The sequence below is a fragment of the Oncorhynchus kisutch genome, unplaced genomic scaffold, assembly GCF_002021735.2.
Source record: "Oncorhynchus kisutch isolate 150728-3 unplaced genomic scaffold, Okis_V2 scaffold901, whole genome shotgun sequence".
Taxonomy (NCBI): Eukaryota; Metazoa; Chordata; class Actinopteri; order Salmoniformes; family Salmonidae; genus Oncorhynchus; species Oncorhynchus kisutch.
Window position 1 is genome coordinate 1 of NW_022262846.1, and position 124639 is coordinate 124639.

Consider the following 124639-nt stretch of genomic DNA (forward strand, 5'->3'; position numbering starts at 1 on the left):
AACACGTCCCTGTTCCCTAACACTTATATACAGCTACCTCCCTGTTCCCTCACTTTATCGACAGCTACCTCCCTGTTCCCTAACACTTTATATAACAGCTACCCTCCCTGGTTCCCTCCCTAACACTTTATATACAGCTACTCCCTGTTCCCTAACACTTTATCTACAGCTACCTCCCTGTTCCCTAACACTTTATATACAGCTACCTCCCTGTTCCCTAACACTTTATCTACAGCTACCTCCCTGTTCCCTAACACTTTATATACAGCTACCTCCCTGTTCCCTAACACTTTATCTACAGCTACCTCCCTGTTCCTAACACTTTAACACTTTATTTATACAGCTACCTCCCTGTTCCCTAACACTTTATCTACAGCTACCTCCCTGTTCCCTAACACTTTATATACAGCTACCTCCCTGTTCCTAACCCCTAACACTTTATATACAGCTACCTCCCTGTTCCCTAACACTTTATATACAGCTACCTCCCTGTTCCCTAACACTTTATATACAGCTACCTCCCTGTTCCCTAACACTTTATCTACAGCTACCTCCCTGTTCCCTAACACTTTATCTACAGCTACCTCCCTGTTCCCTAACACTTTATATACAGCTACCTCCCTGTTCCCTAACACTTTATATACAGCTACCTCCCTGTTCCCTAACACTTTATCTACAGCTACCTCCCTGTTCCCTAACACTTTATATACAGCTACCTCCCTGTTCCCTAACACTTTATATACAGCTACCTCCCTGTTCCCTAACACTTTATCTACAGCTACCTCCCTGTTCCCTAACACTTTATCTACCTCCCTGTTCCCTAACACTTTATCACCAACTACCTCCCTGTTCCCTAACACTTTATATACAGCTACCTCCCTGTTCCCTAACACTTTATATACAGCTACCTCCCTGTTCCCTAACACTTTATCTACAGCTACCTCCCTGTTCCCTAACACTTTATCTACAGCTACCTCCCTGTTCCCTAACACTTTATCACAGCTACCTCCCTGTTCCCTAACACTTTATATACAGCTACCTCCCTGTTCCCTAACTAACACTTTATCTACAGCTACCTCCCTGTTCCCTAACACTTTATATACAGCTACCTCCCTGTTCCCTAACACTTTATATACAGCTACCTCCCTGTTCCCTAACACTTTATATACAGCTACCTCCCTGTTCCCTAACACTTTATATACAGCTACCTCCCTGTTCCCTAACCCCTAACACTTTATCTACAGCTACCTCCCTGTTCCCTAACACTTTATCTACAGCTACCTCCCTGTTCCCTAACACTTTATATACAGCTACCTCCCTGTTCCCTAACACTTTATCTACAGCTACCTCCCTGTTCCCTAACACTTTATCACACTACTACCTCCCTGTTCCCTAACACTTTATATACAGCTACCTCCCTGTTCCCTAACACTTTATATACAGCTACCTCCCTGTTCCCTAACACTTTATATACAGCTACCTCCCTGTTCCCTAACCCCTACACTTTATCACCAACTACCTCCCTGTTCCCTAACACTTTATCTACAGCTACTCCCTGTTCCCTAACACTTTATATACAGCTACCTCCCTGTTCCCTAACACTTTATCTACAGCTACCTCCCTGTTCCCTAACCCTTTATATACAGCTACCTCCCTGTTCCCTAACACTTTATATAACAGCTACCTCCCTGTTCCCTAACAATTAATATACAGCTACCTCCTGTTTCCCTAACACTTTATATACAGCTACCTCCCTGTTCCCTAACACTTTATCTACAGCTACCTCCCTGTTCCCTAACACTTTATATACAGCTACCTCCCTGTTCCCTAACACTTTATATACAGCTACCTCCTGTCTCTAACACTTTATCGACAGCTACCTCCCTGTTCCCTAAACACTTTATATACAGCTACCTCCCTGTTCCCTAACCCCTAACACTTTATCACCAACTACCTCCCTGTTCCCTAACACTTTATCTACAACTACCTCCCTGTTCCCTAACACTTTATATACAGCTACCTCCCTGTTCCCTAACGCTTTATCTACAGCTACCTCCCTGTTCCCTAACACCTTATATACAGCTACCTCCCTGTTCCCTAACACCTTATCTACAGTTACCACCCTGTTCCCTAACACCTTATCTACAGTTACCTCCCTGTTCCCTAACACTTTATATACAGCTACCTCCCTGTTCTCTAACACTTTATCGACAGCTACCTCCCTGTTCCCTAACACTTTATATACAGCCACCTCCCTGTTCCCTAACACGTTATCTACAGCCACCTCCCTGTTCCCTAACACTTTATATACAGCTACCTCCCTGTTCCCTAACACTTTATATACAGCTACCTCCCTGTTCCCTAACACTTTATCTACAGCTACCTCCCTGTTCTCTAACACTTTATCTACAGCTACCTCCCTGTTCCCTAACACTTTATATACAGCTACCTCCCTGTTCCCTAACACTTTATATACAGCTACCTCCCTGTTCCCTAACACTTTATATACAGCTACCTCCCTGTTCTCTAACACTTTATCTACAGCTACCTCCCTGTTCTCTAACACTTTATATACAGCTTACCTCCCTGTTCCCTAACACCTTATATACAGCTACCTCCCTGTTCCCTAACACCTTATCTACAGCTACCTCCCTGTTCCCTAACCCCTAACACTTTATCACCAACTACCTCCCTGTTCCCTAACACTTTATCGACAGCTACCTCCCTGTTCCCTAACCCTTTATATTACAGCTACCTACCTGTTCCCTAACCCCTAACACTTTATATACAGCTACCTCCCTGTTCCCTAACACTTTATCTACAACTACCTCCCTGTTCCCTAACACTTTATATACCTCCCTGTTCCCTAACACTTTATATACAGCTACCTCCCTGTTCCCTAACACGTTATCTACAGCCACCTCCCTGTTCCCTAACACGTTATCTACAGCCACCTCCCTGTTCCCTAACACTTTATATACAGCCACCTCCCTGTTCCCTAACACTTTATATACAGCTACCTCCCTGTTCCCTAACACTTTATCTACAGCTACATCCCTGTTCCCTAACACCTTATATACAGCTACCTCCCTGTTCCCTAACACTTTATATACAGCTAACTCCCTGTTCCCTAACACATTATCGACAGCTACCTCCCTGTTCCCTAACACTTTATATACAGCTACCTCCCTGTTCCCTAACACTTTATATACAGCTACCTCCCTGTTCCCTAACACTTTATCTACAGCTACCTCCCTGTTCGCTAACACTTTATCGACAGCTACCTCCCTGTTCCCTAACACTTTATATACAGCTACCTCCCTGTTCCCTAACCCCTAACACTTTATATACAGCTACCTCCCTGTACCCTAACACTTTATATACAGCTACCTCCCTGTTCCTAAGACTTTATCTACAGCTACCTCCCTGTTCCCTAACACTTTATCTACAGCTACATCCCTGTTCCCTAACACCTTAAATACAGCTACCTCCCTGTTCCCTAACACTTTATATACAGCTAACTCCCTGTTCCCTAACACATTATCGACAGCTACCTCCCTGTTCCCTAACACTTTATATACAGCTACCTCCCTGTTCCCTAACACTTTATATACAGCTACCTCCCTGTTCCCTAACACTTTATCTACAGCTACCTCCCTGTTCCCTAACGCTTTATCTACAGCTACCTCCCTGTTCCCTAACACTCTATCACCAACTACCTCCCTGTTCCCTAACACTTTATATACAGCTACCTCCCTGTTCCCTAACCCCTAACACTTTATCTACAGCTACCACCCTGTTCCCTAACACTTTATATAAAGCTACCTCCCTGTTCGCTAACACTTTATCGACAGCTACCTCCCTGTTCCCTAACACTTTATATACAGCTACCTCCCTGTTCCCTAACCCCTAACACTTTATCTACAGCTACCTCCCTATTCCCTAACACTTTATCTACAGCTACCTCCCTGTTCCCTAACACTTTATATACATCTACCTCCCTGTTCCCTAACCCCTAACACTTTATCTACAGCTACCTCCCTATTCCCTAACCCCTAACACTTTATCTACAGCTACCTCCCTATTCCCTAACACTTTATCTACAGCCACCTCCCTATTCCCTAACACTTTATATACAGCTACCTCCCTGTTCCCTAACATTTATATACATCTACCTCCCTGTTCCCTAACAATTTATATACAGCTACCTCCCTGTTCCCTAACACTTTATCACCAACTACCTCCCTGTTCCCTAACACTTTATATACAGCTACCTCCCTGTTCCCTAACACTTTATATACAGCTACCTCCCTGTTCCCTAACCCTAACACTTTATCACCAACTACCTCCCTGTTCCCTAACACTTTATCTACAGCTACCTCCCTGTTCCCTAACACTTTATATACAGCTACCTCCCTGTTCCCTAACACTTATCTACAGCTACCTCCCTGTTCCCTAACACTTTATATACAGCTACCTCCCTGTTCCCTAACACTTTATCTACAGCTACCTCCCTGTTCCCTAACACTTTATCTACAACTACCTCCCTGTTCCCTAACACTTTATATACAGCTACCTCCCTGTTCCCTAACACTTTATATACAGCTACCACCCTGTTCCCTAACACCTTATCTACAGTTACCTCCCTGTTCCCTAACACTTTATATACAGCTACCTCCCTGTTCTCTAACACTTTATCGACAGCTACCTCCCTGTTCCCTAACACTTTATATACAGCTACCTCCCTGTTCCCTAACCCCTAACACTTTATCACCAACTACCTCCCTGTTCCCTAACCCCTTATATACAGCTACCTCCCTGTTCCCTAACACTTTATATACAGCTACCTCCCTGTTCCCTAACCAGTAACACTAAATCTACATCTTCCTCCCTGTTCGCTAACACTTTATATACAGGGTTTGAACTCATAACCTTGTCATCTAATTTCTGTATACTGCTGTATAAGTACAACATCAAATCAAATCAAATCAAATTTATTTATATAGCCCTTCGTACATCAACTGATATCTCAAAGTGCTGTACAGAAACCCAGCCTAAAACCCCAAACAGCAAGCAATGCAGGTGTAGAAGCACGGTGGCTAGGAAAAACTCCCTAGAAAGGCCAATACCTAGGAAGAAACCTAGAGAGGAACCAGGCTATGTGGGGTGGCCAGTCCTCTTCTGGCTGTGCCGGGTGGAGATTATAACAGAACATGGCCAAGATGTTCAAATGTTCAGAAATGACCAGCATGGTCGAATAATAATAAGGTAGAACAGTTGAAACTGGAGCAGCAGCACAGTCAGGTGGAAGTTGAAACTGGAGCAGCAGCATGGCCAGGTGGACTGGGGACAGCAAGGAGTCATCATGTCAGGTAGTCCTGGGGCATGGTCCTAGGGCTCAGGTCCTCCGAGAGAGAGAAAGAAAGAGAGAAGGAGAGAATTAGAGAACGCACACTTAGATTCACACAGGACACCGAATAGGACAGGAGAAGTACTCCAGATATAACAAACTGACCCCAGCCCCCCGACACAAACTACTGCAGCATAAATACTGGAGGCTGAGACAGGAGGGGTCAGGAGACACTGTGGCCCCATCCGAGGACACCCCCGGACAGGGCCAAACAGGAAGGATATAACCCCACCCACTTTGCCAAAGCACAGCCCCCACACCACTAGAGGGATATCTTCAACCACCAACTTACCATCCTGAGACAAGGCTGAGTTTAGCCCACAAAGATCTCCGCCACGGCACAACCCAAGGGGGGGGCGCCAACCCAGACAGGATGACCACAACAGTGAATCAACCCACTCAGGTGACGCACCCCCTCCAGGGACGGCATGAGAGAGCCCCAGCAAGCCAGTGACTCAGCACCTGTAATAGGGTTAGAGGCAGAGAATCCCAGTGGAAAGAGGGGAACAGGCCAGGCAGAGACAGCAAGGGCGGTTCGTTGCTCCAGAGCCTTTCCGTTCACCTTCCCACTCCTGGGCCAGACTACACTCAATCATATTACCCACTGAAGAGATGAGTCTTCAGTAAAGACTTAAAGGTTGAGACCGAGTTTGCGTCTCTGACATGGGTAGGCAGACCGTTCCATAAATATGGAGCTCTATAGGAGAAAGCCCAAAATAGGATACATGCTAACAGATTGCACCACAGGATCCATCAACAACACTTTCACGGATCTTCATATTTTGAAGAAATGGAGCTGAACGATATTCGGACCAAGTCAACACTACTGTTGAGGTACCTGGCAAGCTCAGTCGGTAGAGCATAAATAGACAGGCAAAGGGTTCAAGAAAAGTACATGCTCCTGGTGAGGCTCGAACTCACAACCTCGGCATTGCTTCGCTGGCATACTTCTGTATAAGTACCACACGCTAACCGATTGCGCCACAGGAGCCTGATCACCTGTTTACCATATCTTGCAAAAACATAGATGTACAATACTCGGTCCGAGTCAGTTCGACAATTGACCTACCTGGCTAATTCAGACGGTAGAGCATGAGACTCTTAATCTCGTATTTGTGGGTTCGAACCACAAATGGGGTGATTATTTTCTGAGGCGAAGCACCAACTCACTTCGCAAACAGCCATCCGCTTGGACTTTCGAGCAGGCTTGCCACCCTGCATTGCTGACGTGTCAGGCATAGCTGGTGATAGAGAAGACTATGATTTTGTATTCTATCTCTGCCTGCACTCTGACCTGTCATCTCAATGACATACCTATTATCTATGAAACGTCCTCCTAAATGGATTGAATAAATGCTAATTGTCTGGACAAGAAATAGGCAGGGATAGGCTTCTAGAAGAATACTTGCTCCTGGTGGGAGTTGAACTCATAACCTTGTCATCTAATTTCTGTATACTGCTGTTTAAGTACAACATGCTAACAGATTGCACCATAGGATCCATCAACAACACTTTCACTGATCTTCATATTTTGCAGAAATGGAGCTGAACGATATTCGGACCAAGTCAATACTACTGTTGAGGTACCTGGCTAGCTCAGTCGGTAGAGCATAAATAGACAGGCAAAGGGTTCAAGAAAAGCACATGTTCCTGGTGAGGCTCGAACTCACAACCTCGGCATTGCTTCGCTGGATACTGCTGAATAAGTACCACGCGCTAACCGATTGCACCACAGGAGACTGATCAACTGTTTACCATATCTTGCCAAAAACATAGATGTACAATACTCGGTACGAGTCAATTCGACAATTGACCTACCTGGCTAACTCAGACGGTAGAGCATGAGACTCTTAATCTCGTATTTGTGGGTTCGAACCAGAAATGGGGTGATTATTTTCTGAGGCGAAGCACCAACTCACTTCGCAAACAGCAATCCGCTTGGACTTTCGAGCAGGCTTGCCACCCTGCATTGCTGACGTGTCAGGCATAGCTGGTGATAGAGAAGACTATGATTTTGTATTCTATCTCTGCCTGCACTCTGACCTGTCATCTCAATGACATACCTATTATCTATGAAACGTCCTCCTAAATGGATTGAATAAATGCTAATTTTCTGGACAAGAAATAGACAGGGATAGGCTTCTAGAAGAATACTTGCTCCTGGTGGGGCTTGAACTCATAACCTTGTCATCTAATTTCTGTATACTGCTGTATAAGTACAACATGCTAACAGATTGCACCACAGGATCCATCAACAACACTTTCACTGATCTTCATATTTTGCAGAAATGGAGCTGAACGATATTCGGACCAAGTCAATACTACTGTTGAGGTACCTGGCTAGCTCAGTCGGTAGAGCATAAATAGACAGGCAAAGGGTTCAAGAAAAGCACATGCTCCTGGTGAGGCTCGAACTCACAACCTCGGCATTGCTTCGCTGCATACTGCTGTATAAGTACCACGCGCTAACCGATTGCGCCACAGGAGCCTGATCACCTGTTTACCATATCTTGCAAAAACATAGATGTACAATACTCGGTCCGAGTCAGTTCGACAATTGACCTTACCTGGCTAACTCAGACGGTAGAGCATGAGACTCTAATCTCGTATTTGTGGGTTCGAACCAGAAATGGGGTGATTATTTTCTGAGGCGAAGCACCAACTCACTTCGCAAACAGCCATCCGCTTGGACTTTCGAGCAGGCTTGCCACCCTGCATTGCTGACGTGTCAGGCATAGCTGGTGATAGAGAAGACTATGATTTTGTATTCTATCTCTGCCTGCACTCTGACCTGTCATCTCAATGACATACCTATTATCTATGAAACGTCCTCCTAAATGAATTGAATAAATGCTAATTTTCTGGACAAGAAATAGACAGGGATAGGCTTCTAGAAGAATACTTGCTCCTGGTGGGAGTTGAACTCATAACCTTGTCATCTAATTTCTGTATACTGCTGTATAAGTACAACATGCTAACAGATTGCACCATAGGATCCATCAACAACACTTTCACTGATCTTCATATTTTGCAGAAATGGAGCTGAACGATATTCGGACCAAGTCAATACTACTGTTGAGGTACCTGGCTAGCTCAGTCGGTAGAGCATAAATAGACAGCGAAAGGGTTCAAGAAAAGCACATGCTCCTGGTGAGGCTCGAACTCACAACCTCGGCATTGCTTCGCTGGATACTGCTGCATAAGTACCACGCGCTAACCGATTGCGCCACAGGAGCCTGATCACCTGTTTACCAATATTTTGCACAAACATAGATGTAGAATACTCGGTCCGAGTCAGTTCGACAATTGACCTACCTGGCTAACTCAGACGATAGAGCATGAGACTCTTAATCTCGCATTTGTGGGTTCGAACCACAAATGGGGTGATTATTTTCTGAGGCGATGCACCAACTCACTTCGCAAACAGCCATCCGCTTGGACTTTCGAGCAGGCTTGCCACCCTGCATTGCTGCCATGTCAGGCATAGCTGGTGATAGAGAAGACGATGATTTTGTATTCTATCTCTGCCTGCACTCTGACCTGTCATCTCAATGACATACCTATTATCTATGAAACGTCCTCCTAAATGGATTGAATAAATGCTAATTTTCTGGTCAAGAAATAGACAGGGATAGGCTTCTAGAAGAATACTTGCTCCTGGTGGGAGTTGAACTCATAACCTTGTCATCTAATTTCTGTATACTGCTGTATAAGTACAACATGCTAACAGATTGCACCATAGGATCCATCAACAACACTTTCACTGATCTTCATATTTTGCAGAAATGGAGCTGAACGATATTCGGACCAAGTCAATACTACTGTTGAGGTACCTGGCTAGCTCAGTCGGTAGAGCATAAATAGACAGGCAAAGGGTTCAAGAAAAGCACATGCTCCTGGTGAGGCTCGAACTCACAACCTCGGCATTGCTTCGCTGGATACTGCTGTATAATTACCACGCGCTAACCAATTGCACCACAGGAGCCTGATCACCTGTTTACCAATATTTTGCACAAACATAGATGTAGAATACTCGGTCCGAGTCAGTTCGACAATTGACCTACCTGGCTAATTCAGACGGTAGAGCATGAGACTCTTAATCTCGTATTTGTGGGTTCGAACCAGAAATGGGGTGATTATTTTCTGAGGCGAAGCACCAACTCACTTCGCAAACAGCCATCCGCTTGGACTTTCGAGCAGGCTTGCCACCCTGCATTGCTGACGTGTCAGGCATAGCTGGTGATAGAGAAGACTATGATTTTGTATTCTATCTCTGCCTGCACTCTGACCTGTCATCTCAATGACATACCTATTATCTATGAAACGTCCTCCTAAATGAATTGAATAAATGCTAATTTTCTGGACAAGAAATAGACAGGGATAGGCTTCTAGAAGAATACTTGCTCCTGGTGGGAGTTGAACTCATAACCTTGTCATCTAATTTCTGTATACTGCTGTATAAGTACAACATGCTAACAGATTGCACCATAGGATCCATCAACAACACTTTCACTGATCTTCATATTTTGCAGAAATGGAGCTGAACGATATTCGACACCAAGTCAATACTACTGTTGAGGTACCTGGCTAGCTCAGTCGGTAGAGCATAAATAGACAGGCAAAGGGTTCAAGAAAAGCACATGCTCCTGGTGAGGCTCGAACTCACAACCTCGGCATTGCTTCGCTGGATACTGCTGTATAAGTACCACGCGCTAACCGATTGCGCCACAGGAGCCTGATCACCTGTTTACCAATATTTTGCACAAACATAGATGTAGAATACTCGGTCCGAGTCAGTTCGACAATTGACCTACCTGGCTAACTCAGACGGTAGAGCATGAGACTCTTAATCTCGTATTTGTGGGTTCGAACCACAAATGGGGTGATTATTTTCTGAGGCGAAGCACCAACTCACTTCGCAAACAGCCATCCGCTTGGACTTTCGAGCAGGCTTGCCACCCTGCATTGCTGACGTGTCAGGCATAGCTGGTGATAGAGAAGACGATGATTTTGTATTCTATCTCTGCCTGCACTCTGACCTGTCATCTCAATGACATACCTATTATCTATGAAACGTCCTCCTAAATGGATTGAATAAATGCTAATTTTCTGGTCAAGAAATAGACAGGGATAGGCTTCTAGAAGAATACTTGCTCCTGGTGGGAGTTGAACTCATAACCTTGTCATCTAATTTCTGTATACTGCTGTATAAGTACAACATGCTAACAGATTGCACCACAGGATCCATCAACAACACTTTCACTGATCTTCATATTTTGCAGAAATGGAGCTGAACGATATTCGGACCAAGTCAATACTACTGTTGAGGTACCTGGCATAGCTCAGTCGGTAGAGCATAAATAGACAGGCAAAGGGTTCAAGAAAAGCACATGCTCCTGGTGAGGCTCGAACTCACAACCTCGGCATTGCTTCGCTGGATACTGCTGTATAAGTACCACGCGCTAACCGATTGCGCCACAGGAGCCTGATCACCTGTTTACCATATCTTGCCAAAACATAGATGTACAATACTCGGTCCGAGTCAGTTCGACAATTGACCTACCTGGCTAACTCAGACGGTAGAGCATGAGACTCTTAATCTCGTATTTGTGGGTTCGAACCAGAAATGGGGTGATTATTTTCTGAGGCGAAGCACCAACTCACTTCGCAAACAGCCATCCGCTTGGACTTTCGAGCAGGCTTGCCACCCTGCATTGCTGACGTGTCAGGCATAGCTGGTGATAGAGAAGACTATGATTTTGTATTCTATCTCTGCCTGCACTCTGACCTGTCATCTCAATGACATACCTATTATCTATGAAACGTCCTCCTAAATGAATTGAATAAATGCTAATTTTCTGGACAAGAAATAGACAGGGATAGGCTTCTAGAAGAATACTTGCTCCTGGTGGGAGTTGAACTCATAACCTTGTCATCTAATTTCTGTATACTGCTGTATAAGTACAACATGCTAACAGATTGCACCATAGGATCCATCAACAACACTTTCACTGATCTTCATATTTTGCAGAAATGGAGCTGAACGATATTCGACACCAAGTCAATACTACTGTTGAGGTACCTGGCTAGCTCAGTCGGTAGAGCATAAATAGACAGCGAAAGGGTTCAAGAAAAGCACGTGCTCCTGGTGAGGCTCGAACTCACAACCTCGGCATTGCTTCGCTGGATACTGCTGTATAAGTACCACGCGCTAACCGATTGCGCCACAGGAGCCTGATCACCTGTTTACCAATATTTGCACAAACATAGATGTAGAATACTCGGTCCGAGTCAGTTCGACAATTGACCTACCTGGCTAACTCAGACGATAGAGCATGAGACTCTTAATCTCGCATTTGTGGGTTCGAACCACAAATGGGGTGATTATTTTCTGAGGCGATGCACCAACTCACTTCGCAAACAGCCATCCGCTTGGACTTTCGAGCAGGCTTGCCACCCTGCATTGCTGCCATGTCAGGCATAGCTGGTGATAGAGAAGACGATGATTTTGTATTCTATCTCTGCCTGCACTCTGACCTGTCATCTCAATGACATACCTATTATCTATGAAACGTCCTCCTAAATGGATTGAATAAATGCTAATTTTCTGGACAAGAAATAGACAGGGATAGGCTTCTAGAAGAATACTTGCTCCTGGTGGGAGTTGAACTCATAACCTTGTCATCTAATTTCTGTATACTGCTGTATAAGTACAACATGCTAACAGATTGCACCATAGGATCCATCAACAACACTTTCACTGATCTTCATATTTTGCAGAAATGGAGCTGAACGATATTCGGACCAAGTCAATACTACTGTTGAGGTACCTGGCTAGCTCAGTCGGTAGAGCATAAATAGACAGGCAAAGGGTTCAAGAAAAGCACATGCTCCTGGTGAGGCTCGAACTCACAACCTCGGCATTGCTTCGCTGGATACTGCTGTATAAGTACCACGCGCTAACCGATTGCGCCACAGGAGCCTGATCACCTGTTTACCATATTTTGCACAAACATAGATGTACAATACTCGGTCCGAGTCAGTTCGACAATTGACCTACCTGGCTAACTCAGACGATAGAGCATGAGACTCTTAATCTCGTATTTGTGGGTTCGAACCACAAATGGGGTGATTATTTTCTGAGGCGAAGCACCAACTCACTTCGCAAACAGCCATCCGCTTGGACTTTCGAGCAGGCTTGCCACCCTGCATTGCTGCCGTGTCAGGCATAGCTGGTGATAGAGAAGACGATGATTTTGTATTCTATCTCTGCCTGCACTCTGACCTGTCATCTCAATGACATACCTATTATCTATGAAACGTCCTCCTAAATGGATTGAATAAATGCTAATTTTCTGGACAAGAAATAGACAGGGATAGGCTTCTAGAAGAATACTTGCTCCTGGTGGGAGTTGAACTCATAACCTTGTCATCTAATTTCTGTATACTGCTGTATAAGTACAACATGCTAACAGATTGCACCACAGGATCCATCAACAACACTTTCACTGATCTTCATATTTTGCAGAAATGGAGCTGAACGATATTCGGACCAAGTCAACACTACTGTTGAGGTACCTGGCTAGCTCAGTCGGTAGAGCATAAATAGACAGGCAAAGGGTTCAAGAAAAGTACATGCTCCTGGTGAGGCTCGAACTCACAACCTCGGCATTGCTTCGCTGGATACTGCTGTATAAGTACCACGCGCTAACCGATTGCGCCACAGGAGCCTGATCACCTGTTTACCATATTTTGCACAAACATAGATGTAGAATACTCGGTCCGAGTCAGTTCGACAATTGACCTACCTGGCTAACTCAGACGGTAGAGCATGAGACTCTTAATCTCGTATTTGTGGGTTCGAACCACAAATGGGGTGATTATTTTCTGAGGCGAAGCACCAACTCACTTCGCAAACAGCCATCCGCTTGGACTTTCGAGCAGGCTTGCCACCCTGCATTGCTGCCGTGTCAGGCATAGCTGGTGATAGAGAAGACGATGATTTTGTATTCTATCTCTGCCTGCACTCTGACCTGTCATCTCAATGACATACCTATTATCTATGAAACGTCCTCCTAAATGGATTGAATAAATGCTAATTTTCTGGACAAGAAATAGACAGGGATAGGCTTCTAGAAGAATACTTGCTCCTGGTGGGAGTTGAACTCATAACCTTGTCATCTAATTTCTGTATACTGCTGTATAAGTACAACATGCTAACAGATTGCACCACAGGATCCATCAACAACACTTTCACTGATCTTCATATTTTGCAGAAATGGAGCTGAACGATATTCGGACCAAGTCAATACTACTGTTGAGGTACCTGGCTAGCTCAGTCGGTAGAGCATAAATAGACAGGCAAAGGGTTCAAGAAAAGCACATGCTCCTGGTGAGGCTCGAACTCACAACCTCGGCATTGCTTCGCTGCATACTGCTGTATAAGTACCACGCGCTAACCGATTGCGCCACAGGAGCCTGATCACCTGTTTACCATATCTTGCAAAAACATAGATGTACAATACTCGGTCCGAGTCAGTTCGACAATTGACCTACCTGGCTAACTCAGACGGTAGAGCATGAGACTCTTAATCTCGTATTTGTGGGTTCGAACCACAAATGGGGTGATTATTTTCTGAGGCGAAGCACCAACTCACTTCGCAAACAGCCATCCGCTTGGACTTTCGAGCAGGCTTGCCACCCTGCATTGCTGACGTGTCAGGCATAGCTGGTGATAGAGAAGACGATGATTTTGTATTCTATCTCTGCCTGCACTCTGACCTGTCATCTCAATGACATACCTATTATCTATGAAACGTCCTCCTAAATGGATTGAATAAATGCTAATTTTCTGGACAAGAAATAGACAGGGATAGGCTTCTAGAAGAATACTTGCTCCTGGTGGGAGTTGAACTCATAACCTTGTCATCTAATTTCTGTATACTGCTGTATAAGTACAACATGCTAACAGATTGCACCACAGGATCCATCAACAACACTTTCACTGATCTTCATATTTTGCAGAAATGGAGCTGAACGATATTCGGACCAAGTCAATACTACTGTTGAGGTACCTGGCTAGCTCAGTCGGTAGAGCATAAATAGACAGGCAAAGGGTTCAAGAAAAGCACATGCTCCTGGTGAGGCTCGAACTCACAACCTCGGCATTGCTTCGCTGGATACTGCTGTATAAGTACCACGCGCTAACCGATTGCGCCACAGGAGCCTGATCACCTGTTTACCATATTTTGCACAAACATAGATGTAGAATACTCGGTCCGAGTCAGTTCGACAATTGACCTACCTGGCTAACTCAGACGATAGAGCATGAGACTCTTAATCTCGTATTTGTGGGTTCGAACCACAAATGGGGTGATTATTTTCTGAGGCGAAGCACCAACTCACTTCGCAAACAGCCATCCGCTTGGACTTTCGAGCAGGCTTGCCACCCTGCATTGCTGCCGTGTCAGGCATAGCTGGTGATAGAGAAGACGATGATTTTGTATTCTATCTCTGCCTGCACTCTGACCTGTCATCTCAATGACATACCTATTATCTATGAAACGTCCTCCTAAATGGATTGAATAAATGCTAATTTTCTGGACAAGAAATAGACAGGGATAGGCTTCTAGAAGAATACTTGCTCCTGGTGGGAGTTGAACTCATAACCTTGTCATCTAATTTCTGTATACTGCTGTATAAGTACAACATGCTAACAGATTGCACCACAGGATCCATCAACAACACTTTCACTGATCTTCATATTTTGCAGAAATGGAGCTGAACGATATTCGGACCAAGTCAATACTACTGTTGAGGTACCTGGCTAGCTCAGTCGGTAGAGCATAAATAGACAGGCAAAGGGTTCAAGAAAAGCACATGCTCCTGGTGAGGCTCGAACTCACAACCTCGGCATTGCTTCGCTGATACTGCTGTATAAGTACCACGCGCTAACCGATTGCGCCACAGGAGCCTGATCACCTGTTTACCATATCTTGCACAAACATAGATGTACAATACTCGGTCCGAGTCAGTTCGACAATTGACCTACCTGGCTAACTCAGACGGTAGAGCATGAGACTCTTAATCTCGTATTTGTGGGTTCGAACCACAAATGGGGTGATTATTTTCTGAGGCGAAGCACCAACTCACTTCGCAAACAGCCATCCGCTTGGACTTTCGAGCAGGCTTGCCACCCTGCATTGCTGACGTGTCAGGCATAGCTGGTGATAGAGAAGACGATGATTTTGTATTCTATCTCTGCCTGCACTCTGACCTGTCATCTCAATGACATACCTATTATCTATGAAACGTCCTCCTAAATGGATTGAATAAATGCTAATTTTCTGGACAAGAAATAGACAGGGATAGGCTTCTAGAAGAATACTTGCTCCTGGTGGGAGTTGAACTCATAACCTTGTCATCTAATTTCTGTATACTGCTGTATAAGTACAACATGCTAACAGATTGCACCACAGGATCCATCAACAACACTTTCACTGATCTTCATATTTTGCAGAAATGGAGCTGAACGATATTCGGACCAAGTCAACACTACTGTTGAGGTACCTGGCTAGCTCAGTCGGTAGAGCATAAATAGACAGGCAAAGGGTTCAAGAAAAGTACATGCTCCTGGTGAGGCTCGAACTCACAACCTCGGCATTGCTTCGCTGCATACTGCTGTATAAGTACCACGCGCTAACCGATTGCGCCACAGGAGCCTGATCACCTGTTTACCATATCTTGCACAAACATAGATGTACAATACTCGGTCCGAGTCAGTTCGACAATTGACCTACCTGGCTAACTCAGACGGTAGAGCATGAGACTCTTAATCTCGTATTTGTGGGTTCGAACCACAAATGGGGTGATTATTTTCTGAGGCGAAGCACCAACTCACTTCGCAAACAGCCATCCGCTTGGACTTTCGAGCAGGCTTGCCACCCTGCATTGCTGACGTGTCAGGCATAGCTGGTGATAGAGAAGACGATGATTTTGTATTCTATCTCTGCCTGCACTCTGACCTGTCATCTCAATGACATACCTATTATCTATGAAACGTCCTCCTAAATGGATTGAATAAATGCTAATTTTCTGGACAAGAAATAGACAGGGATAGGCTTCTAGAAGAATACTTGCTCCTGGTGGGAGTTGAACTCATAACCTTGTCATCTAATTTCTGTATACTGCTGTATAAGTACAACATGCTAACAGATTGCACCACAGGATCCATCAACAACACTTTCACTGATCTTCATATTTTGCAGAAATGGAGCTGAACGATATTCGGACCAAGTCAATACTACTGTTGAGGTACCTGGCTAGCTCAGTCGGTAGAGCATAAATAGACAGGCAAAGGGTTCAAGAAAAGTACATGCTCCTGGTGAGGCTCGAACTCACAACCTCGGCATTGCTTCGCTGCATACTGCTGTATAAGTACCACGCGCTAACCGATTGCGCCACAGGAGCCTGATCACCTGTTTACCATATCTTGCAAAAACATAGATGTACAATACTCGGTCCGAGTCAGTTCGACAATTGACCTACCTGGCTAACTCAGACGGTAGAGCATGAGACTCTTAATCTCGTATTTGTGGGTTCGAACCACAAATGGGGTGATTATTTTCTGAGGCGAAGCACCAACTCACTTCGCAAACAGCCATCCGCTTGGACTTTCGAGCAGGCTTGCCACCCTGCATTGCTGACGTGTCAGGCATAGCTGGTGATAGAGAAGACGATGATTTTGTATTCTATCTCTGCCTGCACTCTGACCTGTCATCTCAATGACATACCTATTATCTATGAAACGTCCTCCTAAATGGATTGAATAAATGCTAATTTTCTGGACAAGAAATAGACAGGGATAGGCTTCTAGAAGAATACTTGCTCCTGGTGGGAGTTGAACTCATAACCTTGTCATCTAATTTCTGTATACTGCTGTATAAGTACAACATGCTAACAGATTGCACCACAGGATCCATCAACAACACTTTCACTGATCTTCATATTTTGCAGAAATGGAGCTGAACGATATTCGGACCAAGTCAACACTACTGTTGAGGTACCTGGCTAGCTCAGTCGGTAGAGCATAAATAGACAGGCAAAGGGTTCAAGAAAAGTACATGCTCCTGGTGAGGCTCGAACTCACAACCTCGGCATTGCTTCGCTGCATACTGCTGTATAAGTACCACGCGCTAACCGATTGCGCCACAGGAGCCTGATCACCTGTTTACCATATCTTGCACAAACATAGATGTACAATACTCGGTCCGAGTCAGTTCGACAATTGACCTACCTGGCTAACTCAGACGGTAGAGCATGAGACTCTTAATCTCGTATTTGTGGGTTCGAACCACAAATGGGGTGATTATTTTCTGAGGCGAAGCACCAACTCACTTCGCAAACAGCCATCCGCTTGGACTTTCGAGCAGGCTTGCCACCCTGCATTGCTGACGTGTCAGGCATAGCTGGTGATAGAGAAGACGATGATTTTGTATTCTATCTCTGCCTGCACTCTGACCTGTCATCTCAATGACATACCTATTATCTATGAAACGTCCTCCTAAATGGATTGAATAAATGCTAATTTTCTGGACAAGAAATAGACAGGGATAGGCTTCTAGAAGAATACTTGCTCCTGGTGGGAGTTGAACTCATAACCTTGTCATCTAATTTCTGTATACTGCTGTATAAGTACAACATGCTAACAGATTGCACCACAGGATCCATCAACAACACTTTCACTGATCTTCATATTTTGCAGAAATGGAGCTGAACGATATTCGGACCAAGTCAATACTACTGTTGAGGTACCTGGCTAGCTCAGTCGGTAGAGCATAAATAGACAGGCAAAGGGTTCAAGAAAAGTACATGCTCCTGGTGAGGCTCGAACTCACAACCTCGGCATTGCTTCGCTGCATACTGCTGTATAAGTACCACGCGCTAACCGATTGCGCCACAGGAGCCTGATCACCTGTTTACCATATCTTGCAAAAACATAGATGTACAATACTCGGTCCGAGTCAGTTCGACAATTGACCTACCTGGCTAACTCAGACGGTAGAGCATGAGACTCTTAATCTCGTATTTGTGGGTTCGAACCACAAATGGGGTGATTATTTTCTGAGGCGAAGCACCAACTCACTTCGCAAACAGCCATCCGCTTGGACTTTCGAGCAGGCTTGCCACCCTGCATTGCTGACGTGTCAGGCATAGCTGGTGATAGAGAAGACGATGATTTTGTATTCTATCTCTGCCTGCACTCTGACCTGTCATCTCAATGACATACCTATTATCTATGAAACGTCCTCCTAAATGGATTGAATAAATGCTAATTTTCTGGACAAGAAATAGACAGGGATAGGCTTCTAGAAGAATACTTGCTCCTGGTGGGAGTTGAACTCATAACCTTGTCATCTAATTTCTGTATACTGCTGTATAAGTACAACATGCTAACAGATTGCACCACAGGATCCATCAACAACACTTTCACTGATCTTCATATTTTGCAGAAATGGAGCTGAACGATATTCGGACCAAGTCAACACTACTGTTGAGGTACCTGGCAAGCTCAGTCGGTAGAGCATAAATAGACAGGCAAAGGGTTCAAGAAAAGTACATGCTCCTGGTGAGGCTCGAACTCACAACCTCGGCATTGCTTCGCTGCATACTGCTGTATAAGTACCACGCGCTAACCGATTGCGCCACAGGAGCCTGATCACCTGTTTACCATATCTTGCACAAACATAGATGTACAATACTCGGTCCGAGTCAGTTCGACAATTGACCTACCTGGCTAACTCAGACGGTAGAGCATGAGACTCTTAATCTCGTATTTGTGGGTTCGAACCACAAATGGGGTGATTATTTTCTGAGGCGAAGCACCAACTCACTTCGCAAACAGCCATCCGCTTGGACTTTCGAGCAGGCTTGCCACCCTGCATTGCTGACGTGTCAGGCATAGCTGGTGATAGAGAAGACGATGATTTTGTATTCTATCTCTGCCTGCACTCTGACCTGTCATCTCAATGACATACCTATTATCTATGAAACGTCCTCCTAAATGGATTGAATAAATGCTAATTTTCTGGACAAGAAATAGACAGGGATAGGCTTCTAGAAGAATACTTGCTCCTGGTGGGAGTTGAACTCATAACCTTGTCATCTAATTTCTGTATACTGCTGTATAAGTACAACATGCTAACAGATTGCACCACAGGATCCATCAACAACACTTTCACTGATCTTCATATTTTGCAGAAATGGAGCTGAACGATATTCGGACCAAGTCAATACTACTGTTGAGGTACCTGGCAAGCTCAGTCGGTAGAGCATAAATAGACAGGCAAAGGGTTCAAGAAAAGTACATGCTCCTGGTGAGGCTCGAACTCACAACCTCGGCATTGCTTCGCTGCATACTGCTGTATAAGTACCACGCGCTAACCGATTGCGCCACAGGAGCCTGATCACCTGTTTACCATATCTTGCACAAACATAGATGTACAATACTCGGTCCGAGTCAGTTCGACAATTGACCTACCTGGCTAACTCAGACGGTAGAGCATGAGACTCTTAATCTCGTATTTGTGGGTTCGAACCACAAATGGGGTGATTATTTTCTGAGGCGAAGCACCAACTCACTTCGCAAACAGCCATCCGCTTGGACTTTCGAGCAGGCTTGCCACCCTGCATTGCTGACGTGTCAGGCATAGCTGGTGATAGAGAAGACGATGATTTTGTATTCTATCTCTGCCTGCACTCTGACCTGTCATCTCAATGACATACCTATTATCTATGAAACGTCCTCCTAAATGGATTGAATAAATGCTAATTTTCTGGACAAGAAATAGACAGGGATAGGCTTCTAGAAGAATACTTGCTCCTGGTGGGAGTTGAACTCATAACCTTGTCATCTAATTTCTGTATACTGCTGTATAAGTACAACATGCTAACAGATTGCACCACAGGATCCATCAACAACACTTTCACTGATCTTCATATTTTGCAGAAATGGAGCTGAACGATATTCGGACCAAGTCAACACTACTGTTGAGGTACCTGGCAAGCTCAGTCGGTAGAGCATAAATAGACAGGCAAAGGGTTCAAGAAAAGTACATGCTCCTGGTGAGGCTCGAACTCACAACCTCGGCATTGCTTCGCTGCATACTGCTGTATAAGTACCACGCGCTAACCGATTGCGCCACAGGAGCCTGATCACCTGTTTACCATATCTTGCAAAAACATAGATGTACAATACTCGGTCCGAGTCAGTTCGACAATTGACCTACCTGGCTAACTCAGACGGTAGAGCATGAGACTCTTAATCTCGTATTTGTGGGTTCGAACCACAAATGGGGTGATTATTTTCTGAGGCGAAGCACCAACTCACTTCGCAAACAGCCATCCGCTTGGACTTTCGAGCAGGCTTGCCACCCTGCATTGCTGACGTGTCAGGCATAGCTGGTGATAGAGAAGACGATGATTTTGTATTCTATCTCTGCCTGCACTCTGACCTGTCATCTCAATGACATACCTATTATCTATGAAACGTCCTCCTAAATGGATTGAATAAATGCTAATTTTCTGGACAAGAAATAGACAGGGATAGGCTTCTAGAAGAATACTTGCTCCTGGTGGGAGTTGAACTCATAACCTTGTCATCTAATTTCTGTATACTGCTGTATAAGTACAACATGCTAACAGATTGCACCACAGGATCCATCAACAACACTTTCACTGATCTTCATATTTTGCAGAAATGGAGCTGAACGATATTCGGACCAAGTCAATACTACTGTTGAGGTACCTGGCAAGCTCAGTCGGTAGAGCATAAATAGACAGGCAAAGGGTTCAAGAAAAGTACATGCTCCTGGTGAGGCTCGAACTCACAACCTCGGCATTGCTTCGCTGCATACTGCTGTATAAGTACCACGCGCTAACCGATTGCGCCACAGGAGCCTGATCACCTGTTTACCATATCTTGCAAAAACATAGATGTACAATACTCGGTCCGAGTCAGTTCGACAATTGACCTACCTGGCTAACTCAGACGGTAGAGCATGAGACTCTTAATCTCGTATTTGTGGGTTCGAACCACAAATGGGGTGATTATTTTCTGAGGCGAAGCACCAACTCACTTCGCAAACAGCCATCCGCTTGGACTTTCGAGCAGGCTTGCCACCCTGCATTGCTGACGTGTCAGGCATAGCTGGTGATAGAGAAGACGATGATTTTGTATTCTATCTCTGCCTGCACTCTGACCTGTCATCTCAATGACATACCTATTATCTATGAAACGTCCTCCTAAATGGATTGAATAAATGCTAATTTTCTGGACAAGAAATAGACAGGGATAGGCTTCTAGAAGAATACTTGCTCCTGGTGGGAGTTGAACTCATAACCTTGTCATCTAATTTCTGTATACTGCTGTATAAGTACAACATGCTAACAGATTGCACCACAGGATCCATCAACAACACTTTCACTGATCTTCATATTTTGCAGAAATGGAGCTGAACGATATTCGGACCAAGTCAATACTACTGTTGAGGTACCTGGCAAGCTCAGTCGGTAGAGCATAAATAGACAGGCAAAGGGTTCAAGAAAAGTACATGCTCCTGGTGAGGCTCGAACTCACAACCTCGGCATTGCTTCGCTGCATACTGCTGTATAAGTACCACGCGCTAACCGATTGCGCCACAGGAGCCTGATCACCTGTTTACCATATCTTGCAAAAACATAGATGTACAATACTCGGTCCGAGTCAGTTCGACAATTGACCTACCTGGCTAACTCAGACGGTAGAGCATGAGACTCTTAATCTCGTATTTGTGGGTTCGAACCACAAATGGGGTGATTATTTTCTGAGGCGAAGCACCAACTCACTTCGCAAACAGCCATCCGCTTGGACTTTCGAGCAGGCTTGCCACCCTGCATTGCTGACGTGTCAGGCATAGCTGGTGATAGAGAAGACGATGATTTTGTATTCTATCTCTGCCTGCACTCTGACCTGTCATCTCAATGACATACCTATTATCTATGAAACGTCCTCCTAAATGGATTGAATAAATGCTAATTTTCTGGACAAGAAATAGACAGGGATAGGCTTCTAGAAGAATACTTGCTCCTGGTGGGAGTTGAACTCATAACCTTGTCATCTAATTTCTGTATACTGCTGTATAAGTACAACATGCTAACAGATTGCACCACAGGATCCATCAACAACACTTTCACTGATCTTCATATTTTGCAGAAATGGAGCTGAACGATATTCGGACCAAGTCAATACTACTGTTGAGGTACCTGGCAAGCTCAGTCGGTAGAGCATAAATAGACAGGCAAAGGGTTCAAGAAAAGTACATGCTCCTGGTGAGGCTCGAACTCACAACCTCGGCATTGCTTCGCTGCATACTGCTGTATAAGTACCACGCGCTAACCGATTGCGCCACAGGAGCCTGATCACCTGTTTACCATATCTTGCAAAAACATAGATGTACAATACTCGGTCCGAGTCAGTTCGACAATTGACCTACCTGGCTAACTCAGACGGTAGAGCATGAGACTCTTAATCTCGTATTTGTGGGTTCGAACCACAAATGGGGTGATTATTTTCTGAGGCGAAGCACCAACTCACTTCGCAAACAGCCATCCGCTTGGACTTTCGAGCAGGCTTGCCACCCTGCATTGCTGACGTGTCAGGCATAGCTGGTGATAGAGAAGACGATGATTTTGTATTCTATCTCTGCCTGCACTCTGACCTGTCATCTCAATGACATACCTATTATCTATGAAACGTCCTCCTAAATGGATTGAATAAATGCTAATTTTCTGGACAAGAAATAGACAGGGATAGGCTTCTAGAAGAATACTTGCTCCTGGTGGGAGTTGAACTCATAACCTTGTCATCTAATTTCTGTATACTGCTGTATAAGTACAACATGCTAACAGATTGCACCACAGGATCCATCAACAACACTTTCACTGATCTTCATATTTTGCAGAAATGGAGCTGAACGATATTCGGACCAAGTCAACACTACTGTTGAGGTACCTGGCAAGCTCAGTCGGTAGAGCATAAATAGACAGGCAAAGGGTTCAAGAAAAGTACATGCTCCTGGTGAGGCTCGAACTCACAACCTCGGCATTGCTTCGCTGCATACTGCTGTATAAGTACCACGCGCTAACCGATTGCGCCACAGGAGCCTGATCACCTGTTTACCATATCTTGCAAAAACATAGATGTACAATACTCGGTCCGAGTCAGTTCGACAATTGACCTACCTGGCTAACTCAGACGGTAGAGCATGAGACTCTTAATCTCGTATTTGTGGGTTCGAACCACAAATGGGGTGATTATTTTCTGAGGCGAAGCACCAACTCACTTCGCAAACAGCCATCCGCTTGGACTTTCGAGCAGGCTTGCCACCCTGCATTGCTGACGTGTCAGGCATAGCTGGTGATAGAGAAGACGATGATTTTGTATTCTATCTCTGCCTGCACTCTGACCTGTCATCTCAATGACATACCTATTATCTATGAAACGTCCTCCTAAATGGATTGAATAAATGCTAATTTTCTGGACAAGAAATAGACAGGGATAGGCTTCTAGAAGAATACTTGCTCCTGGTGGGAGTTGAACTCATAACCTTGTCATCTAATTTCTGTATACTGCTGTATAAGTACAACATGCTAACAGATTGCACCACAGGATCCATCAACAACACTTTCACTGATCTTCATATTTTGCAGAAATGGAGCTGAACGATATTCGGACCAAGTCAATACTACTGTTGAGGTACCTGGCTAGCTCAGTCGGTAGAGCATAAATAGACAGGCAAAGGGTTCAAGAAAAGTACATGCTCCTGGTGAGGCTCGAACTCACAACCTCGGCATTGCTTCGCTGCATACTGCTGTATAAGTACCACGCGCTAACCGATTGCGCCACAGGAGCCTGATCACCTGTTTACCATATCTTGCAAAAACATAGATGTACAATACTCGGTCCGAGTCAGTTCGACAATTGACCTACCTGGCTAACTCAGACGGTAGAGCATGAGACTCTTAATCTCGTATTTGTGGGTTCGAACCACAAATGGGGTGATTATTTTCTGAGGCGAAGCACCAACTCACTTCGCAAACAGCCATCCGCTTGGACTTTCGAGCAGGCTTGCCACCCTGCATTGCTGACGTGTCAGGCATAGCTGGTGATAGAGAAGACGATGATTTTGTATTCTATCTCTGCCTGCACTCTGACCTGTCATCTCAATGACATACCTATTATCTATGAAACGTCCTCCTAAATGGATTGAATAAATGCTAATTTTCTGGACAAGAAATAGACAGGGATAGGCTTCTAGAAGAATACTTGCTCCTGGTGGGAGTTGAACTCATAACCTTGTCATCTAATTTCTGTATACTGCTGTATAAGTACAACATGCTAACAGATTGCACCACAGGATCCATCAACAACACTTTCACTGATCTTCATATTTTGCAGAAATGGAGCTGAACGATATTCGGACCAAGTCAATACTACTGTTGAGGTACCTGGCAAGCTCAGTCGGTAGAGCATAAATAGACAGGCAAAGGGTTCAAGAAAAGTACATGCTCCTGGTGAGGCTCGAACTCACAACCTCGGCATTGCTTCGCTGCATACTGCTGTATAAGTACCACGCGCTAACCGATTGCGCCACAGGAGCCTGATCACCTGTTTACCATATCTTGCAAAAACATAGATGTACAATACTCGGTCCGAGTCAGTTCGACAATTGACCTACCTGGCTAACTCAGACGGTAGAGCATGAGACTCTTAATCTCGTATTTGTGGGTTCGAACCACAAATGGGGTGATTATTTTCTGAGGCGAAGCACCAACTCACTTCGCAAACAGCCATCCGCTTGGACTTTCGAGCAGGCTTGCCACCCTGCATTGCTGACGTGTCAGGCATAGCTGGTGATAGAGAAGACGATGATTTTGTATTCTATCTCTGCCTGCACTCTGACCTGTCATCTCAATGACATACCTATTATCTATGAAACGTCCTCCTAAATGGATTGAATAAATGCTAATTTTCTGGACAAGAAATAGACAGGGATAGGCTTCTAGAAGAATACTTGCTCCTGGTGGGAGTTGAACTCATAACCTTGTCATCTAATTTCTGTATACTGCTGTATAAGTACAACATGCTAACAGATTGCACCACAGGATCCATCAACAACACTTTCACTGATCTTCATATTTTGCAGAAATGGAGCTGAACGATATTCGGACCAAGTCAACACTACTGTTGAGGTACCTGGCAAGCTCAGTCGGTAGAGCATAAATAGACAGGCAAAGGGTTCAAGAAAAGTACATGCTCCTGGTGAGGCTCGAACTCACAACCTCGGCATTGCTTCGCTGCATACTGCTGTATAAGTACCACGCGCTAACCGATTGCGCCACAGGAGCCTGATCACCTGTTTACCATATCTTGCACAAACATAGATGTACAATACTCGGTCCGAGTCAGTTCGACAATTGACCTACCTGGCTAACTCAGACGGTAGAGCATGAGACTCTTAATCTCGTATTTGTGGGTTCGAACCACAAATGGGGTGATTATTTTCTGAGGCGAAGCACCAACTCACTTCGCAAACAGCCATCCGCTTGGACTTTCGAGCAGGCTTGCCACCCTGCATTGCTGACGTGTCAGGCATAGCTGGTGATAGAGAAGACGATGATTTTGTATTCTATCTCTGCCTGCACTCTGACCTGTCATCTCAATGACATACCTATTATCTATGAAACGTCCTCCTAAATGGATTGAATAAATGCTAATTTTCTGGACAAGAAATAGACAGGGATAGGCTTCTAGAAGAATACTTGCTCCTGGTGGGAGTTGAACTCATAACCTTGTCATCTAATTTCTGTATACTGCTGTATAAGTACAACATGCTAACAGATTGCACCACAGGATCCATCAACAACACTTTCACTGATCTTCATATTTTGCAGAAATGGAGCTGAACGATATTCGGACCAAGTCAACACTACTGTTGAGGTACCTGGCAAGCTCAGTCGGTAGAGCATAAATAGACAGGCAAAGGGTTCAAGAAAAGTACATGCTCCTGGTGAGGCTCGAACTCACAACCTCGGCATTGCTTCGCTGCATACTGCTGTATAAGTACCACGCGCTAACCGATTGCGCCACAGGAGCCTGATCACCTGTTTACCATATCTTGCAAAAACATAGATGTACAATACTCGGTCCGAGTCAGTTCGACAATTGACCTACCTGGCTAACTCAGACGGTAGAGCATGAGACTCTTAATCTCGTATTTGTGGGTTCGAACCACAAATGGGGTGATTATTTTCTGAGGCGAAGCACCAACTCACTTCGCAAACAGCCATCCGCTTGGACTTTCGAGCAGGCTTGCCACCCTGCATTGCTGACGTGTCAGGCATAGCTGGTGATAGAGAAGACGATGATTTTGTATTCTATCTCTGCCTGCACTCTGACCTGTCATCTCAATGACATACCTATTATCTATGAAACGTCCTCCTAAATGGATTGAATAAATGCTAATTTTCTGGACAAGAAATAGACAGGGATAGGCTTCTAGAAGAATACTTGCTCCTGGTGGGAGTTGAACTCATAACCTTGTCATCTAATTTCTGTATACTGCTGTATAAGTACAACATGCTAACAGATTGCACCACAGGATCCATCAACAACACTTTCACTGATCTTCATATTTTGCAGAAATGGAGCTGAACGATATTCGGACCAAGTCAATACTACTGTTGAGGTACCTGGCAAGCTCAGTCGGTAGAGCATAAATAGACAGGCAAAGGGTTCAAGAAAAGTACATGCTCCTGGTGAGGCTCGAACTCACAACCTCGGCATTGCTTCGCTGCATACTGCTGTATAAGTACCACGCGCTAACCGATTGCGCCACAGGAGCCTGATCACCTGTTTACCATATCTTGCAAAAACATAGATGTACAATACTCGGTCCGAGTCAGTTCGACAATTGACCTACCTGGCTAACTCAGACGGTAGAGCATGAGACTCTTAATCTCGTATTTGTGGGTTCGAACCACAAATGGGGTGATTATTTTCTGAGGCGAAGCACCAACTCACTTCGCAAACAGCCATCCGCTTGGACTTTCGAGCAGGCTTGCCACCCTGCATTGCTGACGTGTCAGGCATAGCTGGTGATAGAGAAGACGATGATTTTGTATTCTATCTCTGCCTGCACTCTGACCTGTCATCTCAATGACATACCTATTATCTATGAAACGTCCTCCTAAATGGATTGAATAAATGCTAATTTTCTGGACAAGAAATAGACAGGGATAGGCTTCTAGAAGAATACTTGCTCCTGGTGGGAGTTGAACTCATAACCTTGTCATCTAATTTCTGTATACTGCTGTATAAGTACAACATGCTAACAGATTGCACCACAGGATCCATCAACAACACTTTCACTGATCTTCATATTTTGCAGAAATGGAGCTGAACGATATTCGGACCAAGTCAACACTACTGTTGAGGTACCTGGCAAGCTCAGTCGGTAGAGCATAAATAGACAGGCAAAGGGTTCAAGAAAAGTACATGCTCCTGGTGAGGCTCGAACTCACAACCTCGGCATTGCTTCGCTGCATACTGCTGTATAAGTACCACGCGCTAACCGATTGCGCCACAGGAGCCTGATCACCTGTTTACCATATCTTGCAAAAACATAGATGTACAATACTCGGTCCGAGTCAGTTCGACAATTGACCTACCTGGCTAACTCAGACGGTAGAGCATGAGACTCTTAATCTCGTATTTGTGGGTTCGAACCACAAATGGGGTGATTATTTTCTGAGGCGAAGCACCAACTCACTTCGCAAACAGCCATCCGCTTGGACTTTCGAGCAGGCTTGCCACCCTGCATTGCTGACGTGTCAGGCATAGCTGGTGATAGAGAAGACGATGATTTTGTATTCTATCTCTGCCTGCACTCTGACCTGTCATCTCAATGACATACCTATTATCTATGAAACGTCCTCCTAAATGGATTGAATAAATGCTAATTTTCTGGACAAGAAATAGACAGGGATAGGCTTCTAGAAGAATACTTGCTCCTGGTGGGAGTTGAACTCATAACCTTGTCATCTAATTTCTGTATACTGCTGTATAAGTACAACATGCTAACAGATTGCACCACAGGATCCATCAACAACACTTTCACTGATCTTCATATTTTGCAGAAATGGAGCTGAACGATATTCGGACCAAGTCAACACTACTGTTGAGGTACCTGGCAAGCTCAGTCGGTAGAGCATAAATAGACAGGCAAAGGGTTCAAGAAAAGTACATGCTCCTGGTGAGGCTCGAACTCACAACCTCGGCATTGCTTCGCTGCATACTGCTGTATAAGTACCACGCGCTAACCGATTGCGCCACAGGAGCCTGATCACCTGTTTACCATATCTTGCAAAAACATAGATGTACAATACTCGGTCCGAGTCAGTTCGACAATTGACCTACCTGGCTAACTCAGACGGTAGAGCATGAGACTCTTAATCTCGTATTTGTGGGTTCGAACCACAAATGGGGTGATTATTTTCTGAGGCGAAGCACCAACTCACTTCGCAAACAGCCATCCGCTTGGACTTTCGAGCAGGCTTGCCACCCTGCATTGCTGACGTGTCAGGCATAGCTGGTGATAGAGAAGACGATGATTTTGTATTCTATCTCTGCCTGCACTCTGACCTGTCATCTCAATGACATACCTATTATCTATGAAACGTCCTCCTAAATGGATTGAATAAATGCTAATTTTCTGGACAAGAAATAGACAGGGATAGGCTTCTAGAAGAATACTTGCTCCTGGTGGGAGTTGAACTCATAACCTTGTCATCTAATTTCTGTATACTGCTGTATAAGTACAACATGCTAACAGATTGCACCACAGGATCCATCAACAACACTTTCACTGATCTTCATATTTTGCAGAAATGGAGCTGAACGATATTCGGACCAAGTCAATACTACTGTTGAGGTACCTGGCAAGCTCAGTCGGTAGAGCATAAATAGACAGGCAAAGGGTTCAAGAAAAGTACATGCTCCTGGTGAGGCTCGAACTCACAACCTCGGCATTGCTTCGCTGCATACTGCTGTATAAGTACCACGCGCTAACCGATTGCGCCACAGGAGCCTGATCACCTGTTTACCATATCTTGCAAAAACATAGATGTACAATACTCGGTCCGAGTCAGTTCGACAATTGACCTACCTGGCTAACTCAGACGGTAGAGCATGAGACTCTTAATCTCGTATTTGTGGGTTCGAACCACAAATGGGGTGATTATTTTCTGAGGCGAAGCACCAACTCACTTCGCAAACAGCCATCCGCTTGGACTTTCGAGCAGGCTTGCCACCCTGCATTGCTGACGTGTCAGGCATAGCTGGTGATAGAGAAGACGATGATTTTGTATTCTATCTCTGCCTGCACTCTGACCTGTCATCTCAATGACATACCTATTATCTATGAAACGTCCTCCTAAATGGATTGAATAAATGCTAATTTTCTGGACAAGAAATAGACAGGGATAGGCTTCTAGAAGAATACTTGCTCCTGGTGGGAGTTGAACTCATAACCTTGTCATCTAATTTCTGTATACTGCTGTATAAGTACAACATGCTAACAGATTGCACCACAGGATCCATCAACAACACTTTCACTGATCTTCATATTTTGCAGAAATGGAGCTGAACGATATTCGGACCAAGTCAATACTACTGTTGAGGTACCTGGCAAGCTCAGTCGGTAGAGCATAAATAGACAGGCAAAGGGTTCAAGAAAAGTACATGCTCCTGGTGAGGCTCGAACTCACAACCTCGGCATTGCTTCGCTGCATACTGCTGTATAAGTACCACGCGCTAACCGATTGCGCCACAGGAGCCTGATCACCTGTTTACCATATCTTGCAAAAACATAGATGTACAATACTCGGTCCGAGTCAGTTCGACAATTGACCTACCTGGCTAACTCAGACGGTAGAGCATGAGACTCTTAATCTCGTATTTGTGGGTTCGAACCACAAATGGGGTGATTATTTTCTGAGGCGAAGCACCAACTCACTTCGCAAACAGCCATCCGCTTGGACTTTCGAGCAGGCTTGCCACCCTGCATTGCTGACGTGTCAGGCATAGCTGGTGATAGAGAAGACGATGATTTTGTATTCTATCTCTGCCTGCACTCTGACCTGTCATCTCAATGACATACCTATTATCTATGAAACGTCCTCCTAAATGGATTGAATAAATGCTAATTTTCTGGACAAGAAATAGACAGGGATAGGCTTCTAGAAGAATACTTGCTCCTGGTGGGAGTTGAACTCATAACCTTGTCATCTAATTTCTGTATACTGCTATATAAGTACAACATGCTAACAGATTGCACCACAGGATCCATCAACAACACTTTCACTGATCTTCATATTTTGCAGAAATGGAGCTGAACGATATTCGGACCAAGTCAATACTACTGTTGAGGTACCTGGCTAGCTCAGTCGGTAGAGCATAAATAGACAGGCAAAGGGTTCAAGAAAAGTACATGCTCCTGGTGAGGGTCGAACTCACAACCTCGGCATTGCTTCGCTGCATACTGCTGTATAAGTACCACGCGCTAACCGATTGCGCCACAGGAGCCTGATCACCTGTTTACCATATCTTGCAAAAACATAGATGTACAATACTCGGTCCGAGTCAGTTCGACAATTGACCTACCTGGCTAACTCAGACGGTAGAGCATGAGACTCTTAATCTCGTATTTGTGGGTTCGAACCACAAATGGGGTGATTATTTTCTGAGGCGAAGCACCAACTCACTTCGCAAACAGCCATCCGCTTGGACTTTCGAGCAGGCTTGCCACCCTGCATTGCTGACGTGTCAGGCATAGCTGGTGATAGAGAAGACGATGATTTTGTATTCTATCTCTGCCTGCACTCTGACCTGTCATATCAATGACATACCTATTATCTATGAAACGTCCTCCTAAATGGATGAATAAATGCTAATCTTCTGGACAAGAAATAGACAGGGATAGGCTTCTAGAAGAATACTTGCTCCTGGTGGGAGTTGAACTCATAACCTTGTCATCTAATTTCTGTATACTGCTATATAAGTACAACATGCTAACAGATTGCACCACAGGATCCATCAACAACACTTTCACTGATCTTCATATTTTGCAGAAATGGAGCTGAACGATATTCGGACCAAGTCAATACTACTGTTGAGGTACCTGGCAAGCTCAGTCGGGAGAGCATAAATAGACAGGCAAAGGGTTCAAGAAAAGTACATGCTCCTGGTGAGGGTCGAACTCACAACCTCGGCATTGCTTCGCTGCATACTGCTGTATAAGTACCACGCGCTAACCGATTGCGCCACAGGAGCCTGATCACCTGTTTACCATATCTTGCAAAAACATAGATGTACAATACTCGGTCCGAGTCAGTTCGACAATTGACCTACCTGGCTAACTCAGACGATATAGCATGAGACTCTTAATCTCGTATTTGTGGGTTCGAACCACAAATGGGGTGATTATTTTCTGAGGCGAAGCACCAACTCACTTCGCAAACAGCCATCCGCTTGGACTTTCGAGCAGGCTTGCCACCCTGCATTGCTGACGTGTCAGGCATAGCTGGTGATAGAGAAGACGATGATTTTGTATTCTATCTCTGCCTGCACTCTGACCTGTCATATCAATGACATACCTATTATCTATGAAACGTCCTCCTAAATGGATGAATAAATGCTAATCTTCTGGACAAGAAATAGACAGGGATAGGCTTCTAGAAGAATACTTGCTCCTGGTGGGGCTTGAACTCATAACCTTGTCATCTAATTTCTGTATACTGCTATATAAGTACAACATGCTAACAGATTGCACCACAGGATCCATCAACAACACTTTCACTGATCTTCATATTTTGCAGAAATGGAGCTGAACGATATTCGGACCAAGTCAATACTACTGTTGAGGTACCTGGCAAGCTCAGTCGGGAGAGCATAAATAGACAGGCAAAGGGTTCAAGAAAATTACATGCTCCTGGTGAGGCTCGAACTCACAACCTCGGCATTGCTTCGCTGCATACTGCTGTATAAGTACCACGCGCTAACCGATTGCGCCACAGGAGCCTGATGACCTGTTTACCATATCTTGCAAAAACATAGATGTACAATACTCGGTCCGAGTCAGTTCGACAATTGACCTACCTGGCTAACTCAGACGGTAGAGCATGAGACTCTTAATCTCGTATTTGTGGGTTCGAACCACAAACGGGGTGATTATTTTCTGAGCCGAAGCACCAACTCACTTCGCAAACAGCCATCCGCTTGTACTTCCGAGCAGTCTTGCCACCCTGCATTGCAGCAGTGTCAGGCATAGCTGGTGATAGAGAAGACGATGATTTTGTATTCTATCTCTGCCTGCACTCTGACCTGTCATCTCAATGACATACCTATTACCTATGAAACGTCCTCCTAAATGGATTGAATAAATGCAAATTTTCTGGACAAGAATTAGACAGGGATAGGCTTCTAGAAGAATACTTGCTCCTGGTGGGAGTTGAACTCATAACCTTGTCATCTAATTTCTGTATACTGCTATATAAGTACAACATGCTAACAGATTGCACCACAGCATCAATCAACAACACTTTCACTGATCTTCATATTTTGCAGAAATGGAGCTGAACGATATTCGGACCAAGTCAACACTACTGTTGAGGTACCTGGCAAGCTCAGTCGGTAGAGCATAAATAGACAGGAAAAGGGTTCAAGAAAATGACATGCTCCTGGTGAGGCTCGAACTCACAACCTCGGCATTGCTTCGCTGCATACTGCTTTATAAGTACCACGCGCTAACCGATTGCGCCACAGGAGCCTGATCACCTGTTTACCATATCTTGCAAAAACATAGATGTACAATACTCGGTCCGAGTCAGTTCGACAATTGACCTACCTGGCTAACTCAGACGGTAGAGCATGAGACTCTTAATCTCGTATTTGTGGGTTCGAACCACAAATGGGGTGATTATTTTCTGAGGCGAAGCACCAACTCACTTCGCAAACAGCCATCTGCTTGGACTTTCGAGCAGGCTTGCCACCCTGCATTGCTGGCGTGTCAGGCATAGCTGGTGATAGAGAAGACGATGATTTTGTATTCTATCTCTGCCTGCACTCTGACCTGTCATCTCAATGACATACCTATTATCTATGAAACGTCCTCCTAAATGAATTGAATAAATGCTAATTTTCTGGACAAGAAATAGACAGGGATAGGCTTCTAGAAGAATACTTGCTCCTGGTGGGAGTTGAACTCTTAACCTTTTCATATAATTTCTGTATACTGCTGTATAAGTACAACATGCTAACAGATTGCACCACAGGATCCATCAACAACACTTTCACTGATCTTCATATTTTGCAGAAATGGAGCTGAACGATATTCGGACCAAGTCAATACTACTGTTGAGGTACCTGGCTAGCTCAGTCGGTGGAGCATAAATAGACAGTCAAAGGGTTCAAGAAAATTACATGCTCCTGGTGAGGGTCGAACTCACAACCTCGGCATTGCTTCGCTGCATACTGCTGTATTAGTACCACGCGCTAACCGAATACGCCACAGGAGCCTGACCACCTGTTTACCATATTTTGCACAAACATAGATGTAGAATACTCGGTCCGAGTCAGTTCGACAATTGACCTACCTGGCTAACTCAGACGGTAGAGCATGAGACTCTTAATCTCGTATTTGTGGGTTCGAACCACAAATGGGGTGATTCTTTTCTGAGCCGAAGCACCAACTCACTTCGCAAACAGCCATCCGCTTGTACTTTCGAGCAGTCTTGCCACCCTGCATTGCTGGCGTGTCAGGCATAGCTGGTGATAGAGAAGACGATGATTTTGTATTCTATCTCTGCCTGCACTCTGACCTGTCATCTCAATGACATACCTATTATCTATGAAACGTCCTCCTAAATGGATTTAATAAATGCAAATTTTCTGGACAAGAATTAGACAGGGATAGGCTTCTAGAAGAATACTTGCTCCTGGTGGGAGTTGAACTCATAAGCTTGTCATCTAATTTCTGTATACTGCTATATAAGTACAACATGCTAACAGATTGCACCACAGCATCAATCAACAACACTTTCACTGATCTTCATATTTTGCAGAAATGGAGCTGAACGATATTAGGACCAAGTCAACACTACTGTTGAGGTACCTGGCAAGTAAGTCGGTAGAGCATAAATAGACAGGCAAAGGGTTAAAGAAAATTACATGCTCCTGGTGAGGCTCGAACTCAAAACCTCAGCATTGCTTCGCTGTATACTGCTGTATAAGTACCACGCGCTAACCGATTGCGCCACAGCAGCCTGATCACCTGTTTACCATATTTTGCACAAACATAGATGTAGAATACTCGGTCCGAGTCAGTTCGACAATTGACCTACCTGGCTAATTCAGACGGTAGAGCATGAGACTCTTAATCTCGTATTTGTGGGTTCGAACCACAAATGGGGTGATTATTTTCTGAGGCGAAGCACCAACTCACTTCGCAAACAGACGGAACGTAAGGGGTGGCTAACAGACCTCCATCCTATGCTAGCTTGCTACCGATGCCCTGGCTAGCTGTCTAAATCACCAACCAACCTCTCCACTCACCGGACCCTTTTGATCACTCGACTAAGCATGCCTATCCTTAATGTCAATATGTCTTGTCCATTTCTGTTCTGGTTAGTGTTTATTGGCTTATTTCACTGTAGAGCCTCTAGTCCTGCTCACTATACCTTATCCAACCTATTAGTTCCACCACCCACACATGCAATGACATCTCCTGGTTTCAACGATGTTTCTAGAGACAATATCTCTCTCTTCATCACTCAATACCTAGGTTTACCTCCACTGTATTCACATCCTGCCATACATTTGTCTGTACATTATACCTTGATGCTATTTTATCGCCCCCAGAAACCTCCTTTTACTCTATGTTCCAGACGTTCTAGACGACCAATTCTCATAGCTTTTAGCCGTACCCTTATTCTACTCCTCCTATGTTCCTCTGGCGATGTAGAGGTGAATCCAGGCCCTGCAGTGCCTAGCTCCACTCCTATTCCCCAGGCGCTCTCTTTTGACGACTTCTGTAACCGTAATAGCCTTGGTTTCATGCATGTTAACATTAGAAGCCTCCTCCCTAAGTTTGTTCTATTCACTGCTTTAGCACACTCTGCCAACCCGGATGTTCTAGCTGTGTCTGAATCCTGGCTTAGGAAGACCACCAAAAATTCTGAAGTTTTAATTCCAAACTACAACATTTTCAGACAAGATAGAACTGCCAAAGGGGGCGGTGTTGCAATCTACTGCAAAGATAGCCTGCAGAGTTCTGTCCTACTATCCAGGTCTGTACCCAAACAATTTGAACTTCTACTTTTAAAAATCCACCTCTCTAAAAACAAGTCTCTCACCGTTGCCGCCTGCTATAGACCACCCTCTGCCCCCAGCTGTGCTCTGGACACCATATGTGAACTGATTGCCCCCCATCTATCTTCAGAGTTCGTGCTGCTAGGCGACCTAAACTGGAACATGCTTAACACCCCAGCCATCCTACAATCTAAACTTGATGCCCTCAATCTCACACAAATAATCAATGAACCTACCAGGTACCTCCCCAAAACCTTAAACACGGGCACCCTCATAGATATCATCCTAACCAACTTCCCCTCTAAATACACCTCTGCTGTCTTCAACCAAGATCTCAGCGATCACTGCCTCATTGCCTGCATCCGTAATGGGTCAGCGGTCAAACGACCTCCACTCATCACTGTAAAACGCTCCCTGAAACACTTCTGCGAGCAGGCCTTTCTAATCGACCTGGCCGGGGTATCCTGGAAGGATATTGATCTCATCCCGTCAGTAGAGGATGCCTGGATATTTTTTTTAAATGCCTTCCTAACCATCTTAAATAAACATGCCCCATTCAAGAAATTTAGAACCAGGAACAGATATAGCCCTTGGTTCTCCCCAGACCTGACTGCCCTTAACCAACACAAAAACATCCTATGGCGTTCTGCATTAGCATCGAACAGCCCCCGTGATATGCAGCTGTTCAGGGAAGCTAGAAATCATTATACACAGGCAGTTAGAAAAGCCAAGGCTAGCTTTTTCAAGCAGAAATTTGCTTCCTGCAACACTAACTCAAAAAAGTTCTGGGACACTGTAAAGTCCATGGAGAATAAGAACACCTCCTCCCAGCTGCCCACTGCACTGAAGATAGGAAACACTGTCACCACTGATAAATCCACCATAATTGAGAATTTCAATAAGCATTTTTCTACGGCTGGCCATGCTTTCCACCTGGCTACTCCTACCCCGGACAACAGCACTGCACCCCCAACAGCAACTCGCCCAAGCCTTCCCCATTTCTCCTTCTCCCAAATCCATTCAGCTGATGTTCTGAAAGAGCTGCAAAATCTGGACCCCTACAAATCAGCCGGGCTAGACAATCTGGACCCTTTCTTTCTAAAATTATCTGCCGAAATTGTTGCCACCCCTATTACTAGCCTGTTCAACCTCTCTTTCGTGTCGTCTGAGATTCCCAAAGATTGGAAAGCAGCTGCGGTCATCCCCCTCTTCAAAGGGGGGGACACTCTTGACCCAAACTGCTACAGACCTATATCTATCCTACCGTGCCTTTCTAAGGTCTTCGAAAGCCAAGTCAACAAACAGATTACCGACCATTTCGAATCTCACCATACCTTCTCTGCTATGCAATCTGGTTTCAGAGCTGGTCATGGGTGCACCTCAGCCACGCTCAAGGTCCTAAACGATATCTTAACCGCCATCGATAAGAAACATTACTGTGCAGCCGTATTCATTGATCTGGCCAAGGCTTTCGACTCTGTCAATCACCATATCCTCATCGGCAGACTCGACAGCCTTGGTTTCTCAAATGATTGCCTCGCCTGGTTCACCAACTACTTCTCTGATAGAGTTCAGTGTGTCAAGTCGGAGGGTCTGCTGTCCGGACCTCTGGCAGTCTCTATGGGGGTGCCACAGGGTTCAATTCTTGGACCGACTCTCTTCTCTGTATACATCAATGAGGTCGCTCTTGCTGCTGGTGAGTCCCTGATCCACCTCTACGCAGACGACACCATTCTGTATACTTCCGGCCCTTCTTTGGACACTGTGTTAACAACCCTCCAGGCAAGCTTCAATGCCATACAACTCTCCTTCCGTGGCCTCCAATTGCTCTTAAATACAAGTAAAACTAAATGCATGCTCTTCAACCGATCGCTACCTGCACCTACCCGCCTGTCCAACATCACTACTCTGGACGGCTCTGACTTAGAATACGTGGACAACTACAAATACTTAGGTGTCTGGTTAGACTGTAAACTCTCCTTCCAGACCCATATCAAACATCTCCAATCCAAAGTTAAATCTAGAATTGGCTTCCTATTTCGCAACAAAGCATCCTTCACTCATGCTGCCAAACATACCCTTGTAAAACTGACCATCCTACCAATCCTCGACTTTGGCGATGTCATTTACAAAATAGCCTCCAATACCCTACTCAACAAATTGGATGCAGTCTATCACAGTGCAATCCGTTTTATCACCAAAGCCCCATATACTACCCACCATTGCGACCTGTACGCTCTCGTTGGCTGGCCCTCGCTTCATACTCGTCGCCAAACCCACTGGCTCCATGTCATCTACAAGACCCTGCTAGGTAAAGTCCCCCCTTATCTCAGCTCGCTGGTCACCATAGCATCTCCCACCTGTAGCACACGCTCCAGCAGGTATATCTCTCTAGTCACCCCCAAGACCAATTCTTTCTTTGGCCGCCTCTCCTTCCAGTTCTCTGCTGCCAATGACTGGAACGAACTACAAAAATCTCTGAAACTGGAAACACTTATCTCCCTCACTAGCTTTAAGCACCAACTGTCAGAGCAGCTCACAGATTACTGCACCTGTACATAGCCCACCTAAAATTTAGCCCAAACAACTACCTCTTTCCCAACTGTATTTAATTTTTATTTATTTATTTATTTTGCTCCTTTGCACCCCATTATTTTTTTATTTCTACTTTGCACATTCTTCCATTGCAAAACTACCATTCCAGTATTTTACTTGCTATATTGTATTTACTTTGCCATCATGGCCTTTTTTTGCCTTTACCTCCCTTCTCACCTCATTTGCTCACATTGTATATAGACTTGTTTATACTGCATTATTGACTGTATGTTTGTTTTTACTCCATGTGTAACTCTGTGTCGTTTTATCTGTCGAACTGCTTTGCTTTATCTTGGCCAGGTCGCAATTGTAAATGAGAACTTGTTCTCAACTTGCCTACCTGGTTAAATAAAGGTAAAATAAAAATAAATAAATAAATAAAAACAGCCATCCGCTTGGACTTTCGAGCAGGCTTGCCACCCTGCATTGCTGACATGTCAGGCATAGCTGGTGATAGAGAAGACGATGATTTTGTATTCTATCTCTGCCTGCACTCTGACCTGTCATCTCAATGACATACCTATTATCTATGAAACGTCCTCCTAAATGAATTGAATAAATGCTAATTTTCTGGACAAGAAATAGACAGGGATAGGCTTCTAGAAGAATACTTGCTCCTGGTGGGAGTTGAACTCTTAACCTTGTCATATAATTTCTGTATACTGCTGTATAAGTACAACATGCTAACAGATTGCACCACAGGATCCATCAACAACACTTTCACTGATCTTCATATTTTGCAGAAATGGAGCTGAACGATATTCGGACCAAGTCAATACTACTGTTGAGGTACCTGGCTAGCTCAGTCGGTGGAGCATAAATAGACAGGTAAAGGGTTCAAGAAAAGTACATGCTCCTGGTGAGGCTCGAACTCACAACCTCGGCATTGCTTCGCTGCATACTGCTGTATAAATACCACGCGCTAACCGATTGCGCCACAGGAGCCTGATCACCTGTTTACCATATCTTGCAAAAACATAGATGTACAATACTCGGTCCGAGTCAGTTTGACAATTGAACTACCTGGCTAACTCAGACGGTAGAGCATGAGACTCTTAATCTCGTATTTGTGGGTTCGAACCACAAATGGGGTGATTATTTTCTGAGGCGAAGCACCAACTCACTTGGACAAGAAATAGACAGGGATAGGCTTCTAGAAGAATACTTGCTCCTGGTGGGAGTTGAACTCATAACCTTGTCATCTAATTTCTGTATACTGCTGTATAAGTACAACATGCTAACAGATTGCACCACAGCATCAATCAACAACACTTTCACTGATATTCATATTTTGCAGAAATGGAGCTGAACGATATTCGGACCAAGTCAACACTACTGTTGAGGTACCTGGCAAGCTCAGTCGGTAGAGCATAAATAGACAGGCAAAGGGTTAAAGAAAATTACATGCTCAAGGTGAGGCTCGAACTTACAACCTCGGCATTGCTTCGCTGTATACTGCTGTATAAGTACCACGCGCTAACCGATTGCGCCACAGGAGCCTGATCACCTGTTTACCATATTTTGCACAAACATAGATGTAGAATACTCGGTCCGAGTCAGTTCGGCAATTGACCTACCTGGCTAACTCAGACAGTAGAGCATGAGACTCTTAATCTCGTATTTGTGGGTTCGAACCACAAATGGGGTGATTATTTTCTGAGCCGAAGCACCAACTCACTTCGCAAACAGCCATCTGCTTGGACTTTCGAGCAGGCTTGCCACCCTGCATTGCTGACTTGTCAGGCATAGCTGGTGATAGAGAAGACGATGATTTTGTATTCTATCTCTGCCTGCACTCTGACCTGTCATCTCAATGACATACCTATTATCTATGAAACGTCCTCCTAAATGGATTGAATAAATGCTAATTTTCTGGACAAGAAATAGACAGGGATAGGCTTCTAGAAGAAGACTTGCTCCTGGTGGGAGTTGAACTCATAACCTTGTCATCTAATTTCTGTATACTGCTATATAAGTACAACATGCTAACAGATTGCACCACAGCATCCATCAACAACACTTTCACTGATCTTCATATTTTGCAGAAATGGAGCTGAACGATATTCGGACCAAGTCAACACTACTGTTGAGGTACCTGGCAAGCTCAGTCGGTAGAGCATAAATAGACAGGCAAAGGGTTAAAGAAAATTACATGCTCCTGGTGAGGCTCGAACTTACAACCTCGGCATTGCTTCGCTGTATACTGCTGTATAAGTACCACGCGCTAACCGATTGCGACACAGGAGCCTGATCACCTGTTCACCATATTTTGCACAAACATAGATGTAGAATACTCGGTCCGAGTCAGTTCGACAATTGACCTACCTGGCTAACTCAGATGGTAGAGCATGAGACTCTTAATCTCGTATTTGTGGGTTCGAACCACAAATGGGGTGATTATTTTCTGAGCCGAAGCACCAACTCACTTCGCAAACAGCCATCTGCTTGGACTTTCGAGCAGGCTTGCCACCCTGCATTGCTGACGTGTCAGGCATAGCTGGTGATAGAGAAGACGATGATTTTGTATTCTATCTCTGCCTGCACTCTGACCTGTCATCTCAATGACATACCTATTATCTATGAAACGTCCTCCTAAATGGATTGAATAAATGCTAATTTTCTGGACAAGAAATAGACAGGGATAGGCTTCTAGAAGAAGACTTGCTCCTGGTGGGAGTTGAACTCATAACCTTGTCATCTAATTTCTGTATACTGCTATATAAGTACAACATGCTAACAGATTGCACCACAGGATCCATCAACAACACTTTCACTGATCTTCATATTTTGCAGAAATGGAGCTGAACGATATTCGGACCAAGTCAACACTACTGTTGAGGTACCTGGCAAGCTCAGTCGGTAGAGCATAAATAGAAGGGAAAGGGTTCAAGAAAATTACATGCTCCTGGTGAGGCTCGAACTCACAACCTCGGCATTGCTTCGCTGCATACTGCTGTATAAGTACCACGCGCTAACCGATTGCGCCACAGGAGCCTGATCACCTTTTTACCATATCTTGCAAAAACATAGATGTACAATACTCGGTCCGAGTCAGTTTGACAATTGACCTAACTGGCTAACTCAGACGGTAGAGCATGAGACTCTTAATCTCGTATTTGTGGGTTTGAACCACAAATGGGGTGATTATTTTCTGAGGCGAAGCACCAACTCACTTCGCAAACAGCCATCTGCTTGGACTTTCGAGCAGGCTTGCCACCCTGCATTGCTGACGTGTCAGGCATAGCTGGTGATAGAGAAGACGATGATTTTGTATTCTATCTCTGCCTGCACTCTGACCTGTCATCTCAATGACATACCTATTATCTATGAAACGTCCTCCTAAATGGATTGAATAAATGCAAATTTTCTGGACAAGAAATAGACAGGGATTGGCTTCTAGAAGAAGACTTGCTCCTGGTGGGAGTTGAACTCATAACTTTGTCATCTAATTTCTGTATACTGCTATATAAGTACAACATGCTAACAGATTGCACCACAGGATCCATCAACAACACTTTCACTGATCTTCATATTTTGCAGAAATGGAGCTGAACGATATTCGGACCAAGTCAACACTACTGTTGAGGTACCTGGCAAGCTCAGTCGGTAGAGCATAAATAGACAGGCAAAGGGTTAAAGAAAATTACATGCTCCTGGTGAGGCTCGAACTTACAACCTCGGCATTGCTTCGCTGTATACTGCTGTATAAGTACCACGCGCTAACCGATTGCGCCACAGGAGCCCGATCACCTGTTTACCATATTTTGCACAAACATAGATGTAGAATACTCGGTCCGAGTCAGTTCGACAATTAACCTACCTGGCTAACTCAGACGGTAGAGCATGAGACTCTTAATCTCGTATTTGTGGGTTCGAACCACAAATGGGGTGATTATTTTCTGAGGCGAAGCACCAACTCACTTCGCAAACAGCCATCTGCTTGGACTTTCGAGCAAGGTTGCCACCCTGCTTTGCTGACGTGTCAGGCATAGCTGGTGATAGAGAAGACGATGATTTTGTATTCTATCTCTGCCTGGACTCTGACCTGTCATCTCAATGACATAGCTATTATCTATGAAACGTCCTCCTAAATGGATTGAATAAATGCTAATTTTCTGGACAAGAAATAGACAGGGATAGGCTTCTAGAAGAAGACTTGCTCCTGGTGGGAGTTGAACTCATAACCTTGTCATCTAATTTCTGTATACTGCTATATAATTACAACATGCTAACAGATTGCACCACAGGATCCATCAACAACACTTTCACTGATCTTCATATTTTGCAGAAATGGAGCTGAACAATATTCGGAACAAGTCAATACTACTGTTGAGGTACCTGGCAAGCTCAGTCGGGAGAGCATAAATAGACAGGCAAAGGGTTCAAGAAAATGGCATGCTCCTGGTGAGGCTCGAACTCACAACCTCGGCTTTGCTTCGCTGCATACTGCTGTATAAGTACCACGCGCTAACCGATTGCGCCACAGGAGCCTGATCACCTGTTTACCATATCTTGCAAAAACATAGATGTACAATACTCGGTCCGAGTCAGTTCGACAATTGACCTACCTGGCTAACTTAGACGGTAGAGCATGAGACTCTTAATCTCGTATTTGTGGGTTCGAAACACAAATGGGGTGATTATTTTCTGAGGCGAAGCACCAACTCACTTAGCAAACAGCCATCCGCTTGGACTTTCGAGCAGGCTTGCCACCCTGCATTGCTGACGTGTCAGGCATAGCTGGTGATAGAGAAGACGATGATTTTGTATTCTATCTCTGCCTGCACTCTGACCTGTCATCTCAATGACATACCTATTATCTATGAAACGTCCTCCTAAATTAATTGAATAAATGCTAATTTTCTGGACAAGAAATAGACAGGGATAGGCTTCTAGAAGAATACTTGCTCCTGGTGGGAGTTGAACTCTTAACCTTGTCATATAATTTCTGTATACTGCTGTATAAGTACAACATGCTAACAGATTGCACCACAGGATCCATCAACAACACTTTCACTGATCTTCATATTTTGCAGAAATGGAGCTGAACGATATTCGGACCAAGTCAATACTACTGTTGAGGTACCTGGCTAGCTCAGTCGGTGGAGCATAAATAGACAGGCAAAGGGTTCAAGAAAAGTACATGCTCCTGGTGAGGGTCGAACTCACAACCTCGGAATTGCTTAGCTGCATACTGCCGTATAAGTACCACGCGCTAACCGATTGCGCCACAGGAGCCTGATCACCTGTTTACCATATCTTGCAAAAACATAGATGTACAATACTCGGTCCGAGTCAGTTCGACAATTGAACTACCTGGCTAACTTAGACGGTAGAGCATGAGACTCTTAATCTCGTATTTGTGGGTTCGAAACACAAATGGGGTGATTATTTTCTGAGGCGAAGCACCAACTCACTTAGCAAACAGCCATCCGCTTGGACTTTCGAGCAGGCTTGCCACCCTGCATTGCTGACGTGTCAGGCATAGCTGGTGATAGAGAAGACAATGATTTTGTATTCTATCTCTGCCTGCACTCTGACCTGTCATCTCAATGACATACCTATTATCTATGAAACGTCCTCCTAAATTAAATGAATAAATGCTAATTTTCTGGACGAGAAATAGACAGGGATAGGCTTCTAGAAGAATACTTGCTCCTGGTGGGAGTTGAACTCATAACCTTGTCATCTAATTTCTGTATACTGCTGTATAAGTACAACATGCTAACAGATTGCACCACAGGATCCATCAACAACACTTTCACTGATCTTCATATTTTGCAGAAATGGAGCTGAACGATATTCGGACCAAGTCAACACTACTGTTGAGGTACCTGGCAAGCTCAGTCGGTAGAGCATAAATAGACAGGCAAAGGGTTCAAGAAAAGTACATGCTCCTGGTGAGGGTCGAACTCACAACCTCGGGATTTCTTCGCTGCATACTGCTGTATAAGTACCACGCACTCACCAATTGCGCCACAGGAGCCTGATCACCTGTTTACCATATCTTGCAAAAACATAGATTTACAATACTCGGTCCGAGTTAGTTAGACAATTGACCTACCTGGCTAACTCAGACGATATAGCATGAGACTCTTAATCTCATATTTGTGGGTTCGAACCACAAATGGGGTGATTATTTTCTGAGCCGAAGCACCAACTCACTTCGCAAACAGCCATCCGCTTGGACTTTCGAGCAGTCTTGCCACCCTGCATTGCAGCCGTGTCAGGCATAGCTGGTGATAGAGAAGACGATGATTTTGTATTCTATCTCTGCCTGCACTCTGACCTGTCATCTCAATGACATACCTATTATCTATGAAACGTCCTCCTAAATGGATTGAATAAATGCTAATTTTCTGGACAAGAATTAGACAGGGATAGGCTTCTAGAAGAATACTTGCTCCTGGTGGGAGTTGAACTCATAACTTTGTCATCTAATTTCTGTATACTGCTATATAAGTACAACATGCTAACAGATTGCACCACAGGATCCATCAACAACACTTTCACTGATCTTCATATTTTGCAGAAATGGAGCTGAACGATATTCGGACCAAGTCAACACTACTGTTGAGGTACCTGGCAAGCTCAGTCGGTAGAGCATAAATAGACAGGCAAAGGGTTAAAGAAAATTACATGCTCCTGGTGAGGCTCGAACTTACAACCTCGGCATTGCTTCGCTGTATACTGCTGTATAAGTACCACGCGCTAACCGATTGCGCCACAGGAGCCTGATCACCTGTTTACCATATTTTGCACAAACATAGATGTAGAATACTCGGTCCGAGTCAGTTCGACAATTGACCTACCTGGCTAACTCAGACGGTAGAGCATGAGACTCTTAATCTCGTATTTGTGGGTTCGAACCACAAATGGGGTGATTATTTTCTGAGGCGAAGCACCAACTCACTTCGCAAACAGCCATCTGCTTGGACTTTCGAGCAGGCTTGCCACCCTGCATTGCTGACGTGTCAGGCATAGCTGGTGATAGAGAAGACGATGATTTTGTATTCTATCTCTGCCTGGACTCTGACCTGTCATCTCAATGACATAGCTATTATCTATGAAACGTCCTCCTAAATGGATTGAATAAATGCTAATTTTCTGGACAAGAAATAGACAGGGATAGGCTTCTAGAAGAAGACTTGCTCCTGGTGGGAGTTGAACTCATAACCTTGTCATCTAATTTCTGTATACTGCTATATAATTACAACATGCTAACAGATTGCACCACAGGATCCATCAACAACACTTTCACTGATCTTCATATTTTGCAGAAATGGAGCTGAACAATATTCGGAACAAGTCAATACTACTGTTGAGGTACCTGGCAAGCTCAGTCGGGAGAGCATAAATAGACAGGCAAAGGGTTCAAGAAAATGGCATGCTCCTGGTGAGGCTCGAACTCACAACCTCGGCATTGCTTCGCTGCATACTGCTGTATAAGTACCACGCGCTAACCGATTGCGCCACAGGAGCCTGATCACCTGTTTACCATATCTTGCAAAAACATAGATGTACAATACTCGGTCCGAGTCAGTTCGACAATTGACCTACCTGGCTAACTTAGACGGTAGAGCATGAGACTCTTAATCTCGTATTTGTGGGTTCGAAACACAAATGGGGTGATTATTTTCTGAGGCGAAGCACCAACTCACTTCGCAAACAGCCATCCGCTTGGACTTTCGAGCAGGCTTGCCACCCTGCATTGCTGACGTGTCAGGCATAGCTGGTGATAGAGAAGACGATGATTTTGTATTCTATCTCTGCCTGCACTCTGACCTGTCATCTCAATGACATACCTATTATCTATGAAACGTCCTCCTAAATGAATTGAATAAATGCTAATTTTTGGACAAGAAATAGACAGGGATAGGCTTCTAGAAGAATACTTGCTCCTGGTGGGAGTTGAACTCTTAACCTTGTCATATAATTTCTGTATACTGCTGTATAAGTACAACATGCTAACAGATTGCACCACAGGATCCATCAACAACACTTTCACTGATCTTCATATTTTGCAGAAATGGAGCTGAACGATATTCGGACCAAGTCAATACTACTGTTGAGGTACCTGGCTAGCTCAGTCGGTGAGAGCATAAATAGACAGGCAAAGGGTTCAAGAAAAGTACATGCTCCTGGTGAGGGTCGAACTCACAACCTCGGCATTGCTTAGCTGCATACTGCTGTATAAGTACCACGCGCTAACCGATTGCGCCACAGGAGCCTGATCACCTGTTTACCATATCTTGCAAAAACATAGATGTACAATACTCGGTCCGAGTCAGTTCGACAATTGAACTACCTGGCTAACTTAGACGGTAGAGCATGAGACTCTTAATCTCGTATTTGTGGGTTCGAAACACAAATGGGGTGATTATTTTCTGAGGCGAAGCACCAACTCACTTAGCAAACAGCCATCCGCTTGGACTTTCGAGCAGGCTTGCCACCCTGCATTGCTGACGTGTCAGGCATAGCTGGTGATAGAGAAGACGATGATTTTGTATTCTATCTCTGCCTGCACTCTGACCTGTCATCTCAATGACATACCTATTATCTATGAAACGTCCTCCTAAATGAATTGAATAAATGCTAATTTTCTGGACAAGAAATAGACAGGGATAGGCTTCTAGAAGAATACTTGCTCCTGGTGGGAGTTGAACTCATAACCTTGTCATCTAATTTCTGTATACTGCTGTATAAGTACAACATGCTAACAGATTGCACCACAGGATCCATCAACAACACTTTCACTGATCTTCATATTTTGCAGAAATGGAGCTGAACGATATTCGGACCAAGTCAATACTACTGTTGAGGTACCTGGCTAGCTCAGTCGGTAGAGCATAAATAGACAGGCAAAGGGTTCAAGAAAAGTACATGCTCCTGGTGAGGCTCGAACTCACAACCTCGGCATTGCTTCGCTGCATACTGCTGTATAAGTACCACGCGCTAACCGATTGCGCCACAGGAGCCTGATCACCTGTTTACCATATCTTGCAAAACATAGATGTACAATACTCGGTCCGAGTCAGTTCGACAATTGACCTACCTGGCTAACTCAGACGGTAGAGCATGAGACTCTTAATCTCGTATTTGTGGGTTCGAACCACAAATGGGGTGATTATTTTCTGAGGCGAAGCACCAACTCACTTCGCAAACAGCCATCCGCTTGGACTTTCGAGCAGGCTTGCCACCCTGCATTGCTGACGTGTCAGGCATAGCTGGTGATAGAGAAGACTATGATTTTGTATTCTATCTCTGCCTGCACTCTGACCTGTCATCTCAATGACATACCTATTATCTATGAAACGTCCTCCTAAATGGATTGAATAAATGCTAATTTTCTGGACAAGAAATAGACAGGGATAGGCTTCTAGAAGAATACTTGCTCCTGGTGGGAGTTGAACTCATAACCTTGTCATCTAATTTCTGTATACTGCTGTATAAGTACAACATGCTAACAGATTGCACCACAGGATCCATCAACAACACTTTCACTGATCTTCATATTTTGCAGAAATGGAGCTGAACGATATTCGGACCAAGTCAATACTACTGTTGAGGTACCTGGCTAGCTCAGTCGGTAGAGCATAAATAGACAGGCAAAGGGTTCAAGAAAAGTACATGCTCCTGGTGAGGGCTCGAACTCACAACCTCGGCATTGCTTCGCTGCATACTGCTGTATAAGTACCACGCGCTAACCGATTGCGCCACAGGAGCCTGATCACCTGTTTACCATATTTTGCACAAACATAGATGTAGAATACTCGGTCCGAGTCAGTTCGACAATTGACCTACCTGGCTAACTCAGACGGTAGAGCATGAGACTCTTAATCTCGTATTTGTGGGTTCGAACCACAAATGGGGTGATTATTTTCTGAGGCGAAGCACCAACTCACTTCGCAAACAGCCATCCGCTTGGACTTTCGAGCAGGCTTGCCACCCTGCATTGCTGACGTGTCAGGCATAGCTGGTGATAGAGAAGACGATGATTTTGTATTCTATCTCTGCCTGCACTCTGACCTGTCATCTCAATGACATACCTATTATCTATGAAACGTCCTCCTAAATGGATTGAATAAATGCTAATTTTCTGGACAAGAAATAGACAGGGATAGGCTTCTAGAAGAATACTTGCTCCTGGTGGGAGTTGAACTCATTAACCTTGTCATATAATTTCTGTATACTGCTGTATAAGTACAACATGCTAACAGATTGCACCACAGGATCCATCAACAACACTTTCACTGATCTTCATATTTTGCAGAAATGGAGCTGAACGATATTCGGACCAAGTCAATACTACTGTTGAGGTACCTGGCTAGCTCAGTCGGTAGAGCATAAATAGACAGGCAAAGGGTTCAAGAAAATTACATGCTCCTGGTGAGGCTCGAACTCACAACCTCGGCATTGCTTCGCTGCATACTGCTGTATAAGTACCACGCGCTAACCGATTGCGCCACAGGAGCCTGATCACCTGTTTACCATATCTTGCACAAACATAGATGTAGAATACTCGGTCCGAGTCAGTTCGACAATTGACCTACCTGGCTAACTCAGACGGTAGAGCATGAGACTCTTAATCTCGTATTTGTGGGTTCGAACCACAAATGGGGTGATTATTTTCTGAGGCGAAGCACCAACTCACTTCGCAAACAGCCATCCGCTTGGACTTTCGAGCAGGCTTGCCACCCTGCATTGCTGACATGTCAGGCATAGCTGGTGATAGAGAAGACGATGATTTTGTATTCTATCTCTGCCTGCACTCTGACCTGTCATCTCAATGACATACCTATTATCTATGAAACGTCCTCCTAAATGAATTGAATAAATGCTAATTTTCTGGACAAGAAATAGACAGGGATAGGCTTCTAGAAGAATACTTGCTCCTGGTGGGAGTTGAACTCTTAACCTTGTCATCTAATTTCTGTATACTGCTGTATAAGTACAACATGCTAACAGATTGCACCACAGGATCCATCAACAACACTTTCACTGATCTTCATATTTTGCAGAAATGGAGCTGAACGATATTCGGACCAAGTCAATACTACTGTTGAGGTACCTGGCTAGCTCAGTCGGTGGAGCATAATAGACAGGCAAAGGGTTCAAGAAAAGTACATGCTCCTGGTGAGGCTTGAACTCACAACCTCGGCATTGCTTCGCTGCATACTGCTGTATAAATACCACGCGCTAACCGATTGCGCCACAGGAGCCTGATCACCTGTTTACCATATCTTGCAAAAACATAGATGTACAATACTCGGTCCGAGTCAGTTTGACAATTGAACTACCTGGCTAACTCAGACGGTAGAGCATGAGACTCTTAATCTCGTATTTGTGGGTTCGACCACAAATGGGGTGATTATTTTCTGAGGCGAAGCACCAACTCACTTGGACAAGAAATAGACAGGGATAGGCTTCTAGAAGAAGACTTGCTCCTGGGGGAGTTGAACTCATAACCTTGTCATCTAATTTCTGTATACTGCTATATAAGTACAACATGCTAACAGATTGCACCACAGGATCCATCAACAACACTTTCACTGATCTTCATATTTTGCAGAAATGGAGCTGAACGATATTCGGACCAAGTCAACACTACTGTTGAGGTACCTGGCAAGCTCAGTCGGGAGAGCATAAATAGACAGGCAAAGGGTTCAAGAAAATGAGATGCTCCTGGTGAGGCTCGAACTCACAACCTCAGCATTGCTTCGCTGCATACTGCTGTATAAGTACCACGCGCTAACCGATTGCGCCACAGGAGCCTGATCACCTGTTTACCATATTTTGCACAAACATAGATGTAGAATACTCGGTCCGAGTCAGTTCGACAATTGACCTACCTGGCTAACTCAGACGGTAGAGCATGAGACTCTTAATCTCGTATTTGTGGGTTCGAACCACAAATGGGGTGATTATTTTCTGAGCCGAAGCACCAACTCACTTCGCAAACAGCCATCCGCTTGTACTTTCGAGCAGTCTTGCCACCCTGCATTGCTGCAGTGTCAGGCATAGCTGGTGATAGAGAAGACGATGATTTTGTATTCTATCTCTGCCTGCACTCTGACCTGTCATCTCAATGACATACCTATTATCTATGAAACGTCCTCCTAAATGGATTGAATAAATGCTAATTTTCTGGACAAGAATAGACAGGGATAGGCTTCTAGAAGAATACTTGCTCCTGGTGGGAGTTGAACTCATAACCTTGTCATCTAATTTCTGTATACTGCTATATAAGTACAACATGCTAACAGATTGCACCACAGCATCAATCAACAACACTTTCACTGATCTTCATATTTTGCAGAAATGGAGCTGAACGATATTCGGACCAAGTCAACACTACTGTTGAGGTACCTGGCAAGCTCAGTCGGTAGAGCATAAATAGACAGGCAAAGGGTTCAAGAAAATTACATGCTCCTGGTGAGGCTCGAACTCACAACCTCGGCATTGCTTCGCTGCATACTGCTGTATAAGTACCACGCGCTAACCGATTGCGCCACAGGAGCCTGATCACCTGTTTACCATATTTTGCACAAACATAGATGTAGAATACTCGGTCCGAGTCAGTTCGACAATTGACCTACCTGGCTAACTCAGACGGTAGAGCATGAGACTCTTAATCTCGTATTTGTGGGTTCGAACCACAAATGGGGTGATTATTTTCTGAGGCGAAGCACCAACTCACTTCGCAAACAGCCATCCGCTTGGACTTTCGAGCAGGCTTGCCACCCTGCATTGCTGACAGTGTCAGGCATAGCTGGTGATAGAGAAGACGATGATTTTGTATTCTATCTCTGCCTGCACTCTGACCTGTCATCTCAATGACATACCTATTATCTATGAAACGTCCTCCTAAATGAATTGAATAAATGCTAATTTTCTGGACAAGAAATAGACAGGGATAGGCTTCTAGAAGAATACTTGCTCCTGGTGGGAGTTGAACTCTTAACCTTGTCATCTAATTTCTGTATACTGCTGTATAAGTACAACATGCTAACAGATTGCACCACAGGATCCATCAACAACACTTTCACTGATCTTCATATTTTGCAGAAATGGAGCTGAACGATATTCGGACCAAGTCAATACTACTGTTGAGGTACCTGGCTAGCTCAGTCGGTGGAGCATAAATAGACAGGCAAAGGGTTCAAGAAAAGTACATGCTCCTGGTGAGGCTCGAACTCACAACCTCGGCATTGCTTCGCTGCATACTGCTGTATAAATACCACGCGCTAACCGATTGCGCCACAGGAGCCTGATCACCTGTTTACCATATCTTGCAAAAACATAGATGTACAATACTCGGTCCGAGTCAGTTTGACAATTGAACTACCTGGCTAACTCAGACGGTAGAGCATGAGACTCTTAATCTCGTATTTGTGGGTTCGAACCACAAATGGGGTGATTATTTTCTGAGGCGAAGCACCAACTCACTTGGACAAGAAATAGACAGGGATAGGCTTCTAGAAGAAGACTTGCTCCTGGTGGGAGTTGAACTCATAACCTTGTCATCTAATTTCTGTATACTGCTATATAAGTACAACATGCTAACAGATTGCACCACAGGATCCATCAACAACACTTTCACTGATCTTCATATTTTGCAGAAATGGAGCTGAACGATATTCGGACCAAGTCAACACTACTGTTGAGGTACCTGGCAAGCTCAGTCGGTGGAGCATAAATAGACAGGCAAAGGGTTCAAGAAAATTACATGCTCCTGGTGAGGCTCGAACTCACAACCTCGGCATTGCTTCGCTGCATACTGCTGTATAAGTACCACGCGCTAACCGATTGCGCCACAGGAGCCTGATCACCTGTTTACCATATCTTGCAAAAACATAGATGTACAATACTCGGTCCGAGTCAGTTCGACAATTGACCTACCTGGCTAACTCAGACGGTAGAGCATGAGACTCTTAATCTCGTATTTGTGGGTTCGAACCACAAATGGGGTGATTATTTTCTGAGGCGAAGCACCAACTCACTTCGCAAACAGCCATCCTGCTTGGACTTTCGAGCAGGCTTGCCACCCTGCATTGCTGACGTGTCAGGCATAGCTGGTGATAGAGAAGACGATGATTTTGTATTCTATCTCTGCCTGCACTCTGACCTGTCATCTCAATGACATACCTATTATCTATGAAACGTCCTCCTAAATGGATTGAATAAATGCTAATTTTCTGGACAAGAATAGACAGGGATAGGCTTCTAGAAGAATACTTGCTCCTGGTGGGAGTTGAACTCATAACCTTGTCATATAATTTCTGTATACTGCTATATAAGTACAACATGCTAACAGATTGCACCACAGGATCCATCAACAACACTTTCACTGATCTTCATATTTTGCAGAAATGGAGCTGAACGATATTCGGACCAAGTCAACACTACTGTTGAGGTACCTGGCAAGCTCAGTCGGTAGAGCATAAATAGACAGGCAAAGGGTTCAAGAAAATTACATGCTCCTGGTGAGGCTCGAACTCACAACCTCGGCATTGCTTCGCTGCATACTGCTGTATAAGTACCACGCGCTAACCGATTGCGCCACAGGAGCCTGATCACCTGTTTACCATATTTTGCACAAACATAGATGTAGAATACTCGGTCCGAGTCAGTTCGACAATTGACCTACCTGGCTAACTCAGACGGTAGAGCATGAGACTCTTAATCTCGTATTTGTGGGTTCGAACCACAAATGGGGTGATTATTTTCTGAGGCGAAGCACCAACTCACTTCGCAAACAGCCATCCGCTTGGACTTTCGAGCAGTCTTGCCACCCTGCATTGCTGACAGTGTCAGGCATAGCTGGTGATAGAGAAGACGATGATTTTGTATTCTATCTCTGCCTGCACTCTGACCTGTCATCTCAATGACATACCTATTATCTATGAAACGTCCTCCTAAATGGATTGAATAAATGCTAATTTTCTGGACAAGAATAGACAGGGATAGGCTTCTAGAAGAATACTTGCTCCTGGTGGGAGTTGAACTCATAACCTTGTCATATAATTTCTGTATACTGCTGTATAAGTACAACATGCTAACAGATTGCACCACAGGCATCCATCAACAACACTTTCACTGATCTTCATATTTTGCAGAAATGGAGCTGAACGATATTCGGACCAAGTCAACACTACTGTTGAGGTACCTGGCAAGCTCAGTCGGTAGAGCATAAATAGACAGGCAAAGGGTTCAAGAAAATTACATGCTCCTGGTGAGGCTCGAACTCACAACCTCGGCATTGCTTCGCTGCATACTGCTGTATAAGTACCACGCGCTAACCGATTGCGCCACAGGAGCCTGATCACCTGTTTACCATATTTTGCACAAACATAGATGTAGAATACTCGGTCCGAGTCAGTTCGACAATTGACCTACCTGGCTAACTCAGACGGTAGAGCATGAGACTCTTAATCTCGTATTTGTGGGTTCGAACCACAAATGGGGTGATTATTTTCTGAGGCGAAGCACCAACTCACTTCGCAAACAGCCATCCGCTTGGACTTTCGAGCAGGCTTGCCACCCTGCATTGCTGACGTGTCAGGCATAGCTGGTGATAGAGAAGACGATGATTTTGTATTCTATCTCTGCCTGCACTCTGACCTGTCATCTCAATGACATACCTATTATCTATGAAACGTCCTCCTAAATGAATTGAATAAATGCTAATTTTCTGGACAAGAATTAGACAGGGATAGGCTTCTAGAAGAATACTTGCTCCTGGTGGGAGTTGAACTCATTAACCTTGTCATCTAATTTCTGTATACTGCTGTATAAGTACAACATGCTAACAGATTGCACCACAGGATCCATCAACAACACTTTCACTGATCTTCATATTTTGCAGAAATGGAGCTGAACGATATTCGGACCAAGTCAATACTACTGTTGAGGTACCTGGCAAGCTCAGTCGGTAGAGCATAAATAGACAGGCAAAGGGTTCAAGAAAATTACATGCTCCTGGTGAGGCTCGAACTCACAACCTCAGCATTGCTTCGCTGCATACTGCTGTATAAGTACCACGCGCTAACCGATTGCGCCACAGGAGCCTGATCACCTGTTTACCATATTTTGCACAAACATAGATGTAGAATACTCGGTCCGAGTCAGTTCGACAATTGACCTACCTGGCTAACTCAGACGGTAGAGCATGAGACTCTTAATCTCGTATTTGTGGGTTCGAACCACAAATGGGGTGATTATTTTCTGAGGCCGAAGCACCAACTCACTTCGCAAACAGCCATCCGCTTGGACTTTCGAGCAGGCTTGCCACCCTGCATTGCTGACGTGTCAGGCATAGCTGGTGATAGAGAAGACGATGATTTTGTATTCTATCTCTGCCTGCACTCTGACCTGTCATCTCAATGACATACCTATTATCTATGAAACGTCCTCCTAAATGAATTGAATAAATGCTAATTTTCTGGACAAGAAATAGACAGGGATAGGCTTCTAGAAGAATACTTGCTCCTGGTGGGAGTTGAACTCTTAACCTTGTCATATAATTTCTGTATACTGCTGTATAAGTACAACATGCTAACAGATTGCACCACAGGATCCATCAACAACACTTTCACTGATCTTCATATTTTGCAGAAATGGAGCTGAACGATATTCGGACCAAGTCAATACTACTGTTGAGGTACCTGGCAAGCTCAGTCGGTAGAGCATAAATAGACAGGCAAAGGGTTCAAGAAAATTACATGCTCCTGGTGAGGCTCGAACTCACAACCTCGGCATTGCTTCGCTGCATACTGCTGTATAAGTACCACGCGCTAACCGATTGCGCCACAGGAGCCTGATCACCTGTTTACCATATCTTGCACAAACATAGATGTAGAATACTCGGTCCGAGTCAGTTCGACAATTGACCTACCTGGCTAACTCAGACGGTAGAGCATGAGACTCTTAATCTCGTATTTGTGGGTTCGAACCACAAATGGGGTGATTATTTTCTGAGGCGAAGCACCAACTCACTTCGCAAACAGCCATCCGCTTGGACTTTCGAGCAGGCTTGCCACCCTGCATTGCTGACGTGTCAGGCATAGCTGGTGATAGAGAAGACGATGATTTTGTATTCTATCTCTGCCTGCACTCTGACCTGTCATCTCAATGACATACCTATTATCTATGAAACGTCCTCCTAAATGGATTGAATAAATGCTAATTTTCTGGACAAGAAATAGACAGGGATAGGCTTCTAGAAGAATACTTGCTCCTGGTGGGAGTTGAACTCATAACCTTGTCATCTAATTTCTGTATACTGCTGTATAAGTACAACATGCTAACAGATTGCACCACAGCATCAATCAACAACACTTTCACTGATCTTCATATTTTGCAGAAATGGAGCTGAACGATATTCGGACCAAGTCAACACTACTGTTGAGGTACCTGGCAAGCTCAGTCGGTAGAGCATAAATAGACAGGCAAAGGGTTCAAGAAAATTACATGCTCCTGGTGAGGCTCGAACTCACAACCTCGGCATTGCTTCGCTGTATACTGCTGTATAAGTACCACGCGCTAACCGATTGCGCCACAGGAGCCTGATCACCTGTTTACCATATTTTGCACAAACATAGATGTAGAATACTCGGTCCGAGTCAGTTCGACAATTGACCTACCTGGCTAACTCAGACGGTAGAGCATGAGACTCTTAATCTCGTATTTGTGGGTTCGAACCACAAATGGGGTGATTATTTTCTGAGGCGAAGCACCAACTCACTTCGCAAACAGCCATCCGCTTGGACTTTCGAGCAGGCTTGCCACCCTGCATTGCTGACGTGTCAGGCATAGCTGGTGATAGAGAAGACGATGATTTTGTATTCTATCTCTGCCTGCACTCTGACCTGTCATCTCAATGACATACCTATTATCTATGAAACGTCCTCCTAAATGAATTGAATAAATGCTAATTTTCTGGACAAGAAATAGACAGGGATAGGCTTCTAGAAGAATACTTGCTCCTGGTGGGAGTTGAACTCTTAACCTTGTCATCTAATTTCTGTATACTGCTGTATAAGTACAACATGCTAACAGATTGCACCACAGGATCCATCAACAACACTTTCACTGATCTTCATATTTTGCAGAAATGGAGCTGAACGATATTCGGACCAAGTCAACACTACTGTTGAGGTACCTGGCAAGCTCAGTCGGTAGAGCATAAATAGACAGGCAAAGGGTTCAAGAAAATTACATGCTCCTGGTGAGGCTCGAACTCACAACCTCGGCATTGCTTCGCTGCATACTGCTGTATAAGTACCACGCGCTAACCGATTGCGCCACAGGAGCCTGATCACCTGTTTACCATATTTTGCACAAACATAGATGTAGAATACTCGGTCCGAGTCAGTTCGACAATTGACCTACCTGGCTAACTCAGACGGTAGAGCATGAGACTCTTAATCTCGTATTTGTGGGTTCGAACCACAAATGGGGTGATTATTTTCTGAGGCGAAGCACCAACTCACTTCGCAAACAGCCATCCGCTTGGACTTTCGAGCAGGCTTGCCACCCTGCATTGCTGACATGTCAGGCATAGCTGGTGATAGAGAAGACGATGATTTTGTATTCTATCTCTGCCTGCACTCTGACCTGTCATCTCAATGACATACCTATTATCTATGAAACGTCCTCCTAAATGAATTGAATAAATGCTAATTTTCTGGACAAGAAATAGACAGGGATAGGCTTCTAGAAGAATACTTGCTCCTGGTGGGAGTTGAACTCTTAACCTTGTCATATAATTTCTGTATACTGCTGTATAAGTACAACATGCTAACAGATTGCACCACAGGATCCATCAACAACACTTTCACTGATCTTCATATTTTGCAGAAATGGAGCTGAACGATATTCGGACCAAGTCAATACTACTGTTGAGGTACCTGGCTAGCTCAGTCGGTGGAGCATAAATAGACAGGCAAAGGGTTCAAGAAAAGTACATGCTCCTGGTGAGGCTCGAACTCACAACCTCGGCATTGCTTCGCTGCATACTGCTGTATAAATACCACTCGCTAACCGATTGCGCCACAGGAGCCTGATCACCTGTTTACCATATCTTGCAAAAACATAGATGTACAATACTCGGTCCGAGTCAGTTTGACAATTGAACTACCTGGCTAACTCAGACGGTAGAGCATGAGACTCTTAATCTCGTATTTGTGGGTTCGAACCACAAATGGGGTGATTATTTTCTGAGGCGAAGCACCAACTCACTTGGACAAGAAATAGACAGGGATAGGCTTCTAGAAGAAGACTTGCTCCTGGTGGGAGTTGAACTCATAACCTTGTCATCTAATTTCTGTATACTGCTATATAAGTACAACATGCTAACAGATTGCACCACAGGATCCATCAACAACACTTTCACTGATCTTCATATTTTGCAGAAATGGAGCTGAACGATATTCGGACCAAGTCAACACTACTGTTGAGGTACCTGGCAAGCTCAGTCGGTGGAGCATAAATAGACAGTCAAAGGGTTCAAGAAAATTACATGCTCCTGGTGAGGGTCGCACTCACAAGCTTGGCATTGCTTCGCTGCATACTGCTGTATAAGTACCACGCGCTAACCAATTGCGCCACAGGAGCCTGATCACCTGTTTACCATATCTTGCAAAAACATAGATGTACAATACTCGGTCCGAGTCAGTTCAACAATTGACCTACCTAGCTAACTCAGACGGTAGAGCATGAGACTCTTAATCTCGTATTTGTGGGTTCGAACCACAAATGGGGTGATTATTTTCTGAGGCGAGCACCAACTCACTTCGCAAACAGCCATCCGCTTGGACTTTCGAGCAGGCTTGCCACCATGCATTGCTGACGTGTCAGGCATAGCTGGTGATAGAGAAGACGATGATTTTGTATTCTATCTCTGCTTGCACTCTGACCTGTCATCTCAATGACATACCTATTATCTATGAAACGTCCTCCTAAATGAATTGAATAAATGCTAATTTTCTGGACAAGAAATAGACAGGGATAGGCTTCTAGAAGCATACTTGCTCCTGGTGGGAGTTGAACTCTTAACCTTGTCATATAATTTCTGTATACTGCTGTATAAGTACAACATGCTAACAGATTGCACCACAGCATCAATCAACAACACTTTCACTGATCTTCATATTTTGCAGAAATGGAGCTGAACGATATTCGGACCAAGTCAACACTACTGTTGAGGTACCTGGCAAGCTCAGTCGGTAGAGCATAAATAGACAGGCAAAGGGTTAAAGAAAATTATATGCTCCTGGTGAGGCTCGAACTCACAACCTCGGCATTGCTTCGCAGTATACTGCTGTATAAGTACCACGCGCTAACCGATTGCGCCACAGCAGCCTGATCACCTGTTTACCATATTTTGCACAAACATAGATGTAGAATACTCGGTCCGAGTCAGTTCGACAATTGACCTACCTGGCTAATTCAGACGGTAGAGCATGAGACTCTTAATCTCGTATTTGTGGGTTCGAACCACAAATGGGGTGATTATTTTCTGAGGCGAAGCACCAACTCACTTCGCAAACAGCCATCCGCTTGGACTTTCGAGCAGGCTTGCCACCCTGCATTGCTGACATGTCAGGCATAGCTGGTGATAGAGAAGACGATGATTTTGTATTCTATCTCTGCCTGCACTCTGACCTGTCATCTCAATGACATACCTATTATCTATGAAACGTCCTCCTAAATGAATTGAATAAATGCTAATTTTCTGGACAAGAAATAGACAGGGATAGGCTTCTAGAAGAATACTTGCTCCTGGTGGGAGTTGAACTCTTAACCTTGTCATATAATTTCTGTATACTGCTGTATAAGTACAACATGCTAACAGATTGCACCACAGGATCCATCAACAACACTTTCACTGATCTTCATATTTTGCAGAAATGGAGCTGAACGATATTCGGACCAAGTCAATACTACTGTTGAGGTACCTGGCTAGCTCAGTCGGTGGAGCATAAATAGACAGGCAAAGGGTTCAAGAAAAGTACATGCTCCTGGTGAGGCTCGAACTCACAACCTCGGCATTGCTTCGCTGCATACTGCTGTATAAATACCACTCGCTAACCGATTGCGCCACAGGAGCCTGATCACCTGTTTACCATATCTTGCAAAAACATAGATGTACAATACTCGGTCCGAGTCAGTTTGACAATTGAACTACCTGGCTAACTCAGACGGTAGAGCATGAGACTCTTAATCTCGTATTTGTGGGTTCGAACCACAAATGGGGTGATTATTTTCTGAGGCGAAGCACCAACTCACTTGGACAAGAAATAGACAGGGATAGGCTTCTAGAAGAAGACTTGCTCCTGGTGGGAGTTGAACTCATAACCTTGTCATCTAATTTCTGTATACTGCTATATAAGTACAACATGCTAACAGATTGCACCACAGGATCCATCAACAACACTTTCACTGATCTTCATATTTTGCAGAAATGGAGCTGAACGATATTCGGACCAAGTCAACACTACTGTTGAGGTACCTGGCAAGCTCAGTCGGTGGAGCATAAATAGACAGTCAAAGGGTTCAAGAAAATTACATGCTCCTGGTGAGGGTCGAACTCACAAGCTTGGCATTGCTTCGCTGCATACTGCCGTTTAAGTACCACGCGCTAACCAATTGCGCCACAGGAGCCTGATCACCTGTTTACCATATCTTGCAAAAACATAGATGTACAATACTCGGTCCGAGTCACTTCAACAATTGACCTACCTAGCTAACTCAGACGGTAGAGCATGAGACTCTTAATCTCGTATTTGTGGGTTCGAACCACAAATGGGGTGATTATTTTCTGAGGCGAGCACCAACTCACTTCGCAAACAGCCATCCGCTTGGACTTTCGAGCAGGCTTGCCACCATGCATTGCTGACGTGTCAGGCATAGCTGGTGATAGAGAAGACGATGATTTTGTATTCTATCTCTGCTTGCACTCTGACCTGTCATCTCAATGACATACCTATTATCTATGAAACGTCCTCCTAAATGAATTGAATAAATGCTAATTTTCTGGACAAGAAATAGACAGGGATAGGCTTCTAGAAGCATACTTGCTCCTGGTGGGAGTTGAACTCTTAACCTTGTCATATAATTTCTGTATACTGCTGTATAAGTACAACATGCTAACAGATTGCACCACAGCATCAATCAACAACACTTTCACTGATCTTCATATTTTGCAGAAATGGAGCTGAACGATATTCGGACCAAGTCAACACTACTGTTGAGGTACCTGGCAAGCTCAGTCGGTAGAGCATAAATAGACAGGCAAAGGGTTAAAGAAAATTATATGCTCCTGGTGAGGCTCGAACTCACAACCTCGGCATTGCTTCGCAGTATACTGCTGTATAAGTACCACGCGCTAACCGATTGCGCCACAGCAGCCTGATCACCTGTTTACCATATTTTGCACAAACATAGATGTAGAATACTCGGTCCGAGTCAGTTCGACAATTGACCTACCTGGCTAACTCAGACGGTAGAGCATGAGACTCTTAATCTCGTATTTGTGGGTTCGAACCACAAATGGGGTGATTATTTTCTGAGGCGAAGCACCAACTCACTTCGCAAACAGCCATCCGCTTGGACTTTCGAGCAGGCTTGCCACCCTGCATTGCTGACGTGTCAGGCATAGCTGGTGATAGAGAAGACGATGATTTTGTATTCTATCTCTGCCTGCACTCTGACCTGTCATCTCAATGACATACCTATTATCTATGAAACGTCCTCCTAAATGAATTGAATAAATGCTAATTTTCTGGACAAGAAATAGACAGGGATAGGCTTCTAGAAGAATACTTGCTCCTGGTGGGAGTTGAACTCTTAACCTTGTCATATAATTTCTGTATACTGCTGTATAAGTACAACATGCTAACAGATTGCACCACAGGATCCATCAACAACACTTTCACTGATCTTCATATTTTGCAGAAATGGAGCTGAACGATATTCGGACCAAGTCAAACTACTGTTGAGGTACCTGGCAAGCTCAGTCGGTAGAGCATAAATAGACAGGCAAAGGGTTCAAGAAAATTAATGCTCCTGGTGAGGCTCGAACTCACAACCTCGGCATTGCTTCGCTGCATACTGCTGTATAAGTACCACGCGCTAACCGATTGCGCCACAGGAGCCTGATCACCTGTTTACCATATTTTGCACAAACATAGATGTAGAATACTCGGTCCGAGTCAGTTCGACAATTGACCTACCTGGCTAACTCAGACGGTAGAGCATGAGACTCTTAATCTCGTATTTGTGGGTTCGAACCACAAATGGGGTGATTATTTTCTGAGGCGAAGCACCAACTCACTTCGCAAACAGCCATCCGCTTGGACTTTCGAGCAGGCTTGCCACCCTGCATTGCTGACATGTCAGGCATAGCTGGTGATAGAGAAGACGATGATTTTGTATTCTATCTCTGCCTGCACTCTGACCTGTCATCTCAATGACATACCTATTATCTATGAAACGTCCTCCTAAATGAATTGAATAAATGCTAATTTTCTGGACAAGAAATAGACAGGGATAGGCTTCTAGAAGAATACTTGCTCCTGGTGGGAGTTGAACTCTTAACCTTGTCATATAATTTCTGTATACTGCTGTATAAGTACAACATGCTAACAGATTGCACCACAGGATCCATCAACAACACTTTCACTGATCTTCATATTTTGCAGAAATGGAGCTGAACGATATTCGGACCAAGTCAATACTACTGTTGAGGTACCTGGCTAGCTCAGTCGGTGGAGCATAAATAGACAGGCAAAGGGTTCAAGAAAAGTACATGCTCCTGGTGAGGCTCGAACTCACAACCTCGGCATTGCTTCGCTGCATACTGCTGTATAAATACCACTCGCTAACCGATTGCGCCACAGGAGCCTGATCACCTGTTTACCATATCTTGCAAAAACATAGATGTACAATACTCGGTCCGAGTCAGTTTGACAATTGAACTACCTGGCTAACTCAGACGGTAGAGCATGAGACTCTTAATCTCGTATTTGTGGGTTCGAACCACAAATGGGGTGATTATTTTCTGAGGCGAAGCACCAACTCACTTGGACAAGAAATAGACAGGGATAGGCTTCTAGAAGAAGACTTGCTCCTGGTGGGAGTTGAACTCATAACCTTGTCATCTAATTTCTGTATACTGCTATATAAGTACAACATGCTAACAGATTGCACCACAGGATCCATCAACAACACTTTCACTGATCTTCATATTTTGCAGAAATGGAGCTGAACGATATTCGGACCAAGTCAACACTACTGTTGAGGTACCTGGCAAGCTCAGTCGGTGGAGCATAAATAGACAGTCAAAGGGTTCAAGAAAATTACATGCTCCTGGTGAGGGTCGCACTCACAAGCTTGGCATTGCTTCGCTGCATACTGCTGTATAAGTACCACGCGCTAACCAATTGCGCCACAGGAGCCTGATCACCTGTTTACCATATCTTGCAAAAACATAGATGTACAATACTCGGTCCGAGTCAGTTCAACAATTGACCTACCTAGCTAACTCAGACGGTAGAGCATGAGACTCTTAATCTCGTATTTGTGGGTTCGAACCACAAATGGGGTGATTATTTTCTGAGGCGAAGCACCAACTCACTTCGCAAACAGCCATCCGCTTGGACTTTCGAGCAGGCTTGCCACCATGCATTGCTGACGTGTCAGGCATAGCTGGTGATAGAGAAGACGATGATTTTGTATTCTATCTCTGCCTGCACTCTGACCTGTCATCTCAATGACATACCTATTATCTATGAAACGTCCTCCTAAATGAATTGAATAAATGCTAATTTTCTGGACAAGAAATAGACAGGGATAGGCTTCTAGAAGCATACTTGCTCCTGGTGGGAGTTGAACTCTTAACCTTGTCATATAATTTCTGTATACTGCTGTATAAGTACAACATGCTAACAGATTGCACCACAGGATCCATCAACAACACTTTCACTGATCTTCATATTTTGCAGAAATGGAGCTGAACGATATTCGGACCAAGTCAACACTACTGTTGAGGTACCTGGCAAGCTCAGTCGGTAGAGCATAAATAGACAGGCAAAGGGTTCAAGAAAATTACATGCTCCTGGTGAGGCTCGAACTCACAACCTCGGCATTGCTTCGCTGCATACTGCTGTATAAGTACCACGCGCTAACCGATTGCGCCACAGGAGCCTGATCACCTGTTTACCATATCTTGCACAAACATAGATGTAGAATACTCGGTCCGAGTCAGTTCGACAATTGACCTACCTGGCTAACTCAGACGGTAGAGCATGAGACTCTTAATCTCGTATTTGTGGGTTCGAACCACAAATGGGGTGATTATTTTCTGAGGCGAAGCACCAACTCACTTCGCAAACAGCCATCCGCTTGGACTTTCGAGCAGGCTTGCCACCCTGCATTGCTGACGTGTCAGGCATAGCTGGTGATAGAGAAGACGATGATTTTGTATTCTATCTCTGCCTGCACTCTGACCTGTCATCTCAATGACATACCTATTATCTATGAAACGTCCTCCTAAATGGATTGAATAAATGCTAATTTTCTGGACAAGAAATAGACAGGGATAGGCTTCTAGAAGAATACTTGCTCCTGGTGGGAGTTGAACTCATAACCTTGTCATCTAATTTCTGTATACTGCTGTATAAGTACAACATGCTAACAGATTGCACCACAGGATCCATCAACAACACTTTCACTGATCTTCATATTTTGCAGAAATGGAGCTGAACGATATTCGGACCAAGTCAATACTACTGTTGAGGTACCTGGCTAAGCTCAGTCGGTAGAGCATAAATAGACAGGCAAAGGGTTCAAGAAAATTACATGCTCCTGGTGAGGCTCGAACTCACAACCTCGGCATTGCTTCGCTGCATACTGCTGTATAAGTACCACGCGCTAACCGATTGCGCCACAGGAGCCTGATCACCTGTTTACCATATCTTGCAAAAACATAGATGTACAATACTCGGTCCGAGTCAGTTCGACAATTGACCTACCTGGCTAACTCAGACGGTAGAGCATGAGACTCTTAATCTCGTATTTGTGGGTTCGAACCACAAATGGGGTGATTATTTTCTGAGGCGAAGCACCAACTCACTTCGCAAACAGCCATCCGCTTGGACTTTCGAGCAGGCTTGCCACCCTGCATTGCTGACGTGTCAGGCATAGCTGGTGATAGAGAAGACGATGATTTTGTATTCTATCTCTGCCTGCACTCTGACCTGTCATCTCAATGACATACCTATTATCTATGAAACGTCCTCCTAAATGAATTGAATAAATGCTAATTTTCTGGACAAGAAATAGACAGGGATAGGCTTCTAGAAGAATACTTGCTCCTGGTGGGAGTTGAACTCATAACCTTGTCATCTAATTTCTGTATACTGCTGTATAAGTACAACATGCTAACAGATTGCACCACAGGATCCATCAACAACACTTTCACTGATCTTCATATTTTGCAGAAATGGAGCTGAACGATATTCGGACCAAGTCAACACTACTGTTGAGGTACCTGGCAAGCTCAGTCGGTAGAGCATAAATAGACAGGCAAAGGGTTCAAGAAAATTACATGCTCCTGGTGAGGCTCGAACTCACAACCTCGGCATTGCTTCGCTGCATACTGCTGTATAAGTACCACGCGCTAACCGATTGCGCCACAGGAGCCTGATCACCTGTTTACCATATCTTGCAAAAACATAGATGTACAATACTCGGTCCGAGTCAGTTCGACAATTGACCTACCTGGCTAACTCAGACGGTAGAGCATGAGACTCTTAATCTCGTATTTGTGGGTTCGAACCACAAATGGGGTGATTATTTTCTGAGGCGAAGCACCAACTCACTTCGCAAACAGCCATCCGCTTGGACTTTCGAGCAGGCTTGCCACCCTGCATTGCTGACGTGTCAGGCATAGCTGGTGATAGAGAAGACGATGATTTTGTATTCTATCTCTGCCTGCACTCTGACCTGTCATCTCAATGACATACCTATTATCTATGAAACGTCCTCCTAAATGGAATTGAATAAATGCTAATTTTCTGGACAAGAAATAGACAGGGATAGGCTTCTAGAAGAATACTTGCTCCTGGTGGGAGTTGAACTCATAACCTTGTCATCTAATTTCTGTATACTGCTGTATAAGTACAACATGCTAACAGATTGCACCACAGCATCCATCAACAACACTTTCACTGATCTTCATATTTTGCAGAAATGGAGCTGAACGATATTCGGACCAAGTCAACACTACTGTTGAGGTACCTGGCAAGCTCAGTCGGTAGAGCATAAATAGACAGGCAAAGGGTTCAAGAAAATTACATGCTCCTGGTGAGGCTCGAACTCACAACCTCGGCATTGCTTCGCTGCATACTGCTGTATAAGTACCACGCGCTAACCGATTGCGCCACAGGAGCCTGATCACCTGTTTACCATATCTTGCAAAAACATAGATGTAGAATACTCGGTCCGAGTCAGTTCGACAATTGACCTACCTGGCTAACTCAGACGGTAGAGCATGAGACTCTTAATCTCGTATTTGTGGGTTCGAACCACAAATGGGGTGATTATTTTCTGAGGCGAAGCACCAACTCACTTCGCAAACAGCCATCCGCTTGGACTTTCGAGCAGGCTTGCCACCCTGCATTGCTGACGTGTCAGGCATAGCTGGTGATAGAGAAGACGATGATTTTGTATTCTATCTCTGCCTGCACTCTGACCTGTCATCTCAATGACATACCTATTATCTATGAAACGTCCTCCTAAATGAATTGAATAAATGCTAATTTTCTGGACAAGAAATAGACAGGGATAGGCTTCTAGAAGAATACTTGCTCCTGGTGGGAGTTGAACTCATAACCTTGTCATCTAATTTCTGTATACTGCTGTATAAGTACAACATGCTAACAGATTGCACCACAGGATCCATCAACAACACTTTCACTGATCTTCATATTTTGCAGAAATGGAGCTGAACGATATTCGGACCAAGTCAACACTACTGTTGAGGTACCTGGCAAGCTCAGTCGGTAGAGCATAAATAGACAGGCAAAGGGTTCAAGAAAATTACATGCTCCTGGTGAGGCTCGAACTCACAACCTCGGCATTGCTTCGCTGCATACTGCTGTATAAGTACCACGCGCTAACCGATTGCGCCACAGGAGCCTGATCACCTGTTTACCATATCTTGCAAAAACATAGATGTAGAATACTCGGTCCGAGTCAGTTCGACAATTGACCTACCTGGCTAACTCAGACGGTAGAGCATGAGACTCTTAATCTCGTATTTGTGGGTTCGAACCACAAATGGGGTGATTATTTTCTGAGGCGAAGCACCAACTCACTTCGCAAACAGCCATCCTGCTTGGACTTTCGAGCAGGCTTGCCACCCTGCATTGCTGACGTGTCAGGCATAGCTGGTGATAGAGAAGACGATGATTTTGTATTCTATCTCTGCCTGCACTCTGACCTGTCATCTCAATGACATACCTATTATCTATGAAACGTCCTCCTAAATGGATTGAATAAATGCTAATTTTCTGGACAAGAAATAGACAGGGATAGGCTTCTAGAAGAATACTTGCTCCTGGTGGGAGTTGAACTCATAACCTTGTCATCTAATTTCTGTATACTGCTGTATAAGTACAACATGCTAACAGATTGCACCACAGGATCCATCAACAACACTTTCACTGATCTTCATATTTTGCAGAAATGGAGCTGAACGATATTCGGACCAAGTCAATACTACTGTTGAGGTACCTGGCAAGCTCAGTCGGTAGAGCATAAATAGACAGGCAAAGGGTTCAAGAAAATTACATGCTCCTGGTGAGGCTCGAACTCACAACCTCGGCATTGCTTCGCTGCATACTGCTGTATAAGTACCACGCGCTAACCGATTGCGCCACAGGAGCCTGATCACCTGTTTACCATATCTTGCAAAAACATAGATGTACAATACTCGGTCCGAGTCAGTTCGACAATTGACCTACCTGGCTAACTCAGACGGTAGAGCATGAGACTCTTAATCTCGTATTTGTGGGTTCGAACCACAAATGGGGTGATTATTTTCTGAGGCGAAGCACCAACTCACTTCGCAAACAGCCATCCGCTTGGACTTTCGAGCAGGCTTGCCACCCTGCATTGCTGACGTGTCAGGCATAGCTGGTGATAGAGAAGACGATGATTTTGTATTCTATCTCTGCCTGCACTCTGACCTGTCATCTCAATGACATACCTATTATCTATGAAACGTCCTCCTAAATGAATTGAATAAATGCTAATTTTCTGGACAAGAAATAGACAGGGATAGGCTTCTAGAAGAATACTTGCTCCTGGTGGGAGTTGAACTCATAACCTTGTCATCTAATTTCTGTATACTGCTGTATAAGTACAACATGCTAACAGATTGCACCACAGGATCCATCAACAACACTTTCACTGATCTTCATATTTTGCAGAAATGGAGCTGAACGATATTCGGACCAAGTCAATACTACTGTTGAGGTACCTGGCAAGCTCAGTCGGTAGAGCATAAATAGACAGGCAAAGGGTTCAAGAAAATTACATGCTCCTGGTGAGGCTCGAACTCACAACCTCGGCATTGCTTCGCTGCATACTGCTGTATAAGTACCACGCGCTAACCGATTGCGCCACAGGAGCCTGATCACCTGTTTACCATATCTTGCAAAAACATAGATGTACAATACTCGGTCCGAGTCAGTTCGACAATTGACCTACCTGGCTAACTCAGACGGTAGAGCATGAGACTCTTAATCTCGTATTTGTGGGTTCGAACCACAAATGGGGTGATTATTTTCTGAGGCGAAGCACCAACTCACTTCGCAAACAGCCATCTGCTTGGACTTTCGAGCAGGCTTGCCACCCTGCATTGCTGACGTGTCAGGCATAGCTGGTGATAGAGAAGACGATGATTTTGTATTCTATCTCTGCCTGCACTCTGACCTGTCATCTCAATGACATACCTATTATCTATGAAACGTCCTCCTAAATGGATTGAATAAATGCTAATTTTCTGGACAAGAAATAGACAGGGATAGGCTTCTAGAAGAAGACTTGCTCCTGGTGGGAGTTGAACTCATAACCTTGTCATCTAATTTCTGTATACTGCTGTATAAGTACAACATGCTAACAGATTGCACCACAGGATCCATCAACAACACTTTCACTGATCTTCATATTTTGCAGAAATGGAGCTGAACGATATTCGGACCAAGTCAATACTACTGTTGAGGTACCTGGCAAGCTCAGTCGGTAGAGCATAAATAGACAGGCAAAGGGTTCAAGAAAATTACATGCTCCTGGTGAGGCTCGAACTCACAACCTCGGCATTGCTTCGCTGCATACTGCTGTATAAGTACCACGCGCTAACCGATTGCGCCACAGGAGCCTGATCACCTGTTTACCATATCTTGCAAAAACATAGATGTAGAATACTCGGTCCGAGTCAGTTCGACAATTGACCTACCTGGCTAACTCAGACGGTAGAGCATGAGACTCTTAATCTCGTATTTGTGGGTTCGAACCACAAATGGGGTGATTATTTTCTGAGGCGAAGCACCAACTCACTTCGCAAACAGCCATCCGCTTGGACTTTCGAGCAGGCTTGCCACCCTGCATTGCTGACGTGTCAGGCATAGCTGGTGATAGAGAAGACGATGATTTTGTATTCTATCTCTGCCTGCACTCTGACCTGTCATCTCAATGACATACCTATTATCTATGAAACGTCCTCCTAAATGGATTGAATAAATGCTAATTTTCTGGACAAGAAATAGACAGGGATAGGCTTCTAGAAGAATACTTGCTCCTGGTGGGAGTTGAACTCATAACCTTGTCATCTAATTTCTGTATACTGCTATATAAGTACAACATGCTAACAGATTGCACCACAGGATCCATCAACAACACTTTCACTGATCTTCATATTTTGCAGAAATGGAGCTGAACGATATTCGGACCAAGTCAACACTACTGTTGAGGTACCTGGCAAGCTCAGTCGGTAGAGCATAAATAGACAGGCAAAGGGTTCAAGAAAATTACATGCTCCTGGTGAGGCTCGAACTCACAACCTCGGCATTGCTTCGCTGCATACTGCTGTATAAGTACCACGCGCTAACCGATTGCGCCACAGGAGCCTGATCACCTGTTTACCATATTTGCACAAACATAGATGTAGAATACTCGGTCCGAGTCAGTTCGACAATTGACCTACCTGGCTAACTCAGACGGTAGAGCATGAGACTCTTAATCTCGTATTTGTGGGTTCGAACCACAAATGGGGTGATTATTTTCTGAGGCCGAAGCACCAACTCACTTCGCAAACAGCCATCTGCTTGGACTTTCGAGCAGGCTTGCCACCCTGCATTGCTGACGTGTCAGGCATAGCTGGTGATAGAGAAGACGATGATTTTGTATTCTATCTCTGCCTGCACTCTGACCTGTCATCTCAATGACATACCTATTATCTATGAAACGTCCTCCTAAATGGATTGAATAAATGCTAATTTTCTGGACAAGAAATAGACAGGGATAGGCTTCTAGAAGAATACTTGCTCCTGGTGGGAGTTGAACTCTTAACCTTGTCATATAATTTCTGTATACTGCTGTATAAGTACAACATGCTAACAGATTGCACCACAGGATCCATCAACAACACTTTCACTGATCTTCATATTTTGCAGAAATGGAGCTGAACGATATTCGGACCAAGTCAATACTACTGTTGAGGTACCTGGCTAGCTCAGTCGGTGGAGCATAAATAGACAGGCAAAGGGTTCAAGAAAAGTACATGCTCCTGGTGAGGCTCGAACTCACAACCTCGGCATTGCTTCGCTGCATACTGCTGTATAAGTACCACGCGCTAACCGATTGCGCCACAGGAGCCTGATCACCTGTTTACCATATCTTGCAAAAACATAGATGTAGAATACTCGGTCCGAGTCAGTTCGACAATTGACCTACCTGGCTAACTCAGACGGTAGAGCATGAGACTCTTAATCTCGTATTTGTGGGTTCGAACCACAAATGGGGTGATTATTTTCTGAGCCGAAGCACCAACTCACTTCGCAAACAGCCATCTGCTTGGACTTTCGAGCAGGCTTGCCACCCTGCATTGCTGACGTGTCAGGCATAGCTGGTGATAGAGAAGACGATGATTTTGTATTCTATCTCTGCCTGCACTCTGACCTGTCATCTCAATGACATACCTATTATCTATGAAACGTCCTCCTAAATGGATTGAATAAATGCTAATTTTCTGGACAAGAAATAGACAGGGATAGGCTTCTAGAAGAAGACTTGCTCCTGGTGGGAGTTGAACTCATAACCTTGTCATCTAATTTCTGTATACTGCTATATAAGTACAACATGCTAACAGATTGCACCACAGGATCCATCAACAACACTTTCACTGATCTTCATATTTTGCAGAAATGGAGCTGAACGATATTCGGACCAAGTCAATCACTACTGTTGAGGTACCTGGCAAGCTCAGTCGGTAGAGCATAAATAGACAGGCAAAGGGTTCAAGAAAATTACATGCTCCTGGTGAGGCTCGAACTCACAACCTCGGCATTGCTTCGCTGCATACTGCTGTATAAGTACCACGCGCTAACCGATTGCGCCACAGGAGCCTGATCACCTGTTTACCATATCTTGCAAAAACATAGATGTACAATACTCGGTCCGAGTCAGTTCGACAATTGACCTACCTGGCTAACTCAGACGGTAGAGCATGAGACTCTTAATCTCGTATTTGTGGGTTCGAACCACAAATGGGGTGATTATTTTCTGAGGCGAAGCACCAACTCACTTCGCAAACAGCCATCCGCTTGGACTTTCGAGCAGGCTTGCCACCCTGCATTGCTGACGTGTCAGGCATAGCTGGTGATAGAGAAGACGATGATTTTGTATTCTATCTCTGCCTGCACTCTGACCTGTCATCTCAATGACATACCTATTATCTATGAAACGTCCTCCTAAATGAATTGAATAAATGCTAATTTTCTGGACAAGAAATAGACAGGGATAGGCTTCTAGAAGAATACTTGCTCCTGGTGGGAGTTGAACTCATAACCTTGTCATCTAATTTCTGTATACTGCTGTATAAGTACAACATGCTAACAGATTGCACCACAGGATCCATCAACAACACTTTCACTGATCTTCATATTTTGCAGAAATGGAGCTGAACGATATTCGGACCAAGTCAATACTACTGTTGAGGTACCTGGCAAGCTCAGTCGGTAGAGCATAAATAGACAGGCAAAGGGTTCAAGAAAATTACATGCTCCTGGTGAGGCTCGAACTCACAACCTCGGCATTGCTTCGCTGCATACTGCTGTATAAGTACCACGCGCTAACCGATTGCGCCACAGGAGCCTGATCACCTGTTTACCATATCTTGCAAAAACATAGATGTAGAATACTCGGTCCGAGTCAGTTCGACAATTGACCTACCTGGCTAACTCAGACGGTAGAGCATGAGACTCTTAATCTCGTATTTGTGGGTTCGAACCACAAATGGGGTGATTATTTTCTGAGGCGAAGCACCAACTCACTTCGCAAACAGCCATCCGCTTGGACTTTCGAGCAGGCTTGCCACCCTGCATTGCTGACGTGTCAGGCATAGCTGGTGATAGAGAAGACGATGATTTTGTATTCTATCTCTGCCTGCACTCTGACCTGTCATCTCAATGACATACCTATTATCTATGAAACGTCCTCCTAAATGGATTGAATAAATGCTAATTTTCTGGACAAGAAATAGACAGGGATAGGCTTCTAGAAGAAGACTTGCTCCTGGTGGGAGTTGAACTCATAACCTTGTCATCTAATTTCTGTATACTGCTATATAAGTACAACATGCTAACAGATTGCACCACAGGATCCATCAACAACACTTTCACTGATCTTCATATTTTGCAGAAATGGAGCTGAACGATATTCGGACCAAGTCAATACTACTGTTGAGGTACCTGGCAAGCTCAGTCGGGAGAGCATAAATAGACAGGCAAAGGGTTCAAGAAAATTACATGCTCCTGGTGAGGCTCGAACTCACAACCTCGGCATTGCTTCGCTGCATACTGCTGTATAAGTACCACGCGCTAACCGATTGCGCCACAGGAGCCTGATCACCTGTTTACCATATCTTGCAAAAACATAGATGTACAATACTCGGTCCGAGTCAGTTCGACAATTGACCTACCTGGCTAACTCAGACGGTAGAGCATGAGACTCTTAATCTCGTATTTGTGGGTTCGAACCACAAATGGGGTGATTATTTTCTGAGGCGAAGCACCAACTCACTTCGCAAACAGCCATCTGCTTGGACTTTCGAGCAGGCTTGCCACCCTGCATTGCTGACGTGTCAGGCATAGCTGGTGATAGAGAAGACGATGATTTTGTATTCTATCTCTGCCTGCACTCTGACCTGTCATCTCAATGACATACCTATTATCTATGAAACGTCCTCCTAAATGGATTGAATAAATGCTAATTTTCTGGACAAGAAATAGACAGGGATAGGCTTCTAGAAGAATACTTGCTCCTGGTGGGAGTTGAACTCATAACCTTGTCATCTAATTTCTGTATACTGCTGTATAAGTACAACATGCTAACAGATTGCACCACAGGATCCATCAACAACACTTTCACTGATCTTCATATTTTGCAGAAATGGAGCTGAACGATATTCGGACCAAGTCAATACTACTGTTGAGGTACCTGGCAAGCTCAGTCGGTAGAGCATAAATAGACAGGCAAAGGGTTCAAGAAAATTACATGCTCCTGGTGAGGCTCGAACTCACAACCTCGGCATTGCTTCGCTGCATACTGCTGTATAAGTACCACGCGCTAACCGATTGCGCCACAGGAGCCTGATCACCTGTTTACCATATCTTGCAAAAACATAGATGTACAATACTCGGTCCGAGTCAGTTCGACAATTGACCTACCTGGCTAACTCAGACGGTAGAGCATGAGACTCTTAATCTCGTATTTGTGGGTTCGAACCACAAATGGGGTGATTATTTTCTGAGGCGAAGCACCAACTCACTTCGCAAACAGCCATCCGCTTGGACTTTCGAGCAGGCTTGCCACCCTGCATTGCTGACGTGTCAGGCATAGCTGGTGATAGAGAAGACGATGATTTTGTATTCTATCTCTGCCTGCACTCTGACCTGTCATCTCAATGACATACCTATTATCTATGAAACGTCCTCCTAAATGGATTGAATAAATGCTAATTTTCTGGACAAGAAATAGACAGGGATAGGCTTCTAGAAGAATACTTGCTCCTGGTGGGAGTTGAACTCATAACCTTGTCATCTAATTTCTGTATACTGCTATATAAGTACAACATGCTAACAGATTGCACCACAGGATCCATCAACAACACTTTCACTGATCTTCATATTTTGCAGAAATGGAGCTGAACGATATTCGGACCAAGTCAATACTACTGTTGAGGTACCTGGCTAGCTCAGTCGGTAGAGCATAAATAGACAGGCAAAGGGTTCAAGAAAATTACATGCTCCTGGTGAGGGCTCGAACTCACAACCTCGGCATTGCTTCGCTGCATACTGCTGTATAAGTACCACGCGCTAACCGATTGCGCCACAGGAGCCTGATCACCTGTTTACCATATCTTGCACAAACATAGATGTAGAATACTCGGTCCGAGTCAGTTCGACAATTGACCTACCTGGCTAACTCAGACGGTAGAGCATGAGACTCTTAATCTCGTATTTGTGGGTTCGAACCACAAATGGGGTGATTATTTTCTGAGCCGAAGCACCAACTCACTTCGCAAACAGCCATCCGCTTGGACTTTCGAGCAGGCTTGCCACCCTGCATTGCTGACGTGTCAGGCATAGCTGGTGATAGAGAAGACGATGATTTTGTATTCTATCTCTGCCTGCACTCTGACCTGTCATCTCAATGACATACCTATTATCTATGAAACGTCCTCCTAAATGGATTGAATAAATGCTAATTTTCTGGACAAGAAATAGACAGGGATAGGCTTCTAGAAGAATACTTGCTCCTGGTGGGAGTTGAACTCATAACCTTGTCATCTAATTTCTGTATACTGCTATATAAGTACAACATGCTAACAGATTGCACCACAGGATCCATCAACAACACTTTCACTGATCTTCATATTTTGCAGAAATGGAGCTGAACGATATTCGGACCAAGTCAACACTACTGTTGAGGTACCTGGCAAGCTCAGTCGGTAGAGCATAAATAGACAGGCAAAGGGTTCAAGAAAATTACATGCTCCTGGTGAGGCTCGAACTCACAACCTCGGCATTGCTTCGCTGCATACTGCTGTATAAGTACCACGCGCTAACCGATTGCGCCACAGGAGCCTGATCACCTGTTTACCATATCTTGCACAAACATAGATGTACAATACTCGGTCCGAGTCAGTTCGACAATTGACCTACCTGGCTAACTCAGACGGTAGAGCATGAGACTCTTAATCTCGTATTTGTGGGTTCGAACCACAAATGGGGTGATTATTTTCTGAGGCGAAGCACCAACTCACTTCGCAAACAGCCATCCGCTTGGACTTTCGAGCAGGCTTGCCACCCTGCATTGCTGACGTGTCAGGCATAGCTGGTGATAGAGAAGACGATGATTTTGTATTCTATCTCTGCCTGCACTCTGACCTGTCATCTCAATGACATACCTATTATCTATGAAACGTCCTCCTAAATGGAATTGAATAAATGCTAATTTTCTGGACAAGAAATAGACAGGGATAGGCTTCTAGAAGAATACTTGCTCCTGGTGGGAGTTGAACTCATAACCTTGTCATCTAATTTCTGTATACTGCTGTATAAGTACAACATGCTAACAGATTGCACCACAGGATCCATCAACAACACTTTCACTGATCTTCATATTTTGCAGAAATGGAGCTGAACGATATTCGGACCAAGTCAATACTACTGTTGAGGTACCTGGCTAGCTCAGTCGGTGAGAGCATAAATAGACAGGCAAAGGGTTCAAGAAAAGTACATGCTCCTGGTGAGGCTCGAACTCACAACCTCGGCATTGCTTCGCTGCATACTGCTGTATAAGTACCACGCGCTAACCGATTGCGCCACAGGAGCCTGATCACCTGTTTACCATATCTTGCAAAAACATAGATGTACAATACTCGGTCCGAGTCAGTTCGACAATTGACCTACCTGGCTAACTCAGACGGTAGAGCATGAGACTCTTAATCTCGTATTTGTGGGTTCGAACCACAAATGGGGTGATTATTTTCTGAGGCGAAGCACCAACTCACTTCGCAAACAGCCATCCGCTTGGACTTTCGAGCAGGCTTGCCACCCTGCATTGCTGACGTGTCAGGCATAGCTGGTGATAGAGAAGACGATGATTTTGTATTCTATCTCTGCCTGCACTCTGACCTGTCATCTCAATGACATACCTATTATCTATGAAACGTCCTCCTAAATGGATTGAATAAATGCTAATTTTCTGGACAAGAAATAGACAGGGATAGGCTTCTAGAAGAATACTTGCTCCTGGTGGGAGTTGAACTCATAACCTTGTCATCTAATTTCTGTATACTGCTATATAAGTACAACATGCTAACAGATTGCACCACAGGATCCATCAACAACACTTTCACTGATCTTCATATTTTGCAGAAATGGAGCTGAACGATATTCGGACCAAGTCAACACTACTGTTGAGGTACCTGGCAAGCTCAGTCGGTAGAGCATAAATAGACAGGCAAAGGGTTCAAGAAAATTACATGCTCCTGGTGAGGCTCGAACTCACAACCTCGGCATTGCTTCGCTGCATACTGCTGTATAAGTACCACGCGCTAACCGATTGCGCCACAGGAGCCTGATCACCTGTTTACCATATCTTGCAAAAACATAGATGTACAATACTCGGTCCGAGTCAGTTCGACAATTGACCTACCTGGCTAACTCAGACGGTAGAGCATGAGACTCTTAATCTCGTATTTGTGGGTTCGAACCACAAATGGGGTGATTATTTTCTGAGGCGAAGCACCAACTCACTTCGCAAACAGCCATCCGCTTGGACTTTCGAGCAGGCTTGCCACCCTGCATTGCTGACGTGTCAGGCATAGCTGGTGATAGAGAAGACGATGATTTTGTATTCTATCTCTGCCTGCACTCTGACCTGTCATCTCAATGACATACCTATTATCTATGAAACGTCCTCCTAAATGGATTGAATAAATGCTAATTTTCTGGACAAGAAATAGACAGGGATAGGCTTCTAGAAGAATACTTGCTCCTGGTGGGAGTTGAACTCATAACCTTGTCATCTAATTTCTGTATACTGCTGTATAAGTACAACATGCTAACAGATTGCACCACAGGATCCATCAACAACACTTTCACTGATCTTCATATTTTGCAGAAATGGAGCTGAACGATATTCGGACCAAGTCAATACTACTGTTGAGGTACCTGGCTAGCTCAGTCGGTAGAGCATAAATAGACAGGCAAAGGGTTCAAGAAAATTACATGCTCCTGGTGAGGCTCGAACTCACAACCTCGGCATTGCTTCGCTGCATACTGCTGTATAAGTACCACGCGCTAACCGATTGCGCCACAGGAGCCTGATCACCTGTTTACCATATCTTGCAAAAACATAGATGTACAATACTCGGTCCGAGTCAGTTCGACAATTGACCTACCTGGCTAACTCAGACGGTAGAGCATGAGACTCTTAATCTCGTATTTGTGGGTTCGAACCACAAATGGGGTGATTATTTTCTGAGGCGAAGCACCAACTCACTTCGCAAACAGCCATCTGCTTGGACTTTCGAGCAGGCTTGCCACCCTGCATTGCTGACGTGTCAGGCATAGCTGGTGATAGAGAAGACGATGATTTTGTATTCTATCTCTGCCTGCACTCTGACCTGTCATCTCAATGACATACCTATTATCTATGAAACGTCCTCCTAAATGGATTGAATAAATGCTAATTTTCTGGACAAGAAATAGACAGGGATAGGCTTCTAGAAGAATACTTGCTCCTGGTGGGAGTTGAACTCATAACCTTGTCATCTAATTTCTGTATACTGCTATATAAGTACAACATGCTAACAGATTGCACCACAGGATCCATCAACAACACTTTCACTGATCTTCATATTTTGCAGAAATGGAGCTGAACGATATTCGGACCAAGTCAATCACTACTGTTGAGGTACCTGGCAAGCTCAGTCGGTAGAGCATAAATAGACAGGCAAAGGGTTCAAGAAAATTACATGCTCCTGGTGAGGCTCGAACTCACAACCTCGGCATTGCTTCGCTGCATACTGCTGTATAAGTACCACGCGCTAACCGATTGCGCCACAGGAGCCTGATCACCTGTTTACCATATCTTGCAAAAACATAGATGTACAATACTCGGTCCGAGTCAGTTCGACAATTGACCTACCTGGCTAACTCAGACGGTAGAGCATGAGACTCTTAATCTCGTATTTGTGGGTTCGAACCACAAATGGGGTGATTATTTTCTGAGGCGAAGCACCAACTCACTTCGCAAACAGCCATCTGCTTGGACTTTCGAGCAGGCTTGCCACCCTGCATTGCTGACGTGTCAGGCATAGCTGGTGATAGAGAAGACGATGATTTTGTATTCTATCTCTGCCTGCACTCTGACCTGTCATCTCAATGACATACCTATTATCTATGAAACGTCCTCCTAAATGAATTGAATAAATGCTAATTTTCTGGACAAGAAATAGACAGGGATAGGCTTCTAGAAGAATACTTGCTCCTGGTGGGAGTTGAACTCATAACCTTGTCATCTAATTTCTGTATACTGCTGTATAAGTACAACATGCTAACAGATTGCACCACAGGATCCATCAACAACACTTTCACTGATCTTCATATTTTGCAGAAATGGAGCTGAACGATATTCGGACCAAGTCAACACTACTGTTGAGGTACCTGGCAAGCTCAGTCGGTAGAGCATAAATAGACAGGCAAAGGGTTCAAGAAAATTACATGCTCCTGGTGAGGCTCGAACTCACAACCTCGGCATTGCTTCGCTGCATACTGCTGTATAAGTACCACGCGCTAACCGATTGCGCCACAGGAGCCTGATCACCTGTTTACCATATCTTGCACAAACATAGATGTAGAATACTCGGTCCGAGTCAGTTCGACAATTGACCTACCTGGCTAACTCAGACGGTAGAGCATGAGACTCTTAATCTCGTATTTGTGGGTTCGAACCACAAATGGGGTGATTATTTTCTGAGCCGAAGCACCAACTCACTTCGCAAACAGCCATCTGCTTGGACTTTCGAGCAGGCTTGCCACCCTGCATTGCTGACGTGTCAGGCATAGCTGGTGATAGAGAAGACGATGATTTTGTATTCTATCTCTGCCTGCACTCTGACCTGTCATCTCAATGACATACCTATTATCTATGAAACGTCCTCCTAAATGGATTGAATAAATGCTAATTTTCTGGACAAGAAATAGACAGGGATAGGCTTCTAGAAGAAGACTTGCTCCTGGTGGGAGTTGAACTCATAACCTTGTCATCTAATTTCTGTATACTGCTATATAAGTACAACATGCTAACAGATTGCACCACAGGATCCATCAACAACACTTTCACTGATCTTCATATTTTGCAGAAATGGAGCTGAACGATATTCGGACCAAGTCAATACTACTGTTGAGGTACCTGGCAAGCTCAGTCGGTAGAGCATAAATAGACAGGCAAAGGGTTCAAGAAAATTACATGCTCCTGGTGAGGCTCGAACTCACAACCTCGGCATTGCTTCGCTGCATACTGCTGTATAAGTACCACGCGCTAACCGATTGCGCCACAGGAGCCTGATCACCTGTTTACCATATCTTGCAAAAACATAGATGTACAATACTCGGTCCGAGTCAGTTCGACAATTGACCTACCTGGCTAACTCAGACGGTAGAGCATGAGACTCTTAATCTCGTATTTGTGGGTTCGAACCACAAATGGGGTGATTATTTTCTGAGGCGAAGCACCAACTCACTTCGCAAACAGCCATCTGCTTGGACTTTCGAGCAGGCTTGCCACCCTGCATTGCTGACGTGTCAGGCATAGCTGGTGATAGAGAAGACGATGATTTTGTATTCTATCTCTGCCTGCACTCTGACCTGTCATCTCAATGACATACCTATTATCTATGAAACGTCCTCCTAAATGGATTGAATAAATGCTAATTTTCTGGACAAGAAATAGACAGGGATAGGCTTCTAGAAGAATACTTGCTCCTGGTGGGAGTTGAACTCATAACCTTGTCATCTAATTTCTGTATACTGCTATATAAGTACAACATGCTAACAGATTGCACCACAGGATCCATCAACAACACTTTCACTGATCTTCATATTTTGCAGAAATGGAGCTGAACGATATTCGGACCAAGTCAACACTACTGTTGAGGTACCTGGCAAGCTCAGTCGGTAGAGCATAAATAGACAGGCAAAGGGTTCAAGAAAATTACATGCTCCTGGTGAGGCTCGAACTCACAACCTCGGCATTGCTTCGCTGCATACTGCTGTATAAGTACCACGCGCTAACCGATTGCGCCACAGGAGCCTGATCACCTGTTTACCATATCTTGCAAAAACATAGATGTACAATACTCGGTCCGAGTCAGTTCGACAATTGACCTACCTGGCTAACTCAGACGGTAGAGCATGAGACTCTTAATCTCGTATTTGTGGGTTCGAACCACAAATGGGGTGATTATTTTCTGAGGCCGAAGCACCAACTCACTTCGCAAACAGCCATCCGCTTGGACTTTCGAGCAGGCTTGCCACCCTGCATTGCTGACGTGTCAGGCATAGCTGGTGATAGAGAAGACGATGATTTTGTATTCTATCTCTGCCTGCACTCTGACCTGTCATCTCAATGACATACCTATTATCTATGAAACGTCCTCCTAAATGGATTGAATAAATGCTAATTTTCTGGACAAGAAATAGACAGGGATAGGCTTCTAGAAGAATACTTGCTCCTGGTGGGAGTTGAACTCATAACCTTGTCATCTAATTTCTGTATACTGCTATATAAGTACAACATGCTAACAGATTGCACCACAGCATCCATCAACAACACTTTCACTGATCTTCATATTTTGCAGAAATGGAGCTGAACGATATTCGGACCAAGTCAACACTACTGTTGAGGTACCTGGCAAGCTCAGTCGGTAGAGCATAAATAGACAGGCAAAGGGTTCAAGAAAATTACATGCTCCTGGTGAGGCTCGAACTCACAACCTCGGCATTGCTTCGCTGCATACTGCTGTATAAGTACCACGCGCTAACCGATTGCGCCACAGGAGCCTGATCACCTGTTTACCATATCTTGCAAAAACATAGATGTACAATACTCGGTCCGAGTCAGTTCGACAATTGACCTACCTGGCTAACTCAGACGGTAGAGCATGAGACTCTTAATCTCGTATTTGTGGGTTCGAACCACAAATGGGGTGATTATTTTCTGAGGCGAAGCACCAACTCACTTCGCAAACAGCCATCCTGCTTGGACTTTCGAGCAGGCTTGCCACCCTGCATTGCTGACGTGTCAGGCATAGCTGGTGATAGAGAAGACGATGATTTTGTATTCTATCTCTGCCTGCACTCTGACCTGTCATCTCAATGACATACCTATTATCTATGAAACGTCCTCCTAAATGGATTGAATAAATGCTAATTTTCTGGACAAGAAATAGACAGGGATAGGCTTCTAGAAGAATACTTGCTCCTGGTGGGAGTTGAACTCATAACCTTGTCATCTAATTTCTGTATACTGCTATATAAGTACAACATGCTAACAGATTGCACCACAGGATCCATCAACAACACTTTCACTGATCTTCATATTTTGCAGAAATGGAGCTGAACGATATTCGGACCAAGTCAACACTACTGTTGAGGTACCTGGCAAGCTCAGTCGGTAGAGCATAAATAGACAGGCAAAGGGTTCAAGAAAATTACATGCTCCTGGTGAGGCTCGAACTCACAACCTCGGCATTGCTTCGCTGCATACTGCTGTATAAGTACCACGCGCTAACCGATTGCGCCACAGGAGCCTGATCACCTGTTTACCATATCTTGCAAAAACATAGATGTACAATACTCGGTCCGAGTCAGTTCGACAATTGACCTACCTGGCTAACTCAGACGGTAGAGCATGAGACTCTTAATCTCGTATTTGTGGGTTCGAACCACAAATGGGGTGATTATTTTCTGAGGCGAAGCACCAACTCACTTCGCAAACAGCCATCTGCTTGGACTTTCGAGCAGGCTTGCCACCCTGCATTGCTGACGTGTCAGGCATAGCTGGTGATAGAGAAGACGATGATTTTGTATTCTATCTCTGCCTGCACTCTGACCTGTCATCTCAATGACATACCTATTATCTATGAAACGTCCTCCTAAATGGATTGAATAAATGCTAATTTTCTGGACAAGAAATAGACAGGGATAGGCTTCTAGAAGAATACTTGCTCCTGGTGGGAGTTGAACTCATAACCTTGTCATCTAATTTCTGTATACTGCTATATAAGTACAACATGCTAACAGATTGCACCACAGGATCCATCAACAACACTTTCACTGATCTTCATATTTTGCAGAAATGGAGCTGAACGATATTCGGACCAAGTCAACACTACTGTTGAGGTACCTGGCAAGCTCAGTCGGTAGAGCATAAATAGACAGGCAAAGGGTTCAAGAAAATTACATGCTCCTGGTGAGGCTCGAACTCACAACCTCGGCATTGCTTCGCTGCATACTGCTGTATAAGTACCACGCGCTAACCGATTGCGCCACAGGAGCCTGATCACCTGTTTACCATATCTTGCAAAAACATAGATGTACAATACTCGGTCCGAGTCAGTTCGACAATTGACCTACCTGGCTAACTCAGACGGTAGAGCATGAGACTCTTAATCTCGTATTTGTGGGTTCGAACCACAAATGGGGTGATTATTTTCTGAGGCGAAGCACCAACTCACTTCGCAAACAGCCATCTGCTTGGACTTTCGAGCAGGCTTGCCACCCTGCATTGCTGACGTGTCAGGCATAGCTGGTGATAGAGAAGACGATGATTTTGTATTCTATCTCTGCCTGCACTCTGACCTGTCATCTCAATGACATACCTATTATCTATGAAACGTCCTCCTAAATGGATTGAATAAATGCTAATTTTCTGGACAAGAAATAGACAGGGATAGGCTTCTAGAAGAAGACTTGCTCCTGGTGGGAGTTGAACTCATAACCTTGTCATCTAATTTCTGTATACTGCTATATAAGTACAACATGCTAACAGATTGCACCACAGCATCCATCAACAACACTTTCACTGATCTTCATATTTTGCAGAAATGGAGCTGAACGATATTCGGACCAAGTCAACACTACTGTTGAGGTACCTGGCAAGCTCAGTCGGTAGAGCATAAATAGACAGGCAAAGGGTTCAAGAAAATTACATGCTCCTGGTGAGGCTCGAACTCACAACCTCGGCATTGCTTCGCTGCATACTGCTGTATAAGTACCACGCGCTAACCGATTGCGCCACAGGAGCCTGATCACCTGTTTACCATATCTTGCAAAAACATAGATGTACAATACTCGGTCCGAGTCAGTTCGACAATTGACCTACCTGGCTAACTCAGACGGTAGAGCATGAGACTCTTAATCTCGTATTTGTGGGTTCGAACCACAAATGGGGTGATTATTTTCTGAGGCGAAGCACCAACTCACTTCGCAAACAGCCATCCGCTTGGACTTTCGAGCAGGCTTGCCACCCTGCATTGCTGACGTGTCAGGCATAGCTGGTGATAGAGAAGACGATGATTTTGTATTCTATCTCTGCCTGCACTCTGACCTGTCATCTCAATGACATACCTATTATCTATGAAACGTCCTCCTAAATGGATTGAATAAATGCTAATTTTCTGGACAAGAAATAGACAGGGATAGGCTTCTAGAAGAATACTTGCTCCTGGTGGGAGTTGAACTCATAACCTTGTCATCTAATTTCTGTATACTGCTATATAAGTACAACATGCTAACAGATTGCACCACAGCATCCATCAACAACACTTTCACTGATCTTCATATTTTGCAGAAATGGAGCTGAACGATATTCGGACCAAGTCAACACTACTGTTGAGGTACCTGGCAAGCTCAGTCGGTAGAGCATAAATAGACAGGCAAAGGGTTCAAGAAAATTACATGCTCCTGGTGAGGCTCGAACTCACAACCTCGGCATTGCTTCGCTGCATACTGCTGTATAAGTACCACGCGCTAACCGATTGCGCCACAGGAGCCTGATCACCTGTTTACCATATCTTGCAAAAACATAGATGTACAATACTCGGTCCGAGTCAGTTCGACAATTGACCTACCTGGCTAACTCAGACGGTAGAGCATGAGACTCTTAATCTCGTATTTGTGGGTTCGAACCACAAATGGGGTGATTATTTTCTGAGGCGAAGCACCAACTCACTTCGCAAACAGCCATCTGCTTGGACTTTCGAGCAGGCTTGCCACCCTGCATTGCTGACGTGTCAGGCATAGCTGGTGATAGAGAAGACGATGATTTTGTATTCTATCTCTGCCTGCACTCTGACCTGTCATCTCAATGACATACCTATTATCTATGAAACGTCCTCCTAAATGGATTGAATAAATGCTAATTTTCTGGACAAGAAATAGACAGGGATAGGCTTCTAGAAGAAGACTTGCTCCTGGTGGGAGTTGAACTCATAACCTTGTCATCTAATTTCTGTATACTGCTATATAAGTACAACATGCTAACAGATTGCACCACAGGATCCATCAACAACACTTTCACTGATCTTCATATTTTGCAGAAATGGAGCTGAACGATATTCGGACCAAGTCAACACTACTGTTGAGGTACCTGGCAAGCTCAGTCGGTAGAGCATAAATAGACAGGCAAAGGGTTCAAGAAAAGTACATGCTCCTGGTGAGGCTCGAACTCACAACCTCGGCATTGCTTCGCTGCATACTGCTGTATAAGTACCACGCGCTAACCGATTGCGCCACAGGAGACTGATTACCTGTTTACCATATCTTGCAAAAACATAGATGTACAATACTCGGTCCGAGTCAGTTTGACAATTGACCTACCTGGCTAACTCAGACGGTAGAGCATGAGACTCTTAATCTCGTATTTGTGGGTTCGAACCAGAAATGGGGTGATTATTTTCTGAGCCGAAGCACCAACTCACTTCGCAAACAGCCATCCGCTTGGACTTTCGAGCAGTCTTGCCACCCTGCATTGCAGCCGTGTCAGGCATAGCTGGTGATAGAGAAGACGATGATTTTGTATTCTATCTCTGCCTGCACTCTGACCTGTCATCTCAATGACATACCTATTATCTATGAAAAGTCCTCCTAAATGGATTGAATAAATGCTAATTTTCTGGACAAGAATTAGACAGGGATAGGCTTCTAGAAGAATACTTGCTCCTGGTGGGAGTTGAACTCATAACCTTGTCATCTAATTTCTGTATACTGCTATATAAGTACAACATGCTAACAGATTGCACCACAGCATCAATCAACAACACTTTCACTGATCTTCATATTTTGCAGAAATGGAGCTGAACGATATTCGGACCAAGTCAACACTACTGTTGAGGTACCTGGCATGCTCAGTCGGTAGAGCATAAATAGACAGGCAAAGGGTTCAAGAAAATTACATGCTCCTGGTGAGGCTCGAACTCACAACCTCGGCATTGCTTCGCTGCATACTGCTGTATAAGTACCACACGCTAACCAATTGCGCCACAGGAGCCTGATCACCTGTTTACCATATCTTGCAAAAACATAGATGTACAATACTCGGTGCGAGTGAGTTTGACAATTGACCTAACTGGCTAACTCAGACGGTAGAGCATGAGACTCTTAATCTCGTATTTGTGGGTTCGAACCACAAATGGGGTGATTATTTTCTGAGGCGAAGCACCAACTCACTTCGCAAACAGCCATCTGCTTGGACGTTCGAGCAGGCTTGCCACCCTGCATTGCTGACGTGTCAGGCATAGCTGGTGATAGAGAAGACGATGATTTTGTATTCTATCTCTGCCTGCACTCTGACCTGTCATATCAATGACATACCTATTATCTATGAAACGTCCTCCTAAATGGATTGAATAAATGCTAATTTTCTGGACAAGAAATAGACAGGGATAGGCTTCTAGAAGAAGACTTGCTCCTGGTGGGAGTTGAACTCATAACCTTGTCATCTAATTTCTGTATACTGCTATATAAGTACAACATGCTAACAGATTGCACCACAGGATCCATCAACAACACTTTCACTGATCTTCATATTTTGCAGAAATGGAGCTGAACGATATTCGGACCAAGTCAACACTACTGTTGAGGTACCTGGCAAGCTCAGTCGGTAGAGCATAAATAGACAGGCAAAGGGTTCAAGAAAAGTACATGCTCCTGGTGAGGCTCGAACTCACAACCTCGGCATTGCTTCGCTGCATACTGCTGTATAAGTACCACGCGCTAACCGATTGCGCCACAGGAGACTGATTACCTGTTTACCATATCTTGCAAAAACATAGATGTACAATACTCGGTCCGAGTCAGTTTGACAATTGACCTACCTGGCTAACTCAGACGGTAGAGCATGAGACTCTTAATCTCGTATTTGTGGGTTCGAACCAGAAATGGGGTGATTATTTTCTGAGCCGAAGCACCAACTCACTTCGCAAACAGCCATCCGCTTGGACTTTCGAGCAGTCTTGCCACCCTGCATTGCAGCCGTGTCAGGCATAGCTGGTGATAGAGAAGACGATGATTTTGTATTCTATCTCTGCCTGCACTCTGACCTGTCATCTCAATGACATACCTATTATCTATGAAAAGTCCTCCTAAATGGATTGAATAAATGCTAATTTTCTGGACAAGAATTAGACAGGGATAGGCTTCTAGAAGAATACTTGCTCCTGGTGGGAGTTGAACTCATAACCTTGTCATCTAATTTCTGTATACTGCTATATAAGTACAACATGCTAACAGATTGCACCACAGCATCAATCAACAACACTTTCACTGATCTTCATATTTTGCAGAAATGGAGCTGAACGATATTCGGACCAAGTCAACACTACTGTTGAGGTACCTGGCATGCTCAGTCGGTAGAGCATAAATAGACAGGCAAAGGGTTCAAGAAAATTATATGCTCCTGGTGAGCCTCGAACTCACAACCTCGGCATTGCTTCGCTGCATATTGCTGTATAAGTAACACACGCTAACCAATTGCGCCACAGGAGCCTGATCACCTGTTTACCATATCTTGCAAAAACATAGATGTACAATACTCGGTGCGAGTGAGTTTGACAATTGACCTAACTGGCTAACTCAGACGGTAGAGCATGAGACTCTTAATCTCGTATTTGTGGGTTCGAACCACAAAATGGGGTGATTATTTTCTGAGGCGAAGCACCAACTCACTTCGCAAACAGCCATCTGCTTGGACGTTCGAGCAGGCTTGCCACCCTGCATTGCTGACGTGTCAGGCATAGCTGGTGATAGAGAAGACGATGATTTTGTATTCTATCTCTGCCTGCACTCTGACCTGTCATATCAATGACATACCTATTATCTATGAAACGTCCTCCTAAATGGATTGAATAAATGCTAATTTTCTGGACAAGAAATAGACAGGGATAGGCTTCTAGAAGAAGACTTGCTCCTGGTGGGAGTTGAACTCATAACCTTGTCATCTAATTTCTGTATACTGCTATATAAGTACAACATGCTAACAGATTGCACCACAGGATCCATCAACAACACTTTCACTGATCTTCATATTTTGCAGAAATGGAGCTGAACGATATTCGGACCAAGTCAATACTACTGTTGAGGTACCTGGCAAGCTCAGTCGGGAGAGCATAAATAGACAGGCAAAGGGTTCAAGAAAATGACATGCTCCTGGTGAGGCTCGAACTCACAACCTCGGCATTGCTTCGCTGCATACTGCTGTATAAGTAACACGAGCTAACCGATTGCGCCACAGGAGCCTGATCACCTGTTTACCATATCTTGCAAAAACATAGATGTACAATACTCGGTCCGAGTCAGTTCGACAATTGACCTACCTGGCTAACTCAGACGGTAGAGCATGAGACTCTTAATCTCGTATTTGTGGGTTCGAACCACAAATGGGGTGATGATTTTCTGAGGCGAAGCACCAACTCACTTCGCAAACAGCCATCCGCTTGGACTTTCGAGCAGGCCTGCCACCCTGCATTGCTGACGTGTCAGGCATAGCTGGTGATAGAGAAGACGATGATTTTGTATTCTATATCTGCCTGCACTCTGACCTGTCATCTCAATGACATACCTATTATCTATGAAACGTCCTCCCAAATGGATTGAATAAATGCTAATTTTCTGGACAAGAAATAGACAGGGATAGGCTTCTAGAAGAAGACTTGCTCCTGGTGGGAGTTGAACTCATAACCTTGTCATCTAATTTCTGTATACTGCTATATAAGTACAACATGCTAACAGATTGCACCACAGCATCAATCAACAACACTTTCACTGATCTTCATATTTTGCAGAAATGGAGCTGAACGATATTCGGAACAAGTCAACACTACTGTTGAGGTACCTGGCATGCTCAGTCGGTAGAGCATAAATAGACAGGCAAAGGGTTCAAGAAAATTACATGCTCCTGGTGAGGCTCGAACTCACAACCTCGGCATTGCTTCGCTGCATACTGCTGTATAAGTACCACGCGCTAACCGATTGCGCCACAGGAGCCTGATAACCTGTTTAACATATCTTGCAAAAACATAGATGTACAATACTCGGTCCGAGTCAGTTCGACAATTGACCTACCTGGTTAACTCAGACGGTAGAGCATGAGACTCTTAATCTCGTATTTGTGGGTTCGAAACACAAATGGGGTGATTATTTTCTGAGGCGAAGCACCAACTCACTTCGCAAACAGCCATCCGCTTGGACTTTCGAGCAGTCTTGCCACCCTGCATTGCAGCCGTGTCAGGCATAGCTGGTGATAGAGAAGACGATGATTTTGTATTCTATCTCTGCCTGCACTCTGACCTGTCATCTCAATGACACACCTATTATCTATGAAAAGTCCTCCTAAATGGATTGAATAAATGCAAATTTTCTGGACAAGAATTAGACAGGGATAGGCTTCTAGAAGAATACTTGCTCCTGGTGGGAGTTGAACTCATAACCTTGTCATCTAATTTCTGTATACTGCTATATAAGTACAACATGCTAACAGATTGCACCACAGCATCAATCAACAACACTTTCACTGATCTTCATATTTTGCAGAAATGGAGCTGAACGATATTCGGACCAAGTCAACACTACTGTTGAGGTACCTGGCATGCTCAGTCGGTAGAGCATAAATAGACAGGCAAAGGGTTCAAGAAAATTACATGCTCCTGGTGAGGCTCGAACTCACAACCTCGGCATTGCTTCGCTGCAGACTGCTGTATAAGTACCACACGCTAACCAATTGCGCCACAGGAGCCTGATCACCTGTTTACCATATCTTGCAAAAACATAGATGTACAATACTCGGTGCGAGTGAGTTTGACAATTGACCTAACTGGCTAACTCAGACGGTAGAGCATGAGACTCTTAATCTCGTATTTGTGGGTTCGAACCACAAATGGGGTGATTATTTTCTGAGGCGAAGCACCAACTCACTTCGCAAACAGCCATCTGCTTGGACTTTCGAGCAGGCTTGCCACCCTGCATTGCTGACGTGTCAGGCATAGCTGGTGATAGAGAAGACGATGATTTTGTATTCTATCTCTGCCTGCACTCTGACCTGTCATATCAATGACATACCTATTATCTATGAAACGTCCTCCTAAATGGATGAATAAATGCTAATCTTCTGGAAAAGAAATAGACAGGGATAGGCTTCTAGAAGAATACTTGCTCCTGGTGGGAGTTGAACTCATAACCTTGTCATCTAATTTCTGTATACTGCTATATAAGTACAACATGCTAACAGATTGCACCACAGGATCATTCAACAACACTTTCACTGATCTTCATATTTTGCAGAAATGGAGCTGAACGATATTCGGACAAAGTCAATACTACTGTTGAGGTACCTGGGTAGCTCAGTCGGTAGAGCATAAATAGACAGGCAAAGGGTTCAAGAAAAGTACATGCTCCTGGTGAGGGTCGAACTCACAACCTCGGCATTGCTTCGCTGCATACTGCTGTATAAGTACCACGCGCTAACCGATTGCGCCACAGGAGCCTGACCACCTGTTTACCATATTTTGCACAAACATAGATGTAGAATACTCAGTCCGAGTCAGTTCGACAATTGACCTACCTGGCTAATTCAGACGGTAGAGCATGAGACTCTTAATCTCGTATTTGTGGGTTCGAACCACAAATGGGGTGATTATTTTCTGAGGTGAAGCACCAACTCACTTCACAAACAGCCATCCGCTTGGACTTTCGAGCAGGCTTGCCACCCTGCATTGCTGACGTGTCAGGCATAGCTGGTGATAGAGAAGACGATGATTTTGTATTCTATCTCTGCCTGCACTCTGACCTGTCATCTCAATGACATACCTATTATCTATGAAACGTCCTCCTAAATGGATTGAATAAATGCTAATTGTCTGGACAAGAAATAGGCAGGGATAGGCTTCTAGAAGAATACTTGCTCCTGGTGGGGCTTGAACTCATAACCTTGTCATCTAATTTCTGTATACTGCTATATAAGTACAACATGCTAACAGATTGCACCACAGGATCCATCAACAACACTTTCACTGAACTTCATATTTTGCAGAAATGGAGCTGAACGATATTCGGACCAAGTCAATACTACTGTTGAGGTACCTGGCAAGCTCAGTCGGGAGAGCATAAATAGACAGGCAAAGGGTTCAAGAAAATGACATGCTCCTGGTGAGGCTCGAACTCACAACCTCGGCATTGATTCGCTGCATACTGCTGTATAAGTACCACGCGCTAACCGATTGCGCCACAGGAGCATGATCACCTGTTTACCATATCTTGCAAAAACATAGATGTACAATACTCGGTCCGAGTCAGTTCGACAATTGACCTACCTGGCTAACTCAGACGGTAGAGCATGAGACACTTAATCTCGTATTTGTGGGTTCGAAACACAAATGGGGTGATTATTTTCTGAGGCGAAGCACCAACTCACTTCGCAAACAGCCATCCGCTTGGACTTTCGAGCAGGCTTGCCACCCTGCAGTGCTGACGTGTCAGGCATAGCTGGTGATAGAGAAGACGATGATTTTGTATTCTATCTCTGCCTGCACTCTGACCTGTCATCTCAATGACATACCTATTATCTATGAAACGTCCTCCTAAATGGATTGAATAAATGCAAATTTTCTGGACAAGAATTAGACAGGGATAGGCTTCTAGAAGAATACTTGCTCCTGGTGGGAGTTGAACTCATAACCTTGTCATCTAATTTCTGTATACTGCTATATAAGTACAACATGCTAACAGATTGCACCACAGGATCCATCAACAACACTTTCACTGATCTTCATATTTTGCAGAAATGGAGCTGAACGATATTCGGACGAAGTCAACACTACTGTTGAGGTACCTGGCTAGCTCAGTCGGTAGAGCATAAATAGACAGGCAAAGGGTTCAAGAAAATGACATGATCCTGGTGAGGCTCGAACTCACAACCTCGGCATTGCTTCGCTGCATACTGCTCTATAAGTACCATGCGCTAACCGATTGCGCCACAGGAGCATGATCACCTGTTTACCATATCTTGCAAAAACATAGATGTACAATACTCGGTCCGAGTCAGTTCGACAATTGACCTACCTGGCTAACTCAGACGGTAGAGCACGAGACTCTTAATCTCGTATTTGTGGGTTCGAACCACAAATGGGGTGATTATTTTCTGAGGCGAAGCACCAACTCACTTCGCAAACAGCCATCCGCTTGGACTTTCGAGCAGGCCTGCCACCCTGCATTGCTGACGTGTCAGGCATAGCTGGTGATAGAGAAGACGATGATTTTGTATTCTATCTCTGCCTGCACTCTGACCTGTCATCTCAATGACATACCTATTATCTATGAAACGTCCTCCCAAATGGATTGAATAAATGTTAATTTTCTGGACAAGACATAGACAGGGATAGGCTTCTAGAAGAAGAATTGCTCCTGGTGGGAGTTGAACTCATAACCTTGTCATCTAATTTCTGTATACTGCTATATAAGTACAACATGCTAACAGATTGCACCACAGGATCCATCAACAACACTTTCACTGATCTTCATATTTTGCAGAAATGGAGCTGAACGATATTCGGACAAAGTCAATACTACTGTTGAGGTACCTGGCAAGCTCAGTCGGGAGAGCATAAATAGACAGGCAAAGGGTTCAAGAAAATGAGATGCTCCTGGTGAGGCTCGAACTCACAACCTCGGCATTGCTTCGCTGCATACTGCTGTATAAGTGCCACATGCTAACCGATTGCGCCACAGGAGCCTGATCATCTGTTTACCATATTTTGCACAAACATAGATTTACAATACTCGGTCCGAGTCAGTTCGACAATTGACCTGCATGGCTAACTCAGACGGTAGAGCATGAGACTCTTAATCTCGTATTTGTTGGTTCGAAACACAAATGGGGTGATTATTTTCTGAGGGGAAGCACCAACTCACTTCGCAAACAGCCATCCGCTTGGACTTTCGAGCAGGCTTGCCACCCTTCATTGCTGCCGTGTCAGTCATAGCTGGTGATAGAGAAGACAATGATTTTGTATTCTATCTCTGCTTGCACTCTGACCTGTCATATCAATGACATACCTATTATCTATGAAACGTCCTCCTAAATGGATTGAATAAATGCTAATTTTCTGGAAAAGAAATAAACAGGGATAGGCTTCTAGAAGAATACTTGCTCCTGGTGGGAGTTGAACTCATAACCTTGTCATCTAATTTCTTTATAATGCTGTATAAGTACAACATGCTAACAGATTGCACCACAGGATCCATCAACAACACTTTCACTGATCTTCATATTTTGCAGAAATGGAGTTGAACGATATTCGGACCAAGTCAACACTACTGTTGAGGTACCTGGCAAGCTCAGTCGGGAGAGCATAAATAGACAGGCAAAGGGTTTAAGAAAGCACATGCTCCTAGTGATGCTCGAGCTCACAACCTCAGCATTGCTTCGCTGCATACTGCTGTATAAGTACCACACGCTAACCGATTGCGCCACAGGAGCCTGATCATCTGTTTACCATATTTTGCACAAGCATAGATGTACAATACTCCGTCCAAGTCAGTTCGACAATTGACCTACCTGGCTAACTCAGACGGTAGAGCATGAGACTCTTGTATAAATCCTGTTAAGGCTAGGGCAGAATACTGCCCCCCGTTGGTGAAATGCGTGCCCATAGTAAACAGAAAAAAAATCTGTAGAAAATTGCTAATATATGCATATAATAAATATTATTGAATAGAAAACACTCTAAAGCTTCTAAAACCGTTTAAATTATGTCTGTAAGTAAAGCAGAACTCTCAGGGCACTCATTCTCCCAAACTCTCTCTTGTCATCCAAAAAGTTGGCCCAACTTTGACGTCATCGCCCCCACCCTTCCCAAGCACCTACAGTCCTGGGAACAGTTCCTATGCCTTCAGCGCGGTGTCCGCTTTCAATGGGGCTTCTTCATTGTGTGAATCGCGTGCTCACGAGAGTAATGACGGGCCGAAACCTTTCGGTCGAGCAAGAAAACAGGTTACTCTCACGCGCATTCTGTCTTTCTTCCAAGATTGATTAAACGATGCGTGTGTTTCTCTTTGTCCTGAGAATTGCGGTGAAGCTATATAGCATGCTAACGCTGTGTTCTGAACCAAGTTTGACAAGTTTAGTCGACATATAATATGTAATTTCGACGTTTTGGTGCGAACTAACTTTACTTTTTGGCTGCATTTCAACCGAAATATGTCGTGTTTGATAACCGAAAGACACAGACTTCAAAACTAAAGCTGTTTTTGGTAAGTATAAACCCTTCCAGGCCTTCTGATGGAAGAACAGCAAAGGTAAGGGAACATTTATGTGTTAAATTTGGGTTTCTGTGGACTCCGAGATAGAGGAGCCAAAATGCTAATTCCTGAGCGCCGACTCACATTATAGCCTAGTGAACGAAATCTGTAAAGTAAAAAATAAATGTAACACAGCTGTTTTATTAAGAAGAAGTGTATCTTTCTAAGTATATGTAGAACATGTATATTTAGTCAACGTTTATGATGTGTATTTCTGTTATCTGGCAGAGTTACCATAATTTCTCCAGGCATTGTTGTAGCATTTTTTAGCCATGACCTTCTATGTAAACCGTGATTTATGGATATAATTAGCATATTATTGAAAAAAACATAAATGTACTGTATAACATGTCCTATTCCTGTCATCTGATGAAGATTTTCAAAAGGTTAGTGAATTATTTTACTTTTAATCCTGCTTTTGTGATTGCATCTATTGTTCTACAAAATGGCTATGCAAATTAGCCTATCTTTGGTGGTGGTTTGACATAAATATGTGCTATGTTTTCGCCGTAAAACATTTTAGAAATCTGACTTGGTGGCTAGATGAACAAGGTGTTTATCTTTCATTTGAGCTATTGGACTTGTTAATGTGTGGAGGTTAAATATTTCTAAGAATATTTTTTGCATTCTGTGTGCTACTGTGTCAGTTGAGCAGTGGGGGGAGGTGCCCTAGCGGGACGTGTGGTGCCAAGTATTAATCTCGTATTTGTGGGTTCGAAACACAAATGGGGTGATTATTTTCTGAGGCGAAGCACCAACTCACTTCGCAAACAGCCATCTGCTTGGACTTTCGAGCAGGCTTGCCACCCTGCATTGCTGCCGTGTCAGGCATAGCTGGTGATAGAGAAGACGATGATTTTGTATTCTATCTCTGCCTGCACTCTGACCTGTCATCTCAATGACATACCTATTATCTATGAAACGTCCTCCTAAATGGATTGAATAAATGCAAATTTTCTGGACAAGAAATAGACAGGGATAGGCTTCTAGAAGAATACTTGCTCCTGGTGGGGCTTGAACTCATAACCTTGTCATTTAATTTCTGTATACTGCTATATAAGTACAACATGCTAACAGATTGCACCACAGGATCCATCAACAACACTTTCACTGATCTTCATATTTTGCAGAAACGGAGCTGAATGATATTCGGACCAAGTCAATATTACTGTTGAGATGCGTGGTTAGCTCACTCGGTAGAGCATGAGACTCTTAATGGTGGGTTCGAGCCCCACGTTAGGTGATTCTTTTCTCTGCCGAAGCACAAACTCACTTAGCTAACAGCCACCCGCTTGGACTTTCGAGCAGTCTAGCCACCCTGCATTGCTGACGTGTCAGGCATAGCTGGTGATACAGAAGACTATGAATTTGAATACTAGCTGTGCCTGCACTCTGACCTGTTATCTCAATGACATACCTATTACTTATCCTTATACTGCTGTATAAGTAAAACATGCTAACCAATTGCACCACAGGATCCATTAACAACACTCACTGATCACCGTATTTTGCAGAAATTTTTATTTTTATTTTATTTTACCTTTATTTAACCAGGTAGGCAAGTTGAGAACAAGTTCTCATTTACAATTGCGACCTGGCCAAGATAAAGCAAAGCAGTTCGACAGATAAAACGACACAGAGTTACACATGGAGTAAAAACAAACATACAGTCAATAATGCAGTATAAACAAGTCTATATACAATGTGAGCAAATGAGGTGAGAAGGGAGGTAAAGGCAAAAAAAGGCCATGATGGCAAAGTAAATACAATATAGCAAGTAAAATACTGGAATGGTAGTTTTGCAATGGAAGAATGTGCAAAGTAGAAATAAAAAATAATGGGGTGCAAAGGAGCAAAATAAATAAATAAATAAAAATTAAATACAGTTGGGAAAGAGGTAGTTGTTTGGGCTAAATTATAGGTGGGCTATGTACAGGTGCAGTAATCTGTGAGCTGCTCTGACAGTTGGTGCTTAAAGCTAGTGAGGGAGATAAGTGTTTCCAGTTTCAGAGATTTTTGTAGTTCGTTCCAGTCATTGGCAGCAGAGAACTGGAAGGAGAGGCGGCCAAAGAAAGAATTGGTCTTGGGGGTGACTAGAGAGATATACCTGCTGGAGCGTGTGCTACAGGTGGGAGATGCTATGGTGACCAGCGAGCTGAGATAAGGGGGGACTTTACCTAGCAGGGTCTTGTAGATGACATGGAGCCAGTGGGTTTGGCGACGAGTATGAAGCGAGGGCCAGCCAACGAGAGCGTACAGGTCGCAATGGTGGGTAGTATATGGGGCTTTGGTGATAAAACGGATTGCACTGTGATAGACTGCATCCAATTTGTTGAGTAGGGTATTGGAGGCTATTTTGTAAATGACATCGCCAAAGTCGAGGATTGGTAGGATGGTCAGTTTTACAAGGGTATGTTTGGCAGCATGAGTGAAGGATGCTTTGTTGCGAAATAGGAAGCCAATTCTAGATTTAACTTTGGATTGGAGATGTTTGATATGGGTCTGGAAGGAGAGTTTACAGTCTAACCAGACACCTAAGTATTTGTAGTTGTCCACGTATTCTAAGTCAGAGCCGTCCAGAGTAGTGATGTTGGACAGGCGGGTAGGTGCAGGTAGCGATCGGTTGAAGAGCATGCATTTAGTTTTACTTGTATTTAAGAGCAATTGGAGGCCACGGAAGGAGAGTTGTATGGCATTGAAGCTTGCCTGGAGGGTTGTTAACACAGTGTCCAAAGAAGGGCCGGAAGTATACAGAATGGTGTCGTCTGCGTAGAGGTGGATCAGGGACTCACCAGCAGCAAGAGCGACCTCATTGATGTATACAGAGAAGAGAGTCGGTCCAAGAATTGAACCCTGTGGCACCCCCATAGAGACTGCCAGAGGTCCGGACAGCAGACCCTCCGACTTGACACACTGAACTCTATCAGAGAAGTAGTTGGTGAACCAGGCGAGGCAATCATTTGAGAAACCAAGGCTGTCGAGTCTGCCGATGAGGATATGGTGATTGACAGAGTCGAAAGCCTTGGCCAGATCAATGAATACGGCTGCACAGTAATGTTTCTTATCGATGGCGGTTAAGATATCGTTTAGGACCTTGAGCGTGGCTGAGGTGCACCCATGACCAGCTCTGAAACCAGATTGCATAGCAGAGAAGGTATGGTGAGATTCGAAATGGTCGGTAATCTGTTTGTTGACTTGGCTTTCGAAGACCTTAGAAAGGCACGGTAGGATAGATATAGGTCTGTAGCAGTTTGGGTCAAGAGTGTCCCCCCCTTTGAAGAGGGGGATGACCGCAGCTGCTTTCCAATCTTTGGGAATCTCAGACGACACGAAAGAGAGGTTGAACAGGCTAGTAATAGGGGTGGCAACAATTTCGGCAGATAATTTTAGAAAGAAAGGGTCCAGATTGTCTAGCCCGGCTGATTTGTAGGGGTCCAGATTTTGCAGCTCTTTCAGAACATCAGCTGAATGGATTTGGGAGAAGGAGAAATGGGGAAGGCTTGGGCGAGTTGCTGTTGGGGGTGCAGTGCTGTTGTCCGGGGTAGGAGTAGCCAGGTGGAAAGCATGGCCAGCCGTAGAAAAATGCTTATTGAAATTCTCAATTATGGTGGATTTATCAGTGGTGACAGTGTTTCCTATCTTCAGTGCAGTGGGCAGCTGGGAGGAGGTGTTCTTATTCTCCATGGACTTTACAGTGTCCCAGAACTTTTTTGAGTTAGTGTTGCAGGAAGCAAATTTCTGCTTGAAAAAGCTAGCCTTGGCTTTTCTAACTGCCTGTGTATAATGATTTCTAGCTTCCCTGAACAGCTGCATATCACGGGGGCTGTTCGATGCTAATGCAGAACGCCATAGGATGTTTTTGTGTTGGTTAAGGGCAGTCAGGTCTGGGGAGAACCAAGGGCTATATCTGTTCCTGGTTCTAAATTTCTTGAATGGGGCATGTTTATTTAAGATGGTTAGGAAGGCATTTTTAAAAAATATCCAGGCATCCTCTACTGACGGGATGAGATCAATATCCTTCCAGGATACCCCGGCCAGGTCGATTAGAAAGGCCTGCTCGCAGAAGTGTTTCAGGGAGCGTTTTACAGTGATGAGTGGAGGTCGTTTGACCGCTGACCCATTACGGATGCAGGCAATGAGGCAGTGATCGCTGAGATCTTGGTTGAAGACAGCAGAGGTGTATTTAGAGGGGAAGTTGGTTAGGATGATATCTATGAGGGTGCCCGTGTTTAAGGTTTTGGGGAGGTACCTGGTAGGTTCATTGATTATTTGTGTGAGATTGAGGGCATCAAGTTTAGATTGTAGGATGGCTGGGGTGTTAAGCATGTTCCAGTTTAGGTCGCCTAGCAGCACGAACTCTGAAGATAGATGGGGGGCAATCAGTTCACATATGGTGTCCAGAGCACAGCTGGGGGCAGAGGGTGGTCTATAGCAGGCGGCAACGGTGAGAGACTTGTTTTTAGAGAGGTGGATTTTTAAAAGTAGAAGTTCAAATTGTTTGGGTACAGACCTGGATAGTAGGACAGAACTCTGCAGGCTATCTTTGCAGTAGATTGCAACACCGCCCCCTTTGGCAGTTCTATCTTGTCTGAAAATGTTGTAGTTTGGAATTAAAACTTCAGAATTTTTGGTGGTCTTCCTAAGCCAGGATTCAGACACAGCTAGAACATCCGGGTTGGCAGAGTGTGCTAAAGCAGTGAATAGAACAAACTTAGGGAGGAGGCTTCTAATGTTAACATGCATGAAACCAAGGCTATTACGGTTACAGAAGTCGTCAAAAGAGAGCGCCTGGGGAATAGGAGTGGAGCTAGGCACTGCAGGGCCTGGATTCACCTCTACATCGCCAGAGGAACATAGGAGGAGTAGAATAAGGGTACGGCTAAAAGCTATGAGAATTGGTCGTCTAGAACGTCTGGAACATAGAGTAAAAGGAGGTTTCTGGGGGCGATAAAATAGCATCAAGGTATAATGTACAGACAAATGTATGGTAGGATGTGAATACAGTGGAGGTAAACCTAGGTATTGAGTGATGAAGAGAGAGATATTGTCTCTAGAAACATCGTTGAAACCAGGAGATGTCATTGCATGTGTGGGTGGTGGAACTAATAGGTTGGATAAGGTATAGTGAGCAGGACTAGAGGCTCTACAGTGAAATAAGCCAATAAACACTAACCAGAACAGAAATGGACAAGACATATTGACATTAAGGATAGGCATGCTTAGTCGAGTGATCAAAAGGGTCCGGTGAGTGGAGAGGTTGGTTGGTGATTTAGACAGCTAGCCAGGGCATCGGTAGCAAGCTAGCATAGGATGGAGGTCTGTTAGCCACCCCTTACGTTCCGTCAGTAGATTAGTGGGGTTCCGTGTGGTAGAGGGGATTAATCCAAATCACACAACAACAACAAAAATAAAAACAATAGATATAGTTATAGAGGCCCAAGAAGAAAAGATAATAATAATAATTTTAAAAATAATTTAAAAAAAATAATAATAAAAAAATTGTCCGATTGTCTATTCAGATAGCAGCCGGTAAGACAGCTAACGGTTAGCAGGCCGCAGATGGGCGTTCAGGTAACGTCGCGACGGAGGAGCCGGCCGAATAACTCCTTCGGGTAGATAACGTCGGCAGTCCAGTTGTGAAGGCCCGGTGGGGCTCCGCGAAGGCAGTAAAACGGGTCCGGATAGGTGACTGCAGCCCAGGTGTGATTGATGGAACTCAGGAGTGATTGACGGAGCTTGCTAGCTCCGGAATAATTGATGTTTGCTCCGGAATCGACGAAGGCCGATGGTCACACGGATAGCAGCTAGCTAGCTGTGAGATCCGGGTATGAATGTCCAGGGACATGGAGAGAAAAATTGGTCCGGTATGTTCCGTTCCGAGCCGCGCTGCGCCGTACAGAACTGGCGATAGATTTTCGAGCTAAAGGATAGCTGATGACCACAAACCGTGGTTAGCTGAATATTAACGATTTGCCAGTAAAGGAGCTAACTAGCTTCTGAACTAGCTTCTGGATTAGCTTCTGGCTAGTTTCAGGCTAGCTTCTTGGAGTTTCTGGCTAGCTTCTTGGAGGATTACAGATCTGAGGTAAATAATACTTTTTTATAAATATACATTGGTGAGGCGGGTTGCAGGAGAGTGTTTTGAAGATGAGTTGATGGAAAATAAAAATAAAATGTATGTGAAAAAGTTGTAAATATATATATATACAGGACACGACAAGACGAGGACAAAAGACGTCTGAACTGCTATGCCACCTTGGAGATAGGATGGAGCATAATGTAATAGAGACAGTATATGTAGCTGGTGTGTCATAATATAATGGAGACAGTAGATGTAGCTGGTCTGTCATAAAAAATAGAGACATAGAGACAGTAGATCTGGCTGGACTGTGGTAATATAATAGAGACAGTATATCTAGCTGGTCTGTCATAATATAATGGAGACAGTAGATCTGGGTTGAGTGGGTTGATTCACTGATGTGGTCATCCTGTCTGGGTTGGCGCCCCCCCTTGGGTTGTGCCATGGCGGAGATATTTGTGGGCTATACTCGGCCCTGTCTCAGGATGGTAAGTTGGTGGTTGAAGATATCCCTCTAGTGGTGTGGGGGCTGTGCTTTGGCAAAGTGGGTGGGGTTATATCCTTCCTGTTTGGCCCTGTCCGGGGGTGTCCTCGGATGGGTCCACAGTGTCTCCTGACCCCTCCTGTCTCAGCCTCCAGTATTTATGCTGCAGTAGTTTATGTGTCGGGGGGCTAGGGTCAGTTTGTTATATCTGGAGTACTTCTCCTGTCCTATTCGGTGTCCTATGTGAATCTAAGTGTGCGTTCTCTAATTCTCTCCTTCTCTCTCTCGGAGGACCTGAGCCCTAGGACCATGCGCCAGGATTACCTGACATGATGACTCCTTGCTGTCCCCAGTCCACCTGGCCGTGCTGCTGCTCCAGTTTCAACTGTTCTGCCTTCTTGTTATTCGAACATGCTGATCATTTATGAACATTTGAACATCTTGGACATGTTCTGTTTTAATCTACACCCAGCACAGCCAGAAGAGGACTGGCCACCCCACATATGCTCTCTCTAATTCTCTCTTTTTTTTCTCTCTCTCGGAGGACCTGAGCCCTAGGACCATGCCCCAGGACTACCTGACATGATGACTCCTTGCTGTCCCCAGTCCATCTGACTGTGTTGCTGCTCCAGTTTCAACTGTTCTGCCTTATTATTATACGACCATGCTGGTCATTTATGAACATTTGAACATCTTGGCCATGTTCTGTTATAATCTCCACCGGCACAGCCAGAAGAGGACTGGCCACCCCACATAGCCTGGTTCCTCTCTAGGTTTCTTCCTAGGTTTTGGCCTTTCTAGGGAGTTTTTCCTAGCCACCGTGCTTCTACACCTGCATTGCTTGCTGTTTGGGGTTTTAGGCTGGGTTTCTGTACAGCACTTTGAGATATCAGCTGATGTACGAAGGGCTATATAAATAAATTTGATTTGATTTGATTTTGATTGGATCTGGCTGGTCTGTCATATTATATTAGAGACAGTATATCTAGCTGGTCTGTCATATTATAATAGAGACAGTAGATCTAGCTGGTCTGTCATAATATAATAGACAGTAGATCTAGCTGGTCTGTCATAATATAATAGAGACAGTAGATCTAGCTGGTATGTCATAATATAATAGAGACAGTAGATCTAGCTGGTCTGTCATATTATAATAGAGACAGTAGATCTAGCTGATCTGTCATAGTATAATAGAGACAGTAGATCTAGCTGGTCCGTCATAATATAATAGAGACAGTATATCTAGCTGGTCTGTCATAATATAATAGAGACAGTAGATCTAGCTGGTCTGTCATAATATAATAGAGACAGTAGCTCTAGCTGGTCTGTCATAATATAATAGAGACATTAGATCTAGCTGGTCTGTCATATTCTAATAGAGACAGTAGATCTAGCTGGTCTGTCATAAAATAATAGAGACAGTAGATCTAGCTGGTCTGTCATAATATAATAGAGACAGTAGATCTAGCTGGTCTGTCATATTATAATAGAGACAGTAGATCTAGCTGGTCTGTCATAATATAATAGACAGTAGATCTAGCTGGTCTGTCATAATATAATAGAGACAGTAGATCTAGCTGGTATGTCATAATATAATAGAGACAGTAGATCTAGCTGGTCTGTCATATTATAATAGAGACAGTAGATCTAGCTGATCTGTCATAGTATAATAGAGACAGTAGATCTAGCTGGTCCGTCATAATATAATAGAGACAGTATATCTAGCTGGTCTGTCATAATATAATAGAGACAGTAGATCTAGCTGGTCTGTCATAATATAATAGAGACAGTAGATCTAGCTGGTCTGTCATAATATAATAGAGACAGTAGATCTAGCTGGTCTGTCATAATATAATAGAGACAGTAGATCTAGCTGGTCTGTCATAATATAATCGAGACAGTAGATCTAGTTGGTCTGTCATATTATAATAGAGACAGTATATCTAGCTGGTCTGTCATAATATAATAGAGACATAGAGACAGTAGATCTAGCTGGTATGTCATAATATAATAGAGAGTAGATCTAGCTGGTCTGTCATATTACAATAGAGAAAGTAGATCTAGCTGGTCTGTCATAATATAATAGAGACAGTAGATCTAGCTGGTTTGTCATAATATAATAGACATAGTAGATTTAGCTGGTCTGTCATAATATAATAGAGATGGTATATCTAGCTGGTCTGTCAAAATATAATAGAGACAGTAGATCTAGCTTGTATGTCATAACATAATAGACATAGTAGATTTAGCTGGTCTGTCATAATATAATAGAGATGGTATATCTAGCTGGTCTGTCAAAATATAATAGAGACAGTAGATCTAGCTTGTATGTCATAATATAATAGAGACAGTATATCTAGCTGGTATGTCATAATATAACAGAGACAGTAGATCTAGCTGGTATGTCAAAATATAATAGAGACAGTAGATCTAGCTTGTATGTCATAATATAATAGAGACAGTAGATCTAGCTTGTATGTCATAATATAATAGAGACAGTAGATCTAGCTGGTATGTCATAATATAATAGAGACAGTAGATCTAGCTGGTCTTTCATACAATAATAGAGACAGTGTTACGGCTTTCTAGTGGTGATGAATGAGAGTCGGACCAAACTGCAGCGTGTCGATTGCGATCCATATTTATTAAACAAAACGTAAACACGACTAAACACTAAACACTACAAAAACAAATAAACGAAACGAAAACCGAAAACAGCCTATACTTGTGTCAACTAACAAAAACAAGGACATCAAGACAAATTGGACAATCACCCACGACAAACTCAAAGAATATGGCTGCCTAAATATGGTTCCCAATCAGAGACAACGATAAGCACCTGCCTCTGATTGAGAATCACTCCAGACAGCCATAGACTTTGCTAGAAAACCCCACTAGCTACAATCCCAAATATATACACACCAAAACCCCAAGACAAAACACACCACAATACAAAAACTCCATGCCACACCCTGGCCTGACCCAATACATGAAGAACAAACACAAAATACTTAGACCAGGGCGTGACAGACAGTAGATCTAGCTGGTCTGTCATAATATAATAGAGACATTATATCTAGCTGGTCTGCAATAATATAATAGAGACATAGAGACAGTAGATCTAGCTGGTCTGTCATAATATCATAGAGACAGTAGATCTAACTGGTCTGTCATAATATAATAGAGACATAGAGACAGTAGATCTAGCTGGTATGTCATAATATAATAGAGACAGTAGATCTAGCTGGTCTGTCATATTATAATAGAGACAGTATATCCAGCTGGTCTGTCATAATATAATAGAGACATAGAGACAGTAGATCTAGCTGGTCTGTCATAATATCATAGAGACAGTAGATCTAACTGGTCTGTCATAATGTAATAGAGACATAGAGACAGTAGATCTAGCTGGTCTGTCATAATATAATAGAGACAGTAGATCTAGCTGGTATGTCATAATATAATAGAGACAGTAGATCTAGCTGGTCTGTCATATTATAATAGAGACAGTAGATCTAGCTGATCTGTCATAGTATAATAGAGACAGTAGATCTAGCTGGTCCGTCATAATATAATAGAGACAGTATATCCAGCTGGTCTGTCATATTATAATAGAGACAGTAGATCTAGCTGGTCTGTCATAATATAATAGAGACAGTAGATCTAGCTGGTCTGTCATAATATAATAGAGACAGTAGATCTAGCTGGTCTGTCATATTATAATAGAGACAGTAGATGTAGTTGGTCTGTCATAATATAATAGAGACAGTATATCTAGCTGGTCTGTCATAATATAATAGAGACATAGAGACAGTAGATCTAGCTGGTCTGTCATAATATAATAGAGACAGTAGATTTAGCTGTTCTGTCATAATATAATAGAGACATTAGATCTAGCTGGTATGTCATAATATAATAGAGACAGTAGATCTAGCTGGTATGTCATATTATAATACAGACAGTAGATCTAGCTGGTCTGTCATAATATAATAGAGACATTATATCTAGCTGGTCTGTCATAATATAATAGAGACATAGAGACAGTAGATCTAGCTGGTCTGTCATAATATCATAGAGACAGTAGATCTAACTGGTCTGTCATAATATAATAGAGACATAGAGACAGTAGATCTAGCTGGTATGTCATAATATAATAGAGACAGTAGATCTAGCTGGTCTGTCATATTATAATAGAGACAGTATATCTAGCTGGTCTGTCATAATATAATAGAGACATAGAGACAGTAGATCTAGCTGGTATGTCATAATATAATAGAGACAGTAGATCTATCTGGTCTGTCATATTATAATAGAGAAAGTAGATCTAGCTGGTCTGTCATAATATAATACAGACAGTAGATCTAGCTGGTCTGTCATAATATAATAGACATAGTAGATCTAGCTGGTCTGTCATAATATAATAGAGACGGTATATCTAGCTGGTCTGTCAAAATATAATAGAGACAGTAGATCTAGCTGGAATGTCATAATATAATAGAGACAGTAGATCTAGCTGGTATGTCATAATATAATAGAGACAGTAGATCTAGCTGGTCTGTCATAATATAATAGAGACAGTAGATCTAGTTGGTCTGTCATATTCTAATAGAGACAGTAGATCTAGCTGGTCTGTCATAAAATAATAGAGACAGTAGATCTAGCTGGTCTGTCATAATATAATCGAGACAGTAGATCTAGTTGGTCTGTCATATTATAATAGAGACAGTAGATCTAGCTGGTCTGTAATAATATAATAGAGACATTAGATCTAGCTGGTCTGTCATATTCTAATAGAGACAGTAGATCTAGCTGGTCTGTCATAATATAATCGAGACAGTAGATCTAGTTGGTCTGTCATATTATAATAGAGACAGTAGATCTAGCTGGTCTGTCATAATATAATCGAGACAGTAGATCTAGTTGGTCTGTCATATAATAATAGAGACAGTATATCTAGCTGGTCTGTCATAATATAATAGAGACATAGAGACAGTAGATCTAGCTGGTATGTCATAATATAATAGAGAGTAGATCTAGCTGGTCTGTCATATTACAATAGAGAAAGTAGATCTAGCTGGTCTGTCATAATATAATATAGACAGTATATCTAGCTGGTCTGTCATAATATAATAGACATAGTAGATTTAGCTGGTCTGTCATAATATAATAGAGATGGTATATCTAGCTGGTCTGTCAAAATATAATAGAGACAGTAGATCTAGCTTGTATGTCATAACATAATAGACATAGTAGATTTAGCTGGTCTGTCATAATATAATAGAGATGGTATATCTAGCTGGTCTGTCAAAATATAATAGAGACAGTAGATCTAGCTTGTATGTCATAATATAATAGAGACAGTATATCTAGCTGGTATGTCATAATATAACAGAGACAGTAGATCTAGCTGGTATGTCAAATATAATAGAGACAGTAGATCTAGCTTGTATGTCATAATATAATAGAGACAGTAGATCTAGCTTGTATGTCATAATATAATAGAGACAGTAGATCTAGCTGGTATGTCATAATATAATAGAGACAGTAGATCTAGCTGGTCTTTCATACAATAATAGAGACAGTGTTACGGCTTTCTAGTGGTGATGAATGAGAGTCGGACCAAACTGCAGCGTGTCGATTGCGATCCATATTTATTAAACAAAACGTAAACACAACTAAACACTAAACACTACAAAAACAAATAAACGAAACGAAAACCGAAAACAGCCTATACTTGTGTCAACTAACAAAAACAAGGACATCAAGACAAATTGGACAATCACCCACGACAAACTCAAAGAATATGGCTGCCTAAATATGGTTCCCAATCAGAGACAACGATAAGCACCTGCCTCTGATTGAGAATCACTCCAGACAGCCATAGACTTTGCTAGAAAACCCCACTAGCTACAATCCCAAATATATACACACCAAAACCCCAAGACAAAACACACCACAATACAAAAACTCCATGCCACACCCTGGCCTGACCCAATACATGAAGAAAAAACACAAAATACTTAGACCAGGGCGTGACAGACAGTAGATCTAGCTGGTCTGTCATAATATAATAGAGACATTAGATCTAGCTGGTCTGTCATAATATAAGAGACAGTAGATCTAGCTGGTATGTCATAATATAATAGAGACAGTAGATCTAGCTGGTCTGTCATATTCTAATAGAGACAGTAGATCTAGCTGGTATGTCGTAATATAATAGAGACAGTAGATCTAGCTGGTCTGTCATAATATAATCGAGACAGTAGATCTAGTTGGTCTGTCATATTATAATAGAGACAGTAGATCTAGCTGGTCTGTAATAATATAATAGAGACATTAGATCTAGCTGGTCTGTCATATTCTAATAGAGACAGTAGATCTAGCTGGTCTGTCATAAAATAATAGAGACAGTAGATCTAGCTGGTCTGTCATAATATAATAGAGACAGTAGATCTAGCTGGTCTGTCATATTATAATAGAGACAGTAGATGTAGTTGGTCTGTCATAATATAATAGAGACAGTATATCTAGCTGGTCTGTCATAATATAATAGAGACATAGAGACAGTAGATCTAGCTGGTCTGTCATAATATAATAGAGACAGTAGATTTAGCTGTTCTGTCATAATATAATAGAGACATTAGATCTAGCTGGTATGTCATAATATAATAGAGACAGTAGATCTAGCTGGTATGTCATATTATAATACAGACAGTAGATCTAGCTGGTCTGTCATAATATAATAGAGACATTATATCTAGCTGGTCTGTCATAATATAATAGAGACATAGAGACAGTAGATCTAGCTGGTCTGTCATAATATCATAGAGACAGTAGATCTAACTGGTCTGTCATAATATAATAGAGACATAGAGACAGTAGATCTAGCTGGTATGTCATAATATAATAGAGACAGTAGATCTAGCTGGTCTGTCATATTATAATAGAGACAGTATATCTAGCTGGTCTGTCATAATATAATAGAGACATAGAGACAGTAGATCTAGCTGGTATGTCATAATATAATAGAGACAGTAGATCTATCTGGTCTGTCATATTATAATAGAGAAAGTAGATCTAGCTGGTCTGTCATAATATAATACAGACAGTAGATCTAGCTGGTCTGTCATAATATAATAGACATTGTAGATCTAGCTGGTCTGTCATAATATAATAGAGACGGTATATCTAGCTGGTCTGTCAAAATATAATAGAGACAGTAGATCTAGCTGGAATGTCATAATATAATAGAGACAGTAGATCTAGCTGGTATGTCATAATATAATAGAGACAGTAGATCTAGCTGGTCTGTCATAATATAATAGAGACAGTAGATCTAGTTGGTCTGTCATATTCTAATAGAGACAGTAGATCTAGCTGGTCTGTCATAAAATAATAGAGACAGTAGATCTAGCTGGTCTGTCATAATATAATCGAGACAGTAGATCTAGTTGGTCTGTCATATTATAATAGAGACAGTAGATCTAGCTGGTCTGTAATAATATAATAGAGACATTAGATCTAGCTGGTCTGTCATATTCTAATAGAGACAGTAGATCTAGCTGGTCTGTCATAATATAATAGAGACAGTAGATCTAGCCGGTCTGTCATAATATAATCGAGACAGTAGATCTAGTTGGTCTGTCATATTATAATAGAGACAGTAGATCTAGCTGGTCTGTCATAATATAATCGAGACAGTAGATCTAGTTGGTCTGTCATATTATAATAGAGACAGTATATCTAGCTGGTCTGTCATAATATAATAGAGACATAGAGACAGTAGATCTAGCTGGTATGTCATAATATAATAGAGAGTAGATCTAGCTGGTCTGTCATATTACAATAGAGAAAGTAGATCTAGCTGGTCTGTCATAATATAATAGAGACAGTAGATCTAGCTGGTTTGTCATAATATAATAGACATAGTAGATTTAGCTGGTCTGTCATAATATAATAGAGATGGTATATCTAGCTGGTCTGTCAAAATATAATAGAGACAGTAGATCTAGCTTGTATGTCATAACATAATAGACATAGTAGATTTAGCTGGTCTGTCATAATATAATAGAGATGGTATATCTAGCTGGTCTGTCAAAATATAATAGAGACAGTAGATCTAGCTTGTATGTCATAATATAATAGAGACAGTATATCTAGCTGGTATGTCATAATATAACAGAGACAGTAGATCTAGCTGGTATGTCAAAATATAATAGAGACAGTAGATCTAGCTTGTATGTCATAATATAATAGAGACAGTAGATCTAGCTTGTATGTCATAATATAATAGAGACAGTAGATCTAGCTGGTATGTCATAATATAATAGAGACAGTAGATCTAGCTGGTCTTTCATACAATAATAGAGACAGTGTTACGGCTTTCTAGTGGTGATGAATGAGAGTCGGACCAAACTGCAGCGTGTCGATTGCGATCCATATTTATTAAACAAAACGTAAACACGACTAAACACTAAACACTACAAAAACAAATAAACGAAACGAAAACCGAAAACAGCCTATACTTGTGTCAACTAACAAAAACAAGGACATCAAGACAAATTGGACAATCACCCACGACAAACTCAAAGAATATGGCTGCCTAAATATGGTTCCCAATCAGAGACAACGATAAGCACCTGCCTCTGATTGAGAATCACTCCAGACAGCCATAGACTTTGCTAGAAAACCCCACTAGCTACAATCCCAAATATATACACACCAAAACCCCAAGACAAAACACACCACAATACAAAAACTCCATGCCACACCCTGGCCTGACCCAATACATGAAGAACAAACACAAAATACTTAGACCAGGGCGTGACAGACAGTAGATCTAGCTGGTCTGTCATAATATAATAGAGACATTATATCTAGCTGGTCTGCAATAATATAATAGAGACATAGAGACAGTAGATCTAGCTGGTCTGTCATAATATCATAGAGACAGTAGATCTAACTGGTCTGTCATAATATAATAGAGACATAGAGACAGTAGATCTAGCTGGTATGTCATAATATAATAGAGACAGTAGATCTAGCTGGTCTGTCATATTATAATAGAGACAGTATATCCAGCTGGTCTGTCATAATATAATAGAGACATAGAGACAGTAGATCTAGCTGGTCTGTCATAATATCATAGAGACAGTAGATCTAACTGGTCTGTCATAATGTAATAGAGACATAGAGACAGTAGATCTAGCTGGTCTGTCATAATATAATAGAGACAGTAGATCTAGCTGGTATGTCATAATATAATAGAGACAGTAGATCTAGCTGGTCTGTCATATTATAATAGAGACAGTAGATCTAGCTGATCTGTCATAGTATAATAGAGACAGTAGATCTAGCTGGTCCGTCATAATATAATAGAGACAGTATATCCAGCTGGTCTGTCATATTATAATAGAGACAGTAGATCTAGCTGGTCTGTCATAATATAATAGAGACAGTAGATCTAGCTGGTCTGTCATAATATAATAGAGACAGTAGATCTAGCTGGTCTGTCATATTATAATAGAGACAGTAGATGTAGTTGGTCTGTCATAATATAATAGAGACAGTATATCTAGCTGGTCTGTCATAATATAATAGAGACATAGAGACAGTAGACTAAAGTCTGGTCTGTCATAATAAATAGAGACAGTATCTAGCTGGTCTGTCATAATATAATAGAGACATAGATCTAGCTGGATGTCATATATAATAGAGACAGAGATCTAGCTGGTATGTCATAATATAATAGAGACAGTAATCTAGCGTCTGTCATATATAATGAGACAGTTGTTACTGTCTTCTATATAATAGAGAGAGACAGTAGATCTAGCTGGTCTGTCATAATATATAGAGAAGTAGATCTAGCTGGTCTTGTCATAATATAGATAGAGACAGTAGATCTAGCTGGTCTGTCATAATATAATAGAGACAGTAATCTAGCTGGTCTGTCATATATCATAGAACAGTAATCTAGCTGGTCTGTCATAATATAATAGAGACAGTAGATCTAGCTGGTATGTCATAATATATAAGACATAGAGACAGTTAGACTCTAGCTGGTCTGGTCATAATATAATAGATACAAAAGTAGATCTAGCTGGTCTGTCATAATTATAAAAGAGACATAGATCTAGCTGGTCTGTCATAATATATAGAGACATGTAATCTAGCTGGTCTGTCATAATTAAAGAGATAGATCTAGCTGTCTGTCAAATATATAGAGACTAGCTGGTCTTGTCATAATATAATAAAGACATAGGACAGTAGATCTAGCTGGTATGTCATTAATATAATAGACATAGTAGATCTAGCTGGTCTGTCATATATAGATAGAGACAGGTATATCTAAGCTGGTATGTCATAATATAATAGAGACATAGACTAGATCTAGCGGTATGTCATAATATAAATAAGAGACAGTAGATTCTAGGCGGGTACTGGATGTCATACATAATAGATAAAAGTAGATTAGCTGGTCTGTCATAATTAAATAGAGGACATAGAGACGTAGAGTCTAGCTGGATCGTCATATATAATAGAGACAGTAAGATCTAGCTGGTCTGTCATAATTATAATAAGAGACTAGTAGATCTAAGCTGGTATGTCATAATATTAGAGAATAGAGACAGTCAGATCTAGCTGGTATGTCATAATATAATACGAGACAGTAGATCTAGCTGGTATGTCATAATATAACTAGAGACAGTATATCTAGCTGGTCTCGTCATATTATAATGAGACAGTAGCATCTAGGCTGAGCTGTCATAAGTATAGATGAGACAGTAGATCTAGCTGGTTCTGTCATATATAATAAGAGACATAGTAGATCTAGCTGGTCTGTCATATTATAATAGAGACAGTAGATCTAGCTGGTCTGTCATAATATAATAGAGACAGTAGATCTAGCTGGTCTGTCATAATATAATAGACAGTAGATCTAGCTGGTCTGTCATAATATAATAGAGACAGTAGATCTAGCTGGTCTGTCATAATATAATAGAGACAGTAGATCTAGCTGGTCTGTCATAATATAATAGAGACAGTAGATCTAGCTGGTCTGTCATAATATAATAGAGACAGTAGATCTAGCTGGTCTGTCATAATATAATAGAGACAGTAGATCTAGCTGGTCTGTCATAATATAATAGAGACAGTAGATCTAGCTGGTCTGTCATAATATAATAGAGACAGTAGATCTAGCTGGTCTGTCATAATATAATAGAGACAGTAGATCTAGCTGGTCTGTCATAATATAATAGAGACAGTAGATCTAGCTGGTCTGTCATAATATAATAGAGACAGTAGATCTAGCTGGTCTGTCATAATATAATAGAGACAGTAGATCTAGCTGGTCTGTCATAATATAATAGAGACAGTAGATCTAGCTGGTCTGTCATAATATAATAGAGACAGTAGATTCTAGCTTGGTCTGTCATAATACCAATAGAGACAATTAGATCTAGCTGGTCTGTCATAATATCATAGGACAAGTAGATCTAGCTGGTATGTCATAATTATAATAGAGACAGTAGAATCTAGCTGATCTGTCATATTCTAATAGAGACAGTAGATCTAGCAGGTCTGTCATGAATATAATCGAGACAGTAAGATCTAGCTGAGTCTGCTCATAAGTATAATCGAGACAGATAGATCTAGCTGGTCTGCATGATATATAGACAGTATTTGGTCCATATACATAGAGACAGTAATCTAGGGTGGTCTGTCGTATGAATATAATCGAGACAGTAGATCTAGCTGGTATGCCATATATAATAGAGACAGTAGATGTAGCTGGTATGTTCATATATAATAGAGACAGTAGATCTAGCTGTCTGTCATTAATTATCGAGACAGTAGATCTAGCTGGTCTGTCATAATATAATCGAGACAGTAGATCTAGTTGGTCTGTCATAATTATAAATAGAGACAGGTAAGATCTAGGCTGGTCTGTCATAATATAATCGAAGACAGTAGAATTCTAGCTGGTTCTGTCGATATAGATAATAGAGACAGTAGTAGATCTAGTTGGTCTGTCATAATATAATAGAGACAGTAGATCTAGCTGGTCTGTCATAATATAATAGAGACAGTAGATCTAGCTGGTCTGTCATAATATAATAGAGACAGTAGATCTAGCTGGTCTGTCATAATATAATAGAGACAGTAGATCTAGCTGGTCTGTCATAATATAATAGAGACAGTAGATCTAGCTGGTCTGTCATAATATAATAGAGACAGTAGATCTAGCTGGTCTGTCATAATATAATAGAGACAGTAGATCTAGCTGGTCTGTCATAATATAATAGAGACAGTAGATCTAGCTGGTCTGTCATAATATAATAGAGACAGTAGATCTAGCTGGTCTGTCATAATATAATAGAGACAGTAGATCTAGCTGGTCTGTCATACAATAATAGAGACAGTAGATCTAGCTGGTCTGTCATAATATAATAGAGACAGTAGATCTAGCTGGTCTGTCATATATAATAGAGACAGTAGATCTAGCTGGTCTGTCATAATATAATAGAGACAGTAGATCTAGCTGGTCTGTCATAATATAATAGAGACAGTAGATCTAGCTGGTCTGTCATAATATAATAGAGACAGTAGATCTAGCTGGTCTGTCATAATATAATAGAGACAGTAGATCTAGCTGGTCTGTCATAATATAATAGAGACAGTAGATCTAGCTGGTCTGTCATAATATAATAGAGACAGTAGATCTAGCTGGTCTGTCATATATAATAGAGACAGTAGATCTAGCTGGTCTGTCATAATATAATAGAGACAGTAGATCTAGCTGGTCTGTCATATATAATAGAGACAGTAGATCTAGCTGGTCTGTCATAATATAATAGAGACAGTAGATCTAGCTGGTCTGTCATAATATAATAGAGACAGTAGATCTAGCTGGTCTGTCATAATATAATAGAGACAGTAGATCTAGCTGGTCTGTCATAATATAATAGAGACAGTAGATCTAGCTGGTCTGTCATAATATAATAGAGACAGTAGATCTAGCTGGTCTGTCATAATATAATAGAGACAGTAGATCTAGCTGGTCTGTCATAATATAATAGAGACAGTAGATCTAGCTGGTCTGTCATAATATAATAGAGACAGTAGATCTAGCTGGTCTGTCATAATATAATAGAGACAGTAGATCTAGCTGGTCTGTCATAATATAATAGAGACAGTAGATCTAGCTGGTCTGTCATAATATAATAGAGACAGTAGATCTAGCTGGTCTGTCATAATATAATAGAGACAGTAGATCTAGCTGGTCTGTCATAATATAATAGAGACAGTAGATCTAGCTGGTCTGTCATAATATAATAGAGACAGTAGATCTAGCTGGTCTGTCATAATATAATAGAGACAGTAGATCTAGCTGGTCTGTCATAATATAATAGAGACAGTAGATCTAGCTGGTCTGTCATAATATAATAGAGACAGTAGATCTAGCTGGTCTGTCATAATATAATAGAGACAGTAGATCTAGCTGGTCTGTCATAATATAATAGAGACAGTAGATCTAGCTGGTCTGTCATAATATAATAGAGACAGTAGATCTAGCTGGTCTGTCATAATATAATAGAGACAGTAGATCTAGCTGGTCTGTCATAATATAATAGAGACAGTAGATCTAGCTGGTCTGTCATAATATAATAGAGACAGTAGATCTAGCTGGTCTGTCATAATATAATAGAGACAGTAGATCTAGCTGGTCTGTCATAATATAATAGAGACAGTAGATCTAGCTGGTCTGTCATAATATAATAGAGAGACAGTAGATCTAGCTGGTCTGTCATAATATAATAGAGACAGTAGATCTAGCTGGTCTGTCATAATATAATAGAGACAGTAGATCTAGCTGGTCTGTCATATATAATAGAGACAGTAGATCTAGCTGGTCTGTCATAATATAATAGAGACAGTAGATCTAGCTGGTCTGTCATAATATAATAGAGACAGTAGATCTAGCTGGTCTGTCATAATATAATAGAGACAGTAGATCTAGCTGGTCTGTCATAATATAATAGAGACAGTAGATCTAGCTGGTCTGTCATAATATAATAGAGACAGTAGATCTAGCTGGTCTGTCATAATATAATAGAGACAGTAGATCTAGCTGGTCTGTCATAATAAATAGAGACAGTAGATCTAGCTGGTCTGTCATAATATAATAGAGACAGTAGATCTAGCTGGTCTGTCATATATAATAGAGACAGTAGATCTAGCTGGTCTGTCATAATATAATAGAGACATAGTAGATCTAGCTGGTCTGTCATATATAATAGAGACAGTAGATCTAGCTGGTCTGTCATAATATAATAGAGACAGTAGATCTAGCTGGTCTGTCATAATATAATAGAGACAGTAGATCTAGCTGGTCTGTCATAATATAATAGAGACAGTAGATCTAGCTGGTCTGTCATAATATAATAGAGACAGTAGATCTAGCTGGTCTGTCATAATATAATAGAGACATAGAGACAGTATATCTAGCTGGTCTGTCATAATATAATAGAGACAGTAGATCTAGCTGGTCTGTCATAATATAATAGAGACAGTAGATCTAGCTGGTCTGTCATAATATAATAGAGACAGTAGATCTAGCTGGTCTGTCATAATATAATAGAGACAGTAGATCTAGCTGGTCTGTCATAATATAATAGAGACAGTAGATCTAGCTGGTCTGTCATAATATAATAGAGACAGTAGATCTAGCTGGTCTGTCATAATATAATAGACAGTAGATCTAGCTGGTCTGTCATAATATAATAGAGACAGTAGATCTAGCTGGTCTGTCATAATATAATAGAGACAGTAGATCTAGCTGGTCTGTCATAATATAATAGAGACAGTAGATCTAGCTGGTCTGTCATAATATAATAGAGACAGTAGATCTAGCTGGTCTGTCATAATATAATAGAGACAGTAGATCTAGCTGGTCTGTCATAATATAATAGAGACAGTAGATCTAGCTGGTCTGTCATATTATAATAGAGACAGTAGATCTAGCTGGTCTGTCATAATATAATAGAGACAGTAGATCTAGCTGGTCTGTCATAATATAATAGAGACAGTAGATCTAGCTGGTCTGTCATAATATAATAGAGACAGTAGATCTAGCTGGTCTGTCATATATAATAGAGACAGTAGATCTAGCTGGTCTGTCATAATATAATAGAGACAGTAGATCTAGCTGGTCTGTCATAATATAATAGAGACAGTAGATCTAGCTGGTCTGTCATAATATAATAGAGACAGTAGATCTAGCTGGTCTGTCATAATAATAATAGAGACAGTAGATCTAGCTGGTCTGTCATAATATAATAGAGACAGTAGATCTAGCTGGTCTGTCATAATATAATAGAGACAGTAGATCTAGCTGGTCTGTCATAATATAATAGAGACAGTAGATCTAGCTGGTCTGTCATAATATAATAGAGACAGTAGATCTAGCTGGTCTGTCATAATATAATAGAGACAGTAGATCTAGCTGGTCTGTCATAATATAATAGAGACAGTAGATACTAGCTGGTCTGTCATAATATAATAGAGACAGTAGATCTAGCTGGTCTGTCATAATATAATAGAGACAGTAGATCTAGCTGGTCTGTCATAATATAATAGAGACAGTAGATCTAGCTGGTCTGTCATAATATAATAGAGACAGTAGATCTAGCTGGTCTGTCATAATTATAAGACAGTAGATCTAGCTGGTCTGTCATAATATAATAGAGACAGTAGATCTAGCTGGTCTGTCATATATAATAGAGACAGTAGATCTAGCTGGTCTGTCATAATATAATAGAGACAGTAGATCTAGCTGGTCTGTCATAATAATAGAGACAGTAGATCTAGCTGGTCTGTCATATATAATAGAGACAGTAGATCTAGCTGGTCTGTCATAATATAATAGAGACAGTAGATCTAGCTGGTCTGTCATAATATAATAGAGACAGTAGATCTAGCTGGTCTGTCATAATATAATAGAGACAGTAGATCTAGCTGGTCTGTCATAATATAATAGAGAGCAGTAGATGTAGCTGGTCTGTCATGAATATAATAGACGAGTAGATCTTAGCTTGGTCTGTCATAATATAATAGAGACAGTAGATCTAGCTGGTCTGTCATAATGTAATAGAGACAGTTATATCTAGCTGGTCTGTCATAATATAACAGAGACAGTGAGATCTAGCTGGTCATTCAATAACAGTGAATCTAACCTGGTTTTATAATAGAGACATACGATCTAGCTGGTCTGTCATAATTAATAGAGACAGTAGATCTATGCTGGTTCTGTCATAGTTACAATACGACGACAGTAGATCTAGCTGGTCTGGTCATATAGTAATAATAGACAGTTAGATCTAAGCTGGTCTGTCATATTATAATAGAGACAGTAGATCTAGGCTGGTTATGTCCATAACTATAATAGAGACAGTAGATCTACCTGGTCTGTCATAATATAACAGAGACAGAAGATCTAGCTGGTATGTCATAATATAATATAGACAGTAGATCTAGCTGGTACTGTCATCATTCTAATAGAGCAGTAGATCTAAGCTGGTCTGTCATAATATAATAGAGACAGTAGATCTAGCTGGTCTGTCATAATATAATAGAGACAGTAGATCTAGCTGGTCTGTCATAATATAATAGAGACAGTAGATCTAGCTGGTCTGTCATAATATAATAGAGACAGTAGATCTAGCTGGTCTGTCATAATATAATAGAGACAGTAGATCTAGCTGGTCTGTCATAATATAATAGAGACAGTAGATCTAGCTGGTCTGTCATATATAATAGAGACAGTAGATCTAGCTGGTCTGTCATAATATAATAGAGACAGTAGATCTAGCTGGTCTGTCATAATAAATAGAGACAGTAGATCTAGCTGGTCTGTCATAATATAATAATAGACAGTAGATCTAGCTGGTCTGTCATAATATAATAGAGACAGTAGATCTAGCTGGTCTGTCATAATATAATAGAGACAGTAGATCTAGCTGGTCTGTCATAATATAATAGAGACAGTAGATCTAGCTGGTCTGTCATAATATAATAGAGACAGTAGATAGATCTAGCTGGTCTGTCATAATATAATAGAGACAGTAGATCTAGCTGGTCTGTCATAATAAATAGAGACATAGAGACTAGCTGGTCTGTCATAATATAATAGAGACAGTAGATCTAGCTGGTCTGTCATAATATAAGAGAGACAGTAGATCTAGCTGGTCTGTCATAATATAATAGAGACAGTAGATCTAGCTGGTCTGTCATAATATAATAGAGACAGTAGATCTAGCTGGTCTGTCATAATATAATAGAGACAGTAGATCTAGCTGGTCTGTCATAATATAATAGAGACAGTAGATCTAGCTGGTCTGTCATAATATAATAGAGACAGTAGATCTAGCTGGTCTGTCATAATATAATAGAGACAGTAGATCTAGCTGGTCTGTCATAATATAATAGAGACAGTAGATCTAGCTGGTCTGTCATAATATAATAGAGACAGTAGATCTAGCTGGTCTGTCATAATATAATAGAGACAGTAGATCTAGCTGGTCTGTCATAATAAATAGACAGTAGATCTAGCTGGTCTGTCATAATATAATAGAGACAGTAGATCTAGCTGGTCTGTCATTATAATAGAGACAGTAGATCTAGCTGGTCTGTCATAATATAATAGAGACAGTAGATCTAGCTGGTCTGTCATAATAATAGAGACAGTAGATCTAGCTGGTCTGTCATATTAATAGAGACAGTAGATCTAGCTGGTCTGTCATAAATATAATAGAGACAGTAGATCTAGCTGGTCTGTCATAATATAATAGAGACAGTAGATCTAGCTGGTCTGTCATAAATAATAGAGACAGTAGATCTAGCTGGTCTGTCATATATAATAGAGACAGTAGATCTAGCTGGTCTGTCATAATATAATAGAGACAGTAGATCTGGTCTGTCTAAATAATATAATAGAGAAGTAGATCTAGCTGGTCTGTCATAATATAATAGAGACAGTAGATCTAGCTGGTCTGTCATAATATAATAGAGACAGTAGATCTAGCTGGTCTGTCATAATAATAGAGACAGTAGATCTAGCTGGTCTGTCATAATATAATAGAGACAGTAGATCTAGCTGGTCTGTCATATTATAATAGAGACAGTAGATCTAGCTGGTCTGTCATAATATAATAGAGACAGTAGATCTAGCTGGTCTGTCATAATATAATAGAGACAGTAGATCTAGCTGGTCTGTCATAATATAATAGAGACAGTAGATCTAGCTGGTCTGTCATAATATAATAGAGACAGTAGATCTAGCTGGTCTGTCATAATATAATAGAGACAGTAGATCTAGCTGGTCTGTCATAATATAATAGAGACAGTAGATCTAGCTGGTCTGTCATAATATAATAGACAGTAGATCTAGCTGCTGGTCTGTCATAATATAATAGAGACAGTAGATCTAGCTGGTCTGTCATAATATAATAGAGACAGTAGATCTAGCTGGTCTGTCATATATAATAGAGACAGTAGATCTAGCTGGTCTGTCATAATATAATAGAGACAGTAGATCTAGCTGGTCTGTCATATATAATAGAGACAGTAGATCTAGCTGGTCTGTCATAATATAATAGAGACAGTAGATCTAGCTGGTCTGTCATAATATAATAGAGACAGTAGATCTAGCTGGTCTGTCATAATATAATAGAGACAGTAGATCTAGCTGGTCTGTCATAATATAATAGAGACAGTAGATCTAGCTGGTCTGTCATAATATAATAGAGACAGTAGATCTAGCTGGTCTGTCATAATATAATAGAGACAGTAGATCTAGCTGGTCTGTCATAATATAATAGAGACAGTAGATCTAGCTGGTCTGTCATAATATAATAGAGACAGTAGATCTAGCTGGTCTGTCATAATATAATAGAGACAGTAGATCTAGCTGGTCTGTCATATATAATAGAGACAGTAGATCTAGCTGGTCTGTCATATATAATAGAGACAGTAGATCTAGCTGGTCTGTCATATATAATAGAGACAGTAGATCTAGCTGGTCTGTCATAATATAAGAGACAGTAGATCTAGCTGGTCTGTCATATATATAATAGAGACAGTAGATCTAGCTGGTCTGTCATAATATAATAGAGACAGTAGATCTAGCTGGTCTGTCATAATATAATAGAGACAGTAGATCTAGCTGGTCTGTCATAATATAATAGATACATAGAGACAGTAGATCTAGCTGGTCTGTCATAATATAATAGAGACAGTAGATCTAGCTGGTCTGTCATAATATAATAGAGACAGTAGATCTAGCTGGTCTGTCATAATATAATAGAGACAGTAGATCTAGCTGGTCTGTCATAATATAATAGAGACAGTAGATCTAGCTGGTCTGTCATAATATAATAGAGACAGTAGATCTAGCTGGTCTGTCATAATATAATAGAGACAGTAGATCTAGCTGGTCTGTCATAATATAATAGAGACAGTAGATCTAGCTGGTCTGTCATAATATAATAGAGACAGTAGATCTAGCTGGTCTGTCATATTATAATAGAGACAGTAGATCTAGCTGGTCTGTCATATATAATAGAGACAGTAGATCTAGCTGGTCTGTCATTATTATAGAGACAGTAGATCTAGCTGGTCTGTCATAATATAATAGAGACAGTAGATCTAGCTGGTCTGTCATAATAATAGAGACAGAGACAGTAGATCTAGCTGGTCTGTCATAATATAATAGAGACAGTAGATCTAGCTGGTCTGTCATAATATAATAGAGACAGTAGATCTAGCTGGTCTGTCATAATTAATAGAGACAGTAGATCTAGCTGGTCTGTCATAATATAATAGAGACAGTAGATCTAGCTGGTCTGTCTGTCTATCAAATAATATAATAGAGACAGTAGATCTAGCTGGTCTGTCATAATATAATAGAGAGAGACAGTAGATCTAGCTGGTCTGTCATAATATATAGAGACAGTAGATCTAGCTGGTCTGTCATAATATAATAGAGACAGTAGATCTAGCTGGTCTGTCATAATATAATAGAGACAGTAGATCTAGCTGGTCTGTCATAATATAATAGACATAGTATCTAGCTGGTCTGTCATAATATAATAGAGACAGTAGATCTAGCTGGTCTGTCATAATATAATAGAGACAGTAGATCTAGCTGGTCTGTCATAATATAATAGAGACAGTAGATCTAGCTGGTCTGTCATAATATAATAGAGACAGTAGATCTAGCTGGTCTGTCATAATATATAGAGACAGTAGATCTAGCTGGTCTGTCAAATATAATAGACAGTAGATCTAGCTGTCTGTCATAATATAATAGAGACAGTAGAGAGACAGTAGATCTAGCTGGTCTGTCATAATATAATAGAGACAGTAGATCTAGCTGGTCTGTCATAATATAATAGAGACAGTAGATCTAGCTGGTCTGTCATAATATAATAGAGACAGTAGATCTAGCTGGTCTGTCATAATATAATAGAGACAGTAGATCTAGCTGGTCTGTCATAATATAATAGAGACAGTAGATCTAGCTGGTCTGTCATAATATAATAGAGACAGTAGATCTAGCTGGTCTGTCATAATATAATAGAGACAGTAGATCTAGCTGGTCTGTCATAATATAATAGAGACAGTAGATCTAGCTGGTCTGTCATAATAAATAGAGACAGTAGATCTAGCTGGTCTGTCATATATAATAGAGACAGTAGATCTGTGATCTAGCTGGTCTGTCATAATATAATAGACATAGTAGATCTAGCTGGTCTGTCATAATAATAGAGAGAGTAGATCTAGCTGGTCTGTCAAATATAATAGAGACAGTAGATCTAGCTGGTCTGTCATAATATAATAGACAGTAGATCTAGCTGGTCTGTCATAAATAATAGAGACAGTAGATCTAGCTGGTCTGTCATACAATAATAGAGACAGTAGATCTAGCTGGTCTGTCATAATATAATAGAGACAGTAGATCTAGCTGGTCTGTCATATTATAATAGAGAAGAGACTAGTCGATCTAGCTGTAGATCTAGCTGGTCTGTCATATTAATAGAGACAGTAGATCTAGCTGGTCTGTCATAATATAATAGACACAGTAGATCTAGCTGGTCTGTCATAATATAATAGAGACAGATATCTAGCTGGTCTGTCATAATATAATAGAGACAGTAGATCTAGCTGGTCTGTCATAATATAATAGAGACAGTAGATCTAGCTGGTCTGTCATAATAATAGAGACAGTAGATCTAGCTGGTCTGTCATAATATAATAGAGACAGTAGATCTAGCTGGTCTGTCATAATATAATAGAGACAGTAGATCTAGCTGGTCTGTCATATTATAATGAGACAGTAGATCTAGCTGGTCTGTCATAACTAATAGAGACAGTAGATCTAGCTGGTCTGTCATACAATAATAGAGACAGTAGATCTAGCTGGTCTGTCATATTATATAGAGACAGTAGTTAAGTAGAAAATCCTTAGAAATCCACTATGGTGGCAGTGGTGGGATGGCGTACCGCAAATCAGTGAATTCCAACAAGAGAGGTAAAGGATGCGTACAGGATTGCGTTCTCAGCAACAGCATCAACTGTCAGAAAAGGTACCTGAAGTTGAACCGGGGTGGAATACCATGGAATCGTCTGGTGAAGAAGAGGTCAAGTATGAGAAACTAGGAGCCCGACCACGGGGCCAAGACAACCAGAACTGGTGAGCTGCTGACTGAAGGAGCAGTTGGGGGACCAGAACCACACCCAACCATGGTAACCCTTTTTCAGCAACTTTTCACCTGCCTTGAGAGAGGGACGAAGACCTCAAGCAGGAGTTACGTGGCCTACACCAATCTATCCTCACAGCTCCCCACCAGGCGGAACTTGTCAGTGAGAGCCCAAGATTGGGTCTTCCAACACCAGGACGACAAGGCTCGATGCAGCAGGGACTTCAACTCCACAGCAGGCACCCCAAGCAGTAATGAGGCCAGCACCAGGAGACCAGTCCAGCAGTGTTAACGTCCATCTTCCAGCATTCCTGAGGAAGGAGCCAAAGATGCCCTCATACCAGCAGGGGGAGGACATTGAAAACTACCTGCTGAGGTTTGAGCGCATGGCTAAGACGTGGCAGTGGCCTGAGGTAGAGTGGCCTGCAGACTTGTCCCGTTGCTCACGGGCAAGGCCTTAGAGGCTTACACAGCAATGGATGAGGGGCTGGCCAATGTCTACAAGGGCTTGAAGGAAGCGCTGCTGGTGAAGTTGACATCTCACCGGAAACCTACCGTCAACGCTTCAGAGCTGCTCAACGCCATCGGGTGAGTCGCCGACAGAGACGTACCACCGCCTCAAGGGTCTCTACCGACGATGGGTTCGACCGGGGAGAAGACACAGGACGAAATCGGGGAGGTCATCATCCTCGAGCAACTTCTACAAGTTCTACCACACGACATTCGAACCTGGGTCCGAGAGCACGAGCCCAAGGACGGGCTTATGGCGGCCAAGCTTGCACTGCAGTATCTTAATGCACGTAAAGGGGGCCACCACAACCTGCAGCACCCGCTCCAAGGAGTCTCAGAGACACAAGGGACATCAGAACGCCAGAGATGGTGGAGGTAACTCTGGGGGTTATGGTGTCTGGGAGGGAGGTAAGGGATCATGCAGTTCGCTCTGATGGGAGGGGTCTGACCTGTTTTTACTGCCGGCAGCAGGGGCACAAAGCTTCAATGTGTCCGCTACGTAAATCCAAGCTCTCAGGTTACTGTTATGTACCCAGAGAGGGGATGGTGTTCAGAATAGACAGACTCGGGAAGGGTCATGCTTGGTACCGGTAAAAGTGAATGGTAAAAGTCTTACTGCAATGATTGACACCGGCAGTTCCCTGTCATTGATCAGAAAAGGTAATGTACCTGTTAATGACATTGATTATGGTCATCAGACACTGATCCAATGTGTCCATGGTGACCAGTCACAGCAGCCCACAAGCTGAGCTCACAGTTGAGATTCAGGGTCAGAAATACCTCCTCAAAGTTGGGGTAATGGAGAAGCTACCTTTTGAGATGATTTTGGGGAGGGATGTGCCTGTACTCTCTGATCTGTTGGAAGTGTGGGGGTCAGCTATAGCAGTCAGTTTGCCAGTCTGATGTTCAGATGGCATGTTCAGTTGTCACTCGTGCCCAGGCCAAAGCTGGTTTACAACCTCTGCCTGACTTGTGTGATAGTCTGTGCGAGGGGGGAACCAAAGGGCCCAGAAAGTCACGCGCCAGCGGCGTTCTTGAGAAGTATGTGGGACCCCTGTACCTGTTGCTGATGTGTCTGGGTTAGAGGTGCAATGGGATGTTCCACAAAATTTTGCTACACTGCAGAAGTCTGATGCAACCTTGAAATGTTTGTTTGACAAGGCCTTAGCTGGGGACAGTCAATCTTCATGTGGGGGGATTTACCAGTAGACAACCACATCTCTACCTGGGTCAGAGGCAGATAGCAGGAAGTTGGTGGTGCCATCTACCTGTAGACCACTTGTTCTCAACCTTGCACATACAGTTCCATGGGCAGGCCATCTAGGGCAACATAAGACCTATCTTAGGCTAGGCTCCCGTTTCTTTGGCCCTCCATGTATACTGATGTACAAAAATACTGCAATCATGCCCCACGTGCCAGAAAACCAGTGTGTCCGTAGGTCTGAACGGGCTCCTCTATGTTCACTGCCAGTTATCTCTACCCCATTCAAGAGAATTGCAATGGACATTGTTGGACCCTTGGAGAAGAGTAGTGCAGGTTACAAGTATATATTGGTGATCTGTGACTATGCCACCCGTTTCCCAGAAGCCTTCCCACTCCGTTCCATAACCACTCCAAAGATAATCAGTGCTCTTGTTCAGCTCTTCTCTCTATAGGAATCCCAGATGAAATCCTGACGGACCAAGGGACAAACTTCACCTCGCGACTGATGGTTCAACTCCACCGACAGCTGGCATTAAAGGCTTGAGGACTACTCCCTACCATCCCAAACGGATGGGCTCGTAGAGAGATTCAATCAAACGCTCAAGAACATGCTGAGGAAGTTTGTGGCGGACACTGGTAAAGACTGGGATAAGTGGTTTACCCTTTCTGCTTTTTGCTTACAGGGAGGTGCCTCAGGCATCACCATGTTTCTCGCCATTCGAACTCCTCTATGGATGGCCAGTGCAAGGACCACTGGACCTGCTGAAGAAGTGCTGGGAAGGTTCCCCAGAGCTACCTCAGGACAGGGGATTTCCAGTATGTCCTCCAGATGCGAGACAGGTTGGAACGGTACCGAGAGGAAGCTAGAGCAAACCTTCAGCAAGCCCATAAGCCCAGAAGAGAGGCTATGACCAGCACTCGC

General features: G+C 43.0%; 101 non-coding genes across 101 annotated transcripts; all 101 read right to left on the reverse strand.

The window, feature by feature from the left end:
* Window positions 1-6306: 6306 nt before the first annotated feature.
* On the reverse strand, window positions 6307-6401 carry trnai-uau (transfer RNA isoleucine (anticodon UAU)). Its single transcript has 2 exons — window positions 6364-6401; window positions 6307-6342 (listed from the first exon to the last, which is right to left on the reverse strand). It is a non-coding gene; the product is annotated as a tRNA-Ile (tRNA).
* A 1403-nt stretch (window positions 6402-7804) lies between these two features.
* Window positions 7805-7898, reverse strand: trnai-uau (transfer RNA isoleucine (anticodon UAU)). Its single transcript has 2 exons — window positions 7861-7898; window positions 7805-7840 (listed from the first exon to the last, which is right to left on the reverse strand). It is a non-coding gene; the product is annotated as a tRNA-Ile (tRNA).
* A 654-nt stretch (window positions 7899-8552) lies between these two features.
* Window positions 8553-8646, reverse strand: trnai-uau (transfer RNA isoleucine (anticodon UAU)). The gene is made up of 2 exons: window positions 8609-8646; window positions 8553-8588 (listed from the first exon to the last, which is right to left on the reverse strand). It is a non-coding gene; the product is annotated as a tRNA-Ile (tRNA).
* Window positions 8647-10051: 1405 nt separating this feature from the next.
* Window positions 10052-10145, reverse strand: trnai-uau (transfer RNA isoleucine (anticodon UAU)). Its single transcript has 2 exons — window positions 10108-10145; window positions 10052-10087 (listed from the first exon to the last, which is right to left on the reverse strand). It is a non-coding gene; the product is annotated as a tRNA-Ile (tRNA).
* A 656-nt stretch (window positions 10146-10801) lies between these two features.
* Window positions 10802-10895, reverse strand: trnai-uau (transfer RNA isoleucine (anticodon UAU)). The gene is made up of 2 exons: window positions 10858-10895; window positions 10802-10837 (listed from the first exon to the last, which is right to left on the reverse strand). It is a non-coding gene; the product is annotated as a tRNA-Ile (tRNA).
* A 655-nt stretch (window positions 10896-11550) lies between these two features.
* Window positions 11551-11644, reverse strand: trnai-uau (transfer RNA isoleucine (anticodon UAU)). The gene is made up of 2 exons: window positions 11607-11644; window positions 11551-11586 (listed from the first exon to the last, which is right to left on the reverse strand). It is a non-coding gene; the product is annotated as a tRNA-Ile (tRNA).
* Window positions 11645-12298: 654 nt separating this feature from the next.
* trnai-uau (transfer RNA isoleucine (anticodon UAU)) lies at window positions 12299-12392 on the reverse strand. Its single transcript has 2 exons — window positions 12355-12392; window positions 12299-12334 (listed from the first exon to the last, which is right to left on the reverse strand). It is a non-coding gene; the product is annotated as a tRNA-Ile (tRNA).
* A 654-nt stretch (window positions 12393-13046) lies between these two features.
* trnai-uau (transfer RNA isoleucine (anticodon UAU)) lies at window positions 13047-13140 on the reverse strand. Its single transcript has 2 exons — window positions 13103-13140; window positions 13047-13082 (listed from the first exon to the last, which is right to left on the reverse strand). It is a non-coding gene; the product is annotated as a tRNA-Ile (tRNA).
* Window positions 13141-13794: 654 nt separating this feature from the next.
* Window positions 13795-13888, reverse strand: trnai-uau (transfer RNA isoleucine (anticodon UAU)). Its single transcript has 2 exons — window positions 13851-13888; window positions 13795-13830 (listed from the first exon to the last, which is right to left on the reverse strand). It is a non-coding gene; the product is annotated as a tRNA-Ile (tRNA).
* Window positions 13889-14542: 654 nt separating this feature from the next.
* Window positions 14543-14636, reverse strand: trnai-uau (transfer RNA isoleucine (anticodon UAU)). Its single transcript has 2 exons — window positions 14599-14636; window positions 14543-14578 (listed from the first exon to the last, which is right to left on the reverse strand). It is a non-coding gene; the product is annotated as a tRNA-Ile (tRNA).
* A 654-nt stretch (window positions 14637-15290) lies between these two features.
* trnai-uau (transfer RNA isoleucine (anticodon UAU)) lies at window positions 15291-15383 on the reverse strand. The gene is given in 2 exon segments: window positions 15291-15326; window positions 15346-15383. It is a non-coding gene; the product is annotated as a tRNA-Ile (tRNA).
* A 654-nt stretch (window positions 15384-16037) lies between these two features.
* Window positions 16038-16131, reverse strand: trnai-uau (transfer RNA isoleucine (anticodon UAU)). Its single transcript has 2 exons — window positions 16094-16131; window positions 16038-16073 (listed from the first exon to the last, which is right to left on the reverse strand). It is a non-coding gene; the product is annotated as a tRNA-Ile (tRNA).
* Window positions 16132-16785: 654 nt separating this feature from the next.
* trnai-uau (transfer RNA isoleucine (anticodon UAU)) lies at window positions 16786-16879 on the reverse strand. Its single transcript has 2 exons — window positions 16842-16879; window positions 16786-16821 (listed from the first exon to the last, which is right to left on the reverse strand). It is a non-coding gene; the product is annotated as a tRNA-Ile (tRNA).
* A 654-nt stretch (window positions 16880-17533) lies between these two features.
* Window positions 17534-17627, reverse strand: trnai-uau (transfer RNA isoleucine (anticodon UAU)). Its single transcript has 2 exons — window positions 17590-17627; window positions 17534-17569 (listed from the first exon to the last, which is right to left on the reverse strand). It is a non-coding gene; the product is annotated as a tRNA-Ile (tRNA).
* A 654-nt stretch (window positions 17628-18281) lies between these two features.
* trnai-uau (transfer RNA isoleucine (anticodon UAU)) lies at window positions 18282-18375 on the reverse strand. Its single transcript has 2 exons — window positions 18338-18375; window positions 18282-18317 (listed from the first exon to the last, which is right to left on the reverse strand). It is a non-coding gene; the product is annotated as a tRNA-Ile (tRNA).
* Window positions 18376-19029: 654 nt separating this feature from the next.
* trnai-uau (transfer RNA isoleucine (anticodon UAU)) lies at window positions 19030-19123 on the reverse strand. The gene is made up of 2 exons: window positions 19086-19123; window positions 19030-19065 (listed from the first exon to the last, which is right to left on the reverse strand). It is a non-coding gene; the product is annotated as a tRNA-Ile (tRNA).
* Window positions 19124-19777: 654 nt separating this feature from the next.
* On the reverse strand, window positions 19778-19871 carry trnai-uau (transfer RNA isoleucine (anticodon UAU)). Its single transcript has 2 exons — window positions 19834-19871; window positions 19778-19813 (listed from the first exon to the last, which is right to left on the reverse strand). It is a non-coding gene; the product is annotated as a tRNA-Ile (tRNA).
* A 654-nt stretch (window positions 19872-20525) lies between these two features.
* Window positions 20526-20619, reverse strand: trnai-uau (transfer RNA isoleucine (anticodon UAU)). Its single transcript has 2 exons — window positions 20582-20619; window positions 20526-20561 (listed from the first exon to the last, which is right to left on the reverse strand). It is a non-coding gene; the product is annotated as a tRNA-Ile (tRNA).
* Window positions 20620-21273: 654 nt separating this feature from the next.
* trnai-uau (transfer RNA isoleucine (anticodon UAU)) lies at window positions 21274-21367 on the reverse strand. Its single transcript has 2 exons — window positions 21330-21367; window positions 21274-21309 (listed from the first exon to the last, which is right to left on the reverse strand). It is a non-coding gene; the product is annotated as a tRNA-Ile (tRNA).
* A 654-nt stretch (window positions 21368-22021) lies between these two features.
* On the reverse strand, window positions 22022-22115 carry trnai-uau (transfer RNA isoleucine (anticodon UAU)). Its single transcript has 2 exons — window positions 22078-22115; window positions 22022-22057 (listed from the first exon to the last, which is right to left on the reverse strand). It is a non-coding gene; the product is annotated as a tRNA-Ile (tRNA).
* Window positions 22116-22769: 654 nt separating this feature from the next.
* On the reverse strand, window positions 22770-22863 carry trnai-uau (transfer RNA isoleucine (anticodon UAU)). The gene is made up of 2 exons: window positions 22826-22863; window positions 22770-22805 (listed from the first exon to the last, which is right to left on the reverse strand). It is a non-coding gene; the product is annotated as a tRNA-Ile (tRNA).
* A 654-nt stretch (window positions 22864-23517) lies between these two features.
* Window positions 23518-23611, reverse strand: trnai-uau (transfer RNA isoleucine (anticodon UAU)). Its single transcript has 2 exons — window positions 23574-23611; window positions 23518-23553 (listed from the first exon to the last, which is right to left on the reverse strand). It is a non-coding gene; the product is annotated as a tRNA-Ile (tRNA).
* A 654-nt stretch (window positions 23612-24265) lies between these two features.
* Window positions 24266-24359, reverse strand: trnai-uau (transfer RNA isoleucine (anticodon UAU)). The gene is made up of 2 exons: window positions 24322-24359; window positions 24266-24301 (listed from the first exon to the last, which is right to left on the reverse strand). It is a non-coding gene; the product is annotated as a tRNA-Ile (tRNA).
* Window positions 24360-25013: 654 nt separating this feature from the next.
* trnai-uau (transfer RNA isoleucine (anticodon UAU)) lies at window positions 25014-25107 on the reverse strand. The gene is made up of 2 exons: window positions 25070-25107; window positions 25014-25049 (listed from the first exon to the last, which is right to left on the reverse strand). It is a non-coding gene; the product is annotated as a tRNA-Ile (tRNA).
* A 654-nt stretch (window positions 25108-25761) lies between these two features.
* Window positions 25762-25855, reverse strand: trnai-uau (transfer RNA isoleucine (anticodon UAU)). The gene is made up of 2 exons: window positions 25818-25855; window positions 25762-25797 (listed from the first exon to the last, which is right to left on the reverse strand). It is a non-coding gene; the product is annotated as a tRNA-Ile (tRNA).
* A 654-nt stretch (window positions 25856-26509) lies between these two features.
* Window positions 26510-26603, reverse strand: trnai-uau (transfer RNA isoleucine (anticodon UAU)). Its single transcript has 2 exons — window positions 26566-26603; window positions 26510-26545 (listed from the first exon to the last, which is right to left on the reverse strand). It is a non-coding gene; the product is annotated as a tRNA-Ile (tRNA).
* Window positions 26604-27257: 654 nt separating this feature from the next.
* Window positions 27258-27351, reverse strand: trnai-uau (transfer RNA isoleucine (anticodon UAU)). Its single transcript has 2 exons — window positions 27314-27351; window positions 27258-27293 (listed from the first exon to the last, which is right to left on the reverse strand). It is a non-coding gene; the product is annotated as a tRNA-Ile (tRNA).
* A 654-nt stretch (window positions 27352-28005) lies between these two features.
* On the reverse strand, window positions 28006-28099 carry trnai-uau (transfer RNA isoleucine (anticodon UAU)). Its single transcript has 2 exons — window positions 28062-28099; window positions 28006-28041 (listed from the first exon to the last, which is right to left on the reverse strand). It is a non-coding gene; the product is annotated as a tRNA-Ile (tRNA).
* Window positions 28100-28753: 654 nt separating this feature from the next.
* On the reverse strand, window positions 28754-28847 carry trnai-uau (transfer RNA isoleucine (anticodon UAU)). Its single transcript has 2 exons — window positions 28810-28847; window positions 28754-28789 (listed from the first exon to the last, which is right to left on the reverse strand). It is a non-coding gene; the product is annotated as a tRNA-Ile (tRNA).
* A 654-nt stretch (window positions 28848-29501) lies between these two features.
* Window positions 29502-29595, reverse strand: trnai-uau (transfer RNA isoleucine (anticodon UAU)). Its single transcript has 2 exons — window positions 29558-29595; window positions 29502-29537 (listed from the first exon to the last, which is right to left on the reverse strand). It is a non-coding gene; the product is annotated as a tRNA-Ile (tRNA).
* Window positions 29596-30249: 654 nt separating this feature from the next.
* trnai-uau (transfer RNA isoleucine (anticodon UAU)) lies at window positions 30250-30343 on the reverse strand. The gene is made up of 2 exons: window positions 30306-30343; window positions 30250-30285 (listed from the first exon to the last, which is right to left on the reverse strand). It is a non-coding gene; the product is annotated as a tRNA-Ile (tRNA).
* Window positions 30344-30997: 654 nt separating this feature from the next.
* On the reverse strand, window positions 30998-31091 carry trnai-uau (transfer RNA isoleucine (anticodon UAU)). The gene is made up of 2 exons: window positions 31054-31091; window positions 30998-31033 (listed from the first exon to the last, which is right to left on the reverse strand). It is a non-coding gene; the product is annotated as a tRNA-Ile (tRNA).
* A 653-nt stretch (window positions 31092-31744) lies between these two features.
* trnai-uau (transfer RNA isoleucine (anticodon UAU)) lies at window positions 31745-31838 on the reverse strand. Its single transcript has 2 exons — window positions 31801-31838; window positions 31745-31780 (listed from the first exon to the last, which is right to left on the reverse strand). It is a non-coding gene; the product is annotated as a tRNA-Ile (tRNA).
* Window positions 31839-32491: 653 nt separating this feature from the next.
* Window positions 32492-32585, reverse strand: trnai-uau (transfer RNA isoleucine (anticodon UAU)). Its single transcript has 2 exons — window positions 32548-32585; window positions 32492-32527 (listed from the first exon to the last, which is right to left on the reverse strand). It is a non-coding gene; the product is annotated as a tRNA-Ile (tRNA).
* A 654-nt stretch (window positions 32586-33239) lies between these two features.
* On the reverse strand, window positions 33240-33333 carry trnai-uau (transfer RNA isoleucine (anticodon UAU)). The gene is made up of 2 exons: window positions 33296-33333; window positions 33240-33275 (listed from the first exon to the last, which is right to left on the reverse strand). It is a non-coding gene; the product is annotated as a tRNA-Ile (tRNA).
* A 5986-nt stretch (window positions 33334-39319) lies between these two features.
* On the reverse strand, window positions 39320-39413 carry trnai-uau (transfer RNA isoleucine (anticodon UAU)). Its single transcript has 2 exons — window positions 39376-39413; window positions 39320-39355 (listed from the first exon to the last, which is right to left on the reverse strand). It is a non-coding gene; the product is annotated as a tRNA-Ile (tRNA).
* Window positions 39414-41368: 1955 nt separating this feature from the next.
* trnai-uau (transfer RNA isoleucine (anticodon UAU)) lies at window positions 41369-41462 on the reverse strand. Its single transcript has 2 exons — window positions 41425-41462; window positions 41369-41404 (listed from the first exon to the last, which is right to left on the reverse strand). It is a non-coding gene; the product is annotated as a tRNA-Ile (tRNA).
* A 654-nt stretch (window positions 41463-42116) lies between these two features.
* trnai-uau (transfer RNA isoleucine (anticodon UAU)) lies at window positions 42117-42210 on the reverse strand. Its single transcript has 2 exons — window positions 42173-42210; window positions 42117-42152 (listed from the first exon to the last, which is right to left on the reverse strand). It is a non-coding gene; the product is annotated as a tRNA-Ile (tRNA).
* Window positions 42211-42864: 654 nt separating this feature from the next.
* trnai-uau (transfer RNA isoleucine (anticodon UAU)) lies at window positions 42865-42958 on the reverse strand. Its single transcript has 2 exons — window positions 42921-42958; window positions 42865-42900 (listed from the first exon to the last, which is right to left on the reverse strand). It is a non-coding gene; the product is annotated as a tRNA-Ile (tRNA).
* A 654-nt stretch (window positions 42959-43612) lies between these two features.
* Window positions 43613-43706, reverse strand: trnai-uau (transfer RNA isoleucine (anticodon UAU)). The gene is made up of 2 exons: window positions 43669-43706; window positions 43613-43648 (listed from the first exon to the last, which is right to left on the reverse strand). It is a non-coding gene; the product is annotated as a tRNA-Ile (tRNA).
* Window positions 43707-45108: 1402 nt separating this feature from the next.
* On the reverse strand, window positions 45109-45202 carry trnai-uau (transfer RNA isoleucine (anticodon UAU)). The gene is made up of 2 exons: window positions 45165-45202; window positions 45109-45144 (listed from the first exon to the last, which is right to left on the reverse strand). It is a non-coding gene; the product is annotated as a tRNA-Ile (tRNA).
* Window positions 45203-45856: 654 nt separating this feature from the next.
* Window positions 45857-45950, reverse strand: trnai-uau (transfer RNA isoleucine (anticodon UAU)). The gene is made up of 2 exons: window positions 45913-45950; window positions 45857-45892 (listed from the first exon to the last, which is right to left on the reverse strand). It is a non-coding gene; the product is annotated as a tRNA-Ile (tRNA).
* Window positions 45951-46604: 654 nt separating this feature from the next.
* trnai-uau (transfer RNA isoleucine (anticodon UAU)) lies at window positions 46605-46698 on the reverse strand. The gene is made up of 2 exons: window positions 46661-46698; window positions 46605-46640 (listed from the first exon to the last, which is right to left on the reverse strand). It is a non-coding gene; the product is annotated as a tRNA-Ile (tRNA).
* A 654-nt stretch (window positions 46699-47352) lies between these two features.
* On the reverse strand, window positions 47353-47446 carry trnai-uau (transfer RNA isoleucine (anticodon UAU)). Its single transcript has 2 exons — window positions 47409-47446; window positions 47353-47388 (listed from the first exon to the last, which is right to left on the reverse strand). It is a non-coding gene; the product is annotated as a tRNA-Ile (tRNA).
* A 653-nt stretch (window positions 47447-48099) lies between these two features.
* Window positions 48100-48194, reverse strand: trnai-uau (transfer RNA isoleucine (anticodon UAU)). The gene is made up of 2 exons: window positions 48157-48194; window positions 48100-48136 (listed from the first exon to the last, which is right to left on the reverse strand). It is a non-coding gene; the product is annotated as a tRNA-Ile (tRNA).
* Window positions 48195-48849: 655 nt separating this feature from the next.
* trnai-uau (transfer RNA isoleucine (anticodon UAU)) lies at window positions 48850-48943 on the reverse strand. The gene is made up of 2 exons: window positions 48906-48943; window positions 48850-48885 (listed from the first exon to the last, which is right to left on the reverse strand). It is a non-coding gene; the product is annotated as a tRNA-Ile (tRNA).
* A 653-nt stretch (window positions 48944-49596) lies between these two features.
* On the reverse strand, window positions 49597-49690 carry trnai-uau (transfer RNA isoleucine (anticodon UAU)). Its single transcript has 2 exons — window positions 49653-49690; window positions 49597-49632 (listed from the first exon to the last, which is right to left on the reverse strand). It is a non-coding gene; the product is annotated as a tRNA-Ile (tRNA).
* Window positions 49691-50148: 458 nt separating this feature from the next.
* On the reverse strand, window positions 50149-50242 carry trnai-uau (transfer RNA isoleucine (anticodon UAU)). Its single transcript has 2 exons — window positions 50205-50242; window positions 50149-50184 (listed from the first exon to the last, which is right to left on the reverse strand). It is a non-coding gene; the product is annotated as a tRNA-Ile (tRNA).
* Window positions 50243-50895: 653 nt separating this feature from the next.
* On the reverse strand, window positions 50896-50989 carry trnai-uau (transfer RNA isoleucine (anticodon UAU)). The gene is made up of 2 exons: window positions 50952-50989; window positions 50896-50931 (listed from the first exon to the last, which is right to left on the reverse strand). It is a non-coding gene; the product is annotated as a tRNA-Ile (tRNA).
* A 655-nt stretch (window positions 50990-51644) lies between these two features.
* trnai-uau (transfer RNA isoleucine (anticodon UAU)) lies at window positions 51645-51738 on the reverse strand. The gene is made up of 2 exons: window positions 51701-51738; window positions 51645-51680 (listed from the first exon to the last, which is right to left on the reverse strand). It is a non-coding gene; the product is annotated as a tRNA-Ile (tRNA).
* Window positions 51739-52198: 460 nt separating this feature from the next.
* trnai-uau (transfer RNA isoleucine (anticodon UAU)) lies at window positions 52199-52292 on the reverse strand. Its single transcript has 2 exons — window positions 52255-52292; window positions 52199-52234 (listed from the first exon to the last, which is right to left on the reverse strand). It is a non-coding gene; the product is annotated as a tRNA-Ile (tRNA).
* A 654-nt stretch (window positions 52293-52946) lies between these two features.
* trnai-uau (transfer RNA isoleucine (anticodon UAU)) lies at window positions 52947-53040 on the reverse strand. Its single transcript has 2 exons — window positions 53003-53040; window positions 52947-52982 (listed from the first exon to the last, which is right to left on the reverse strand). It is a non-coding gene; the product is annotated as a tRNA-Ile (tRNA).
* A 655-nt stretch (window positions 53041-53695) lies between these two features.
* On the reverse strand, window positions 53696-53789 carry trnai-uau (transfer RNA isoleucine (anticodon UAU)). The gene is made up of 2 exons: window positions 53752-53789; window positions 53696-53731 (listed from the first exon to the last, which is right to left on the reverse strand). It is a non-coding gene; the product is annotated as a tRNA-Ile (tRNA).
* Window positions 53790-54444: 655 nt separating this feature from the next.
* On the reverse strand, window positions 54445-54538 carry trnai-uau (transfer RNA isoleucine (anticodon UAU)). The gene is made up of 2 exons: window positions 54501-54538; window positions 54445-54480 (listed from the first exon to the last, which is right to left on the reverse strand). It is a non-coding gene; the product is annotated as a tRNA-Ile (tRNA).
* Window positions 54539-55193: 655 nt separating this feature from the next.
* Window positions 55194-55287, reverse strand: trnai-uau (transfer RNA isoleucine (anticodon UAU)). Its single transcript has 2 exons — window positions 55250-55287; window positions 55194-55229 (listed from the first exon to the last, which is right to left on the reverse strand). It is a non-coding gene; the product is annotated as a tRNA-Ile (tRNA).
* A 654-nt stretch (window positions 55288-55941) lies between these two features.
* On the reverse strand, window positions 55942-56035 carry trnai-uau (transfer RNA isoleucine (anticodon UAU)). Its single transcript has 2 exons — window positions 55998-56035; window positions 55942-55977 (listed from the first exon to the last, which is right to left on the reverse strand). It is a non-coding gene; the product is annotated as a tRNA-Ile (tRNA).
* Window positions 56036-56689: 654 nt separating this feature from the next.
* trnai-uau (transfer RNA isoleucine (anticodon UAU)) lies at window positions 56690-56783 on the reverse strand. The gene is made up of 2 exons: window positions 56746-56783; window positions 56690-56725 (listed from the first exon to the last, which is right to left on the reverse strand). It is a non-coding gene; the product is annotated as a tRNA-Ile (tRNA).
* Window positions 56784-57437: 654 nt separating this feature from the next.
* Window positions 57438-57531, reverse strand: trnai-uau (transfer RNA isoleucine (anticodon UAU)). The gene is made up of 2 exons: window positions 57494-57531; window positions 57438-57473 (listed from the first exon to the last, which is right to left on the reverse strand). It is a non-coding gene; the product is annotated as a tRNA-Ile (tRNA).
* Window positions 57532-58738: 1207 nt separating this feature from the next.
* Window positions 58739-58832, reverse strand: trnai-uau (transfer RNA isoleucine (anticodon UAU)). The gene is made up of 2 exons: window positions 58795-58832; window positions 58739-58774 (listed from the first exon to the last, which is right to left on the reverse strand). It is a non-coding gene; the product is annotated as a tRNA-Ile (tRNA).
* A 654-nt stretch (window positions 58833-59486) lies between these two features.
* trnai-uau (transfer RNA isoleucine (anticodon UAU)) lies at window positions 59487-59580 on the reverse strand. Its single transcript has 2 exons — window positions 59543-59580; window positions 59487-59522 (listed from the first exon to the last, which is right to left on the reverse strand). It is a non-coding gene; the product is annotated as a tRNA-Ile (tRNA).
* A 460-nt stretch (window positions 59581-60040) lies between these two features.
* Window positions 60041-60134, reverse strand: trnal-uaa (transfer RNA leucine (anticodon UAA)). Its single transcript has 2 exons — window positions 60097-60134; window positions 60041-60076 (listed from the first exon to the last, which is right to left on the reverse strand). It is a non-coding gene; the product is annotated as a tRNA-Leu (tRNA).
* A 653-nt stretch (window positions 60135-60787) lies between these two features.
* On the reverse strand, window positions 60788-60881 carry trnai-uau (transfer RNA isoleucine (anticodon UAU)). Its single transcript has 2 exons — window positions 60844-60881; window positions 60788-60823 (listed from the first exon to the last, which is right to left on the reverse strand). It is a non-coding gene; the product is annotated as a tRNA-Ile (tRNA).
* Window positions 60882-61533: 652 nt separating this feature from the next.
* On the reverse strand, window positions 61534-61627 carry trnai-uau (transfer RNA isoleucine (anticodon UAU)). Its single transcript has 2 exons — window positions 61590-61627; window positions 61534-61569 (listed from the first exon to the last, which is right to left on the reverse strand). It is a non-coding gene; the product is annotated as a tRNA-Ile (tRNA).
* A 654-nt stretch (window positions 61628-62281) lies between these two features.
* Window positions 62282-62375, reverse strand: trnai-uau (transfer RNA isoleucine (anticodon UAU)). Its single transcript has 2 exons — window positions 62338-62375; window positions 62282-62317 (listed from the first exon to the last, which is right to left on the reverse strand). It is a non-coding gene; the product is annotated as a tRNA-Ile (tRNA).
* Window positions 62376-63583: 1208 nt separating this feature from the next.
* Window positions 63584-63677, reverse strand: trnai-uau (transfer RNA isoleucine (anticodon UAU)). Its single transcript has 2 exons — window positions 63640-63677; window positions 63584-63619 (listed from the first exon to the last, which is right to left on the reverse strand). It is a non-coding gene; the product is annotated as a tRNA-Ile (tRNA).
* A 655-nt stretch (window positions 63678-64332) lies between these two features.
* Window positions 64333-64426, reverse strand: trnai-uau (transfer RNA isoleucine (anticodon UAU)). The gene is made up of 2 exons: window positions 64389-64426; window positions 64333-64368 (listed from the first exon to the last, which is right to left on the reverse strand). It is a non-coding gene; the product is annotated as a tRNA-Ile (tRNA).
* Window positions 64427-65080: 654 nt separating this feature from the next.
* Window positions 65081-65174, reverse strand: trnai-uau (transfer RNA isoleucine (anticodon UAU)). The gene is made up of 2 exons: window positions 65137-65174; window positions 65081-65116 (listed from the first exon to the last, which is right to left on the reverse strand). It is a non-coding gene; the product is annotated as a tRNA-Ile (tRNA).
* A 655-nt stretch (window positions 65175-65829) lies between these two features.
* On the reverse strand, window positions 65830-65923 carry trnai-uau (transfer RNA isoleucine (anticodon UAU)). Its single transcript has 2 exons — window positions 65886-65923; window positions 65830-65865 (listed from the first exon to the last, which is right to left on the reverse strand). It is a non-coding gene; the product is annotated as a tRNA-Ile (tRNA).
* Window positions 65924-66577: 654 nt separating this feature from the next.
* trnai-uau (transfer RNA isoleucine (anticodon UAU)) lies at window positions 66578-66671 on the reverse strand. Its single transcript has 2 exons — window positions 66634-66671; window positions 66578-66613 (listed from the first exon to the last, which is right to left on the reverse strand). It is a non-coding gene; the product is annotated as a tRNA-Ile (tRNA).
* Window positions 66672-67326: 655 nt separating this feature from the next.
* On the reverse strand, window positions 67327-67420 carry trnai-uau (transfer RNA isoleucine (anticodon UAU)). The gene is made up of 2 exons: window positions 67383-67420; window positions 67327-67362 (listed from the first exon to the last, which is right to left on the reverse strand). It is a non-coding gene; the product is annotated as a tRNA-Ile (tRNA).
* Window positions 67421-68074: 654 nt separating this feature from the next.
* On the reverse strand, window positions 68075-68168 carry trnai-uau (transfer RNA isoleucine (anticodon UAU)). The gene is made up of 2 exons: window positions 68131-68168; window positions 68075-68110 (listed from the first exon to the last, which is right to left on the reverse strand). It is a non-coding gene; the product is annotated as a tRNA-Ile (tRNA).
* A 654-nt stretch (window positions 68169-68822) lies between these two features.
* On the reverse strand, window positions 68823-68916 carry trnai-uau (transfer RNA isoleucine (anticodon UAU)). Its single transcript has 2 exons — window positions 68879-68916; window positions 68823-68858 (listed from the first exon to the last, which is right to left on the reverse strand). It is a non-coding gene; the product is annotated as a tRNA-Ile (tRNA).
* Window positions 68917-69570: 654 nt separating this feature from the next.
* On the reverse strand, window positions 69571-69664 carry trnai-uau (transfer RNA isoleucine (anticodon UAU)). Its single transcript has 2 exons — window positions 69627-69664; window positions 69571-69606 (listed from the first exon to the last, which is right to left on the reverse strand). It is a non-coding gene; the product is annotated as a tRNA-Ile (tRNA).
* A 654-nt stretch (window positions 69665-70318) lies between these two features.
* Window positions 70319-70412, reverse strand: trnai-uau (transfer RNA isoleucine (anticodon UAU)). The gene is made up of 2 exons: window positions 70375-70412; window positions 70319-70354 (listed from the first exon to the last, which is right to left on the reverse strand). It is a non-coding gene; the product is annotated as a tRNA-Ile (tRNA).
* Window positions 70413-71067: 655 nt separating this feature from the next.
* trnai-uau (transfer RNA isoleucine (anticodon UAU)) lies at window positions 71068-71161 on the reverse strand. Its single transcript has 2 exons — window positions 71124-71161; window positions 71068-71103 (listed from the first exon to the last, which is right to left on the reverse strand). It is a non-coding gene; the product is annotated as a tRNA-Ile (tRNA).
* Window positions 71162-71815: 654 nt separating this feature from the next.
* On the reverse strand, window positions 71816-71909 carry trnai-uau (transfer RNA isoleucine (anticodon UAU)). Its single transcript has 2 exons — window positions 71872-71909; window positions 71816-71851 (listed from the first exon to the last, which is right to left on the reverse strand). It is a non-coding gene; the product is annotated as a tRNA-Ile (tRNA).
* Window positions 71910-72563: 654 nt separating this feature from the next.
* Window positions 72564-72657, reverse strand: trnai-uau (transfer RNA isoleucine (anticodon UAU)). Its single transcript has 2 exons — window positions 72620-72657; window positions 72564-72599 (listed from the first exon to the last, which is right to left on the reverse strand). It is a non-coding gene; the product is annotated as a tRNA-Ile (tRNA).
* Window positions 72658-73311: 654 nt separating this feature from the next.
* Window positions 73312-73405, reverse strand: trnai-uau (transfer RNA isoleucine (anticodon UAU)). Its single transcript has 2 exons — window positions 73368-73405; window positions 73312-73347 (listed from the first exon to the last, which is right to left on the reverse strand). It is a non-coding gene; the product is annotated as a tRNA-Ile (tRNA).
* Window positions 73406-74059: 654 nt separating this feature from the next.
* On the reverse strand, window positions 74060-74154 carry trnai-uau (transfer RNA isoleucine (anticodon UAU)). Its single transcript has 2 exons — window positions 74117-74154; window positions 74060-74096 (listed from the first exon to the last, which is right to left on the reverse strand). It is a non-coding gene; the product is annotated as a tRNA-Ile (tRNA).
* A 654-nt stretch (window positions 74155-74808) lies between these two features.
* Window positions 74809-74902, reverse strand: trnai-uau (transfer RNA isoleucine (anticodon UAU)). The gene is made up of 2 exons: window positions 74865-74902; window positions 74809-74844 (listed from the first exon to the last, which is right to left on the reverse strand). It is a non-coding gene; the product is annotated as a tRNA-Ile (tRNA).
* Window positions 74903-75558: 656 nt separating this feature from the next.
* Window positions 75559-75652, reverse strand: trnai-uau (transfer RNA isoleucine (anticodon UAU)). Its single transcript has 2 exons — window positions 75615-75652; window positions 75559-75594 (listed from the first exon to the last, which is right to left on the reverse strand). It is a non-coding gene; the product is annotated as a tRNA-Ile (tRNA).
* Window positions 75653-76306: 654 nt separating this feature from the next.
* On the reverse strand, window positions 76307-76400 carry trnai-uau (transfer RNA isoleucine (anticodon UAU)). Its single transcript has 2 exons — window positions 76363-76400; window positions 76307-76342 (listed from the first exon to the last, which is right to left on the reverse strand). It is a non-coding gene; the product is annotated as a tRNA-Ile (tRNA).
* Window positions 76401-77054: 654 nt separating this feature from the next.
* trnai-uau (transfer RNA isoleucine (anticodon UAU)) lies at window positions 77055-77148 on the reverse strand. Its single transcript has 2 exons — window positions 77111-77148; window positions 77055-77090 (listed from the first exon to the last, which is right to left on the reverse strand). It is a non-coding gene; the product is annotated as a tRNA-Ile (tRNA).
* A 655-nt stretch (window positions 77149-77803) lies between these two features.
* On the reverse strand, window positions 77804-77897 carry trnai-uau (transfer RNA isoleucine (anticodon UAU)). The gene is made up of 2 exons: window positions 77860-77897; window positions 77804-77839 (listed from the first exon to the last, which is right to left on the reverse strand). It is a non-coding gene; the product is annotated as a tRNA-Ile (tRNA).
* A 654-nt stretch (window positions 77898-78551) lies between these two features.
* On the reverse strand, window positions 78552-78645 carry trnai-uau (transfer RNA isoleucine (anticodon UAU)). The gene is made up of 2 exons: window positions 78608-78645; window positions 78552-78587 (listed from the first exon to the last, which is right to left on the reverse strand). It is a non-coding gene; the product is annotated as a tRNA-Ile (tRNA).
* Window positions 78646-79299: 654 nt separating this feature from the next.
* trnai-uau (transfer RNA isoleucine (anticodon UAU)) lies at window positions 79300-79393 on the reverse strand. The gene is made up of 2 exons: window positions 79356-79393; window positions 79300-79335 (listed from the first exon to the last, which is right to left on the reverse strand). It is a non-coding gene; the product is annotated as a tRNA-Ile (tRNA).
* Window positions 79394-80047: 654 nt separating this feature from the next.
* Window positions 80048-80141, reverse strand: trnai-uau (transfer RNA isoleucine (anticodon UAU)). The gene is made up of 2 exons: window positions 80104-80141; window positions 80048-80083 (listed from the first exon to the last, which is right to left on the reverse strand). It is a non-coding gene; the product is annotated as a tRNA-Ile (tRNA).
* A 655-nt stretch (window positions 80142-80796) lies between these two features.
* Window positions 80797-80890, reverse strand: trnai-uau (transfer RNA isoleucine (anticodon UAU)). Its single transcript has 2 exons — window positions 80853-80890; window positions 80797-80832 (listed from the first exon to the last, which is right to left on the reverse strand). It is a non-coding gene; the product is annotated as a tRNA-Ile (tRNA).
* Window positions 80891-81545: 655 nt separating this feature from the next.
* trnai-uau (transfer RNA isoleucine (anticodon UAU)) lies at window positions 81546-81639 on the reverse strand. Its single transcript has 2 exons — window positions 81602-81639; window positions 81546-81581 (listed from the first exon to the last, which is right to left on the reverse strand). It is a non-coding gene; the product is annotated as a tRNA-Ile (tRNA).
* A 654-nt stretch (window positions 81640-82293) lies between these two features.
* Window positions 82294-82387, reverse strand: trnai-uau (transfer RNA isoleucine (anticodon UAU)). The gene is made up of 2 exons: window positions 82350-82387; window positions 82294-82329 (listed from the first exon to the last, which is right to left on the reverse strand). It is a non-coding gene; the product is annotated as a tRNA-Ile (tRNA).
* Window positions 82388-83041: 654 nt separating this feature from the next.
* Window positions 83042-83135, reverse strand: trnai-uau (transfer RNA isoleucine (anticodon UAU)). The gene is made up of 2 exons: window positions 83098-83135; window positions 83042-83077 (listed from the first exon to the last, which is right to left on the reverse strand). It is a non-coding gene; the product is annotated as a tRNA-Ile (tRNA).
* A 654-nt stretch (window positions 83136-83789) lies between these two features.
* Window positions 83790-83883, reverse strand: trnai-uau (transfer RNA isoleucine (anticodon UAU)). Its single transcript has 2 exons — window positions 83846-83883; window positions 83790-83825 (listed from the first exon to the last, which is right to left on the reverse strand). It is a non-coding gene; the product is annotated as a tRNA-Ile (tRNA).
* A 654-nt stretch (window positions 83884-84537) lies between these two features.
* Window positions 84538-84631, reverse strand: trnai-uau (transfer RNA isoleucine (anticodon UAU)). Its single transcript has 2 exons — window positions 84594-84631; window positions 84538-84573 (listed from the first exon to the last, which is right to left on the reverse strand). It is a non-coding gene; the product is annotated as a tRNA-Ile (tRNA).
* Window positions 84632-85285: 654 nt separating this feature from the next.
* Window positions 85286-85379, reverse strand: trnai-uau (transfer RNA isoleucine (anticodon UAU)). The gene is made up of 2 exons: window positions 85342-85379; window positions 85286-85321 (listed from the first exon to the last, which is right to left on the reverse strand). It is a non-coding gene; the product is annotated as a tRNA-Ile (tRNA).
* A 654-nt stretch (window positions 85380-86033) lies between these two features.
* trnai-uau (transfer RNA isoleucine (anticodon UAU)) lies at window positions 86034-86127 on the reverse strand. Its single transcript has 2 exons — window positions 86090-86127; window positions 86034-86069 (listed from the first exon to the last, which is right to left on the reverse strand). It is a non-coding gene; the product is annotated as a tRNA-Ile (tRNA).
* Window positions 86128-88278: 2151 nt separating this feature from the next.
* trnai-uau (transfer RNA isoleucine (anticodon UAU)) lies at window positions 88279-88372 on the reverse strand. Its single transcript has 2 exons — window positions 88335-88372; window positions 88279-88314 (listed from the first exon to the last, which is right to left on the reverse strand). It is a non-coding gene; the product is annotated as a tRNA-Ile (tRNA).
* A 654-nt stretch (window positions 88373-89026) lies between these two features.
* trnai-uau (transfer RNA isoleucine (anticodon UAU)) lies at window positions 89027-89120 on the reverse strand. The gene is made up of 2 exons: window positions 89083-89120; window positions 89027-89062 (listed from the first exon to the last, which is right to left on the reverse strand). It is a non-coding gene; the product is annotated as a tRNA-Ile (tRNA).
* A 653-nt stretch (window positions 89121-89773) lies between these two features.
* On the reverse strand, window positions 89774-89867 carry trnai-uau (transfer RNA isoleucine (anticodon UAU)). Its single transcript has 2 exons — window positions 89830-89867; window positions 89774-89809 (listed from the first exon to the last, which is right to left on the reverse strand). It is a non-coding gene; the product is annotated as a tRNA-Ile (tRNA).
* Window positions 89868-90521: 654 nt separating this feature from the next.
* On the reverse strand, window positions 90522-90615 carry trnai-uau (transfer RNA isoleucine (anticodon UAU)). Its single transcript has 2 exons — window positions 90578-90615; window positions 90522-90557 (listed from the first exon to the last, which is right to left on the reverse strand). It is a non-coding gene; the product is annotated as a tRNA-Ile (tRNA).
* Window positions 90616-91269: 654 nt separating this feature from the next.
* On the reverse strand, window positions 91270-91363 carry trnai-uau (transfer RNA isoleucine (anticodon UAU)). Its single transcript has 2 exons — window positions 91326-91363; window positions 91270-91305 (listed from the first exon to the last, which is right to left on the reverse strand). It is a non-coding gene; the product is annotated as a tRNA-Ile (tRNA).
* Window positions 91364-92017: 654 nt separating this feature from the next.
* Window positions 92018-92111, reverse strand: trnai-uau (transfer RNA isoleucine (anticodon UAU)). The gene is made up of 2 exons: window positions 92074-92111; window positions 92018-92053 (listed from the first exon to the last, which is right to left on the reverse strand). It is a non-coding gene; the product is annotated as a tRNA-Ile (tRNA).
* Between the last annotated feature and the right edge of the window lie 32528 nt (window positions 92112-124639).